The sequence below is a fragment of the Onychostoma macrolepis genome, chromosome 21 (genome assembly GCF_012432095.1).
Source record: "Onychostoma macrolepis isolate SWU-2019 chromosome 21, ASM1243209v1, whole genome shotgun sequence".
Classification (NCBI taxonomy): Eukaryota; Metazoa; Chordata; class Actinopteri; order Cypriniformes; family Cyprinidae; genus Onychostoma; species Onychostoma macrolepis.
Window position 1 is genome coordinate 26,962,797 of NC_081175.1, and position 121,210 is coordinate 27,084,006.

At 35.6% G+C, this 121,210-nt stretch overlaps 9 protein-coding genes and 1 long non-coding RNA gene across 16 annotated transcripts in view; 3 read left to right on the plus strand and 7 right to left on the minus strand.

Annotated features, from left to right (window-relative positions):
- Nucleotides 1-13,691: 13,691 nt before the first annotated feature.
- Nucleotides 13,692-35,768, minus strand: setx (senataxin). Of its 4 annotated transcripts, XM_058758178.1 has the most exons (27): nt 35,561-35,751; nt 31,592-31,628; nt 31,161-31,364; nt 28,538-28,745; nt 27,723-27,832; nt 27,419-27,638; nt 26,695-26,805; nt 26,414-26,588; nt 25,068-25,161; nt 21,622-24,963; nt 20,634-20,730; nt 20,309-20,482; nt 20,010-20,233; nt 19,659-19,811; nt 19,371-19,527; nt 19,176-19,277; nt 18,981-19,093; nt 18,802-18,873; nt 18,567-18,716; nt 18,231-18,338; nt 17,621-17,787; nt 17,415-17,507; nt 16,380-16,472; nt 16,127-16,288; nt 15,382-15,477; nt 15,210-15,297; nt 13,692-15,105 (listed from the first exon to the last, which is right to left on the minus strand). In XM_058758178.1, the coding sequence occupies exons 3-27, from the start codon at nt 31,353-31,355 to the stop codon at nt 14,605-14,607; spliced, it is 7,005 nt and encodes a 2,334-aa protein (XP_058614161.1). In that variant the 5' UTR covers nt 31,356-31,364; nt 31,592-31,628; nt 35,561-35,751; the 3' UTR covers nt 13,692-14,604. The 4 variants fall into 4 exon arrangements, with proteins under 4 accessions (XP_058614161.1, XP_058614162.1, XP_058614160.1 ...); XM_058758179.1 differs by lacking the exon at nt 31,592-31,628 and having other exon boundaries at nt 35,641-35,768; XM_058758177.1 differs by lacking the exon at nt 31,592-31,628 and having other exon boundaries at nt 35,561-35,750.
- Nucleotides 35,769-36,330: 562 nt separating this feature from the next.
- On the minus strand, nt 36,331-49,684 carry dolpp1 (dolichyldiphosphatase 1). The gene is made up of 8 exons (XM_058759067.1): nt 49,506-49,684; nt 47,207-47,307; nt 47,010-47,094; nt 45,276-45,375; nt 39,796-39,894; nt 39,577-39,705; nt 39,388-39,477; nt 36,331-38,562 (listed from the first exon to the last, which is right to left on the minus strand). Exons 1-8 carry the CDS (start codon nt 49,579-49,581, stop codon nt 38,526-38,528), a joined length of 717 nt encoding a protein of 238 aa, XP_058615050.1. The 5' UTR covers nt 49,582-49,684; the 3' UTR covers nt 36,331-38,525.
- A 2,856-nt stretch (nt 49,685-52,540) lies between these two features.
- On the minus strand, nt 52,541-65,381 carry miga2 (mitoguardin 2). 2 transcript variants are annotated; one of them, XM_058759023.1, is made up of 16 exons: nt 65,250-65,381; nt 63,520-63,776; nt 62,003-62,210; nt 60,404-60,519; nt 60,173-60,293; nt 59,263-59,393; nt 58,654-58,771; nt 58,473-58,546; nt 58,263-58,375; nt 57,099-57,171; nt 56,923-57,009; nt 56,172-56,270; nt 55,725-55,859; nt 55,276-55,329; nt 55,076-55,192; nt 52,541-53,659 (listed from the first exon to the last, which is right to left on the minus strand). In XM_058759023.1, exons 2-16 carry the CDS (start codon nt 63,613-63,615, stop codon nt 53,435-53,437), a joined length of 1,767 nt encoding a protein of 588 aa, XP_058615006.1. In that variant the 5' UTR covers nt 63,616-63,776; nt 65,250-65,381; the 3' UTR covers nt 52,541-53,434. The 2 variants fall into 2 exon arrangements, with proteins under 2 accessions (XP_058615006.1, XP_058615005.1); XM_058759022.1 differs by having other exon boundaries at nt 58,473-58,579.
- Nucleotides 65,382-65,993: 612 nt separating this feature from the next.
- On the plus strand, nt 65,994-70,954 carry st6galnac4 (ST6 (alpha-N-acetyl-neuraminyl-2,3-beta-galactosyl-1,3)-N-acetylgalactosaminide alpha-2,6-sialyltransferase 4). Of its 2 annotated transcripts, none has more exons than XM_058758349.1 (6): nt 65,994-66,058; nt 66,527-66,598; nt 66,688-66,828; nt 67,915-68,324; nt 68,409-68,516; nt 70,423-70,954. In XM_058758349.1, the coding sequence occupies exons 2-6, from the start codon at nt 66,587-66,589 to the stop codon at nt 70,625-70,627; spliced, it is 876 nt and encodes a 291-aa protein (XP_058614332.1). In that variant the 5' UTR covers nt 65,994-66,058; nt 66,527-66,586; the 3' UTR covers nt 70,628-70,954. The 2 variants fall into 2 exon arrangements, with proteins under 2 accessions (XP_058614332.1, XP_058614333.1); XM_058758350.1 differs by lacking the exon at nt 65,994-66,058 and adding an exon at nt 66,084-66,136.
- A 2,089-nt stretch (nt 70,955-73,043) lies between these two features.
- st6galnac6 (ST6 (alpha-N-acetyl-neuraminyl-2,3-beta-galactosyl-1,3)-N-acetylgalactosaminide alpha-2,6-sialyltransferase 6) lies at nt 73,044-81,227 on the plus strand. Its single transcript, XM_058758043.1, has 6 exons — nt 73,044-73,183; nt 73,923-73,984; nt 74,722-74,919; nt 75,997-76,406; nt 77,449-77,556; nt 77,730-81,227. The coding sequence occupies exons 2-6, from the start codon at nt 73,961-73,963 to the stop codon at nt 77,914-77,916; spliced, it is 927 nt and encodes a 308-aa protein (XP_058614026.1). The 5' UTR covers nt 73,044-73,183; nt 73,923-73,960; the 3' UTR covers nt 77,917-81,227.
- A 1-nt stretch (nt 81,228) lies between these two features.
- On the minus strand, nt 81,229-87,253 carry spout1 (SPOUT domain containing methyltransferase 1). The gene is given in 12 exon segments (XM_058758045.1): nt 81,229-81,454; nt 82,360-82,507; nt 83,428-83,530; nt 83,632-83,730; nt 83,909-83,981; nt 84,061-84,191; nt 85,081-85,129; nt 85,211-85,304; nt 85,401-85,560; nt 86,283-86,402; nt 86,942-86,981; nt 87,150-87,253. Coding segments are annotated over 12 exon segments (1,149 nt in total). The 5' UTR covers nt 87,207-87,253; the 3' UTR covers nt 81,229-81,379.
- Nucleotides 87,254-87,442: 189 nt separating this feature from the next.
- On the plus strand, nt 87,443-91,032 carry nsa2 (NSA2 ribosome biogenesis homolog (S. cerevisiae)). Its single transcript, XM_058758044.1, has 6 exons — nt 87,443-87,602; nt 88,928-89,115; nt 89,213-89,363; nt 89,891-90,070; nt 90,461-90,653; nt 90,740-91,032. Exons 1-6 carry the CDS (start codon nt 87,600-87,602, stop codon nt 90,805-90,807), a joined length of 783 nt encoding a protein of 260 aa, XP_058614027.1. The 5' UTR covers nt 87,443-87,599; the 3' UTR covers nt 90,808-91,032.
- A 583-nt stretch (nt 91,033-91,615) lies between these two features.
- LOC131528719 (torsin-1A-like) lies at nt 91,616-97,196 on the minus strand. Of its 2 annotated transcripts, none has more exons than XM_058758040.1 (5): nt 96,682-97,196; nt 94,524-94,789; nt 94,224-94,399; nt 92,764-92,891; nt 91,616-92,576 (listed from the first exon to the last, which is right to left on the minus strand). In XM_058758040.1, the coding sequence occupies exons 1-5, from the start codon at nt 96,878-96,880 to the stop codon at nt 92,332-92,334; spliced, it is 1,014 nt and encodes a 337-aa protein (XP_058614023.1). In that variant the 5' UTR covers nt 96,881-97,196; the 3' UTR covers nt 91,616-92,331. The 2 variants fall into 2 exon arrangements, with proteins under 2 accessions (XP_058614023.1, XP_058614024.1); XM_058758041.1 differs by lacking the exon at nt 96,682-97,196 and adding an exon at nt 95,759-96,076.
- Nucleotides 97,197-104,586: 7,390 nt separating this feature from the next.
- Nucleotides 104,587-117,076, minus strand: LOC131528245 (torsin-1A-like). The gene is made up of 5 exons (XM_058757272.1): nt 116,656-117,076; nt 106,738-107,003; nt 106,417-106,592; nt 106,205-106,332; nt 104,587-105,669 (listed from the first exon to the last, which is right to left on the minus strand). The coding sequence occupies exons 1-5, from the start codon at nt 116,762-116,764 to the stop codon at nt 105,422-105,424; spliced, it is 927 nt and encodes a 308-aa protein (XP_058613255.1). The 5' UTR covers nt 116,765-117,076; the 3' UTR covers nt 104,587-105,421.
- A 3,907-nt stretch (nt 117,077-120,983) lies between these two features.
- LOC131528226 (uncharacterized) overlaps nt 120,984-121,210 on the minus strand; it is a 3,854-nt gene continuing 3,627 nt past the window's right edge. Inside the window, exon 3 of the long non-coding RNA XR_009267821.1 lies at nt 120,984-121,210. This exon is cut by the window's right edge and continues 2,358 nt beyond it. This is a non-coding gene — a long non-coding RNA (uncharacterized LOC131528226).

A 121,210-nucleotide genomic window follows, 5' to 3' on the forward strand; every position in this document is an offset into this window, starting at 1 on the left:
GGTTTGGTGAACACAGGGATAAAAAGTACCCCATGTGTACAATGAAATATACTGCTGTATTTTTGATGTTGTGGGCCTATATTTCTGCTGGAGGTCCTGGACATCTTGTTTAGACACATGGCATCATGGATTCTATCAAATACCAACAGATAAAAAATCAATAAGTGACTGACTCTGTTAGAAATCTTATAATGGGCCATGTTTGGATCTTCCAACCGTACAATAATCCAAACACAAACCTCAAAAACAACACAAAAATGGGTCACTGAGCACAAAACCAAGCTTCTGCTGGCCATTCCAGTCCTCTGACCTGAACCCTATAGAAAATGAGTGGTGAACTGAAGAGAAGAAGCAGCAACATGGAGCTGGGAATCTAAAGGGTCTGGAGTGATTCTGGATGAAGGAATGGTCTCTGATCTCTTGTCAGGTGTTCTCTAACCTCATCAGGCATTATAGGAGAACATTTAGAGCCGTTAAACTGGCAAATGGAGGTTTTAGTATTGAATAAAAGGGTGCCGTTAATTGTGGCCAATGTGTATTAGAGAAAAACATTTATTTCATAATGATATTTCCCCCCCATTTTAAATTTTTATTATCCAATAAAAGGTTAGATTTTTGTGAATTTTTTTAATAAAAGATCAAAAGGATTAACAATGCAGATTAATTTTCACAGCCTTCTTTGATCATCTTTACCAAGGGTGCCGATATTTTTGGCCATGACTGTATGGGATGGGGTTTATTACACTTTATGGAGAACATATTTACAAAACTAAAAGAACTGAATGAAATTTTATGACACTGTAAACATTACAGTAAATGTGACTGTTACTTGGCCATGTTTGAGTTGTTTCTGTGTGGATCATTTCTTCAGCACCACATAAAATCACATATCATAACAACTTTAAAAACACATAATTTAAGCATAATTCCAATTCATTCCAATTTTAAAGCTCACTCTTTATGAACTGTAACTTTTAAGAAATAAATATGCTTGTGTTGTAATTTAAAAAATATTACTGTAAATGGGAATAAAAGGGTTTTCTTCACAATAAAAGGGAAGTAAAAACCTAAAATTATTAACAGTAATGGCACAAAAGAGAAGAGGGTGGAAATAAAGAGTGTTAATGTATATGAGGGTGTAACAGTTCTTTTTTAATATTAGTATGTTTTGATATTGTCCTACAGATTAGAGTAATTTCATCAAACAATATGTAATATTGTTCATGAAATATTGTTCAAACATTTTACAAAAGATTAAGAGTATAGAAAGTGATATTGGAGAAAAAGTAAAAACCTATAATTTATTACAAATTAAACGAATATAATTTTATTTGAAAAAAGGGGGAAAAAATAATCGATAGTTTAGCACTTTACAAACTAGTGCAGCACCAAAGACATTAAGAAAAATTGCAACATGCACTTAAACCAACACGTAAAATGATTTCAAATTCACTTAATTTATTATTGCAACTACAAAAGCTAGTATGTTAACTAATATGATTTCCATCATTCAAAAATTGTGAGTTTATTATTTTATCCAGTATATTAAGGGGTCTTATATACTGTACAAGTGATAACTGTATTGATAATTGTCCTCATTTGTAAGTCGCTTTGGATAAAAGCGTCTGCTAAATGACTAAATGTAAATAACGAACGAAACCAATATTTCCAAGAAAACGCATTTTGTTTGTAATAATTTGATTTAAAAAGGAGAAAAAAATAGAAAGACCTGGAATATTTCTTAATAATTGTCAGTTTATCATTTTACAAATTAGTAAAGATTGCAGCATGCACTTAAACCAGCAAACAAAATGATTTAAAATTCATTTCATTATCATATTGTGACTACAGAAGCTACCTAATATGATTTCTATCTGTAAAAAGTTATTTCATGCACTATATTAAGACAGCATGTTACGAGTGACCCAATCAAATCTTCTACTGGCTCTTATATAACAGTCGTAGAGGAACCCAGAGAGAGTTTTGTATTTACTTTGGTCTATGCGGTCACCGGCTTTATGAAATATCTGAAAATGACAGCTGAGCCAGTGAGACAACAAACAGGATGCCGCTCCAATAATGTAAAATTACAACAAAAACAAGATTCCAGGCCTTGCTGACCCGGCATCTTACTGACGAGAGAAAAATGCTGCGTCACGTCACAGCAGCAGAGTGCCCTGCACCTGAGAGGATCAAGCTTTTACCTTAGTCAGCGGACATTGATTACCTTCCTCAGAATATCAATAATGCACACAGGGAGGATACGTCAAGATGGGTCTTTATGAGTCCAAAGCTTCATTCTCACCACCTTTCGATAGAAACATGATTTGAACCATACAAACAGGTCATAATAGGTGACCTCATTACCTTATTTAACACATAATGATTTGAAACAATAGCAAATAAATAATAGCATACGCCATTTAAAGTAAACTTATTGCAAATGTAGTTAAATGTAAAAATACCATCTCTCTATCATGGTTCCACCACAAAACCTCCTAACAACACAAATAAAAACTGCATGTCACAGGTCAATACGATTGAACCAAACTGAACTGCTGAAATTTTGTCGTAAATGTTTTTCTGTGTAAATCTCAAAAAGGTTTCTACTGAGGTTTTTGGCCACACATTGTGTGGACCTGCACAGTGCTGTTTTAGGAAGTATAATATACAGTTGCTTGGCCCTAAAACTGGGGCAAGTCAAACTGGTGTAAACCTAGAAACATTGCGCCCCCTAGTGGTGAAACAGACACTGCACATTTTACTTCTCCTACCCTCAATTTAAAAATGGGGTTCTTCCCTCTCCTCAAGTTGTCTTTATTGTTACACACATGGTTCAAATCTGTGCAGGTGAGAAACACTGGTTATGAAAATGTAAAACATAAACTGTCTACAAACATTAAAAGGAGAAAAATACCCAAATCTGGGGTCCTTTTCTGTAAATGCATACACCTATGCAACAAAATCTGTGGTGCAGTTTTTGACTCTGGGCTTAACTCAGGGCCGTCGCCAGAAAATCTTCAGTGGGGGGGCATTTCGTTTTCATAGGGGGGCACACTTTTTATGATCTCAGAAACAGACATTCACCAAAATATTAACAACCTGTATTATTACTTAAATTGATCAAGTTCTACATTAAAACATATTTAAAAAGGTAGTCTGTCCATAATCTGTAGACTTTTGTGTTATTATGTTATATTATGGCTTTTATGTATGTTAGAATCACCGCTCAAATCGCCAGAGTTTTGTTCTGCACGCTCGCGAATCTTCTCTTTATAACACTATGTATAGGCTAAATAGAGATTCACTGTGCAGTGTTGAGAGAGATTCGTTGATTATAACTTAACTTTGTGAGATCGTGATGAACTATGGGTAACAGTTTTTTAATTGCTATAAAGGGAGCTTTCTATGTCATATATTATCCATTCAGAATTTGAATATAAGTTTTGTTTATCATGCTGCTAAGAGAACCAAATGCCACGTACACTCTACAAAGTAGCCTATTCGGAGTGACATCCACAAATGAAAGATTTAGCCTACTCTCGAAATTGCAGTAGCCTATGTAATAACCATATCAATGGATCGGACAAAACGTGTCTATGCATTAAGGACATGACTCGCAATTAAAGCTTTTTAATTTCCAACAACACAATAATAATAAAACAATAGCAATATAAAATTGGTAATAGCCTATAAAGCATATTAGCGCACTAGCCTCGCCATTAAAATAGTTGAAGGCTGAGGGTCTTTGAGTGAAATCTCCTGAGAGCTTTATTAAAACACTTATCCTACATGATAAACTTGTTGCATGTCACCGCCAAAATTTGATTCAAGATCGCATGCGCAGCTGAGGAGCAAAGGGAGATTTTTTTTTAAGGAATTTAAGAGTTTTAGGCTATGTTTTAAAGTTAAGACACTATCTTATATGATTTATCTATACATCATGCTACACTTTTTTTTTTTCTTTTTTTTTTTGCTATCTGTAGGCTTATAACAGTGAATTTGTATTTTAAAAAGGGAATACAACGAATTTACGACAATGTTTTATAAAAAATTTTATACAAGTTAATCGTGAAAAGTTCTTTAAAAGCACCTGTAATGCAATCAAGTAGGCCTAATTTGCTAATTTTTTTAGAGCTATTTTTAAAACATTTGCTGCATGGATTATATATTTTTTTTAAATAAATAAAATAATCTGCTATAGCCTAGATACATATCAGACAAAATTACATCGAGAGAAAAAACTAGTTGTCAACAAATCATTTAAATTTTACGGTATTCAGAACAAAGGAACATAAAAATCAGAAAATGGAGTCTAAGCAGCTATACAATTATAGTATAAATTTATATATACAAATCATAAACTAAAACACACATTATAGCCTAATGGCATTCATTATAAGGAACATATAAAAATCTTGCCAAAACGAATGTATTTAAAGAGAAACTGAATTCGGCACGAATACAAATGACAAATCCCACGAGAGGCTCCGGCAGGATTGCTTGGATTCACTTTTATTTGTGTAGGCCTCACAATAAAAACAAAACATTGTGCTTTTGTAAAATAAATAATACAAATAAGGTGAGCTTTCAGTCCTCTCGGTTTCCTTGAACTTGCGGTCCAAAAATAAAACGATACTCAGTGTAGACATGTCCGCAGTTTTTTTTTTTTTTTTTTTTAAGAAATATGTTAATTATTTAAGTGAAATACATTTCGTTCATGACTATTTATTTTATTCCTTTTATATAGGCCTATGTTGTTTTATTATGTTTTTCTCCCTACACAGAAGAGCTGCAGGTGCGTGAGGTGACGGTTTGAATCCTTATGTGCTGTTATTTGCGCGCCCGCACTGCGTGCCTGTCCACTATGCCACTGTGTTATTAGCTTCCTAATAAGTTATCTAAATGTTGCTGAATACATGATTTTTTCCCCACAATATTCATAGAATAGATCAGTAAAATAAACGTTTTTCGTTCTCAATATTAAGTTCACTCGTGATTTTGTAAGCAGGGGGGCACGTCGAGTCATTTGGGGGGGCCTGGCTTAACTGTATGAGTAGTTATATGGTATGACTGCCAAAGTCACGTGGTCCAATTATGAAGAAAATAGAGTAAAATATGAAGATAAGCATGAGGTACTTACCATAAAGGAGATGGTGCTATAGTTCCCTATGCTGACTCTTAAATATTACTGACCATTCATACATTTTTATTCATGTTTCTCCTTGGAGAGTGTGCATTTAAAGTGCCAGCAAAAAGCTTTTATAAAGCAATGTATAAATCATACTGTTGTTATAGAAAATATAATTTCAAATGATGCAATTTAATTGGGAAAGAGAAAAGTCAGTCCAAAAGTCTGAGAAGTTAAATGTTTCTGGTTTGTGTTTTTCTATTTAAAACTTTTTTTAATTATACAATTTTATTTACAAAATCAGTATAAGTTAAACTGAAAAAATTAACACAAATTCCAAGATTTGTTTGTATATTCTACTAATATTTATTTTAATTTTAAATCTTTAATCAATCAGTCTAACCTTATCTCATCTGTCTTATGTCTATCCTATATTATCTTATATGTCTATCATATCATATCCTATCCTATCTATCTACCTTATGTCTATCTTATCTTATCTTGTATGTCTATCCTATCTAATCTTATCTTATGTCTATCTTATGTCTATCCTATCTTATCTTATGTCTATTTTATCTTACCTCTATCTATCTTATATATCTATCTTAACTTATCTTACTTTATCTTATCATCTATTATATCTATTAAACAGCTGTGGGTTGAGGACTGGAACATCCATGCATATTTCCATCAGGGTACATTTCTACACTTCTGTGAATTTCTGGGGGCTTGCCTTGAAGCAGCATTGGCTTCCTGTCATACTGTAAACCAGTCGTGGAGACTGAGATTCTCCAGTTCAATCCGCTGCTTTGGGTCGAGCTGCAGGCAGCGACAAATAATATTGCAGCATTCTATGCAGAAAGAGGAGAGAGATGTCTGATTATTACCTCAAATTAACTCAACTCATCACCAGAGTCTGAGACCCACTTCACAGCTTTGAGGGGTCATACATACCAGCAAGGGACATGTAAGCAGCATCACTGAGGAAATCACCACACCCAAAGTCAATTAATTTCACTTCGAGTGTGTCCGAGTTAATGAGAATGTTTTCCATCTTAATATCCACTCCACGTCTCCACACTCCACGTCTGCAGCATGTTTGAGCATGTGTCACGTCTTCTTCAATGGTCACTATTTGCCGCAGGAGAAACCAGTTCAGTTCCTCACAGAGCATGGGTCGCTCTACGACCAGAATGTAGTGGTCAGACTCTAGCCACCAGTCCAGAAGCTGGATGATTTCCTCAACACCTGGGGCCTTTGTTTGCCAGAATTAACAGAGCGACCTCAAATGGAAGGGGCATGGAACAACCGTCCTAGAAGAAAGACAGTTATTATGATGGTCAGACAGATATAGGAACAAGTCCTGGACAAACTGTTGACGTGGGGGACGTCATCACTACAGGTAGATGTGGCACAGACTGTAGTTTGGGGGGACGTCATCAGTACAGACGTACACGGCACAGACTGTAGTTTGGGGGACGTCATCAGTACAGACGGACGCGTCACAGACTGTAGTTTGGGGGATGTCAGCAGTACAGACGGACACGTCACAGACTGTAGTTTGGGGGAAGTCATCAGTACAGCTGGACACGTCACAGACTGTAGTTTGGGGGATGTCTTCAGTACAGCTGGACTCGTCACAGACTGTAGTTTGGAGGACGTCTTCAGTACAGACAGACACGGCACAGACTGTAGTTTGGGGGGACGTCTTCAGTACAGACAGACACGGCACAGACTGTAGTTTGGGGGGACGTCATCACTACAGACAGACACGGCACAGACTGTAGTTTGGGGGGACGTCATCAGTACAGACAGACACGGCACAGACTGTAGTTTGGGGGACGTCATCAGTACAGCTGGACTCGTCACAGACTGTAGTTTGGGGGGACGTCTTCAGTACAGACAGACACGGCACAGACTGTAGTTTGGGGGGACATCATCAGTACAGCCGGACACGGCACAGACTGTAGTTTGGGGGGAAGTCATCAGTACAGCCGGACACGTCGCAGACTGTAGTTTGGGGGAAGTCACCAGTACAGACAGACACGGCACAGACTGTAGTTTGGGGGGACATCATCAGTACAGCCGGACACGGCACAGACTGTAGTTTGGGGGGACGTCATCAGTACAGCCGGACACGGCACAGACTGTAGTTTGGGGGACGTCATCAGTACAGCCGGACACGGCACAGACTGTAGTTTGGGGGACGTCATCAGTACAGCCGGACACGGCACAGACTGTAGTTTGGGGGACGTCATCAGTACAGCCGGACACGTCGCAGACTGTAGTTTGGGGGGATGTCACCAGTACAGACAGACACGGCACAGACTGTAGTTTGGGGGACGTCATCAGTACAGACAGACACGGCACAGACTGTAGTTTGGGGGGACATCTTCAGTACAGACAGACACGGCACAGACTGTAGTTTGGGGGGACGTCATCAGTACAGACAGACACGGCACAGACTGTAGTTTGGGGGACGTCATCAGTACAGACAGACACGGCACAGACTGTAGTTTGGGGGGACGTCATCAGTACAGACAGACACGGCACAGACTGTAGTTTGGGGGGACGTCATCAGTACAGACAGACACGGCACAGACTGTAGTTTGGGGGGACGTCATCAGTACAGACAGACACGGCACAGACTGTAGTTTGGGGGGACGTCTTCAGTACAGACAGACACGGCACAGACTGTAGTTTGGGGGGACGTCTTCAGTACAGACAGACACGGCACAGACTGTAGTTTGGGGGGACGCCATCAGTACAGACAGACACGGCACAGACTGTAGTTTGGGGACGCCATCAGTACAGACAGACACGGCACAGACTGTAGTTTGGGGGGACGTCATCAGTACAGACAGACACGGCACAGACTGTAGTTTGGGGAGACGTCATCATCATCTCTACAGTCAGGTGCAACTGGAGTTTGGATGGAGTCAAAATTAACACTGTTGAGAGCATGGAGGACATCGGCACTCCATTCAGACAAACCACCAAGTTAATCTTGAAAGTCATCACTCCAGTCATCATCATCGACTTGAGAGCGACTGGTGATTGGTTCCTCCGGTGTTATGTCTTCACTCTGGTCATTATCGACTTCGATTAGACCACTGATAGGTTCCTCTCGCGATAGATCTTCACTCCAGTCATCATCGACTTCTCGATCTAAAGGGAGGAATAATATGAACCAAATGATTATTTCATTCAAATAGTATTGATTAAATATTTAATAACCATATTAATGGATACTCATTAATGCAACTAAGCTTGCTGTAAACTATAAATTTAGTTTTTGGAATCTTGGAATGCTTTCTATTTTTTACAGTGTATGGATAGATGTACTTTTTTGCTTGCACCACGAGCATATTATTTTTAAACAGGGAAAATGTTTTTAAAAAGTTAAACTTTTAAAAATGTGCCTTGACAGCTACTACATTAGATTCCATTGAGTTGCGTGTGTGAATATTAATTAGAACATCCAAAGGTTCCTTGGTAATTTCCAGATTACTACGTAATTTTGTGACTAGATCTTTTCAGCCATTAAAATAGGTAATTACATTGATTTAAAGTTTAAACCTTTACATAACATAATTAATATTCATGTGTGAATTCACCTCATGAGGTAATGAATTTCTTTTTTGTGTAGATGCATGAAAACATGAACTTGTGACAACTGTTTAATTTCCATGTACTTTTCTGTTGATTGTATTTCAATCTAGATGACAAGTGGCTGAATATGTAATAAAGTTGCATATTCTCATTACATGGACATATCATTTACCATCACAACTCCTCAGAGGTGGTACATTAATCTGGTCTGCATTTTCTTCTTGACCTGAGTGGGTGTTGTTGACTTTTTTCCGCTCTCTCTAGAGTAAAGCAATTATTCTGAGTAAAGAAAAAAGTACCATTTTGAAATAGTAAGGAGCGTTGGTTGCAAGAAATGCAAAGTGATAAACACTAGAATGCAACGAGCAATAAAACAATTAGTGTTGGCTGGAAGATGTGCAAAGTGAAAACAATGCAACTAGCAACGAACCACAAGTGATTTTTCTGTAGTTATCAAAGCAAGCCTTTTTAAACCTGCACTGTGATGTCACAAATCAACTAACGTTCCAAAGCTGCTCGCAGATGGTGGTTGCTGATTGGTCCATTTTGAGTTGTGGGCAGGGCTTCTGCCACGTAATAACTAGCATGTCTTTTAATGTACTTTTTGAAAGCGAAAAATAAAATAGATTTATTTAGGAAATCATTATATCAGCTGTCTGTTTTGGTGAATCAATCCTTTTAATCGGTGCTGATTTAAGTCATTTACAGGTAATTAAGAATGGTCTAATACTGCCTTGGCATGTTGTAATGAATGCGGTGTAAATGTAAGTTACTGAAGCATGAATTTGGGTAAAAACTAAATTATTCTATATAAAAATAAAACCTCCAGTAGGCGTCGATTGTCTTACAAGTGACATTTAAACCGATTAGTTCAAACCGTTTGATTCACTCATAAATGAAGCAAGTAACTTAAACATGAATGCGTTATTGAATCATTGAAAAACGTCTTGTTGAAAATTTTCGTTGGTGAAACAGCAAAACGTCAAAATGTAGTATGTTGTATCTATGGACAGTTAGTATAATGAACTTACCGTTTTTTGTGTAAAATTAATCACACTTGTAATTATACTGATATTAGTTAAAATAGCACCCACAATAACACAAAAAAAGAACTCCTCCTCCAGGGACAATTAATTTTGGAGGCCTTTTAGACAAGTTTTGCCAACGCGAAACTAGCCTGCTTGTTTTATAATAGCCGTTGGTCATTCTACAGAAACATCCACTTTTCTGTCCCTAGACTTTACAGAAATATTACAATTGAAATACACATTTAGGGTCACCATTTTTTTTATATTTTAAAATGAAACAATACGTTATTTGAACAATTACACCTTCCTGAACCATCAATGTGGCATTATTTTTTAAATTAATTATACAGAATTCCAAGTACCACAAAACTGCTCGTCCCCACAGCCATGTACAGAGGGAAAATGCTTTATTTTGAGGTCAAAAACAGGATTTTCTACCATTTAAAATACAAAAGTCTATTCATAACTATCAAATATATGATATAAATGGCATACTAAAACAAAATGCCCAAAAAATATTATAAAATATATAATGAAAACAGTGGTCCCCTGGAGTTGTGTCACTGGTGTTACCGCTTAACAAAAGTCTTTTATTTTGGAATAAAAAAATCACACTGATAACATCACTCGACTTCCTCCTTCCTATTTTCTAAAGATCTATAAAAAAAAGGCCCATGTTTAGTCCACTGTTTCTTTTGTTATGAGAAATTTTCTCATTTATCTCATATGAAGCTTTTAGTTGATGTCACTGGTATGACCTATTTATTGTTAGGGAATTGTAAAAAAAACTATAATACAAATGGATTAAACTACTTAATTTAGTGAGTATACCATGATTGACAGCATGTGGTTTGATACCTTGCAGCAGACATTTTGTAAAATGCATTTTTCATGAAAATTGTCACTGGTGTTACTGTCACTGGTGTTACCTTCCTTATGGATAACACCAGTGACGATCAGTATATCAGGTCTAATGTCACTGGTGTTACTGTGCTGTGTTACTGTACTGTTTTTGTCTGTCACATTAAATAAATAAAACATAATCTCCTTATTTCTTGCATTTTCATTATTTTTCTGTAACTCTGACTACATGTGCTGAAATGTTTTTTTTTTTTTTAGAAGTAATATTTCATAAAAACTTTTAATATTGCTAAAGAAGGTAACACCAGTGACAAAAAAATGATACATGAAATAATTGCACAAAAAAAGCTAAAAAAATAAATACAATTAAGCTGTCATTTATACGTATTCATAAAGTCAAAAGGTAATCTAATAATGTGGTCTAAATTTAAATTAAAAAAAATTTAAGACATCTTGCCATACCAAAAGTGGACGTTTCTGTAGAATGAGCAGACTTGATCCTTACCTGGCTCCACAGGGCGCGAGATTTGCGCGGGTGGCCTGAGAAAGAGCGGGAGGGCGCTGGCGCGGGCCTTAATCAGGACGCCATATTGAATTGTACGTGGACGAAAACGAGGCTTTGAGGGATGCGCTTAACATTTTTTTTTCCAATGTGGCACGCACAGTATAAAGGTACTAAATCATGTAATGTTTGCCAAAATACAGCTTTTACAACTGTTTCATGGCGTTTTTGTCCACTGAACGTTTTTTCAGCAAACGGTGGTGTGTTGTTAAACAGCACAATCCATTGAACGCTCAATATTTTAGATAAGGTTATTAAGTTCACTATTTACTCAATACCAAGACATGTACTCTCTATTGAGAATCTATAAAAGCACATTCTATTAAAAGCATGATTTAAAAAAATAATAATAATAATGATTGGAAGCATGCCACCAATAAAAACAAGGCCAAAAAAATAAATAAAAATAATAATAATGAAATTGAGACATGAATATTGGCAAGAAGGGAGGAATCCTCCTGCAATGAGATCATTGGTTAAGAACTGTATGAAAATGAGAGTTGGCAGTGTGTGATGTTCTGCATGCATCTTGGCAAAAAGTCTAATATTTGGCACCTGAAACTTCAGATTTTAAACAATAACCACTCCATGTCTATATTACATGGCCAAACAACTGTTCCTTGAACTTCCTTCAGATTAGTAATACTAATAATGCATTTAGCATTTGTCTTTCAATCACATTATTGTTGTTGTCATTTTACAAAAGTAATAAGCCACTTGAGACCATGATAGATTTGAGAAGTCATTTTACCGCAGTAAAATAAAACCATAGCCTTGAGTGGCTTATTGCACTATTAGGATTCTGACTAGAACCAGAAAATCTGAGCCTATCACACCAGTCCTCGGGTCCTTACACTGGCTTCCAGTTACATTTAGGATTGATTTTAAAGTACTTTTACTCATTTACAAATCACTCAATGGCATAGGACCTAAATACATTGCAGATATGCTCACTGAATATAAACCTAACAGACCACTCAGATCATTAGGATCGAGTCAGTTAGAAATACCAAGGGTTCACACAAAACAAGGGGAGTCTGCTTTTAGCTATTATGACGCCCACAGTTGGAACCAGCTTCCAGAAGAGATCAGATGTGCTAAAACATTAGCCACATTTAAATCCAGGCTCAAAACTCATCTGTTTAGCTGTGCATTTGTCAAATGAGCACTGTGCTACGTCCAAACTGATTGCAATATGTATAATCATTTTCTATTCTTAACCGTTTTAAATTATTTTTAAAACAATTTTTATATCTTGTTTTTATTATTATTTTTTAATTCCTTGTTTTTATTGTTGTGACTTTTTTTTTTTAATGACTTTTTCACTTCCTTTTATGTAAAGGAAATTCTAATAAATAAGTTCTTGTTAAAAAGATGGATTTTTATGCAAAGTTAATATTACACTATTAGGCTACTTTGCCTATCGCCCATTATAGATCAACTAACATAATCTATAAAGGTACAAAATGCATTTACTTACACATATTTGAGAATCGAGATATTTCATGATATATTTTGGGAATATTTTGAATAATAATAAAAAAAAAAAATACATAAGCCTATATCAGTTATACAGTGGTATTGTGGCTGCTGTGTGTCATATGACAAGCATGAGCACCCCCTTCAAAAATGATGCCCCTGACATACAAAATTATTTGTCAAATAAATGAAACATGATGAAATATTCATTTTAGCTGAAATTGTTATAGATTACTTCTAGAGATTGCAATGATACAGCACATGGTGAAAAATGACTGAATGAATAATACTTAACGTAGGTTAGGATGGATTTTTAAATTGTGCCCCCTAAAAGCACAAGTGGCCCCTGTCTGGCACCCCCAGTTATTGTGGTCTAGAACCGCCCGTGCTTTATTTAATCAGAAACACAGCCTAAATGTTATTTGTGTCAGCCATTTTACTTTTAATTTAATTAGAAGTAGGTCAACAGCGCCCCCTACAGATTAAAAATCCTTAACGAATGGGCGTTAGGACCCGGAGGAGGCTGCCGCTGCACGGGCTGTTACGGTTTACTCTACTCTGTAGGTGCTTTCACAGATGAAATGCAGCGATCCAAAACAGTCAGTCTAATCATCATTCAGACAAACCTTTGCTTCAAGAATGAGCCACACTGCTGCCATGATCTAATCACGAGCACATGTGAGTTAAGTTAACCCATTCCTCTTATTGACAAGACATATCGGCATAGTTTTTCATATCAGCCCGATGCCGATATTTACATTTAAAGCCATTATCGGCCGATTCCGACATCAGTCCCATAATATCCTGCATCCCTACAAGATATGCAATGGTATTGATTAACATCCATGTTCCATAGTATTCACCCATTTCAAGGTACTTGTATAAATTCCAGAGGGGAAAAATAGACTACCATGATTTAGTGGATCACTCACATCACTAACATATGCGGTGTATCAAGAATAATAGCGGCACAGCTGCAAAATCAATTTGTGCAGTGATTCTAATAGAAACCAAAAAAAAAAAAAAAGGAACTTTTTAATTTCCTGTCTACAAAAAGTGCATCTGTACAAAACAAAGTCCTCTTCGTACACTTTTGTAAAACTGGTCACACAAAAGATAAAACTCAGGGGAAAAAAGCCACAGCAGTGGGTCGATCTCTCAGTCTCCAGGTCTCTGGCTTGTGTACTTCAACTGTACAATTTCAAACTGAACTCTCATTCACAACTCAAACACATGACATTTTATATTTGAAATTAAAATGTTAAGCAATACTTCTGGTTCTGTTCTTGGCTTTCTTTAACTCTTCCTCCAGAATAATAGTGACTATAATCAAAGTTACCTGATAAAACTATTCTAACAGTCGGCTTAATCAAAAATAATCCAGTATGTTATCCAGAATGTTAAAAGTCAGTATAAAACAACCAGTGAAACACAAACAGCCCTGCATTCACGCACAACACATTTACACACCGAATCCATCCCTGCAAAAACCTTTAAATCAATGTTACATTCAAATAAGTGACAAACTATACAGACTCAAACACCAAAAAAAAAAGTAAAAAATAAAAAGTGTTATTTTTGAGCAAGTCCGACTGCTTCAGAAAGTGCAGTTATTGCATCAATATACATTTTTTGGAGACTAGCACAAAGTCCAAAAACCAGAAACCTGTTGTATGGAACAAAACATTCCTCTTCATGCATAAAATAGTTCTTTAAATGTTCATTCAGCAGCAAAATATGCTTCGAAAGAGATTAGGTGCCATCAAACTAATTTGTCAAGCTAATTGTTAAGCCAATGCCTGAGAAAGAAACATTTAACGACGACCCTTGTACATGTCAAAACATGGAGAAGAGGACATGAGGAAGAAAAACCTCTCCTTTAATGCATTGCTGTGAAGCTTTAATGACAAATAAAAACAGGGATAATTCATTTATCTCCTGTGTCGTCTTGATGGTGAAGAACCACGGTGTTTTGAAGAGTATCTGGAAGAATGGCCAGTACTTCTAGAGTCAGCTTCATACGAATTAGCTCTGTTAGTGGGGTGGCGGGACTCCGGTAAGCCCCGCCCATCTCCTTCTGGTCTCTGTTCTCTGATTGGCCGGCGCTCTGCAAAACGTGGGTCTGTGGGCCTGTCGCTCATCCGTGGGTTATTAGGGCATTCCAAAGGTATTAGCCGTGGCATAGGCAGATTGCTCGTGTCACGTTGAGGGCGGGGTGTAGGGGCAGGGTCTGTTTCCACAGATGCATGCGTAAGCGGTGAGGTCACAGTGCTTGGATTCCTGATTGGGGGATAGGAGAGACTGCGGGTTGGTGGCTCTCGTTCTTGTTTAAGAATCTGCCTGGCGTCCCTTTCAAAATCTTTTTGCATTGTTTTGATGATAGTTTTACGCATCTTAGCGTCCTCAATCAGTGCTCCCCAATCACTTTGTTCCTGCAGAAATGCATCATTAAAACATCATTAAAAGCGCTTAGAAATACACAACAGCACCTCTTATGGTGGGTTGAAACAAACAAATGTTTAAATGTGTACGTTACCCTGAGTGTGCGTATATGTCCCAGTATGAAGAGACTAAATCTGGCTCTGGTGATGGTTACATTCATTCTCTGCCGATTTCCAACAAACCTTAAAAAAGTAAGAAGCAATGCAATATTACAAGCAGAGACTTGAACATTTTAGTTGATTTATATATAGGCTATGTACACTTACCCAATGGAGCCCATTTCACTGCTGGCTCTCACACAAGACACAATGATGCAGTCCATTTCTCTGCCCTGAAAGCCATCGACTGTATCGACGTCAACCCTAAAACACAATTACAGGTTATTCAACTGTACATACACCATATACACGCACTACTGGTCAAAAAGGTTTGGAATGTTATGTTTTTTCTTTTTTCTAAAGAGGTCTATTATGTTCACCAAGTTGAAAAAAAAAAAAAAACACAGTAAAACAATAATATTGTGAAATATTACTACAATTTAAGAGAACTGTTTTCTGTGAGAATAAGTTGTAAAATGCAATTTATTCCTGTAATGCAAAGCTGCATTTCCAGCATCACATCATCCTTCAAAATCATTCTAATATCAAATCAATCTTTACTTTATTTGTCCCTCATGAGGGAAATTTGTTTTGAGCAATACAGGTAATACAGAGTTGTAATAATATTTGAAAATATTATTTTATTTTTTAATCAAATAAATGCAGGCTTGGTGAGGTCTTAAGGGCTCCATAAGGACTTAAAAAAAAAAAAATTAATTAATTTTACTCGAAATTGTTTGACTGGTAGTTATCAGATCATTTTAAGAATTCATAGTTATACTTTTGTATCTATGGTTCAAAAATAGACTGCTAATTATTATTTCTTGTGGCAATCTGCAAAAAAAAGTTGTTTTTATAAGTTTCATTTTGATGAAAGATAATGAAAAACTTAAGTTGCACACTGAACACTCACTGAAGTTGCTTGTTGTCGATGCCTGAACCCCTGACGGCTTCCAGTATGCGTTGTTTCTGGGCGTTGTAGGGCGTGATGACACCCACTCGCACGGACTGCTTCTCACCCAGCAGCTTCAACAGCAGCAAGACCAGCTTGACTTCTTTGTGATTGGAAAATGAACTGACCAATGGGGAAAACACAATAAATGAACGGTTCAGACACAAGCAGTAAAGTAAAGTCCACCATCCCACCCACATTCCTCCTTTCTTACTCTCTCTCCTTTTTCTCTATCCCATCAGTCACGTCGAACACTTTGTAGGGCTTGAAGGGCCAGCTGTGTGAACAGCGTTTCTGAGCGGTCTCACTGAGGGACAAAAGGACACAAATCAAAAGTCCATATTTATAATTGATGACCTTGGGTGCAAATGAAAAAAAATTTTTTTTTGCACAACTAAATTGTGATTGTGTGACTGTTATAACAAGACTGTATTAACACTGAAGTCACAGACAAAACATGGGGAGAAGTCATTTCACAGAATGCAGTTAAAATTCAAGGCCTAGTCACACCAAGAGAGAATATTTGCGCCATCTTTTCAATTAACCAGTGTTTGTTTAGTATCATTTATATGCCATTTTAGTTTTTGTTCGATAAGATGTTTATAATTTCAATTTTCATTTGTTATTTTTTAATTAAGATTTAAAATTTATATACATTATTCCCCCCCATTTCAGTTTTAATTTAAATTTTAGTACTTCAACTAAATTAAAACAAGAAAAGTTCCCTTGGAAACTAGCCATTTATTTTATTTCAAGAAGTTTTTAAATAGTTTACGATAATTCTGCTGCAAGACAAGATAAAATACCAGAAAAGTACACCTATTGCCATATATACCATCAACTGAATATTCGTATAAATCTCACCATCACTGAATAATAGAGCTGGGTTCTGCCAACTACTTTACAGGTTGCATAACAATATCACAGTTGGATTGTGACTGAAACTGCATTAAAAGTACCAGAGATGCCCAGCATGTCCGCAAAAGAGCGAGTCTGCAGGATTTGTTTTAATCTTTCCTGTAGCACACTTCACCTTTCCTAAAGCACATGAATAACTGAAGCGCTTTTTCGCATGGCTCGTTGAATACACCTTTCATCTGCGATTTGTGTTGCATTTTCGTTTTATTCTCGGTATGAATAGACCTTCACAGCAAAGTGGGAGTCAATCAGTGTCAGTGGAACATGTTTCTTGAGATCTGCAGACCATGGTTTAGTTTGCAGTTAGCAGCTCACTATGTTGAACACTCACCACACGCACTGTCCTCTCAGTGACCTGAGGAGTCTTAATTCAGACTCGGTCATAGTCGTCTGCTCCCGATCATACTGCCTGCACTGCCCCTGCCTACACATCATACACAGGAATCGTCTGATTGCAGAACACGGTCTTCTCTCTCTCCCTCTCTACTCATACCACAAGTGTAAACATTCCAAACAAACAAGGATCTGGGTGCGTACCAGTCATCCTTAAGAGCGCTGTTGTAGATGTACTTGGAGGGGAATTCACAGATGTCCGGGTGCATGCGGTACTGCACGCTGAGAAGGAGGATGGTAGATAAAGACTGATAAAGACTTTTGCATAACCTTGCCATAAGAGACTGATCGTAGCCAAACTCCTTTGCTTTCTGTTATAACACAAAAAAAATAAAATAAATTATCAAATCATACACAAAATGCAAAGACAATATATTTTTTTCTGCAGCTTTAATTTATGGTTATTTAACCCTTATGCTGTTCTGAAAATCCGTATTTGAGCAGCCTACAAAAAACAAATGGCTTATAAATCTCATTACAGAAATAAACAGATTAAATTCATTATTTGACAAAATGGCATTACAAAAAAACATTAATAATAATAATAATAGCAGCAGGCTGGTTTAAAACAACAACAAAAAACACTTTTTTTTTGGAAAGTTGTTATACTATGTGGGAAAAAATAAAAACAAATATTAAATGACAAGGAGTCAGGGCACATGAGGGTTAATGCCATAATTTACAACACAAATCTAAAAAGACACAGGAAATCCTAACCATGTGTGTGTTTAAATTTGCATGCATGCTTGGTTACCTGAGAGACAACTGTTGGTGGAAGCTGGTTGGGATCACCGACAAGGATTACAGCAGGACTTCGGTACAGCATGGGAATCAGAGTCTCAGTTTCTTTAGCCTGACTAGCCTACAAAAGTGCAACGACAAAAAGCAACTTTGAAATATAGTTGTTAGGAGTATTAGCGCATTTATAATATAGACATTATGTAGTTTTCTTTCATCGTGTTGTCTTTTGCACTAGCAGTAATAAGAGATTCAGTTCATCGAAAAATGACAAGTGCAATTGTAGTTGTACTACTTTTGTATTCAACCAAATGAAAACACATTTCATGAAAACGATAAGAGATTTTGGTACCTCATCGATGATGACGCAGCTAAATGGTTCATGTCCCAGACGACGGAAGGCATTCTCGAGGACAATACTTCCACTGGTGCTGAGCGTGCAGCAGATCACATGAGCGTTTTGCAGCACAAGAGCTTGACTCTCCTGCCGCCTGCTGCGACACTAAGAAAGAGACAAGAGGTATGTTTGTTTGTGGGAGTATTAGAAGTATTGTGAAACACTAATGTGAACAAATGTGACTGTTTACCTCTTTAATCTGCCGACTCAGTCCTTCCCTCTCTTTCAGAAGCTGTATCTTCTGCTCCATCAACTTCTTGAACTGTCAACCAACCCATGAAGTTAAAGAAATTCAACACCACATTTAGTTTTGTTTTAATGCTATCTCTATATTCTCTCTTTTAGAAACTTGTGTGGAAGATGCATTACCTCAAAAGAATCCTTCTTGGTTTTAGCACATCGCTGGGAGAGATTTTCAATACTTTGGTCCAGTTGCTCCTTCCGCCGGTGTATGTCAGAGTCTACAGTTTGCTGGGCTCGCTCTACACACAAACACCTTATACATGAACACCACATGCACATGCATTAACTCTTGAATTGTAAGTGCATGAATTTCTCTCTCACGTGCTCTAGCTTTAGTCTGGTGGTCGAGGCTGAAAGGTTTTAGGGACTTCGAGATGGTCCTTTCACTTCCCAATCGTACCAGGTTTATATCACCGCAGTTACCTATACACAAAAGTGTTGTGAGACATGCTTTAATGTGACAGTATATGACATGCATGCTTTTTTTAGGTGTCAATGTGTGCGCAAGCTCGCAACCTTGAGGTGCGTTGATGTTTCGGCATTTCTCTTTAAAGATCAAAATGACTTTCTTCATCAGACTGTCGATGGCAGCGTTAGAGGGAGCACAGAGAAGAACTCGTGTCCGTCGAGACTTGGATTGAAGGTTCCCAGAAGGAGCAGCACTGTTAGTGCCCTGACCAGATAAACACACACAAAAAAAACAAACACACTCAGGTGCAGTTGCAGATTAAGGAGTCCTTGACAGCATGCACAGCGGGCAGAAATAAAAAGATACATTCAGACTAAAAATAAAAAAACAAATACCGAAGATAGTAGTTTGTACAACAGGCCACCAATTGTTTTACTCTTCCCGGTTCCTGGAGGACCATGAATAAGGAGAAATTTTGGGGTCTTCTGTGTTCTCTTGATCATGGCAAGACCGCAAGCTATTGCTCTTGCTTGGTCCCTGTTGAACTCCTGGAATGCAAAGAAAGAAAGAACGAAAGAAAGAAAGAGCAAGAGAAAGAACGAGCAAAAGAGTGAAGGAAAAAAGGGAAATAGAGTAAAGGAAAGAGTAATATTTGATTCAGGTGTATAAAAAATACATAATGTGCAAAGCTGTAAGTCCCTAGGACCAGGATTAGAAACCACTGCCTCAGATAAACCCAAACTCACTGGTGAATCCAGGTCCGGTGGGCTATCCAGAGTGTGCGTGAAATAAGACGCGTGTGGCGCAAGAAGAGGACGCAACATTGGTCTATTTCGCAGCAAACACAGTGCACGAAATTCCCGGAATATGCTGATCAATGATCCAATGACTTCACAGAGCACAGGTTGGGAATTCACCGAAGATACATTACCACGTGTCTGAATCGTCAAGTTTAGAATTGGCCTGGAACCTGAGGAGGGACAGAGTAATGAGACTGTGGACATAAATTTACACAATCCTTTTAATGACAGCACAAGTCACACACCTGGACCTCTGTTGGACACACTGGACCGAGACACATAACCAAAATAAGGATGTGGTTCATGTAAATTAGGTTCGTCATGGGCATATGACCCAGTGTTGTCAGGCAACCAAAGTAGCACAAGGTCATCTTCTTTTGGGTACAGTTGTTTTGTATTAGTTTCCGGAGAAATGTTTGCTACAAAAAAATAAATAAAAATGTAAACCTTTATGAAATGGTTGATGTTTGAAAGGATACTCCCCAACTGTAACAATTAAAGACTGTAACTGTATCAGAACACAGTTTACTGAACATCAGACTGTAAACTGCCCAACATGGCTGAACTTACCTGTGAAGCTGGCACTAGCTGTGCGATTGCTGTATTCTATACCCTGGACTGTTAGGTTAAGCTTGACTCTGCCCTCTTTGAGCCATTCACTCGCCATCTGTATAAATTGTAATTGGTTAACATTAACACTGGTACTAAAATGTACAATTATTATCCTTGTAATAGAAGCAGGACAAAAACAAATTAAAAGGGATAGTTCACCCAAAAATGGAAATTCCATCATTAATTACTCACCCTCATTTTGTTCCAAACCTGTAATACATTTGTTTATCTTCAGAACACAAATTAAGATATTTTTGATGAAATTCGAGAGCTTTCTGACCCTGCGTAGACGGCAACAAAACGGACATGTTCAAGGCCCAGAAAGGTCGTAAGAACAGCTTTAAAATAGTCCATATGACATCAGTGGTTCAACATTAAATTTACGAAGGTACGAGAATATTTTGTTGAATGAAGTTATTTTTTTCCTTGCGCACAATTTCTTCTCTTCCGTGTCAGTCTTCAATGTGCATTCACGAGAGTATCACGACGCATGCGTGTGGTGCTGCTGACGCAGGAGCCAGCATTCTGATGTAGAACACGGATGCTTGGGTCGTGGTACTCTCGTGAACACGAAGACCGACACAGACGAGAAGAAAATGTTGAATAAAGTCATTGTTTTCTTTATGCACAAAAGTGTTCTCATATTCTTTATAAAATTTAGGTTGAACCACCGATGCCACATGTCCTTACTACCTTTCTGGGCCTTGAACATGTCAGTTGCGTTGCTGTCTATGCAGGGTCAGAAAGCTCTTGAATTTCATCAAAAATATCTTAATTTGTGTTCTGAAAATGAACGAATGACTTGCTAGTTTGGAACAACATGAGGGTGAGTAATTAATGACAGATTTTCATTTTTGGGTGAGAAATTAACCCTTTAAATTGTATAAGAGTCAGTCCTAATTACATCCAAGTATTTAGACATTGCAGATATAAGATGTAGTCCCACCTCTTCAAATGCATTAACTAGCAGCAGGGGGTACAAGGTGTTGAAGTACTCCAGATAGCTAGGAAACTGAACTGGCACTTTCTTCAGCGGCAGTTGGCACAGATCATGTGGACTCCCAAATGCTTTGTAGTTGTCAAGCATCCTATATTCCCATTTAAGGATTGCTTGGGTCAAGATTGAAAGGTCAAACGTCTGGCTTTGATCCACCGTGGGTACTGGTTTGTTAACTGGAGCCTCAGGTCTTTGGTATACCTTGTAAGATGGTGGCTCCGAGGTGGAGCTTATTTTAGAACTGGTGACCAACTTGGGAACATGTGGAGCATGTTGTGAAGGAAGTGGCTTTGGGAGTTGTGGAGGACGAAGAGGTTGAAATGTTTTTGGAGGTGGCATTGCTGGGGGCAGTCGGGGAATCTTCGCTTTCACAACAGGAGGAGGCTTAGCTCCTTTTTCCATTTCAAGGACAAGCGAGGCACTGCGGGAGCTGGGGGTGTATATTTTTGTGGTAGAAGGTTTGGCCTTTTTCTGAGACATAGGTGACATTCCAGGCTTCACGAACAAATGATCGTCACTTCCAACAATAGGAGTCGGAATAGGTTCAGGTGTCAAGGTTGGCCCTGGGGTATCTGGCTCACTATCTGTATCAATGTCCATGTCAATAGGATCTCTCTGAGTAAGAAAGAGTTCTTCACCATTTTCTTCCTCAAACTGCTCCGTTTGAGAGCACAGTTCCATGTCGGTGGGTTCCATCTGAGTGAGGAACATCCATTCGTCATCATCCTCCAGAGTAGGTTTTCCTTTTTCCATGTTGACTTCAGCGGTCTCACTGGCTTGGAAGTACTTTGATTCTATTCTCTTATTATTTCCAGCCCCATCACCTTTATAATTGGTTCCTGATGCAGCCTTTTCATTATCCTGCTGATGGTCAGGATCTGGCTGAGGACAGGGAACGATATCGCCAGCCTCGCTGCTTGCAACTGTAGGTTTCGGTAAGTGCACTTCAACCGGCTGATTGATCTTTGCTGGTTTGGGAGCTAATGTCGTGATGGCTCCTGTTGCTGGCCTCTGATGCTTCTCACGACTTTGCCTGAAAAACTGAATATCTTGTGATCCCAGAAGTTTCTTGTTGCCTTTTACAATAGATTTCTGTGGAGAAGTTTTAGTGGCTCGACGCACTCGCTTTGTCTTCTGTTGTGGTTCCACCTGCACTTTCTGGCCATGGCACCTCAGTTTAGCAACACAATCCAGGGAGCGCTGAGAAAGTTCAAATGCTTTCCTTTCCTTCTTTTTTAATCCCAAACGCTCTGCTGTTGATTCTGGCTCAGCAACCTTACGCACCTTCTTTGGGGGAACAATCGCAGGGGTATTACGTGAACCAGGGGCAGAAAAATAAGGAGAGGAAGATGATATACCACATGAGGATGGAGAAGTTGAAGAGGAAGGTTCCTCTGCGTCCTGAGATGTGGAGCTGCGTTTCCAGGGGTGGTGCCTGATTTTTTGAGCAAGGGCATCAATTATCAGTGGCTTTTTCGGCTTTTTCTTATCAGATGGAGTTGTGTTTGTGCTTTTAACTGGTTTTGGTTTGGCAAATTTATCCCAGCTTTCTGCAGTACTGGATGCTTTGGACAGTGACGATGCACATGAATCCACTGGCTGTTGTGGCTGCTGCTGTTCTCTGATCTTATCTTCTGCTTGCTGACAAGCCCTCTCAATGTCTTCATCTGGAATTAGTTCAGTTTCTGAACTTGATGGAGATGCTTCATGAGGAGCTTCATCCACCTGTGGTTTGAGTAGTTGGTCTGCTTTGGGCTTCTTCGCCATGTCTGACGCATTAAAATCTGAATCATCCCAGGCAGATGCCACATATTGCTGGGTCTCAAACTCAAAGACCTGTGATTCACTGAGATCATCATAATCACGACCAGGGCTCTCAGACAAGACACGATCTTTTGGAGACCTCAGGATGTCATTTGGCCTTTCATCATTATCAGAATCATCAGAGATAACAATGGTACTGGACTCCACATTTTCCTTTGAGGTGCCCATGGACCTGTTACGAGTTTTTCCAACAGCACTGTCAACTTCGGAGTCACTAGATTCAACTTTGTGGATAGATTTTGTCAGACGAACCCGTTTGATATTAAGGGGTTCATCGTCATCCTCCTCCTCCTCCTCCTCCTCCTCCTCAGCTCTAAAACCACATTCCTCTTTAGCTGATTTTAAGGACTGACTAGGCTTTTGTTTGGCAATGGCTTTGATCTTTGACAAATTCTGGTTATTTAATCTGGATCGAATTTCCTGCACTTTTCCCAGATCTGGTTTAATGCATTCCAACTGAACAACTGGTCTCAACTGTGAAACTGACACTGGGTCAAGGGGTTCCTTCTTAGCCTTTATGATAACCTCAAGACCGCTGCAGACTTCCTCATCCAAGTTCCAATTTCTATAATTCCAAATTGGCTCCTCTTTGATAATAACAGATTCATCTCCTGCTCTGCTCGGACCTGCCTCCTGGTCCTCGTGTTGTTGTTGATTTAGGGTTGGCACTGAATTTCTGGAAATAACAGTGTTTGTAGCTGCCTCCACTGATGGTGCACATGGGGGTGGAACAACAGAGTGTGGAGAAGCAGGTCTTTCTGGCATCGACCGGACAATTTTTAACAAACACTTCTGAAGCTCATCAGATTCAGAACGTGTCAGATTCCATCGTTTATTTGTAACTCCACGCAACTGCTTGTTAAGCAAATTAAAAAATTGGGTCGCGCTTGGGACAGATCTCTTTATCCCTTCTTTCAGCAACAGTCGAATCAGTTTCATGCAGCCAGCAATTATGGCACTAAAGCCTCCTCCAGATGCAGGCAGTCTTCCAACTATCCCATGGTTGTATGAGGTTGAACTGACTCCGTGAAGCCCACCCATCCTGTCTGGTGGTCCATGCATTTCATTTGATTGGATGATGCACAAGACAATCTCTCCCACCCACTTGAGGGCACAGCGAGAAAGTATTCCCATTCGTCCTTCAGTAGAGTGTAGCTCAACAATTTGAATAAGGATACGAGTGAAGAACTCCGTCACTTTATCGCACGCACTTGTCTGTCCGGTTAGCATGTGCCGATTTTCTCGTATCTTGTCACAAAGATAGTGGATGACTTCACTAATATAGGAAGCGTTGAGCTCTGGAAGTTCCATTATGGAACAGACAAATGGAATGAACCACAGAAAAGTGCTTCCGTATACACGCATGCTCTGGCCCATTTCAGAATCAAGCACGGTGACCAGGGACTGCATATCCTCATAGATCACATAGTTGCTGGAAACGCCACTGTTGGACGACGAACCAGATGCCTACACGATGAACAGAAGGAAAAACAGTATTCAGCCTTTTCCTAACAAAGTGCAGGAAATGTTTGTTGCATAAAGAGAGTGCCGTGTCAAAACGGAAATCTTACTTGGTTTGGCTTTTCTGAGGCATAACAGTCATACACCATCTGACTGCAGGTCACCATATTGTCATCATATTCAGGTTCCACTTTAACCATCCCGCTGTGCATTTAAAAAAATAAATAAATAAAAAAAATAAAAAATAGGTTTAAATAACTTCTCACAAAACCCTACATTACTAAGCACTTTGTCAACAAAAGTTCCAAACATGACATTTCAAAGCAGCCATTTACGGTCCAAATGGCACTACTTGAACCATTTGCCTTGTCAAATAATGGGCAGGTTCGCTGAATCAGAAGTTAAAAAAAACGTTTTTAAATGGCATGTGGAGATCTTCACTAGGCGTGTTTCCATTACAGATTTGCGCAAAACTTTGGCAATATTTTATAATGTTGATAAAAAAAAAAATAATAATTTAAAAGTATTGCGAAATGACAGCGTTTCCATTAACCAATGTTATGAGACTAAAACGTAACTTTCCTCTCGCGATAAGTCATGGCAACGGATTTTGGTGTGATTTTGGCTATATTTATTCGGAGGCGGTGTATGCGTGTATCTTTACAGAAGCTGCCCGGAGAGCCGCTTCAGAAACATGCGTGGCTGGAATAAACAAGCTTTGACTAGAGTGGCCGCAATGTTCGTCAGTGGCCATGTCAGAGCCACACTGCACTGCAGACGTGTGCAGTGTAAATTGTCTAAGCATTAATGGCAGGGAAAGCCCCTTATACTTTAGAGCGGCCACATATATGAAGTGTTTCTTGGAGGTTATAGTAAATTGAAGAATGATCATATGACTTTACACATGCCATGTGACCTGTAAATACGAAAAAAACATTTCCATCACAGTTTTGTGAAATACTCCATTTTCGAATTGCCTGAAAAAACCTCACGCGAGCGTAAAAACTTTTGCGATATATGGGAGTTTTTGCGAAATTGATGCGTTTCCATTAGGCGTATTTTCAATTTGCAATTCAATTTCAAGAGTAATGGAAACGCAGCTACTTTTAAGGTGTTGCATTTTGCAGCTATTATAGACGTCATTTTTAATATCCAGGAGCAATGCATATGGAATGGAATCATTACACAAAGTCTTTTTTTTGTTTTTAAATTAAGGATATGTGGGAATAGTGCTAAATTTTAATTATGCGTTTTCAAATGCTGCAGCTGTTGTGGCTTCTGCAGTACCTGTAAAAAATCCCTCCCAATTTCTTGGAGTTTTAATGCCAGAAGATGGATTGAGTATCAGAAAGATAATACTTCACATGGCCTTTTATACAGGTTTACAAGGCAAAGTAAAATTGGCTGCAATTCAGCATGGCATCAATTCCTTTCAATAAATTCAAGATTTTCATACCCCATGGTTTTTTGCCGGATGTTCCTAATTTCCGCAACATAGCTGGCTGCTCCGGTGATTGTCTGGAATGCTGTATTAGGGTCAACCTGACCCCAGATTTTAGAACCAAGTCGGTCCAAAATTACCATAAAACAGTGGAGGGCTGGCCAGAATGGGTCAGAAGCTGGGTTATCCTCTAAAAAAAATAAAATTAAAAAATTAAATAAAATGCAATGAAACTTTTTAAGTGGACCACTTTTAATCTATTGTATCTCATCACATCACATCACATCATGACATACCATTTTTCAACCCATCCATTGTGTTGAGTATGCAAAGTGGGATGTTAAACTGTCCCATGAACAGAGAGTCCATTGCCTCCGCACTGAGCTGCGTTAGTAACATACAGATACCTGTAGGGCACAAAAGAGCATAACTTCAAAAGGTGACGTCACACTCACCAAGAGATGAACAATGAGAACCATTTGCCAATTCCAGGTCAACCTGACACCACACCCTATTCAAGTGCTATAGAGCTCTTGAAGTTTCCAGATTAACATGCACCTGAATAGGGCACTGTGCAACACTTATTTTACAGTAGGAAGACACTAGAGCAATCCATCAAGCATCCTGAATTTCTGATCTTATTCCTTTCTTTCAAAGATCCAATTTCTATATTAACTCTTTCCCTGCCATTGACAATTTTATGGCAATCCATGTTTTCACTGGTAGGGGTGCTATTAAGCATCAAAATAAAAATGCCAAATAAAATGTCAAACCCATTAAGAGGTACAGGAATGTGCAAACTTCGGGGTGTCAAAAAAAAAAAAAAGCAGGCAGGAAAAGAGTTAACTGCAGGATGGTGAAATCTTTGTCATGAGTGGAGGAACAGAAACTTAATAGCAGGAATGACTGCTGTCTAGCTGGAGCGTGACTAACCAAAATCTCTCAAATTGTACAAGTTTAGTAACAAAAATGAAGGAGCATCATAAAAACAGAATTTGGAGAAAACTCTAATAAACAGACCTAGCCAGTAGTTCTTCTTGTTTTGCGAATCATAGAGGTGAGAGGGAAGCATTTGTATGACGCCCCCTGCATAAGACTCTTGCGTCAAATCTGGAAAGTCCAAAGATATTCCAAGCTCAATGACATAAAACATGCAGAAGAAAATCTCTTGAAGGTCATAGTAGGCGTCCCGGTCCACACTCTTCATGGTCTTTGCTGTATCGATTGCCCAGCGGCGCACCTTGAGAGGAAAGGTGGAGTAAGAGCAAGATTACCTATCAAAAGAGGACCAGCCTAATACAATATGGCTTTTTGACTGAATTACCTGTTCGTTGGGATGAACGAGAAGCAGATATATTCCTTGATACTTTTCGAACACAGTCAAAGACTGCTTCATATCCTGCAACTTACACAAGGCCTTTACCACCAAATCACCTGTAGAGAAAGAAAAGAATGTAGAAAAGCACTAAAAATCACATTTACGTTATTATAAACTCTGGTTGGGATTAGTAAATTGTGGCATTCTGCCAAATATTTTATGACAGCCAAAAATAAAAATAAAAATAATATTATATTATTATTAATAATATATATATATATAAAATTAAGTACCATCTGCATTGGATGCTTGTATCACCCTGTCAGTGTTTATTTTTAAAGTAACGACTAGCTGACTCTACATTATTTTCAACATTGTGTCATTTGACTTTCTGATTGCTGCGCATTTCTACTGTTGACTACTTATACCACGTTGATTATGGAGTAAATTATCACTCAGGGGAAAATGTAATTTAATAATGTGGAACCACATGGCTAGCTTTTTAATCAAGCTCTTTGCCACCTTTATTACCAGAGGATTAGGAATACAACAGAAAGATATGAATGGACCAGACAACAAAGCCGAGATGCCAGCTGACCATCTGAATTGGCCTCTTTCCAAGCTTCCATTCTCATACGTTATCAGACACTGTCCAATAAGCATATAGCTCAGGCTTTTATACAGGTTACTCCACTTGCTTTCCACAATTATGTATTCATATACATAATATTTAATCAAATCAATAACCTTCCAGTTTTCAGATTTTTTTAACCACCCACTACACCACATGGAATGATGTTGGATATGAGAGTGTGACTTACACAGATCACGGTAGCAAAGCAAGTACGGATACTTCAGAACTTCAAACAGTGGGAAACGGAGACGGTCGTGGAATTCTGCAGGCGAGATCTTCGACACCGGCTCCTCGTGATCATCTTCAATAATAAAGATATCGTCCTCCTCCAGCTCCTTATCCAGAGCAGTTCCCAACAAACGCACAAGTCGAGCCTTCTCCATTTCCCACAAATGCTGCAAGAAAGCAAGAATTAATGTCTGGACACATGCAAGCTCAAAGAACACAACATTTAGCAGATGCTTTTATCCAACATGAATTACAAGAACAAAAGCAATTAGTCAAAGAGCCAACAATTTTCATAATAAACAATGCCAGTTTAATTAGACAACTAGATTAGGAAGTAAGCTAGAGAAGAGATGTGCAGAGAAGAAACATGGTGAAAACACCAAGGTCTTCTGTTCTTCAGAAAATAGAAATGAATCAAACTTATTCCACAGCTATTGTTAAATGCACTTTTGACGTTCCAGCAGCATACACTTAAGCATTTCAGATTAAGCACATATGGACCCATTTCTGTGCAAGTTTGTTGTGATCGGAACAACTTGGAAGTCTGGAAGTGTGTGATCCACAGCCATTTAGTGTAGGAGGCCCAGGTTTTTCTCTTTAACCATGTACAAACTCAGCAAATGTATGATGCCTAGTGTTTTAAAATCTGTTTGCAGTCATTGCCCCAGTTCTCTTTTGGTTCACATGGCCTTCAACATTCTTTTGATAAAAATAGAGGCAAATGCACTGAATAATCACTTTGTGATGCAATTTAAATGTTTTGACAGACTAGATGGCAGACTGCCACCCTTACAAAGAGAACAAGATCAACAAGCCAATAAGTGAGGTGACTGTGACAAAAGAATAAGTATTGGTGAGATAAAGGAGGAGAACAACTGGAAAGAAATCGTCGCTTAAAAATGTAAGTGTAAATTGCAAGCAAGTTGGTCAAATGTTCTGCGGCTGCAAGCATTTCAAGTTTGTTGTCTCCAACAATAAAGTCCGATTTTGGCATCTGAACTGTGACTTGAGTGTTACTTGCAGAGAAGAGAAGGCAGTTTCTACAAGAATTCACAATGTTAATAACAGTGAAAACATGTTCCATACAACAACATTCTGAGAGCAACAGTAATTTGTATCATTACATATGGTGGCTTCTGTGAGAAATCACTCTTGAGGTCTTGGATGCACCACATGCTGCATCCAATGTAGTCTGCCGAAGCCTTCCTCCACTGTTTGTTTGGGTGGGTGATTTGCTGGCATCAACGGTGTGCATTGCATTTAAGTGATACTTCAGACTCGAAGTACTCCGATGATAAGACAATTCAGCTTTGCAGTGGCTACAAATAGCTTTAGTTCTATCAACTCCACCGTGTGGAAGAGGTTTAAAATAAAAATGTCCATTTAAGATTTCGGTACCTTTTTCCATTTTTCTGTCCGCACCAGATATTTTCTGTTTCGCGCTGTAGCTCTCTTAGGCACACAACAAATGCTTTCATTGGTTGAGACGCGTGATGACGCTCATCCCAAGCAGCCAGTAGCCTACTGATAAACATCCCACCCCTCCTGTGACCCATGGTTTGTGTTGTATTATTAGAGTCTATCTATGTGTATTCAAACGCAGTGAGCAACGGACTTTCAAAATAAAAAGTACGTTAACGCGCGATAAACCAATTGTCGGCGTTAATTAATGCGTTAACGCGATAAAAACACGTTAACTTGCCCAGCCCTAATATATATATATATTTTTTTTTAAAGAATAGTATGCGTGACCCTGGACCACAAAACCTGTCTTAAGTAGCACAAGTATATTTGTAGCAATAGCCAAAAATGCATTGTATGGGTAAAAATGATCGATTTTTCTTTTATGCCAAAAATCATTAAGATAAAGTAAAGATCATGTTCCATTAAGATATTTATACATTTTTTACAGTAAATATGTTAAAACTTATTTTTTGATTAGTAATATGCGTCGCTAAGGACTTCATTTGGACAAATTTAAAGGTAATTTCTCAATATTTAGATTTTTTTTTTGCACCCTCAGATTCCAGATATTCAAATAGTTGCATCTCAGCCAAATATTGTCCTATCCTAACAAACCATACATCAATGGAAAGCTTATTTATTCAGCTTTGGTCCAGGAAAATTGGTCCAGGGTCACATATAGAATAGAAAACACTAGTGTTAGTCTTTTTTTAATTTTAACATTTTAAAGAAAACATGCAGTTAGAAAACGAATAGAGAGTGCAAGTGTTAGAGGGCTTTTTAAAATAATAGTATAACAACTTGTACACAAATGGCTATATTCACAGTGATTATACGATATTCATATTTTGATTAATATATGTTCTACATGCAGTATGTACTGCAGTATGAGTTAAGGCTGCTCGGTGCCTGCTCAAAATTCTGTGTAAGAACAGACAAAAATATGCCTGCTGTCACACCTCAGTATGAAAGAATCCAGTTGTAATTGCTGTGCAAGTGCATTTATACCACCTCTGAGCCATATTAAACCGTTTGTGTACAGACAGCTAAATGAAAGCACTTCGGTTACACCTTTACAGTGCGACTTTGGAAGACTTTTGCTCAGAGTGTTTGTGTACCTTGTGCAGCTCAGGGACCTGGTCTCTGGCTCGATGGTACTCCACCACACACTCCAGACAGCAGCCTAGGTCTTCATTCAGGGAGTCCATCTCGCTCTCAGACAACCGTCCTGAACTGTAGCGATGCAGCATGGCGACTATCGCTGCGTCACCCTCCGCCTCCAGTGAGGTGGTGCACCACAGACACTTCTCCATCACGATCACCTGTGCACACACAGATACGGACAGCTTAATAAAACACATTCTTAAAGCCTCCATTTGTTTCTACAGCACTTCTCTCCTCATTCTCCAAAATGCTTTCAAGCATCTTTTCAGCAGCTTAACACTCATGTTGATTACACAAATACAATATTCTTGATCATGGATTTAAAAAAGAATAAGTGGATTAAAGGGACGCTTCACCCAAAAAATGAAAATCATAATTTACTCACTATCAAGTTGTTCCAAACTTGTATGAGTTTCTTTCTTCTAGTGAACACAAAAGATGATATCGTTAAGCAAACAGTAGCTGGTAGCCATTGACTTCCATTGTCGCTAGAGACTGAGGATGAGCCAGAAGATAAATAAGGAGAGGAACACCTGTGAGTGAAAGTCAATGGCTTTGAACTGTATAAAATAGAGCTGCAGCTTGTTTGATGTTCGTCAGGAATCTCAGCTTTGTCTTGACCAATAAAGTCTGATTTCTACAACATTTCCACAAAATCTAACCATGGAGAACTGCACAAAGCCAACATCTATGAAAGAGCTGCAAACGTTAAAACGTTAATCAGGTACACAAGTGCTAAAATGCCTAAAAGATAATATCATTATCATAAAACATGGACAGTTGGAGCACAAAGATGAACTTTAACATCCTGGCCAAACAAATCACCCAACTTGATTATAATAAAACCACTGTGGACAGTTTTGGGGAGTGAGAGGAAGACTCCTCCAGCACTTCGGAAGCAACTGGCACATATTTTGATAGATAACATTCAGCTGGAGAAATCCAGAAGTTGCATAAATCTATTCTAAGGTGTTTGGAAGCTGTATTAAAAGGCAAATATTGCCCATTTCCCAGGTGCTGACATTTTTTGTCTTTGCCCAACCCTTGTAGATACCTCCTTATTGAGTATTTGTGATTAGTTTATGTTCGGATTAATTAACATACTCCATTTTTGCAAGTGGATTTTAGCGTTTGCAATTACTAAAACGTCAATGAAATGATTACTCAAAACATGCAACTAGTGGAAAAAGAAAGGTGTGTGATTGCAATGACAAATTTTCTTAATTTATTATTTAATTTTTTAATTCTTAATTTTCATTTTCACTGTCCCACAAGATAATTTATATAATTAATGTTTTCGTTATTTAAAATGCAATAAATTGTTAAACACCTTTTGTTATAAAAGCTGCAGTGTTGTTCGATTTTTTTTTAAATTTTTGAGCCAAATCTCAAAATTGTCCTATGGTGTGACTGTCTCAAGCATGGTTTAATTTAATTACAACTTTTATAAATTAAAATGAAAAGCATAGAAATGTTAATAAATACACCTGGCGTAATTGTACAAGTGTCCATTTTAGTAAGAGGCAATCATTTTTTTTCCATCCAACATTTCTGAAAGCGTAGGAACTTGACACATTTTGTCTCTGAAAACCATGTCCTCTGGTGTGACACCATATCCTGATTTTAAATCAGCAATTCCAGAGAAGACTTTAATTAGTTGAAGGACCCCATTCATGGTTGTGTTACTGAAGCCCCCTGTGAAGCCCATGACATGTGTACATGGTAACCGTCTCTCAGAATTGCTCAAATATTTAACTGTTTTGGAACTACTACAAAAGTGTTACGTTTTGTTGTCCTTTGGTGTGACACCCCTAAATTATATATATATATTTTTTTTAAATCAAAAACTGCATTTTAAACTACATCAACATGGAAAATTATGCAAATGCATCTTGCTAACCGCTAATGACTGGTTAGCTTGGTATAGCAAGGTCACTAATTGACAGAAAAAGGCTGAAATGTCCTACAGTGTGACAGAAAATGCCCTCCGGTGTGAAGCCTGTACTGTCACACCACAGGACAAAGATGTCACACCAGAGGACAAGGTCTCTTTAAAAAGCATTTTAAATAATTAAATAAGATTTGTGTAACTCCTTTTTTGATAATTTTCTGTGTTCTTAAATGTGTCAGCCACACCACACGGATACGTTTTCTATGCTTTGATTTGAACGAAAACAGCGTACCCTTGTGGTGCGGCTGACACAGAACAGCGTATGTTATTTGCGTCTAGTGAATATTCTCAAAAATGGCACTAGACGAATTGTTGAATAAAGTTATTTTTATTTTCTTTGCGTCCAAAAAGTATTCTCGGCGCTTCATAACAGTCAGATTGAACCACTGATAAAAGATGGACTATTCTGACGATGCTTTTCATACTTTTCTGGGCCTTGACGGTGTTATTTACTTGGCAATCAATGGGACAGTCAAAAGCCTCCCTGTTTTCATCCAAAATATTCACATGCAGATTGACACGTGAATTAACACACTGATTGACTACGAGACTGAATTTTGTTGATAAATTATTTTTTGTTTTGTTTAAAATACATGTTGATATTGTTTGTATCAAAATTAAACTTTTTCTCCTTTGACATTTAGAAAATTTAACAACTACCATTGCTGTCCTATGGTGTGACGCACATAAGAGAACCACAGATTTGATTTTTCTCTCAATTGTTTTTTTTTTTTGGAGTATTGCAATAGGGGAGATAAAATATCACAACTTAAAATGGTATAATTTTCAGCAGTTTTGAACGAATGACAGTAAAGTTTGTCTTGTCAAAGTTCGTCTTGAAATTGTCCAACAAGTCATGGGGGGAAAAAAAATGATGTTTTTTCTTGATTCTGGTCACACCATAGGAAAAAATGATGGTACAGTTCAGTAAAAATGTTAAAAAAATAAAAATAAAATAAAAAAAGCAGTGAAAGAATTGACGAAGTTAGTGACCCTTTATATTTTGAAAGTGACGTGAGGCCAAGTATGCTGACCCATACTCAGAATTTGTGCTCTTTGTGCACACACAGCGCCCAGGGGAGCAGTTGGGGGTTCAGTGCCTTGCTCAAGGGTCTCACCCCCCACAGACAATCCCTGCCGGACCGGAGACTCAAACCCATGACCTTTGGGTTACAAGTCCGACTCTCCATCCATTAGGCCACAAATGCCCCAAAGATCAGACGTCATATACGTAAATATATGCATTTCTTTTTTGAAAAAGGTTTTTTTTTTTTACAGAGAAAAACTACCAGAGAAAAAAAGAGAGAGAAAGGAGTGCATGTATTAATCCAACAGACACCCTCAAAATCAAGAGCATAGCTTGGAGAAAAAAAAGAAAAAAAAACTACTAATAAATCAGAGCATTAAAATATTTTAAACGGATCAAAGTTAACATGGTTCTACGCTCTAACCATGAGGGCAGTTGTGGCCCAATGATTAGATTTGGTCTTGTAATCCAAAGGTTGCAGGCTGGCGGGGTCTTGTAACCCAAAGGTCACGGGTTCAAGTCTCAGTACCGGAAGTTAACGTATGTGGGGGAAGTGAATGAACACTGCTCTCTTCCACACTCAATACCACGACTGAGGCGTCCTGGAGCACACGAGCAAGGCACCAAACGCCTAATTGCTCCTCAGGGGCCACAGCAAATGGCTCCTCCAGGTGTGAGTTCACAGTGCGTGTCTGTGAAGCCAGAAGATAAGACAAAAGTGTTCCCACACAGTGGAAATCTGTGTCTAAAAAGTATACAAACCAAGGTCAAGAATATGCCTTTTCTACAGCCTCCATTGTATGTTTGTGCAAAGATTATATTATGCATACAACATAACAAGGGTGTATAAATGATCAGTGTTCAGCTATAAGTACATATTGTTATCTACATGAACATACAGAACCTCTTATTTTTTTAAATGATGAGAAACTATGAAAATCCTTTGGTTGCTTTATTTGAATTACATGAACAGAAGAAACGAAACCAATGGAAACGAAACTTATTAGATTGCACCGTGGGTGACTCCTGCTCCGATTTACACAAACTAAAGCCATCCCAGAGTCAAGAGCTGAGAGCCAACAAGCACTCACTGACCAAACATAATAATATCATCATTTAATTTTCACAAATGCTTCTATTGTCCACACTAGCAAGAAAGTATAAGCTGAACTACATCAGAGAGCTGCCAAATGTCTACCAAAAACAAAAGACGTCACATTAACACAGGCAAAACAGAGCATTTACTTTTTAACTCCAGGCCTCACAACGCCATAAACATGAGGTCCCTGCAGGAGGAAGAGTGAACTTCGTTTGCACGCTACAAAAAGTCAAATGTAAACATGAGAAATGCAACCAGAAAACAACAAACGAGTTACCCGCAAAGCTCCAACGGAGGAAACTCTGAGTCTTTCAGCGATGTTTCATCTCATTTCCACACTGACACGGTTGTAAATACCTTAAGTCCACTCAACAGTGAGTTTTACATGGTCTCTTTCTTGCACTCGAGTCTGCTCTCCACTGGAAAAAACGCCTACAGCCGCGTCGCGCTGCGGTGACGTAATGCTGGGGGCGGGTCTGTCCATTGCGCCTGCGCAGCACCACAGCGCGGGCTCCGCGAAATATAAAGGCTCGACGAAGACACGTGACTAAAGCTACGAAATAACGCACAGGAGGAAAATAATTATACAGTAATTGTTCAAGGAGTAGCTTATGGAGCTTATAATATGACTTATATTACTTAGATATTACTTATTGACTTATATTACTTATTGACAAGTGTCATTTAACAAAACTGAGTATTATGTGGCATTTAACATAGTTCTGAATTTGATTAGATTTTAGCTTAGGTTGAAATTTAATAGTTTTGAATTATATTAAGTTGATTTAAGATTTTCTCTAAAAAGCACTATTAAAATGAATATAATTGTGTAGTTTAAAATAATATTAAAGCATTCATTTTAGTGTATATCAACACTATAGTGGTGTAGTTAATACAGAACAGATTTAAATAAAATAATTCAAACTGAAGAGCAATAATAACTTTAGGAATTGCTAATACACGTTAATAAATCAATCCATTTTGCTACAAAACACAAAATCAACATCCACATTTGCTCAGACGGACACAAATGAGTGCAACAGTTCATACATAAACATGTTTTGTTTTTTATTCAGCCTGATATGAATTACACATGATAAAAGAGAGGATCATCTTCGAGTTATGTAATAACCTCCCTTCCCTTTATATAAACACCCGTCACAGACAGTTTCTACATCATCCTAAAAGAACGCCTCGGTACATGCTAGAGTTCACCTGAGGTTTGGGTTCTGATTATTTTTTTTGTCCTTTTCGTATTACCATTTGTCATGTAATCATGTTGCAGCAGTAGCAAAGGCGTCCTTAAATACTCAAAAGTGGTATTATGGGGAAAACCAGAGCAGTGAGGTCAGGTGTGAAAACCGACATCCTGCACACATCAAACGGGTCAGAAATAGAAAAAAAAAAAAAAAAGAGAAATACAATAAATGTTAATATAAAAAGCTGAGCATTATTTTTCCTGTCAGAACGGCATCTTTTGAGATGTTGATTAGTATTAATAAAAAAAAAAAGGAATGATGTTTTAATTATTTCTGCATGTCATGTGCACATGGAAACAAACATTGTGCAGTGGAGCCATCAGCTGACTTAAAGCCCAATAAATCTGAAAAATGTGTTATCAGATCACAAGTCTAACATAACAATGCAAATGGGGTTGAAACAAAAGTGCAACATCATTTTGACTAATAACAGGCACTAAATTTGTTCCCATGACCTAATTTTGTTCCCAGCACCACTTCAGACAAACAAATCTGGAACTAGTTGTAACAACACCATGTTCTGCAATGCCTTCATGCTCGAGACATTCAAATGCAAAAATTAACCTGGGGGGGGGGGGGGGGGGCGGACAGACTGACAGTGGACAAACTTTAAAACAAAAAGGGCCAGCAAAGACAAAAACTATTTAAAAAAAAAAAAAAAAAAATAGTGTTAATGAGATTTGTTTAAAAGTCAAATTCACAAAGTGCAAATTATTTTAGTTTACATTACATGTTTTAACAGGAATCTAAGGTGAATAACCTGTCAAGAACATGCCAGGGTCACGTTTCTACAGAAGCCCGTTTCCGCCACAGAACAAAACAAATAAAATGGTATTTCCAACTTTTTCCTTGCAATTCCTTTTTCAGTTTCCTTGCAAAACGAAAAAGTCAGAGATGCAAGAAAAGAGGGAGAACTGTCTGATGTAAACTTGAGTTGTCAGATATAAACTTGCAATTCTTAGAAAAAAAGTCAGGGCTCTAAGATTTCAAGTAACAAAAAAAAAAAAAAAAAAAGGCAAAATTGCGAGGTATAAACTCAATTTAATCATTTGTACAAAAAAGTCTGAACTGTGAGATGTAAACATGCAATTCTTAGAAAAAAAAAAGTCAGAATGATAAAAATTTGCATTTTTTTTTCCTCCCAATTCCGTCGCAGAATCACCTCGTGTTTCACCTCAAAATTGAAAAATAAATATTTTGCCAAAAGAAAGTGAAACCATTAAGAGTTTTTACATGGTAACAATTTTCATGACAAAAAAAAACAATGTCTGGACACATGACGTTAATGAGAAATTGAAAATAACATTCTTACCCCTCATGAAAATGTCACAAATGCAAACAAAAATGCCCTAAAAATAGGCTTACATTTCATTTTCATTATTTTGGGGTGAAATGTGACCTGGACATATTTTGCGATGAGTATGTGTGTCTTTTAAGATATACAAACGAGCAAAAGCAATTTTCATCCCCCCACCCTCATCCGTGTTGCATTTGTGTCTGCATTCCTCCCCTCCTCCTCCTCTCCTGTGTTTATTACCCAGCATTCCTGTCCCTGGTCCTTTAACGCGTCGTTTAAATAAAAGTAATGCCATGCTGATAAGTTTGTCGCGTCGTAAAACTTTCTTTCATTCACTTCCACCACTTCACGCCGATCTTCCCTGTGAATGGTAATGAATAAAATATATATTACATTTGTCATTAAATAGGTTTTTTCTCTTGCACGGTCCGCATGCATTAGGAGCGCAGGGGCAGCCTAAGGACGGGGGGAGGAGAAGGCCATGTTGTCGTGCGAACGGTTGGGTCATGTGATAACGGTCTGCGATACAAACTCGCTCCTTTGGTCCACAAGTACACTGTTCAGCGCGTTCACATCAACCAGAACAGTCCAGACTATGAAACTCCAGTGTGTGTGTGTGTGTGTGTGTGTGTGTGTGTGTGTGTGTGTGTGTGTGTGTGTGTGTGTGTGGTCCTTTCTGTCAGTTTTCACTGAAGCTTCGTTCCCAGCTTTCGTTGTCTGTTTCTGTATGAGAAGATGACAAAAGAAAAGTGTAAGTCAAAAGTTTAGAAGGCACTTTTCACGAGGATAAGGTAATAAGTTAAACTATAATCTATTTTTTTAAATACCAAAATTTAATTTCATGCAAACCTGTCACTGCAAGATTTTCCCACAAAAAATATGGAGCAAATTGTAACACACAGGAAGTGACATCATTATGGAATGACTCATCTTCCCGTCATAGACGAGTATCTCAAAATAAATGAAAATCAAAACAAGCTCATATAATATTTAGTTTCATCTTTCGCATGAACAAGGCTTTCAAATCTTATTTTGTAGCCTTCTCATTGAGGAAAAACCCCTCAGATATTTAGGCTAAATAAGGCAGGTTTTATTTTGTTCTTGTTTAGAACTTTTAGGTTTATTTTAGGTTTTAGGCTAGAAAGCAATGAAATAACCATTTTTAGACATACCCCATATTAGTTCCAAGAATTGCAAGTTATACTTACTTTGTTAACAGCTTTTATTTTTAAGTCTTTCAGGTCTTATTTTGTACCCTTTTTGGAAAGTGCCAGAAATATCTGCTTTCCTGTAGCTCAAACAGTACAGCAATGCTAAGGTCATGGGTTCACTTGCCAGAGAAAGCAACTGATAAAGTATGTGCCTTGAATGCAATGAACAAGGCTTTGGATAAAAGAGTCTGGCAAATGCGTAAAATGTAAATATAAATGAAAATGAATGTGTACTAGGGCTGTTGAGTGACAAAAAGGACATAAAAGTAACATAAAATGACTCGTGTGAAACACCCTCGGCCTGATATTTAGCAATAGATGCTGTAGGTGAGTTTACCTGGCTTCTGATCTGGTTACGGTGTATTCAAACCACAGGATGTTGGGAATGAGACTTGTATCTCTCACCAGAAAAAACTCTGAGATTGGCCTGAGACGAGACAGAGAAACACAGATAATTAAAATAGAGCTCTGTGCGCGTGTAATTGACTTTGTAAATGAACATCTGTGCGTGTGCTTGCATTATTACCAGGCTGCTATCTTGGGAAAGAGTGGCGTTAGCACCTCTTGGGTGATAAAAAACCAAACCACTCCCATCACCATCCCAGCCACACCCCCATAAATCACCTGACTCCAGGTGTGGTACAGGAGGTAGACTCTATGAGGACAAACATGAGCAATGCATCAGAAATACAGTAAGACTCAACTACTGCACTTAAAGAAAAAAAAAAAAAAAAACACTCGTTACCTGCTGTATGAAATGGACAGAGCCACGGCCAGTAGAATGACGGACAGTATATGCCGCCATAACAGTTCAACACACCTGGCATTGTTCGTCTGATGCATTCTGGAGAAAGAGACAAAAGTCAATCATTTTAATTCAAATGTATACAGTATATATATAAAAAAAATTATATATTCTACTTAAAGAATCCTGATCAGTTTCCATAAAAATATGAAGCCGCACAACTGTTTTCAACACTGATACTAATCAGAAATATTTCGAGCAGCAAATCAGCATATTAGACTGATTTCTGAAGGATCGTGTGACACTGAAAACTGGAGTAATGATGCTGAAAATTCAGCCTTTGATCAAAACAATAAATTAAATTTTACAATATATTCACATAGAAAATTTTTTTAATATAATTTTGCTGTTTTTACTTTATTTTTGATCAAATAAATGCAGCCTTGGGGAGCAGAAGAGACTTCTCTCTGATCCCAAACTTTTGAATGGGAGCATTTGTGCCAGTGCATGGTCTGCGCTGCTCCAAAACATCTGCTCTGCCCATTTTTGCCCATTTTCTATTATCCAGGAGTGACGTGCAGTCAAGATGGCGACGGCCGTCTCCGCGCACTTTGAGCTTCAAAAATGTTCTTCAGAAACCTACGGGTGATGTCCCGGACAGTACATCATTTTTTTTTTTTTTTACAGTCTATGGTTATGACAGGTGTTATGACAGGTGTTATGACATCTGTTTGTAATATATCATCGTTATATGTCATCAGCCACGAAATAAGAGAGTGGTTACATTGTCCGTTAATGTACAGCAGATGTGATATGACAGCTGTTTGTAGTCATTAGGGATTAACCTCAAACCTTTTTAATGTTCACAGCTGTGTTATGACAACTGTTATGACATGTGTTTGTATTATATCATGATTATATGTCCTCAAATAAGAGAGTGGTTACATTGTCTGTTAATGCACAGCAGATGCTATAAGACATCTGTTTTGTGATATAGCTGCCGGACCTCCGGTTTGTAACGCAACATCTGTTTAAATTGGACTGCTGGGTCAGCATGTGTTCTTATCTGGTGTCACACCATGGCATAGGTTTTGGTCTGCCTGCATGGATATGAGAAAGATATTGATTTAAGGATAATTCAAAAAAATATATAAGTAAAAGAAAAACAATTTTAAGAGATAGTTCTTTAAAATTCAAGTTGATTTATTGTTATGGACAGTGCTGCCAATGCATTTAGATGTCTTAAATAAAGTTACATCACTAAAGGAGTCAATAAATGAGTAATAATGAGAGGAAAACAAACAAACAAATAACTTACACACATACATTCCATTGGTTGTATTCTCAGCATTAATAAAAATAAAGAATTAAAAACTTTGAGCTTAACGAATAAATAGTTCAATAAAAAACTATGAGCTTAATGAAAATTGTCTAACATTTTCAGGTTGGCTGGGCTATTACATCTTTACAGATTAGCCACAGACCCTCTAATAGCTGAAGCTGTATTCGGAGTGTAGAGCGCTTCTCACAGGAGTAAAACGAGAGGGGGAACACACGTACACACTTACACACTTGTTTCACTATCCTTGTGGGGACAGTCATAGGCGTAATTGTTTTTATACTGTACAAACTGTATGTGCTATTGCCCTACACCAACCCTACACCTAAACCTACCCCTTACAGGAGACTTTCTGCATTTTTAGATTTTCAAAAAAAACTTAATTGTGTGTGATTTATTAGCTTGTTTGCACATGGGGACCTCAATTTAGGTCCCCACCGTGACACTAGTCCCCATGAGTCTGTGTGTATTCAGGTTTAAGTCCCCACCTGAATAGAAAAACAAGTACACACACAGCTGGCTTGAGCGGGAACCCCTGTTTAAAATGCAGACAAAGGAAGCCAATATTCCAGTGAAAAACAGCGCCACAGCTGCAGCTGCTTGGCTTACTCCTTGATTAATTATAGAGGTTTAAACACTTAACAGTAGTTTTAGGCGTCGCTAAAAATATAAAAATGTACATTTTCCAGAAGCGGGAAAAGAGATTGTCGGGTTAGGCGTAGTGATTTTAATACTTTTAATTTTGACACAATGTCATTATCCAATTGTCTTTAATTTATAAGATTTGCTTTTATTATTTCTACTAATAAATTATTCTAATAAATATGCGGTCAATACATGATGTAACCATAAAATACAACTAAACCAGAAGACAGATTATTTTTTCTTTTTGACAAACCTACGTTTCAAGTAATTTGCCCCTGAGGCGTTTCACATCCAAGTGGAATAGCTCTTATTTTCTAAGTTCCAATACAGAGCTCCAGATGCAGCTTCTTAACCGAACAAAGAAAACATTTTCACATTCATTCAACATATTTCTTAATATTTTACACGAGTACCATGGGTTTATGCCTTTTTTAAAGGCTTGCCTAATGCTTTAGATGCATCAGAATGTGGATTTTTTTTTCAGTATCCAACGTGAAAAAGAGTTGTATCAGTTGTTTCAGCTGTTTATTACCATTTTCTTAGGTTATTATTATTATTATTATTTTACTTATTTTAAATTCAAGAGGCCTAGTTACGCACCATTTAAGAAAAGTGCCATAATATCATGATACTGTTCACAATCTGTTTTATTGGCATCTTTCCGCGGTTGAAACACTGATTGAGTGATTACATTAGACAGACATGATACATTTTGGTAAGCCATACTGCATCTTTCAACATCTTATGATTCATTCATGTGTATTTTGCGCTATAACTTATTGAACTGGAAGAGACTTGAACTGAGGTGCAATAGCGATCCGTCACGTCAGAATAGAGAAAAACCCCCTCTTGATCTATTACGACTGGCGTTTTACTTAGTCAGATGATCAGGATTACGGCACTGTACACATTTCGTTTGTTGGATCGTATATGTCATTACTATGACTGCAGGCGAGGCATTCTCTCTGAGAGCCATCAGCATTCACCGTTTATAGAAATAAATGAACATTTCTACTTGAGTGTTTGACTAAATTGGCATTTCTTTTAGGACAATTATCCATCTCTACAATGAACCGTCAACACATAAAAGGCAGGCTTGCAGTTTTACACTTACAACTGAAACACATCTCACCATTGCACTCAAAGCTAGAAATTCAGTAAAGTTTGAGTTCCATGCTCTTGAAAAGGATACAGACACAAAAAATAAAGGAGAATTCCTTGCAAGCCTTACTTTGTGGTTTATGATGAAATTTCTTGAGTCCTCAATTAAGATCGCTTGCAAACAAAATTTAATAAATGGAATCATATGCAGAAATGTGTGTGATGGGTGGGTCTAGAGTTTGTAAAGTAAAAAAAAAAATTACGTCTATATGGAGTGTCCCACAAACCATATGTGTAGTAATAGTCCAAATTATTGACCTGTGCAAAATGTGTCTCCATGAGCATAACTTCTAAATTATAAATTATCTTAAATGATGTTTTTGAAAATTTTAATGAAAAATAAATGAATGTTTACTGTGACGTGTAGGGTTAGGTGTTGATGGGAGTATTAAAATCACTAAACTAGTGTTAAGTGTTTGAACCTCTATAATTAATCAAAGAGTAAGCCAAGCAGCTGCGGCACTGTTTTTCACTGGAATATTGGCTTCCTTTGTCTGCATTTTAAACAGGGGTTCCCGCTCAAGCCAGCTGTGTGTGTGTGTGTGTTCCCCCTCTCGTTTTACTCCTGTGAGAAGCGCTCTACACTCTGAATACAGCTTCAGCTATTAGAGGGTCTGTGGCTAATCTGTAAAGATGTAATAGCCCAGCCAACCTGAAAATGTTAGACAATTTTCATTAAGCTCATAGTTTTTTATTGAACTATTTATTCGTTAAGCTCAAAGTTTTTAATTCTTTATTTCATTATAATGCTGAGAATACAACCAATGGAATGTATGTTTATGTGTGCGGAAGTTATTTTATTGCTATATTTTATTCTCATTATTATTCATTTATTGACTCCTTTAGTGATGTAATTTTATTTTAGACATCTAAATGCATTTGCAGCACTGTCCATAATAAATCAACTTGAATTTAAAGAACTCTCTCGTTCTTTTACTTATTTTTTGAATTATCCTTAAATCAATATCTTTCTCATATCCATGCAGGCAGACCAAAACCTATGCGATGGTGTGACACCAGATAAGAACACATGCTGACCCAGCAGTCCAATTTAAACAGATGTCGCGTTACAAATCGGAGGTCCGGCAGCTATATCACAAACAGCTGTCATATCACATCTGCTGTACATTAACGGACAATGAAACCACTCTCTTATTTCGTGGCTGATGACATATAACGATGATATATTACAAACAGATGTCATAACACAGCTGCAATCATTAAAAGGTCAAAGATTAATCGCTAAGGTCAACAGCTGAGGGCCATCAATCAAAAATGCTGACATAAGTTACTGAATTAATACTACTCGTCTTATTTGTTTATGTTAATTACATTATATAAGATAGTTTGTAGCCTACTGTTTTATTGTTGTGCTTTTCAATTAAGAATAACAATGAATCCATCTTTAAATCATTTGTTTTAGTTTTAAACAGTAAATGGATGCAAGCAAAACAGACAATTATCTTTTCTTGTAAAAAGTGACAAGGTTGTGAAAGTGAAAAAGAACAGGTTGAATGTTAACCATTTTTGTTACCATAAACTTTCATTTTTTTCTTCATAAATACCTTAATGCCAGATTTATTCAAACATACATATATAATTATAAGTAAAAAAGCTCCTCTTCAGTGTTGTTTTATAGCTAACTAATGAACTGTGAACAGCGGAATAACTTTGCTGAGGTAAATGTCACGTTAAGTGACATACTGTTCACAATCTGTTTTATTGGCATCTTTCCGCGGTTGAAAAACTGATTGAGTGATTACATTAGACAGACATGAAACATTTTGGTAAGCCATACTGCATCTTTCAACATCTTATGATTCATTCATGTGTATTTTGCACTATAACTTATTGAACTGGAAGAGACTTGAACCGAGGTGCAATAGCGATCCGTCACGTCACATTTAAAAGCGTCAAAACGGCATCTCATTGTTTGTATTTCATGATAGAATGCACAGGATTTGAAAGCTGAGAGTTTGTTTCTTATCAGAAGTAAGAAAGCACAGAGCTCTTTGTGATTATTGGATGCGAGGCGTGCTACAAATGTTTGGTGTAGAGAAAAACTGCGGATCTGGCAATGCTGGCTTGAACTACGGGCCGATGGCCGATAGTGAAATAAATTGCTTTTAATTGGCCGATACCGATTGTTGGCCGATACATCGGTGCATCTCTAATAAATGTATTAATGTAAATAACGTTATGTTTTTCTAGTAGTTTTTCCAAGTAAATAGTATTAAAACACAACTAAGAGCAGCGAGAAGTTTTCTTTTTTTGTCACTTCTGTTCTTTTTAACTTTAGTACAATGTTATCAATAAAAAAAATAGAAAGTCTTACCTTAAATAAAGAAAAAGAAAAAAGTATACAACAAAAAACCAGATGAACTGAGAGTGACTGGAAGGCATCCCGTACTCTGTGGTGACTGAGGTGTGACCTCCTGTTAATGAGACGAGACACACAATTCAGTAAATTCAAAAAATATCAGAGATGTGCACAACGTTGTCAACTAGTCAGGTACTAGTTATGAACCAACTTGTGAAGTAATAAAGAGTTAGACTCGGCCATCCCACCAAAATAAGATCTGCTTTTTTAGGGATAAAAAAATCAGAATAGCTACAAAAAAAACTCAGTCACGGTCCAGCATTATCATTATTAAGTAAAAGTAAACCCATTAAATGATAATTCCAAAGACTATAGAATACCCAAGACATGTCACTCGCATAGTTTTGAATGGGAAAAATGCAACGCTCAATATGGCCGCTCAATCGCAGGACACCCCGCCTTCTGAATGAAAGAGCCAATCACTTATCGGTAAAGTCAGCGCGTCACTGCAGCTGCCGTTAGAAGTCCCGGTTGCTATAGAAACAGTCAGCGCTCTGAGACGTGCGCATGCGCACTGGCTGATCTAGCCTGAAAAATAAGCTTTTTATAACGCTATGAGCAAAAGAAACAACATTTATGATACAGTTGTCGTCAGATTTCTTTGGTGTTTTCAAATATGAAATTTAATTGTAAGCTTAGTGAACAGTTTGAGAATTTGATGTTTCCCCATTCAAAGAGATAGGAGCTGCACTTGGATGCCCGAGAGGCGTTTCAAAGATGGCCGCCGAGTGACATGACTTGTCTTAAAGAGACTTTGATAATTCTCACTATGTTGTAAAAAAAAAAAAAAAAATTCAACTGTTGTATAAAATTATTTTTCAAAGTTGTAAATGATTATTCAAGTGAAATTTAAAAATATATAACACTTCAGTTTTTCTACTTTAAAATTACACATTTAAATCAAAGTAGTTATTTCTTGCTTGTGAAATTTACTTGCAATTGTTTTCACACCATATGTAGTTGCCAAGGCAGCATTTTTAATTTACATTTATTTCAACTTGAAGTACTAAAACATCTAAAACTAAATAAACAAAAACTAAGTAAAATTGAATAAAAACTTTAAAACTAACTAAAATTCAAGTAAAAACAGAAATATTTAATTCAAAATATTAGCAAGAAATATAATCCTGTTATCCTGTTGCAGTCACAACTGTAACCTAGATCATAACCTAGATTGTATTAATATCGCTGAGCTAAATTAACAATGTGTTTGAATGTGTCCTTTGAATTGAACCAAGCATGTTATTTTCGTGCATCTTCCGTTTTTAACACAATGCAGGTGCTTTTTGTTATCAGACTGCCAAGATATGAACTAGGTAAACTGGATGCGGCTGATCTCACTAAACCTCACTGAATGGCGCTGCAGCATAAAGGTTGACAATCTGGGCTGTTAACTTGACAGGTTGCAAGTCAAGTCCCAGGGTTAGCTCATGAACTACCCATTGTGTCTTGTATTGCCAGTATTGTGTCTATTGGCATAAAGTCTGGTCCAGTTTTGCAGACTATTCTGGCCAAGAACCGCCTACTCAGACCGTCTGGCCGACATGTAAATCAATAAAGCAGTTTGTTTTGTTTGTACATGCGTTTTGTGGCGGAAAAACTCACACGGTGGTCTACATAAACTCCGATTCTCCTATAATGATCTGTATGAGCATTTGTTTAAACAAACACGCCGATGACATTACTTACCTCCACGTGGCCGAGGCTCCTGTAGAATGTGTTTGAGCAGCCAGTTTAACCCCTCATTCATGATCAAACCCCCAAAAAAAGAGATCTGAGAGAGAGAGAGAGAACGCACACAAGGGATGAAAAGCGTAATGAGAACATAGTATGCAGTTTGGGATTTGATCCTATACCCTGCTGGGTTGTGACGTCATGTGACTGACCGTATGTAGCTCTCGCTTAAAGACGATCAGAGTGACGAATCCGACGAGGATCGCGATGGGCAACAGGCTCATGCAGGCCAATACCTGCCCCGTCAGATCACCTGGACAAACAAACAGCGTAAGATTTACCAATTTAGAGTCCTTCTTCGCACATAGAGCCTGTCAAAACAAACTAGGGCTCTGTTCAGAACAGCTACTCTGTGGTATGCAACTGACTCAAACCAAACTGCCAAAAGTCAGGCATATTTACACAAACATGGATTAAAATATTTCTGAGATAGCATGATAAATGGATACTACTCAATTGAATTAAATAGTGCATTCATGCCATGTCACAATTACTTTAATTACTAACAACCTGGAACATTCGACTCAGAGCCGTTCACTTCCTTAAACTCTGAATTACGCATTAAAATAGTGGGAGCAAAATTCACCCCATCTATTTTCTATTATAGATTATGTTGTGAACAATTCATCCATGCATATGTATCTTTTTTTTTTTTTTTACATCATAATGTTTAATTAAAATTTGGCAACTTGAACTTCTGGTGAAAACGATGCAAGCAGGACTCATCCAATCACGCCCACATCTCAACATCCAATCAACAACCGTAGCATAGAAATAAATGCCGCCCTACATTTTTTCTATTTTGATAATCCATTACACTCGGATGTTAGTCACAATACAGAACAAAATATCTGTCGCTACTTCTGTTTTTATCACAACTTAAGTCAAAATGTGTCATTCGAGTAATCAGTTAAAAACAACAAAAATACAAAAAACAACAGTCATTACGCAAATGTCTTAAACATAGTTTATGTAGAAGGACATTAGATGGTTATTTCTGTGCTCTGTATGGCATTATTTTAAATATTACAAAATAACCGTTTAATTCTATTTTAAAGCGGTCACATGGTACAAATCGGAAAATTGCTTGTAAAAGTTGTGATTACAAGTTCTACGAGAACATGAACGCTTTTTACAAATATCATAATTGCGATATTTTGTGTTATGAAATATATTAAAATAGTATTATATATACACACACACATAAAATAAAATGTTCACTGCATTTCTGATCAAATAAATTCAGATAAATAAATACAAAAATTGGATTTCTTTCAAAAAATAAAAAAATCTTGCTGATCCAAAATTGTTAAAAGGCACTTTAAAAATATATATATTTATATAAATAAATTGTAGTAATGTTTTACATAACTAGTAAAAACACACTTAAGAGCAGTGAGCAGTTCTCTTTTTCTTGTCAATACTGTGATTTTAAAGCGGTATAAATAAAATGAGAAAAACCTTTCCTTAAATAGCGGAAAAAGCACAACTAAACATACAAAAAAATTAGGTCCTGCAAATTTCAAAACGGCTTCAATTCAAATCATGAGTAAATGGACAATGATAAAAAAAAAAAATTTATATGATCAGAGAAAGTGCAGGAATTAGTAATGAACTACACTAAAGATTAGTACATGCATGGCAGAGAATTCCAGAGGAACTGTCTCGGATTGTATTTAAAACCTTCCTTCCCCTGAGTATAAAGCACTAAAAGTGGGCCATTTCACAACCAACAGAGAACCATTTCTTACATGTGCAATCAACCTTTATATATGCATGTCAAACCAACATTGCATTAGCCAAACTGCACATACAGGCATGTTTTACCATCTTATGCGCGACAATTTAATATGCAAACACAACCAACTATGTGACAGTAGTTTAAACACGGAAGATGTTCTCGGTTTTCTTCATATCCCGCGAGCGGCTCTGTGTTTGCCATTAGCGCAGTATATTTTAGACTTGCTTTGACGTGTTCCAGGGTTTTGGGGTCAGTTTATATACTTCCAAATCCAGGGAGACCCTCGCGAACGACAGGACCCAGAAAGGGTGTGATGCAACCGGGATTGAACTGGATTAACCCACCAGAGCCACGAGTCTTGCATGAAACTTGCAGGAGCAGTTGGGTCTCATGTGCTAGTATTGCTCATGAGATTATCGATTCAACCTTCAATTAGATTAATGTTTTAACAATAAACCGTGAATATTCTGAGAAACTGAGTGAGGGTACTAGGGAGCGTACAGGACCATCGCGCATGCGCACTACATAAGCGCACTATTTGGCAGCAAGCGTTCCGTTCCCTCAGGAGCGAAGCGCACTATTTGGCAACCCAGCCCTGGCCGTGTCCATTCAGCTGCGCGACGTGCCACAGACGCCGCGGCGCGAATAAAGTGTCGTATGATGATATGAACGGATGTGAGGGGAAAACAACGATTTAAAAATGCTCTTACCAGCCGGATACTCTACGTGGGTTAAGGATATCGACCGCCATCGAGGTGGTGCCGAGCACTGCTCTTCCGACGCCATCTTACCCGGACACCGGGCATCGGTCGTCGACCAATTAAAATGAAACGCCCTGACGCGTTCGACCAATCAGCTTCGCCGGACGCTGCTACGACGCGGCGGCCATTCACCAAGCGCATTCTCAAAGGAAAAAAATCTGCACGGGAACAGTCGGCCAATCAGAGGCGTGTGGCTTAGGGGATGGACCAATCAGAGAACGTTTGGCTGGACATATGAAAATTGGATTTATTCAAATAAAAGAAGAAAAATTAAGTGAATGGGGAGATACTCTTCAATTGATATCAACTAAGTGAAGGCAACCAGCGCCACACACTCACTCTGGTCCATTACATACTTTTTGTAAAACTATTAAAAAATATAATTCAGTAAAAAAAAAAAAAAATATGTGACCCTGGAGGACAAAACCAGTCATAAGTTAAAAATATTGACCCTTTGGCCTATGACCTGTTTTGTGGTCCAGAGTCACATATATGTAAAGCCTGAGTCAATTTCACTTTTCATTTTATTTTTTTAAAACCTGGAAATAAATCATATTTGTTCATGCCATTGTGTTCCCTCAGGATTTTTAAAATAAAGGTTTTGAATTTAAATAAAATAAGGTCTGTGGTTCATTACTTGAGGACAATTTTATTTTATGTCATGATGTACACTTAAACAAGAATTTGAATTTGCTAATTAAGCTGCTAAATAAGGAATACAACTACCTATTTTCAAATTGGACAAAAGTTGTAGTCCATGTATTGCAAAAAGCATCCTATTATGGTTAATTAAAATGTTAAGATTGTAAAATGTAAAGTTTGCTTTTAAATCCATTTAGCTTCAAAGAAACTGCAGAAGTGTTAGGGTCCTTTAACTGTTTCAGCCATAGAGACTGAGTTAAATGCACCTAGGTTTAAAATGCTTTGGGTCTAAGGTCATAGTCACATGTTTTTGCCTAGTGGCCATTGTTCCTGAGACTTTTGATATGCATATTATAATAATGACACGTTTTAAAGACATATAGAAAAAAAAGAAAGACTTTATGTTGGCTAGGGAGGCAAAATGACAATACAGTTTTCAATAATAAACTAATAAAATGATTGAAACGACATTAATTTGTAAGAACATTTAAGAAAAGAAAAAAACCACAAAGGCAAGTGAAGAGCACAAATACACACAAACAAGTAAATATTCCAAAGAAATAAAGACTTGATTTGCTTTCCACCACACGATTCATCCTCTTTGGCCATCGTTAGACACCCAATTCTAGCTAAGACATTTAAGACATAAACCATTGTTATTTTTTTGTGAATTATCTGGGTGCAAAATACAACAGCTGTGGTGTAAAATAACCTCCATTGTTTTGAATCAGTTATTACATGAGAAATGGCACATCTATCAGGAACTGTACCATAACTTAATATTAAAATCAGAGCATCTGTTACTGTCAGTCAGTAACTCTTTTAGCACACTGGTGAATCTTTAATAATCACATCAAATATCAATAATCTTCAGACGGACCAATGTGATTCAAAAATGGGACACGGACACAATGAGTGATTGCTTCAGAGCTTTAACAGCTAAAAAGTGTAGGGATAGCAGCACATGTCAAAACATTATTTCATGACGTCTTCACCCAAACTCATGCAGAATAAACAGCGTGTTGGGAAATTTAATAATTGGAATGATGTGAAATTAATCAAATATTTACCTTCTCCACTTATAACTTCAGTCTGGTCTTGTTGCACTAATGCAAGCATGCATATCTACATCAGACATTTCTACAAGTTCACATTTGAACTCTGAAAATAAAATTAAATTGGGAAGAAAAACAAATTTGAGGTGCACAATCTTGGTTATCCAATTAACAATAATAAACAGGCTAATGAATACATGTTTGGCAAGTTACCACTATAAGAATTATATCTTTGCATCCAAGTCGGTGCATATGGTTTTTGAGTTATGATTTTAATTTAAGCAGGGCAGAGATCTAATAGTGTGTGTGCACTTGTGTATTCGAAGCACATTTAATAAAGGCAAAAAGAATATATTGATAATAACAGAGGCACAAACAATCACTTATAACCCCTCAAGTATATCATCCTTATACTTCAACTGTCAGTTATAACCAAGGTCTTTTCCACCTTTTTAAATGAGAAAAAAACCTCAACCATTCACATTTGCAGCTTGATATTTTAAATACATTTACATTTCAGTTTTCATATAAATTACACATCTGTCCAAAAAAAAAAAAAAAAATTACATTTAATGAAACTAAAATTTCAAATGCACTACATATAAGCTAATTAATAACTCTATTATTTTGATAAAAATAGAGAAAATTAACATCTGTATATATTTTTTTTTAACAAATAAAGTGCATGACACCCAACACTGGCGGAACCAGTTTTCAATAGTCAATATGAGGAGGAAAGAAACACTATAATAATCCCAATACCTAAATGCCTCCTGTGCACAATTAAGGGACACGGTCAAGTTTCGTAAAGGCTCAGTAATTTTGAGGATTGTTTTAGGCATTTCATGCATATTCATAAAATTCATGACTACATATTTGACCAATCAAAAGACCTGCAAGATGCTGTTTAATTGCTTGTGTGGAATTTTTCCTCATGGGATGAATACAATTTAAACACCATCAACAGCATCTGTGCCATTGTCATAGAAAAAATGTATACTATATTAATTATAATATTTTATAGAACAAAAAAATCCACTTTAATTGAATCCGAGGTAATTTAAAGTGTAAAGGAATAATGCATCTTTTTGTTTATTTTCAAAAATCACATTGGCATCGAAATGATCACAATGGCACAGATGTTGTTGATAGAGTTTAACAACCAGAGTGCATATATGCTCTACAATTACAATTGCTCTACAACTGTGACCTATTTGACTCAATACCACTGCTGTATTGAATTTATAATACATAAATGTATATGTATATATATATATATATATATATATATATATATATATATATATATATATATATATATATTAATATTATAGAATAGTAGATAATCAGCAATTTTAGTCCTGAATATTGAAGGAGGATTGAAAAACAAGGTGTATACATCATGAACAAAGTATGATGACAGAAAATAAAACACACCAACAGACTATTAAACATCGCTCTGATGAACACGGTGACTGATACATTGTGAGGGTGGGAACAAATGCAACTAACAAAGCAAACCACAAGGGCTGCAGCAGCTCTCGAAGGACACAAGTGAGCTCAGCTAATGTGATCCGGACCACTACATCCTGTTTCACTCTTGAATGACGCACTTCCTGTGTGAGTCTCTCATCGAAGTGCTCTCAAACTGCCAAAATGTGCTGAGAGACTTACACTAAAGCTCACAAATCCATCTTGCTTTTTCTCTTCATTGTGTTTAGCGCTACCCAAGAGTCAGTGCAAGACTTTACTTGGCCATTGGCACATACATAAATGCTCAACAACACACATTCACACACAAAAATCTGCAGCCGACCCATAAAACAAACAAAACCTAGCATTTCAGCTGCAACTCAAAACCAGGCTGTACGTTTGGCTAAAAGACGCTTTTATTCAGTTCCTCTAGGTCATGATGGGTTCTTCAGAAAGAAAGCGTTTCCAAAGCATCGGGGTTTTTAAAATGAAGGTGTCTTAAATTTGCAGAAGCAGATCAAGAAAAGGCCTCGGTTGACCTCAGATGAGTCAGTAGTGGTTTATCTGTCTAAATAATCAATCTTTTCAATGTCTTTTAAACGAATGCTCTTTATAGTCACGTTGATTGGTCGACGATGACGAATAGCTAATGAGAGCATGTATCTGGTGTCTTTCAAAACGAACAGGTCTAGATTAGTATCGAGCACCTCAGTCCTGCTGTCCGCTGGCGTCCGGATGCCCGCTGTTGGCTTGGCAGGAGCTCTTGGGTAAAGCTCCATTGGTCTCAGGTAGACTGTCAATGCCCAGGTAGCCCACCAGGATTTCCGCCCGTCTGTGGGACAGACTGAGGATGTCTTCAGCCAGAGACGGGACGGACGTGAAACGCACCTTATCGTGATCAAACATGTCCTTCAGATACTGAACAATCTGTTGCTGTGGAGATCAAAGGAGAGTGTGACATTAATTCCGGGTTGTTTTGATTATGGTAATGAAAGATTAACCTTTATTTAGATATCGCTTGATTTGGCATCTTGTGAGTCTTGATGTGTTTTGGTGTTTTTTAGTCAGGCAAGGATGCATTGAATTGCTCAAAAGTGACAGTAAAGACCTTTATAACGTTACAAAAGATTTCTATTTTGAATAAATGCTGCTCTTTTGAACTTTCAAATCCTGAAAAATAAAATGCATCACAGTTTTCACAAAAATATGAAGCAGCACAACTGTTTTCAACATTGATAATCATGAATGTTTCTTAAGCAGCAAATCGGCATATTAGAATGATTTCTGAAGGATCATGTGACACTGAAGACTGGAGTAATGATGCTGAAAATTCAGATTTGATCACAGAAATAAATTACATTTTACTATATATTCACATAGAAAACACTTATTTCCTAATATTAAAGTTTTTATTGTATTTCTGACTAAATAAATGCAGTCTTGGTGAGCAGAAGAGACTTCTTGATTGTTTTAGCATTTCAAACCAAACAAGCCAATATATGATACTTGCATTTTTTTTGTTGTTGTTGACTTTTTACAGTATCTCAAAGACTTTTTAAGACCAAGTAAAGCAAATTTAAGGAATAAATTTAATGGAACAAAATATGCCAGGATGGTTTCTAAATGTACAACGTATCTCCATTAAATTTTGAATTCATTTTACTAAAAAGTTAAATCTGTATTTTTGTCTTGTTTTCCAGTGCAAATGTCTAAACTAAAGATTGATAGAGAAGCAAAATGACTTAATAAATTTATGAGAAATTCATCAAAATGAATTGAGTTTATGATTAAAACTAGAACAAAGATATATCTTCATTTTGCGTCTCAAATCAATGCATCTTGAATTAAAGATGTCTAAATATTTGTATTGGAATACAAAACAAAAATACTGAGGAAAACATTGTTTTTCTGCAGTGAATTCAACATTTAATTTACATTTACATTTATTAATTTAGCAGGTGCTTTTATCCAAAGCGACTTACATCTGAGGAATACAACAAGTGATTAATCATTAAGAATCGATCAACGAATAAACACAGGAAGTGCTCGTAATGCAAAGTTATTTTATTTATTTATTTATTTTTTTTTTTTTCTGATTCCATGACTTCATAAATTTAAGATTTTCTGCTCCAATTGAACACCGTTTTAGACCTTAATTTACGGTTGTGTGAATTTTAAGACCTTTTTAGTTTCTGCAGAAACCTTGTATCTATTCTCCAACAGGGTTCGTGTTCTGATCGCAGGATCAGATTAGCATCAGATTATGTGTTGATCTGGATTACAGGTGTTTCTGGATTACCGGGAGGGTTAGCTCAGGTATGACGGAGGAGTGTGGAGAACACGTCTTACCTTGAATACGGTGCACACCTCACTGAGGTGCTGTCGGGGGCCCAGAAACCCGAAAGCCAAAATTGGACTCACGTGTTCAGAGATGGCATAGAAATGTGCAATAAAACCGTCGGGAACCTGAGCAACAAACACAAAACAAGATGTGTGATCTGATTCTAGTAGACATGGTTTGAGAGATAGGTTTTGTTTTTCACACTCACCATTAACAATCTCCTTTTGGCTTTTAGCACAGACCAACAGGCTGTAGCCAATGCCTAATACAAATAAAGAGAGACACAGAAACAGAATATAAGAAATACAGAGACAGATCAAGACAGACATCAAACACTAAGAAAAATGTAATTTTAAATTCTTTTTTTTAAATAATCTTTAAAATAAAGGTTCCTCATTGCTTTTTAGTTTGATCAAATAACCCCTTCTTATAAAGAAGCAGTGTTGACTTTTTAGGGTTCTTCAGATCAGTTTTTTTTGGGGGGGCTTCTTTAAAAGCACCCTTTCCTAAAGAAATTGAGAATTAAATTATTGTAGTGCTTAAGAAATTTTTTTCTTCTCCTTTTTGGTTCTAAATGGAATGTGTTTTTTTTTTCTTCTTCAAATGTGCAGATCCAATATGTTTGGATTCGAGTCTGAGCGTTAACATTTTGCGTACCGTCTCTTTGAAACTGTCCGAGAGCCATCGGTTCCTCAGAACCGCGACCACTGAAGTCGGAGGACTTTCCAGATCTTCAAACGCATCCATGAGGATAAAGTCCAGCACAATGTCAAAGAAGTTCATACAGACCACCTAGAGCAAAGTCAAAGGTCAGACTCTAGAAGGCCAAATAGAGAGCCATGAAGTCAAGAACAATCAGTATTATTTATGCTTTATTAAAATTTTAAATGAGCAGAATTGTAGAAATTTTTGTACTTCAACTTATTTTATTTTGAAGTTTACATTTTTTCATTTAAATTAATATTTTAATTTATTTAAACCAAGTAAGTTTTAGTTAACAATAACAACAGGGGAAGAGTCAAGAATGCCAGCTTGCGATCAGACTTTAACACACACAATATGATTCAGCCAATGGAAATGGATGGAATGATAAACAGGACAAACCCCTCGGCCTTCCAGCTCCATCTTGGTGACGGGCCACGTCTCTTCTCTCTTTGTGTACTGCAGCATGTCTTCATAACTCTCCAGAAACGCCTTCGGACTCTAAACATTCACACACACATGCGAAAGTAGATAATAAATCCAAATAAAACGACTGTTTTTACTTTATAAATTACCGTTTATAGTCATATTGTGCACAATTTGTCAATGCATGTTGTATTATGAAAAAATGTTACAGAAATTACAGTCAAAATTTGAAATAATTACGATTTTTAATACTTAATAGTTTCTTCTGCTCACCAAGGCTGCATTTATTTGATGGAGAAAGAAAAAAAAAAAAACAGTAAAAACATTAATATTGTGAAAGATTGTTACAATTAAAATGAAGTTTTCTTTTTGAATATATTTGAAAATTTTATTTATTCCTTTGATGGCAAAGCAGAATTTCAACAAAATATTTAGCAGCACAATTGTTTTCAACATGTTTGTTGAGCAGCAAATCAGAATGATTTCTGAAGGATCACGTGACACTGAAGACTGGAGTAATGATGCTGAAAAATCAGCTTTGATCACAGGAATAAATTATATTTTACAAAATATTCACATAGAAGACAGGTATATTACATTGTAATAATATTTCCCAATATTACTGTTTGTACTGTATTTTGTGATCAGTAAATGTTGCCTTCGTGAGCAGAAGAGACTTCTTGCAAGAACAAACACATTTGAATTATTCCATTCATTTTTGAAGCACCTTGTTGGCTTTGGCCAGGAGTCCCAATATCATCTGCTTCCCTGTATCCATGAAGAACATCCTGTGTGTTTCATCCAGCAGCAGCACCTACAAATACAACAAATACACACAGATCTCACCAACAGCCCCGTTCCATGTGTGTGTGTGTGTGTGTGTGTGTGTAAGAGTGTGCTGACCTGGAAGGCCTGGCGAACGCAATGCAGTTTGGCGAGGAAGTCCTGATCGCTGTAGCACTCCAGAAGTTCGGTTCTGTAACAGAGGCACAAAAAGACACAGAGTGTGTTTTCCCATCAGTCCTTGCTTCCTGAGCTACAACGGAAACCCTCCAGTCCCAGAGGAGAACGTGTGAGGAGAACATCTGCACTGTATGTGCAGTAGTCTCATTTTAGAATCAGTGCTAATGGAGTGGAGTATAAGCTTTAGGATATTAGTTTGTAATGTATACGGTTTAGGATATTTAGGGTCCTATAAAAACTTTACCAATTTAATACTTTATTAACATTTTAATAATATGGCCCCATTAAATCTGTTTTATTTTTCTGTCTTAATTTTCCTGATGCCATTTTTTATATTTTAATTACATTTTAACAATTAAAAAGTATATGAAATCAATTTAATTAATAAACCTTTAACATTTTTTCTTTAATTTATTGACACAATAATAGGGCCCTATCAAATGTGTTTGTTTTTCAGAAATTCTGTGATCAATTTTTCTGGATTATGTTTTATTATTAATGGTGTCAATCAACTGACATTTTTACAATTTTTTGGCAAACAAAGTGATGGACAACAGAGGTTTAAATTAAAACTTGGATAATAATTGTGTGGTATTGTGTGATATTCCTTCAAAAATAATAAATAATATATATTTTATTCTACTAAATAATAACGAATAAATTGAATGTTTCTTATTATTTCAATTTAAAATATAGTAAAACAAATAGTTTAATAAACAATAATAATAAACTATAAATAAACTATAATAATAATCTAAAATAAAATTATTACTGCTACTACTGCTAAATTAAAACAAACAAAATCTGAAAAACTGCTATAGTAATATTTCACTGTACAATAAAAAAACAAGCATTTAAGAAAAATAATATACTAATAATAGTACATTTTACAGTGCAACTGTAACTATATACTATTTGTATCAATATATACTAATATTCATAGCTGTCTTAATTTCCAAATGTTAAACTATCAAGTTTTTATTATGTATGTAAAAAAAAAATTAAATGCTACAAAAGTGGTATTGGCAGCAATATATAACGTGCAGCATTTATTTAGAGAGTCAGTATGCAGTGTTTAGGGTGTAAGCTGTGAGTACGCAGTACCTCAGTGATCTGCAGGCCACGCTTCCATCCTTCACCAAACTCAGGGCTTCTTCATACAGAGCTGCCGGCTTCAGCGGATGATACGTGTCCTCTAGAGAGAACGTCTCAAACAGCTACAGAGACATAGAGGGAAGTGACATCATACACATGCACGAGAAAACACACAACACCCTTAAGTGTGTGTGTGTGTGTGTGTGTGTGTGTCCTGACCTCAGCAGCAGAGAAAAACGAGTCGTCTGAAGTGACTGTCATGGCATCATCGTCTTGGATGGGATGGGAACTCCCTAGTGTGGGCAGAATCAGGGTTGCTTCACTCTCTGCACACAAACAGCTTGGTTTAGGAAGCTAAAAACACACAGGTGACGTCAGCATGTGTTTGTGTGTGTCTAACCCAGGTCAGCGAGGAGGCTGTCAGGCGGTATGGTGCTGCCGAAGTCTTCCTGCAGGTGATAGGCTCGGTGCAGCAGAGACTCAAGCTTCTCCGCAAACTTATGATTGTGAAGCTCAGGCTGAAAAATCAAATGATGTGTTTTTATTTGTGACCCTGGACCACAAAACCAGTCATAAAGGTCAATGTTTTTAAATTGAGATTTATACATCATCTGAAAGCTGAATAAATAAGCTTTCCGTTGATGTATGGTTTGTTAGGATCAGACAATATTTGGTACAACTATTTGAAAATCTGGAATCTGAGGGTGCACAAAAATCGCCTTTAAAGTTGTCCAAATGAAGTTCTTAGCAATGCATATTACTTATCAAGAATTAAGTTTTGATATATTTACAGTAGGAAATTAACAAAATATCTTCATGGAACATGATCTTTACTTAATATCCTAATGATTTTTGGCATAAAAGAAAAATCAATCATTTTGACCCATACAATGTATTGTTGGCTATTGCTACAAATATACCTGTGCTACTTATGACTGCTTTTGTGCTCCAGGGTCACATATAGCAGCTCCTGCCATTCTTCTGATGCTTATGAATGAGAGATATTTACCGAATGGTGCTCCACGAGTTCTGATCCTTGCGGGGCGGGACTGTCTGACCCAGATGCACAGGAATGAGCTCTGTGTCTGATGTTTAAAGCCAGTTCCCACTTGCGCAGGGCTTCCTCAAACAGCTCCATCCCTGCAGGAGGAAGAGACGAAAGACGACCAACATCAGCTGCACACATTTCTGCACTTATGGAGGCTATATTCGGAAAAGACTACTTTTTGCATTCTGTGCTGTTTATGGTAATTTTTTGAAATTGTAAATTTAATTTGACATTTTTACATTTAAATTGAATTTTTAAATGTAATATTTTAAAATGTATTTTAATATATCATTGTTTATATATTATTCTTTTAATATTTAAAAATTACAATTAAATTTTAAAATACACTACTGTTCAAAGGTTCAGGGTCAGTAAGATTTTTTTTTTAATGTTTAATAAGTCTCTTATGCTCACCAAGGCTTCATTTATTTAATCAAAAATACAATATATTGCTAAAAATATTAAATATTATTACAATTTAAGAAAAAAACGTTTTCTCTTTGAATATATTGTAAATGTAATTTATTGCTGTGATCAAAGCTGAATTTTCAACATGTTTAATCCAGTCTTCAGTGTCACATGATCCTTCAGAAATCATTCTGCTCAAGAAACATGTCCGATTATTAGCAATGTTGAAAACAGTTGTGCTTCCAAAAGAGCAGCATTTATGTGAGATAAAAATCTTTTAAATGGTTATAATTGTCTTTAATGTAACTTTTGATCAATTTAATGCATCTTTGCTGAATAAAAGTATTAACTTCTTTCAAAAAAGTACAATTTTAACAACCCCAAACATTTGAATGGTAGTGTAGCATGTGAAAAAGAATGCAGTATGGATGATACAATAGATGGCAATAGTAAACTACATTACCCATGAGATAGAGGTTCTCAGCATTGGCATCCTCTCCGACTCCCAGCTCCTCTGCCACTGGCTCCGCCTCCCACGGCATCCCAGTGTTCACTGATTGGTTGGGAGAGGAGGGAACTCGCATCTGAGGCAGATCCAAACAAAATGGTTAAAAACGTATGGTTAGGCCTTTTGATAGGTGTTTGTTGATAAATAAACAGGCAGACAGTGTGTGTATCTGTGAGATTCACGCACAGAGGCGATGCTGTGTGAAGAGCTCGAGTGTTTGCTCTGTGCGAGAGACGAGACGCCGCTGAGAGTGTCATTACTGCGGGTGCTGGGACTCATCATCTGACGCCCTGGAACCGGACCTGGAAACACACAAATTTAATTAATTTAATTAACGTTAAATTAACATTGGACATTAAATGTAGACATTTATTTAATATTCATAACATATTAATTCAATATTTTAATATTTTATATTGTAATATAACATTATGGGCATTAAATAATTACAAAACTCTCACATTTGCTCAAAGTAAACTGATTCATTTCATGAAAATGACTGGTTATGACTGGTTTGGTGCAATAAACCTTCACTAAAATTATAATTATATATTATATTTAGAAAATTACAATTTTATAACATTTTATAATATGTGACCCTGGACCACAAAACCAGTCTTAAGTCGCTGGGGTATATTTGTAGCAACAGCCAAAAATACATTGTATGGGTCAAAATTATACATTTTTCTTTTATGCCAAAAATCATTAGGATATTAAGTAAAGATCATGTTCCATGAAGATATTTTGTAAATTTCTTACCGTAAATATATCAAAACTTCATTTTTGATTAGTAATATGCATTGCTAAGAACTTCTTTTGAACAACTTTAAAGGTGATTTTCTCATTACTTTGATTTTTTTTCACCCTCAGATTCCAGATTTTCAAATAGTTGTATCTCAGCCAAATATTGTCCGATCCTAACAAACCATACATCAATGGAAAGCTTATTTATCAGCTTTCAGATGATGTATACATCTCAATTTCGGAAAATTGATACGTAAGACTGGTTTTGTGGTCCAGGGTCACATATAATACTAAATTATGGACAATAAAATTCTCCTATTAACTCAAAGTAGCCTGACTAATTTTGTGAAAATGATCATAAAAACTAATTTAAGCCTAAAATGATAATTGTATCTTATTTCGTATCTATAAAATTATAATTCCATATTATAAAATTATTGGCATTAAAAAAATTAAATACTCATGCATTCACTTAAAGTAGCCTGAATAATTTCATGAAAATTGTCACAAAAACTAATGTAGGGCCTGATTAATTTTTTTTTAAAAAGGCCACAAAATCTAATTTACAATGATTTTTGATGCAAGAAACCTTGACTAAAATTCTATTTTTATATGATTTAAAAAATACACACACACACACATATATGGTAACACTTTACAATAAGGTGTCATTTGTTAACATTAGTTAATGTATTAACTAACATGAACGAACAATGATCAACATATTTATTACAGTATTTATTAATCTTTGTTAATGTTAGTTAATAAAAATACAGTTGTTCATTGTTAGTTCATGTTAATTCACAGTGCATTAACTAATGTTAACAAGCACAACTTGTGATTTTAATAATGCATTAGTAAATGCTGAAAATAACATTAATTAAGATTAATAAATGCTGTAGAAGTTTTGTTCAATCTTAGTTCATGTTAACATAGATTATATATATTAATATATATTATTTACAATTAAATAAAAAATTTAAATACTACAAAATTGTATAACACAGCATCTTTAAAAGCAAAACACGTGAATCCGCTCACCTCTCTTGAGCGAGGCTGGCCGGCTGGTTCGGAGCAGCTGTTCTGGGATGCCCACGGGTTTCTGTGCTTCTTTATTGACTGTCTGCTTCCTCTTCCTGCCCCGTCTCTTTAACTGATGCGCGGTCAGTGCCAGAGCAACGCTGCCCAGAGCCGTGGCGAACAGCACCTTCTTCAGACTAGGGCTCAACTTCAGCTGAGAGAATATAGACTGAGAGAAAGACAGACGTGACAGAGAATTGAGGGATGTCAGAACGGGAAAAAAGAAAAGGAGAGAAGAAAACAGGAATTATTTATTAGACTTTTTCACTTTGCGTTTATTATTTAAAAAACACTTTATAGGTGAAAGGGAATGAAATAAGAATAACTGCATAGAATAGCTGCAAGAATAATTGTAAAAATAAATATTTATTATAAAAACATGTTAAACTAAAACCACACACAAAAAAATTTGTTTTAGAAATAAAACCAATTGAAATAAAGCAAAAATAAAAACGTTTAAGTTGCAGGACTAAAATGACTAAAATGAACACTGAAATAAAAATAATTGAAAATCTAAATAAAAATATAAATAATAAATATTTCAAATATTATTAAAAATATTACCTTTTTAATTAAAATGAAAAGATTATGTTAAAAGCTTATTTAAAATAATAACATTAAAAACTTAAAATACTGGCACATTCATCAACGTAACGATTAATTCCATGAAAATGGTCACGAAATTAATTAATTAATTTAAGACTGAAATTATAATTTTATGTTATTTGTTGTATGTTTTTATTATAATACTTTATATTACAAATATAAAATTGTGGACATTGAAAGAATTTAAATACTTGCACATTCACTCAAAGTATTATATTTTACTTTATATATTTCTACAATTATAATTTAAAATGATAATATTTTAATATTACAATATAACATTATGGACATACTCACACATGAACTCAAAGTAGCCTGATTAATTTAATCAAAATGATGACAGAATTGTAAAAACATGTTAACACTTGTTATTATTGTAAACTAAAACTAGTAAAAGGAAATTAAAATAAAGCATAGGAAACATAAATATCAATAAATATTAAATGAAGACTCTCAATTTACTGAAATAGGTAAGTTTAAGTTGAAGTAGTAAAATTACTAAAACTAAAACTGAAATAAAAATCAATTAAAGCTAAAATAAAAATATAAAATAGTATAACTATTCATAGAGTAGTGTAATTGCTACAAATAAAAATGATATATAGACATTTATTCTTTTCCTTTTTTTTTGTTGAGGAAAGCATTGTTGATGCTAAGGTGTTATGAGAGGTTTTAATAGTGTTAAATAGGCCCTTAAAAGAGAAACTTTAGCTTTTTTGACAGCTAACACACAATATAAAGTTGAAGACCTGTGAGGTATCAGCGTTTTTCTACATGTGTATAGTTGCAGAGTAAGAAGAGAGCTTGTTCGTGTGTAAGGAGCAGCTGTGAGGCGTGTGATTAGATATAAAGAGGTGTGTTGTGCTGTGTACCTGTCCAAAGGTGGAATACAGGAACACAGGTATCTCAGCCACGGTCATGGCTAAGGCCTGCATGATAGACACGCCCTCAGCGCTTCTGATTGACATCTCAGCTCCGCCCCTTCCTCCTGCAGATGCTTTCACATCCGAGTGGCTCCAGACAGATCCTGGAACAGCTGGAGCAGGAGTTCAGTTCTGTCCTCCGGTCTGCAGATCAGCAGGACTCATCCACAAAGCCACAGCGTTGCCGAGCTCTTCATTATTGTTGCCTTGGAGATGATGTAAACACGGTTCATATTGTTCTAGTGCTTTAGATTAGAAGCTTTGCTTATATAAACACCATATGCAAAACACGAGTCAATATTGGCAATTTAGAGAAGACATTTAGTTAGACACCTCATATTCTGCCATTTACATACAACAATAAATACTTAATTTGACCTATAAATAGCTGAATTTTTATTTTATATTAAAATTTGATAGATAGATAGATAGATAGATAGATAGATAGATAGACAGATAGACAGACATATATACACATATTCACACACAGACAAACATAAAAGGAAGACAAAAAATTATATTTTGGATGATGAAATGTCTATTTCAGTATTAAGTGTTTTTGAATTATATATATATATATATATTTAAAATAATAATAATATTAAGATAATTTCCTCAAAATTCTCAATATTGTAAATGTAAAATCATTCCCATTACTATAAAATGAAAACATAATTATTAATAATTATATATTCTACAAATATCTACACAAATATTTTTGTATTAAAGTATTATATTTAATTTGTATTACAAGGAAAAATTAAACAATATATACACACATATACATATATATATATATATATATATATATATAAGAATATACAACTTATTTACACACACATTATTTTTAAGATATTTAACATCTGAGGTTTGTGCTATAAAAGTGATTATCAAATGTAATCAGATCTCAGGTAATCAACCTTCAAAATAAAGGAAAAACAAATTACAGAAATATCTGTATATATATACACATACACAAATATTTTCGTATTAACTATTTTAAAAATTACATTTACTTTTAAATGCATTTATTACAACAAGAATGTATTTATTACAACAAAAAGATCTATTTTTAAGGTATTGGACATCTGAGGTCTGTACTATAAAAGTGTCAATTGTAATCAGATCTCAGGTAATCAGACTTCAAAATAGAGGAAAACAAACAAACATCTGCAGAAATATCTGTACAGCTAGTCACACACCCCTTCATCTGTCATGTTACAATCTGACAGCCAGTTCAAGACATAATTACATGAATTATAACCATCAGCTGCTACAGAGGAAAGTGTTTCTTGAGGAATCAGTTTATTGATTCCTGCACCTAACTAACATTATATATGAATATTAGAAGTCACTGGTAGCTACGAAATCACATAGATTGTGAATGAGCAGAAATCTGTTTATTTATAAAGTAATTCATATCATTATTATTTATTGATTTTATTCTTACTGAATTTTATACTCATTGATCAATAAACTGCCCCTTTATGTGGTCATGTCCTTAGACACCAGCAGCATATTAGCTTAGCTCAACACACACAAACACCAGGCTCTTTTAAGACCATATCCAGTCATATATACATTTATATATGCATAAAGCCGAAGCTAAATTCAGGCACATCATAGCAACTTTAAACGCAACATTAAAAGTGAAAGAGTGAAAAGCAGCTCACACTCACTTTCTCCTGGTTTGGAAGGACATTTTCAATCCGCATTGCACACACTAACTTATGATTTCCTGGTGGGCGGGGCAGAATTTTGAGCTACAGCGGGAAAAGCCTATAGCAGCTTTAGATTGTTCAGCGGGAACCAATCGGGGAAGAGGAGAGAAGGACGCAACGCGTTGGCTATCCAATAACATCAACAGTCGCGACGCGACTCTTGCGCCTCATAAACTGATATCTGATTGCACCGAGTGCATTTTAATAATAATAATAATAAATAATAATAAAAAATAAACAATATTATGATGATAATAATAATAATAATACATTTTTGAAAATATAAATAATATAACGATTACGTGCAATATACATTGACAAAGTGATCCACAGTCATCACAATTGGAAATTATACAAATGAAAGTAAATTTTCCAGTAGTAACTATACTTTTAGTAATATAGTATTTTAACAGTTATCATGATAAAATATAAATACGACGACGGTAAAGTATGATAATGATTTATTTTGTTTTGTTTTATTATTCTAAAATCTGTGATATTTTAGTTAGGCCCTGAGTCATATCCATTGGTTAATATCTCGTTTAAACAATTAAATACTTGTTTTCCTTACTTTTTTCTACGTAGTACAAATTTTATTCTCATACTTTCCAAGTGATATACAATTTAAGTAATTAGTATTATTATTATTATTATCATCATCATTATTATTATTATTATTCCTCCTCCAGCATCACACTGAGAGGCGGAACTAAAGTCACAGCAGGGTTTTCCTGTCGGAACGTAAATATCAGCGTGTCAAGGAAAATGTAAGAAGGCTAATCTTACAGCTAATTATGTTGTTATCTATTGTTTTCGTGCTCTCCATATACTAACATGCGATTACAGTTAAGGCACATAAATTCATTATGTAATGGGTTGTATATTGATTTCATTATGTGTTTATTGTCGTTCCGCTGCGATAAAAGTTTGTCAATATGTCAGCAGATTTTTTTAACTGTTGTCAAAAGTCACAGTAGTGTGTGTATATACACACAGCACTCACTGAACACACATTGTATATATGTATATATATATATATATATATATATACACACACACAGCACTCACTGAACACACATTGTATATGTGTGTGTGTGTGTATAAATATATATATATATATATATATATATATATATATATATATACACACACACACACACACTGTATATATTCACATATGTGTGTTCATTGAGTGCTTGTTGGAGGAAGTAATTTGAGTTTTCATATTTTCTCAGGAAAATGAGGCTTTCCTCCCCAGTTGAGCGCCTGGGTTGGAGCTTCAGCCTCAATAGGACATGAAATCCCTGGTATTGTTTTCATATTTTATAAAATGACTGGAAATGTGTCAAAAACTGTTGACTCTGAATGAACCTCTCTGACGTTCTTCATCCCTCAGAGGTTTCACTGGATCTGCCTCCTCCTCCTCTCTGTTTGTCTGTTGCTATGGTACAATCATGTGATAAGGTCTGGACTTACCATGAAAACAGGCCTGCGTGGTTATGTGAGGGTTCATCCCAAGACTCGCTCGGCTTCATATGTAAGTTGCACACTTGACCCTTTGTAAAAGTTTTAAAGGAACAGTTCACCCAGAAATGAAAGATGAAAGTTTGTTTCTTCATCAGATTTGGAGAAATGTAGCATTGCATCACTTGCTCAGCAATGGATGCTCTGCAGTGAATGGGTGCCGTCAGAATGAGAGTCCAAACAGCTGATAAAAACATCACAATAATCCACAAGTAATCCACACCACTCCAGTCCATCAGTTAATGTCTTGTGAAGCCAAAAGCTGTGTGTTTGCTTGTTCTGTGCAGATTTCTCACCTAATTCAGACAAGATGACTTTTTCAATGGAGAAAGCAATATTATTGATAGAGGACTCATATTTTAGGTGGAAGCAATGGTTTGAAGTTACAACATCTTAATGATGGATTAGTTTCTTACAAACATGCAACTTTTTGCTTTTGTTTGGACTCTCATTCTGACGGCACCCATTCACTGCAGAGGATCCATTGGTGAGTAGGTGATGCAATGCTACATTTCTCCAAATCTTATCTACTTATCTACATCTTGGATAGCCTGAAGGAGAGTAAATCTTCAGCAGATTTTAAGTTTTGGGTGAACTATTCCTTTAAAATGTATGCATACATCATAGATGCAAACTCACCTTTCAGTGACAACTCGCTTTTTTGAGATCAAAATCGGTCACCTATGAGATTTGATTAGATCCAATGAGAAAGTGTTGTTTCAATAAGTTTAACATAGTATTTTCTTTACTCTTTACTTCAAAAAGGGTAATATTTTATGTATTTGAGGTCTGAGATGTGGGAACGTTGAAGAGAGAGGGCAAACGTTTAGCATTTTAGGTCAGAATTGCCATCTAATCAGCCAATATTGTCTTAAATAGCCTGCATAGCACTTCATCTTTTGACCAAATATATTCAATCTTGATTTTTGTAAAATGTTCCAACAAAATGTTTTTGTTTTTTTGGTGAAAAATTACAGTTTTGGACATATAAGGTAATAAAAAATAGTTTAAAAATACCTTAAATGCCTCCGATCCGCGCAGTGTTCTCACCTTTTTTCCTCCTTCCTGTTTGCATCTCTGATATATAATGTGTTTTCAGTTCCTGGACTTCCGCTGTGGCCGCTGTGCCGTGGTGTCCAGTTCCGGGCAGATGCTGGGTGGTGCACGGGGTCAGGAGATCGACGGACAGGACTGTGTGATCCGGATGAACGCGGCACCCACCGTCGGGTACGAGGATGATGTGGGGAACAGGACCAGTCTGCGTGTGGTCTCTCACACCAGCGTGCCACACTTAGTACGGCAGCAGGGCTATTTCTTCGGGCGAGAAGCGGAAACTAAATACGTCATTTGGGGCCCTGAGAAAAACATGAGGGAGGATGGAAAGGGGAAAATCTTCAATGCACTAGTGATGCTGGCCAAGAAGTATCCACAATCACATATCTACACCGTCACCAGAGAAAAGGTCCAGTACTGCGACGGCGTCTTTCAAAACGAGACGGGCAAAAACAGGTTAGTCTTCCTCTATTCTGTCATCTTTATTATGTAAAAAAAGTCATTGTAAATGTAGTAAATTTATCGCTTTATTTCTGGCAGGATGAAATCAGGAGCGTTTCTCAGTACAGGGTTTTTTACGATGATTTTGGCTCTGGAGTTGTGTGACAGTATTCTGGTTTATGGAATGATTGACGGCTCTTACTGCAGGTGAGTTCAGTTGTTTGAGTTTAGTTTGTTAAGAAAAAACTGAATAAAATTCAGTCACTTTTGCTTAGCCACTAATTATGGATCTGACATTATATATATATATATATATATATATATATATATATATATATATAGAATTGCATCTCATTTGTACAGAAAACAATTTACAGAATTAATGGTCTGTATAATTTTACACTTGTATTTATAGCTCGGTATATTATATAATCAATAGATTCACATTTTGAAGTGAATATTAATTTTATTTTGCTATATATATATATATATATATATATATATATATATATATTATTTTATTTTTTATAATTAATTGTGTATGTTTTGACACAATCTTCCTCACATGTACAAAAAACTATTTACAGAACATTTATGAAGTTTTGTTTATCTGTGTGTATAAGTTGACACTATTATTTGAAATTCAAATAATTAATAATTAAATTAATATAATTAATTATGTGTTTTTTGTCACAAACCTTCTCACCTTTATAGGAAAGCATTTACAGAATTAGACTGTAGAGTGTATGTATAGGCATATTTATGTTTATAATTAATATAATTGATAACGTATGTTCTGTCACAAATGTCCTCGTGTGTAAGAATTACAGAACCTCAGACACTTTGATCTTCTGAGACGGACAACACACACAGTGCATTAACATACAGACATCTGTCTCCACATCCCACTGAGAGAAAATGCAGGAAAACATCTCACACATATGCATCGGTTCCTCCTCATCCCCTTCCTTCCCTTCACCCATCCTACCCTTCACTCAACTCACACAGAATGGTCAATAGTAGAATATAATGTTCTACATGAATGCAGGTGATGTTTGGTATCATTTGAATAGTCTCAGGGCGTCTGGTACAAAGGTCTCATTCTTACAAGTAAACTAAAAGGTGATACAGAGTTTAGAGATATTTGGCTCACTATAGAGGGTGTGCCGTTTCCCAGTGTCTTTCGTGCAAATTACTTTCTGTCTCAAAAGGTGTTAACTCTACTTGATCAATGCAAATTTCAATTGTTAGTTTCTGTCTCCATTTCGGGGGATGATTGTCTTGGTCTTAAGGTATTTAAGTGAAAACTGCAAGAAGATCAGGGCGACTCTGTAGCTGAAAGCCCGTAGTGTGGTGTGTCTCTATACTTCACACTATGTATCTCTATAAAGTCAGGTATGCATCTTTTATCGAGAATTCGATGTTTTGTATTGATATGATTTGATATCTCTGAATTGGCATAATACATATTTACCTGACTGATAATAAATTGATCTTATTCTGTTTTACTCTGTAATTATTGACTCTAGTAGATTACGTTGTATCCTTGCTAGCAACATGAGCACCTGAATGAATGAGGAAATATAAAGTAAAGAGTTAACTAGAATAATCAGAAGAATATTTATTACACACCAATTTACATTTCAACCTAAATTCGAGGTCATAATAAAATGGAGTCAGATTAGAATTTAACCTAAATTTAATACGTTTGTGCGCTGAAAAGACCGAACACGCAAAAAACCGTGATCCGTTGGACCAATTCGTGGAGCTTGCACGTGTACAGAAGATAATTTACAGAATTTGTGATTACACCTATTTATACCTCAAGATATCATATAATCGACAGATTCATATTTTGAAACAAATATTTATTTATTAATATAAAACTATTAATATAATATTTATATATAGAGAGAGACTGAGTGCATAAATAAGGCACAATTCTTTAGAAATAATACATTAATATAATTTTAATTAAATAAATTGTGTATAGTATGTGATGAGTTTTACATCCTGTGAGCTTGATTTGGACTATGTATACACAGAATATCTAAGCATATATTCATTTTTTACATATTTCTTCACTAACTTCTGTGTTTTGTCTTGGTTGTAGTAAGGCCAACCACTCGTTTGTGCCGTACCACTACTACGAGCCGTCGCGTCTGGATGAGTGCCGCATGTACCACGCTCACGAACACGCCAAGAGAGGCGGCCACCGCTTCATCACAGAGAAGCTCATTTACAGCCGCTGGGCGTCTCAGGGGAAACTACGCTTTATTTACCCATCCTGGTCACACCAGGAACATCAGCATGACTAGTTTCAACCAGGTTTGACTCTGTGTGAAGTTGTAGGTTGTTTGTCAGTTTATGAAAAACCACTGCGGTGCTTTTACTGTGTACATTCAGCTGTCAGTTTGGCGTTTGAATCATGCTGCTTTGCTTTTGTTTGTTCGGTACGGTTTTATTCCTTCAGTTTTAAACAGAATTTTGCATTATTGTATTACTGACAAAAATTGTCTTTGTCTTTCGTATGTTAATCTGATCTCTGGTTTACTAGCACTTTCCATGGTCAACCACTGAAATACTAAACTCGTCTGAATTCAGAGCTCAAATGACATTACACACTGTAAAAAAAAAAAAGTTGAGCCAACTTAAAATTTTAAGGCAACCAGCTTCAGCAGATTTTTGAGTTTGCTCAACTTATTTTTATGGGAGATTCTCACATTTTTGTTGTGTAACCTTAAAACGACAAGTTGAGAAAACTCAAAAATCTGCTGAAGCTGGTTGCCTTAAAATTTTAAGTTGGTTCAACTTTTTTTTTTAACAGTGCAGTATATTTACGTCACATAATATCTCTTGTATATCAGACATAAATAGTCTTTGGAGTGAAACGAGAGTGTTTCACTGTGTATTCATAGCGATGATCATGTCCCTGCATTTACTGCACACTGCTGGTCTGCCGTAAACTCAAGCGTAGTTAACAGTAATCAGAAATAACTAACTAACACTTCTTGTCACACATTGAACTTGCGCAGATGTTGCAGGTACTTAGCAGATGTTACATTAATCTCTCAAATGATTCATTCTGAAAAATTAGAAATCATACAAAACCACTTTATGTCATCTAAACTGTGTAAATATGACAATATCATATTATATAATCTATGACATAAATGCTCAAAACTTTATGCAGAGTTAGATGTGGTAATATTTTATTTTCATTATACGCAACACCATTTTTGGCACTGATGTTTTTATTATTAACACTGTGATTTTCTAATACTTCTGAGCAAAATGTTTTTTAAGCATTTAATATTCTCATCTCATCGACAAAATTATGTCCATTTCTTCCCAGAAAACTCTGCTTTCTTTTTACATTTTGCTTTGGTTGCACTTTTTATTTTATTATTTTATGTGTGTGTTTATAGAGAATTTTATCATTCGCCACCTAACCCAAGATTTTTACTTAAAGGTTTTCTGTAAGGGTGACAGAAAAGGTACTGTGCTTTTATGATTATATACATTTATTTTTGTATTTATTCCAAGGTAGAAAATGTTACTGCAGACAGAGCCAAACTTTATTATTTTCAATATTGCATGCATGTGTTGGCTTAAAATGTTTTTTGGTGCTAGTCTTAGCAGTGTTTATCTTTTTCATATATTAACCCGAGAAAATCGAACTGCATTTGTAAATTAATATATAATGAGGTCACATTATGGATTAATATCATACGATGATATTCAGTATAATGTGTGTTTTTTTTTTTACATTTCATTGGCCCGGTTTCACAGACAGGGCTAAGACTAAGCCAGGATTAGGCCATAGTTCAATTAGGACATTTAAGTAACTTTTATAAACGTACTTAGAAAAAAAACATTGCTGGTGTGCATCTTGAGACAAAACAAAGGCACTGATATATTTTAAGATCAGTCAGTGCAAGTTTCTTTCAGTTGAAACAGCTCAGACTTACATTTTAGCTTAAGCCTTGTCTGTGAAACCGGGAGATTGTGTCTTATTTTCAGCTATGTGTTTTTGTTTTATTTAAGATATTCTCACACACATAATTTGGTAGATTACGGTGTAATTCTGTGGTGATGGTTTGACCTGTGATGACTCAGGCTGAAGTTTAGGCCTGTCTTGCTGTGTATCTGAAATTTAAATTGGCAGATAATAAACTAAGCAGTATTGTAATTTAATGTGTATGTGGTTTGTATTGCCTTATATTATACATACATACATGCATTTTATATACACACACACACACACATATATATATATATATATATATATATATATATATATATATATATATTATTATTATTATTAATAGTAATATATTGTTAATATAAAAATAACATGTTTTAGATAAAAATGTTTAGTGTTATTAAAAGAAGTGTCTTCTGCTCATCAAGGCTGCATTTATTTGATCCAAAATGCAGAAAAGCAAGTTCAGTATTGTGAAATATTTTTTACAATTTAAAATAACTGTTTTCTATTTTAATATAGTGTAAAATGTAATTTATTCCTGTGATCAAAGCTGAATTTTCAGCAACATTACTTCAGTCTTTAGTGTCACGTGATCCTTCAGAAATCATTCTGATTAAAAAATAAAATGTTGATTTCGTTCCCATCCCGTCCCCAGCGTGTGGGAGCGTTTTGATTGGTCGATTCGGTACTGGCGTCATGAACGTTCTGGCGTGGGCGCGTCGCGTCTTCACTAATGTAAACGCCGTGTGCGGCGCATGCGCAGTCGCTCCTCCGGCGGAGATTATTATGAGGCAGCGGAGGGATTGATGATGGGGATGATGATGATGATGATGATAATAATGCTGCGCGGATTCAACAGCATCCAGAATAAAGCCCTGACGCATCGGTAAGAATCGTCTGCTTGTTTATAAGCGCGCGGGTGTCACGCGCCGACAATCGGTTTATTCTGCAGATCAGTCGCTGCTTTATCCTGATGATCGCAGCAGCTTACACGAGCCGCACACACAGATGCTTTATGATGTGTTTTCATCCACACAGGGCCATAATGTGTGTGTTAAAAATGCATTTCGATTGACAAGACTGTAATTCTGTACATATATTTGTTTATTTCGAATAAATGGCCTTTGTAGTTTTAAAGAGGCCCTGGAGGTATGACTTCTTGTATCAGATTTTAATATAACGTTATATTTGTTGCAGTACACTGTTCAGAACAAAATATTGGATTTTTTTTTTTTTTTAAATATTAAGGCTCTGCTTATATCTTAGCATTATAACCTTATTTATATTTAAAGGAAGTGGTGTTAGGTTTTAAAGGTGTCTGGTTAAAGGATAATCTAATGTCCTGGATGTTTGTCTCCTGCCAGATTAAATATTAAATTGATATTTTCCGTTTGCATGGACAAGCTGTTGTTTTTTAAATTTGCATTTGATTCATATTTTTATAAAGCATGGCTTGTGTAAATCTTACACATGGGATATGGGTTATTAAAATACCTCTGCATGTTATTTCTGAATATAAGTTTGAACAGAATTGGTATATAATTAATTTACACACAGGCTCAGTCTTACAGGTGTCAGTGTTTTTTGGCACTGAAAACTGATCCAGTTTCTCTGTCTCTTTCTAGGCATGAGCATTGAACCCTGATAGAAGAGTAGCAGGAGAATGAGACTGCGGTTTGTAGATAAAGTGAGTAGAAAAACCCTTAAAAATATATTTTAATATTATTTACACTACTGGTCCAAAGTTTGGATTAATTAGAATTTTTAAATGCTTTTTTAAAAAGTCTTACAAATGTCATCACAGGAATACATTCATTTCGAAATATATTCAAATAGAAAACAGTTGTTTGAAATTGTAATATTTCACAGTATTACTGTTTTTACTGTATTTTTGATCAAATAAATGCGGCCTTGGTGAGCAAAAAAGACTTCTTTCAGAAACATTAAAAATCTATTTTTAAAATGATAATATATACACACACACACATATATATAATATGTATATTAGACTGATTTTCCACTTTTTTGTATGTGTATTGTTTGTTCACGCTTTACAGATTTAAAACAAATAAACAATTTGCATTATGTAACTTTCTATAAACACTGTTAGATGCATTTATTATGCCATAAATATTTGGGGAAACAAAGTATTCAGCATTCAGTAATAAATATAAAATACCTGCTGCATTTTTGCAGTTCAAGGAACATTGAATTAGTATAATATTTAAATATTATTTATATACACTCTATTAAAACATATAGCAAAACATACAGATAATGCTCATATATAAAGCTTAAAAGTGTCTTTTGTATGTGAAATGATCGATGCTAATCTGATTCCCAGTGATTTCCTCCAGTGTTTATGTATGAAGTGAGTCTCAGTCATCGGTCGGTAATATGATGAGCTCATCTGTGTTTCCTCAGCAATGGCAGCAGGGGCAGCGGATGGTGATTTATGGGGCGGTCTTCCTCATCATGACCCTCCTCATCCTCTACAGCTCCAACAGCTCAGCTGATCTTAACAGCCCCTTTAAAGTCACAGAGTTTCGCCATGCCGTCAAACACACCAACCTCAAGAAATGGGCCGGAAAGGAGGGATACGTTCCTGTTTATGGCAACAAGGTGCTCCCAAAACTTTTACAAATAATATTTATAACCCATCCAGTAAAAAAAAAAAAAAAATATATATATATATATATATATATATATATATATATATATATATATATATATTAGTGCTGTCAAATGAATTAAAATAAATTAATTAAAATAAATAAATAAGTTTTGTTTACATAATATATGTGTGTACTGTGTATATTTATTATGTATATATAAATACACATGCATGTACATATTTAAGAAAAATATGTTATGTTTTTATATTAAATATATTTATATTCATATAATTTAAATTATATGAATATAAATACATGTAAATATTTTCTAAATATATAATGTATATATGTGTGTATTTATGTATACATAATAAATATACACAGTACACACACTTATATTATGTAAACAAAAACTTTTATTTTGGATGCAATTAATCCCGATTAATCATTTGACAGCACTATTATATATATATATAGAGCGAGAGAGAGAGAAATACTGTAAACATCACAGCTAATGTGAATACCAGTTTAAATAGTTTTACGTATAAACATTCTTCTTGAAAACCTCTAAAATACTCATATCTTAAAATACATCTTGGGTGAATGCAAAATATATTAAAAAATAACATTTGTATTAATAATATACATATGTTTACTTTGAAAATTAATGAAAAATTGATATAAAAAGTAAAATAAATAAATAAAAACAAAACAAAATAAAAACATTTGTCCAAAAAATGTATGAAGAAATTAAGTAAATTAAATATATAATTAATTAAAACATTAAACAAAATTTTTTAATAATTATATTAATTAAATATGTAAATATATTTTAACATCTATATAAGCATTATAATTTTTGACCATTTTTAAAATATATTTAAAAATACATCTGATATATTATTTGCTGAAACACTTGAAGTCTTCATTAAATTATGGATTAATAGCTAATTAATCTAATAATAAAAATAACTTAATTAAATTAGAAAATAAAATAATATTTAATAAATATATATACATTTGCTATATGAAAAAAAGTACTAGAATCTTTAATCAAATAAATGACGGCTCATTGTTGTTTCAGAGCATGAACCTGCGCTGCCATCAGTGTGCGTTAGTGACCAGCTCTAGTCACGTGTTGGGGACTCACGCCGGAGACGAGATCGACCGTACGGAGTGCGTCATCCGCATGAACGATGCTCCAACCTCCAGCTACGAATCAGACGTGGGGAACCGGACCAGCGTGCGCGTCGTGGCTCATTCCAGCGTATTCCGTGTGGTTCGCAAACCCGCCGAGTTCCTCAATCGCTCAGAGAGCCCTGCCATCATATTCTGGGGCCCTTCGACGAAGATCGGCCGCGACGCGAAGGGAACGCTGTACCGGCTGATCCAGAGAGTCAGTATGACCTACAGTAACCTGTCCTTCTTCTTCATCTCACCCAGCAAAATGCAGAGGTTCGACACGCTCTTTCAGAAAGAGACCGGCCGAGACAGGTAAGCACCGTCACTTCCTTTTGGCTACTTTCGTTTTACATGTTTATGTATGTATTTAAAAAAAAAAATCAATGTTATTTTGTTGTTTTGATTGTTAATAATAATATTCATTTCAATATTCAAATGCATCCCACATATTTGTTATACTTCAAAGATGAATGTGTACACAACTTGTTTGTTTACAGGTAAAGCTACCTTTTAATTTAGGGCACCATGAAATCGCTTTTATTTTTCCCAAATTCTTTGTTTTCCTTTTTATTTTTTTCTGGATTCTGTGTTTTACGATTTAAGTTATCTTCAAAAATTGTGTCTAATGAAATAAATTTATAAAACAATGGAATAATTTATAAACGATTGAATCGATCTTTTAAAATTTAAAACAAATAATATAACAATTAGTTTGCAACAAAACGGCATATTTTTATTTTTATTGTATTCGTCAAAAACAGAACTTGTAATGTATACAAGTATACTATTATAGTTTTTGTTAATATTTAAATTAGATTTTATTTTAAATTCTCTGTTAAATTTTTGGAATTAAAAAAAAATTATTAATTTGAAATAAAATGTTAAATAAAAATATATATATATTTGTTAATGTATTTTATTTATTTATATTTGTTTTGTTTTTATTGTATTTTATTTAATTTTATTTAATAACAAAACCTACTACTGCATGGTTAAATATTTATTGGTTGTATAATATGTATTAAAATAATAATAATAATAATAATATTGTGGATTTATTTTTCTATAAATATCAATATTGATTTATCGCCCAGTTCTAATACAATAAAATACAACTTTGTTGTATTTTATATATACAATAGAAATTTAAAAATATTTATGGAGAAATTACGTAGGCTTAAATATAGAATTAATAACAACAATTAATAAAATAATTACAATTTAAAAGTAATTATAATAATTAAATATGTGATTATATTTTAACATTTACAAACATCCCTAAATGGTTCTTTATTGTATTGTTTATACATTGTTGAAATTGCTATATTTTTCAGTGTTTGTTATCGTTTCACAGAAAAAAGTCTCAGTCCTGGTTAAGCACGGGCTGGTTTACTATGGTCATTGCCATAGAGATGTGTGACAACATAAAGGTTTATGGGATGGTGCCGCCAAACCATTGTGGGTAAGATGAAATAATTAGACCTTCAAAAGTTGTAGTTTCACTCTAATGCTGATTGGGCAACAGAAAATTTCATCACACCATTATAAATAACTATTTTTCATTATTTTAGTCTAAGAATGTATCAATAGAATATAGTCTCTGAAATATAGTTTCCTGAATTGTGTTTCCTGTAGGAAGCGTCCTCTGCCCAAACGGATGCCCTATCACTATTACAAACCCAGAGGTCCAGACGAGTGTGTGACGTACCTCCAGAACGAGAGGGGGCGCCGCGGATCACACCACCGCTTCATCACTGAGAAACAGGTGTTTGCACGCTGGGCCAAGCAGTACAACATCAGCTACAGCTACCCGACGTGGTGAGAAACATATCCAACACCAGAGAAAACACTCCCATCTGCCTTGTGAGTTGGAGCCAACATGGCGGCTTTCTGTGACCTTCTGATCCAAAATGGCTACCATTTCAAATGCATTGCCCGCTCAGAAACGTATCCAGAACAGCTGCTGGGTTCTCTCTGATCTGGATTAGTGACTGAGCCAAAATGGAGTCCATGCAGGGATCCAGGAACAAGCCAAGGGTGGACAATCTTAGTTTTCCTTAGGAACGTGAACAGATGATGGAACGTTTATTGTCTTAAGCATGACAGTTTCAAAAACATCTACATACTACTGCCGTGAAGTTTTCCTAAGCCTTCTCTTACAGTTTTTCACCCATAATCAGTCATTTCTCAGAGAACGAAGGCCTTTTGGATGGAGAATGAAAGAGAAAAATCCTTATGTCAGTTGCCAAATGGAAGATTCATTTGCATCTCATGGTACAATCTGAATGTTAGTCATGTGAAACTACCAGAGAATAGGAATGAGAATTTAACAACTTTACAAGATTAAGAGTATGTTTTATTGTGTAAATAAGAACTATGTAAATTGTTATTCCAAAAAAAAAAAATATTTTTACAAGTTTATATGGTTTTAAAATGCCCTAAACAAGACAATATTACAAGAAAATACTAAAAAACACATTTTTAAATGACCAGGTAAATGGTCATTTTAAATCACATCATTTTCAGATAAATAACACATTTTCTGTACTTTTTGGGAAGGTGTTGAAATGGAGAGCTATTTATGCCTTTATACCTTTATGAATGAAGTTATATGAAACCTGACCAAATGTTAAAGTTCTAGAACATTCTATAATTCCATTTAATAGGCTTCTAGAGCTTCACTGAATCATCCACTACAAGAACATGTCCGGGTCATTTTTCGCCACAAAATTAGAAGAAAAATAAAGAAAATCAGGTATATATAGGACCATTAATGTGTTTTAAAGTATTTAAACACATTTCACAGCCAATTTTCATTACTGAAATGAAAATGAATTTAAATTGTACGGTACATGTACATTATGTAAAGTATACATCATAGTAATATTTGATGCACTAAATGCAATATATGCAGTATATTGTGATTATTACTGTATTATCTAATTATACAGGAGTGTTGTTATTGTTAACTGTTACAAATAGTTTTCGTACAATAAGCTGAAATAAAATAAAATATAAATATCAGATCAACAAAATTTTGAAATGTTGCTTTGGCAAATAACTGAAATAAGTTTAAGTTGAATTTAAAAAATGTATGCTACATTTTTTTAATGAAATTAAAATAAATTAAATAGAAATATTAAAAATGGTAATAAAATACACAACAAAGTTAATAAAACGTAAACTAAAATTAAAACGAAAACTGAAAATATAAAAATAAAAGCCAATTAAAATAATAACTAATAAAATGTTAGAAGAAAAGAAAAATGAAAATGATAAATGTTGCCATAATTAAATAAAATGAGGTTAAGTACTAAAATGACTAAAACTGAAATACAAATAAAGCCAAACAGAAATAATTACTAGAAAATACTTAAACATATAATAATTAAGGACATTTGCAAAACATATTACTGGACCTAAAATAGGCATCATGTAAAAAATAATTTCTTCCTTTTCTTTTGATTATGGGGTGAAATATGACCCGGATATATCATATAACACAAGAAGTAAACAAAATGTACTATTATTCATAATCAACACCAAAAATCACTAACATACTGTGTCGCCGTTTAAAATGTGTTGAGGCCTTTCAATTTATTATGACCTTCTTACCAAGTAGTTGTAATGTTATTGATCAGTTGTACAACTTGAATTTCTCTGGCTACGGCTGTTAGTTTAAAACACACATTTATATATCACGCTATGACTAGCTTCTGTTTCCAAATGAGTATTTCACATGACTGTGTTAAATGCTCTGCTCTCATTGGACGATACTGTTTCTGGCACTGTGCTTTTATTGGAGAACTCAAGCTGTCATTGGTAATGGGTAGTGGTAGTCTGGTTAACTGTGCTGCTTTGAATGTCTTGCCTTTGATTTGTACAAAACCCATAAATAACGGCTGATAAATAACACAACTGCTCGGATTCATTTGCAATAAAGAAATAGTTCACCCAAAAATGAAAATCTTCTGAACATTTGCTCCCTCTCAGCAATGGATGCTCTGCAGTGAATGGGTGCCGTCAGAATGAGAGTCCAAACAGCTGATAAAAACATCACAATAATCCACACCACTCCAGTCCATCAGTTAACATCTTGAGACGCCAAAAGCTGTGTGTTTGTAAGAAACAAATCCATCATTAAGATGTTTTTTTTTAAACTGAAACCATTGCTTCTAGCTAAAGCATGAGTCCATAATCCATTATTACGCTTCCTCCAGTGAAAAAGTCCATCCTCTGTTGTCCTCCCACATCAAAATCCACCAGCATAATTGTTTAGAAGTGTTTTGGCTTGTAAACGGTGCTTGATCTGTGCAGATTTCTCTCCTGATTCAGACAAGATGACGTTTCACTGAAAAAAGCAATATTATGCATAGAGGACTCATATTTTAGCCAGTAGCAAAGGTTTGAAGTTAAAACGTCTTAATGATAAATGTTTCTTGCTTTTGGCTTCACAAGACATTAACTGATGGACTGGAGTAGTGTGGATTATTGTGGTGTTTCTATCAGCTGTTTGGACTCTCATTCTGACGGCACCCATTCACTGCAGAGCATCCATTGATGAGTAAGTGATGCAATGCTACATTTCTACAAATCTGATGAAGAAACAAACTCATCTACATCTTGTGTGACCTGAGGGTGAAGACATTTTCAGCATATTTTCATTTTTGGGTCAACTGTCCCTTTAAGTTGAACGTGCATCGCCAAATGATAATCATCAAGTGTCAAAAATCAACAAGCATGAGAAGAACTCATAGTTTTGAATTACATATTTCCCAACTATTACATTTCTAATTTTCATGTCCTGCTCGAAAATAATCTCCGTTATCACCCATTATGTCAAAACCTTCAGAGAATGTGTTTTTTCTTCATTTATTTCGTTATTTAAAATCGACCATCTGCCTGAGCACAAGAACAGAGGGATTGTGGGTAATAACCATCTGGGGCATTTGTATGAAGATGCTTTCATTCTGGAGGGGTTGCAGACTGAAATCAGTATTATTATTATGATAATTATTACTCATGACTGCAGTGATTTGACAGTATGAGCTGACTGTTTTGCTCGTTTCTCATTATGAATGTTGTTTACATGCCTGTCTAAAAAAGAAATAAATGTATACATTTGAAAACAGACTTGAGTTTCATGATTTGTTTGTTTACAGTTATAAACACAATACGCATGACAGTTCAGTGATACATAGTAATATTTCAATACAAAATGATTCACAATAATGTACATTGATAAGGTCTTGACAGCTGTGGTTCTTCAAATGTACTTCCTGTGGTCATCCTTTGGATTGGTCGGGAAATACAGCTGCGATTTTCTGCCTGAGTCCTGATAAACTGATTAATATGGCCTCCTGTATGAAAGAGAAAAACATTTACTTAATTTCAACTGAACAGAACGATAGCTATAGTGATTACTATCCACATCAACACATGATAACGTCTCGTTTATTACAAGCATATGCTGCAGTTTTTGTCATTCAAACGTGACATGAATGAAAGTGACATTTTTCCTCTGTGTTGTTATAGTAAAATGCACAATATATGTACACAAGTAAAGTATACATCATATTAGTATTTGTTGCAGCGACTGTTAGTGCGGACTATATTATGATTTTAATAACTGTATCATGCTGGAGTGTTGTTACGGTTAACTAAAAGTATAAAAAAAATCATTAATTGAAATGAAGCTGAACTAAAAATATTAGGGGGAAAAAAACAAATGAAAATTAGAAATGTTGCCTTAAAAAACTAAGTGAAATAAAAACAGTTCAAATTGAAGTAATGAAATGATGTAAAAAGCTCAAATAAGAAGCCCAATAGAATTTTTTTTAAATTACAAAATTGACAAGAGCACATTACTAAAATTAATACAACTTAAATTAACAAAATATAAAAGCTAATTCAAATTTTTTATAAATAGTACAATAGTATATAAATAATACTAAAATAACACTTATGCAAAAGGAATGTAATAGGATTTATTGATAGAATAAGAATGAAAAACATCTTTCTGGACATAAAATTGTAGTGTGGACTTTCTTTATTCTCATACAATTAGAGTCATTTTTTTTACATTTTATAGTTATAATTATTTCTTTGGTGTGAACAGGCCTTTAATAAAGAAAGAAAATATGAACTTTGCTCAAAAAGGATTCTAGGGTAAAAATATTTGTCATTTTCACTATAACAAGGTTTTGTTAAAAAGAAAACATTTTTCCCTATGGACCCCTTTATATAAATGCATTTTCTGTCTCACCTCGGTGCGGATGGTGCGACTGCCCTGCCCAGGACAGGTGTTGAGGTAAAGGTCAAAGAGCACGCTGGGATCAGTGACGTTCAGGTTCTCATCAGCATCAACACTCGCTTCTATACCCTGAAGACCTCCAAACACCACCAGCATGTGCCTGACAGAGAACAACACTGAGCTTTACTTCTCACAGCATATTTAAAGGAATAGTTCACCCAAAAATTAAAACATACTCATCCTCTGGCGATCCAAGATGTAGATGAGTTTGTTTCTTCATCAGATTTGAAGAAATGTAGCATTGCATCACTTGCTCAGCAATGGATCACCTGCAGTGAATGGGTGCCGTCAGAATGAGAGTCCAAACAGCTGATAGAAACATCACAATAATCCACACCACTCCAGTCCATCAGTTAACGTCTTGTGAAGCCAAAAGCTGCATGCTTGTAAGAAACAAATCCATCAGGACATTTTTAACTTTAAACACAAGTCTATAATCCATAATACTGCTTCCTCCATTGAAAAGGTAATCTGGTCTGAATCAGGAAAGAAATCTGCAGATTAAGCACCGTTTACAAGCCAAAACAGTGCAAAACAGCTCTAAAGAAATATGTGGGTGGATTTCGATGTGAGAGACAACAGGAGATGGACATTTTCACAGTTAAGATTTATGGACTTATATTTTGTCCAGAAGTGACGACTTGAAGTGAAAAACCTCTTAATGATGGATTTTTTTTTTTTTTTTACAAACACACAGCTTTTGAAGTTGAAGTTTTGATGTTAATTGCTGGACTGGAGTGGTGTGGATTATTGTGATGTTTTTATCAGCTGTTTGGACTCTCATTCTGACGGCACCCATTCACTGCAGAGCATCCATTGCTGAGCAAGTGATGCAATGCTACATTTCTTCAAATCTGATGACGAAACAAACTCATCTACATCTTGAATGGATCTTGGATGGCCTGAAGGTGAGCACATTTTCAGCAAGTTTTTTTTTATTTTTGGGTGATCTGTTGCTTTAAGTAAATACATCCATCAGCACTAAAATAAGACATGGACAAAAACTTGTGCAAAACTCACTTGAATGGAGGAAGTGTGATGTGATCTACGTTTTTCCCCCTCTCTGATGTACCAACGGTCAGATCATATCCATCTTTATACGGACACTCTGTGAACACAGCACCTGCACACACACATACAGAGAGACCATTTTTAGCTGAACTAGTTGATGGAAAGTAATGGATGAAACGAGGGGAAATAGATGAATAAATGGGCAGAACTCACTGAGACAGGAAGCCAGACGGACGCTGTAGCCCCAGTACAGCCCACCCTCTGTTCTCGGGACGTGAGGAGCTACAACAACACCTTTACACACCTTACTCTCTGAAACACACACAGGGTTCAGATAAATGTCACGGAAATGTCTGGACAACAGGTCTGAAAACGGTTTTAGCTTTATCGTGTAATACATCTCTGAAAACCTGTGTTGTTACTGTTAACTAAAGCAAAAACAATTTTAAATAATAATAATACTGTATGCAGTGTGTGTGTGTGTCTGTACCTTTGTTTTGGCTGTTGTTGAGCTGTACAGTCACTCTCAGTCCAGGTTTTAGCTTTTTATCAATCTGAACTTCCTGTCAACAGAATAGACAGACTAAAGTCATGTCCTGTTCAATGAAAGATCATTTAGTTTGTGCATCTTCAAACACACACCTTCCTCATCCCGCAGTTGACGAAGGACCCTTTCCCCAGTTTGCACAGCCGATTGAGCACCACCCCCTCTCGAAACTCCACCTCCTCATCGATGCGCATGTGATGTGGGCTGTCCAGAGGATTCAACAGACCTTAAAGGCATAGTTCACACAGAAATAAAAATTTGCTGAAAATGTCTTCACCCTCAGGTCACACAAGATGTAGATGAGTTTGTTTCTTCATCAGATTTGGAGAAATGTAGCATTGCATCACTTGCTCAGCAATGGATGCTCTGCAGTGAATGGGTGCCGTCAGAATGAGTCTAAACAGCTGATAAAAACATCACAATAATCCACACCACTCCAGTCCATCAGTTAATGTCTTGTGAAGTGAAAAGCTGCATGTTTGTAAGAAACAAATCCATCAAGAATTTTTTTAATTTAAACTGTTGCTTCTGGCCAAAATATGAATCCATAATCCATAATATTGCTTCCCTCAGTACAAGTCATCTCGTCTGAATCAGGAGGGAAATATCAAGCACCTTTTACAAGCAAAAAAACAGTCCAAAACAGCTCTAAACAAATATGTGTGGATTTTGATGCGAGAGACAACAGAAGATGGACATTTTCACGGGAGGAAACGTTATTATGGATTATGGACTCGTATTTTGGCCAGAAGCAACAGTTTAAATTAAAAAAATTCTTGATGGATTTGTTTCTTACAAACATGCAGCTTTTCACTTCACAAGACATTAACTGATGGACTGGAGTGGTGTGGAGTATTGTGGTGTTTTTATCAGCTGTTTGGACTCTCATTCTGACGGCACCCATTCACTGCAGAGCATCCATTGCTGAGACAGTGATGCCATGCTACATTTCTCCAAATCTGATGAAGAAACAAACTCATCTACATCTTGGATCGCCAGAGGGTGAGGATATTTTCCAGAAATGTTCCTTTTTGTGTGAACTATTCCTTTAAACACACATTTAAACTGATTATGCAAACTCTAAAACAAAATCAATATTAGATTCTCATACTCACCAGCAAACTGCAGGTCCTGATGCTTCGGGAAGAACGATTTCGCAGATACCTGCACACATCACAGATACAATGCTAAATCTGTTGTCTCTAGATGCACACTGATATGACTGAAATGTGATTGCGACAGCACTCACTGTGGACATTCGAGGTATTGCAAGATGCGTGCGAGCTGGACGCAGCCCTGGCCTTTCCTACCAATGCCTCTAAACTCTCCCTCAACGCTCCTGACATATAAAGATAATGTTTTGAAGTGAGTTCCTGACAGTTTCAATATCCAGCAGATGATAATCAGTGACAAAAACTATAAAGTATCGACTTACTTGACGTCCTCCCTCAGCTCATCGAATATGACCACCTCATCCACACAGAACACACCGCATGCCCGGGCGATCTGACCCGCCAGGTACGTACGCAGCTCTGGTGACTGAGCGTTATCCATCACTGAACCGGGCAGAGCCACGCTCAATGTATACGAACGACCTGACAAGACAAATAAAGAAGGTATAGTTCTGTACATAGTACCAGTGTTATTTTAGTATCTTTGATATATTATTATAGATGTGTTATAGTATAACGTGCATGTTATATATATATATATATATATATATATATATTTCTTTCATCTTTTAAAAGTGTTGTTATATTATGTAAAATATTAATAAAAAGACTTTGAACAAAAAAATAATAAAATGCATATTATATTTGTATTAATCTTTATTTAAGTTTTAGTTGTTTTAGTCTATCAATATTATTTAATACTACATTTGGTATATTTTCATCTAACTTTTTTCTTTTTTAAGTTTTGGTTAACTAATGTATATCATGTACAGTATAGTATGTAGTACAGCACAGAGTTTTCAAACTGGGTCTGTGGAAAAACAATATAAAAATTGAAAATATGTTTTAAAAGCATTACAATGATTAAATCATTTTGAAAATGCAATACTATAGTGAGTAGAAAAACCTAAGAATGTAACATTCATATACTATTATTTTTTTATTTATTTATACATGAAACTATAGTTGCCTTTTAACTTTAGGATGGGGGTACCTCGCACAAGGACGATCATATTTGGGAGTTTATGGTTTCTAAAAGATTGAAAGCTCCTAGTATAGTATAGCAGGATGTACACAATCTAGTACACTTACTGCATGGAAGTGTGTGAATACACCAAAGCTCTGATCTCTGCCGTGCTGCTCACCTTTACTTTCCTTCTGTTCCTGCTGAACCTGCTGCTCATTTCTCTCCTCTTTCTTCTGCTTCTGTTTCTTCAGCTGTTGGATGAGTTTGCTCTCTTCGCGTTGTCTCTTCTCTTCTTTCTCTGGGGATGAAAATGCAGACAGCAGCAATGAATTCAACATTACAATATCACATTGATATATGAATTTCTGAGGCCCCTAAATGATCAATATGATCAAAACTTTGCTGAAAAACCTGTCGTACACCTTCAGCTCATGGTTCATGTGTTTCTGCTGTGAAATCTTTACTTATTTTTATGAAGTAAACATAAGAATAACTTTGATATTGTTAGTAGTATTTCAAGATGAACACTTACTTGACTGAGGTTGATAATCCATCTTTTTTTTTTTTTTTTAGAAAACTTATGTTGAAAGGTGAGTATCAAATATGACAATCAGGCTTTTGAGGAACGTTTATTTGTTCATCTCTCAGTCATCACTGTATTGCATCGCATTATTTGTTTTGATCATAAAATAAGCGTTTAAATAACATAAGACATAATAGTAAGACATATTATTGGGAAATAAAGAGTGACAGCTGATATTTATATGCGTTTTATGATTTACATCACATGCGATCAGAATTTAATCTTAAATGTAGAACATTTTAACTTTCACTTACTTTGTTCTTTCCATTTCCTCCAGTTTGTTCTCTCTTCGCCCTGCAAATAGAATTATTATAAACACGTGATATTAAACTGGCATAAACAGAGCTTTTAACAGATTTAGACCATGAATGTGACACAAAACCGCCTCATAATGTAGATAATTTTATCATTTCAAATGTATAACGAATACAGTAATATGAAAACCACAAAATAAGTTAAAACCTTTTTATTTGAGAGATCATTTGTTTTATGTTTCTTCACAGGAGGTTCATCAGCCATGCTGTTCTATGTGTGTTACACCTACAGTGATCCTCCAGAGAACAAACACTCGAAATATTTGGTTCCTAACGTTTTTCACAAACACTGAATTAATTGTTATTTAGCACAACATGCAATAATTACTACATTAACAAGCATATACTCCATATATATTGATTTTCAGAATATATATCAATAGTTAATACTCAAAACAGGCGAGGTTTTGCGGCGGATGAGAGTGTTATGACGGACGGATTTCACAGACGCGCTTCCTCTATAAAACAGGCTCTGAGCAGAGAACATCGCGAGCTCGAGCCTCAAATAAAAGCATCAAAATATCAGAGTTAAACACCCAACAGCGGATTAAACAACACTTAGCAGCTCTTTAAACAGCTCGACACCACACATCACATCATGGTAAGAAGAAAAGACTGCCAGTGTCGTGTCTAAGCCTTTGTTTAGCTCGAGTCTGCCTGACATGTGGCCGTGTCTGTTTATGTTTCGCCTCAGTAATATTTGCGTAATTTTTTTAACATATATTATATGCGTAACTATACTGTGCACACTACAGAACAATCTGTGGTGTTTCTCATGAAAAAACTATAAATATTTCACATTCCCTCTTTATATAAATAAATAAATATAATAATAACTTTTTAGTATTATATATTTATTTATATTGTATCTATAATATTTCATATTAAATTTAATATTTCATATACATGTAAATGTAACTATAGTATATATATATATATATATATATATATATATATATATATATTTGTAATGTACATAATAATAAATACACATGCATATAATATGTATACATGTTTATAAATATTTTTATTTTCCGGTTTAATTTTAGTTAAAGTTGTACATTTGAAAATAAAATAATATAATATAATATTTTAATAAAATAAGTTTCCTTCCAGTTAACAGTCATTTTATTTCAAGTAACAAAAGTGTTTTATTTTTAATGATTTTAGTTTTAGTTAACTATAATAAAACTGTTTTTATTATACTATATTCAATTCAATTCAAGTTTATTTGTATAGCGCTTTTTACGATACAATCGTTGCAAAGCAGCTTTACAGGAAATTAAGTTTCTACTATATATATGCATACACATACGCACACATGCACATATATATACATACATATACACATACACACAGAAGAAACCCAATATATTTAAGTTATGACAGACTTAACTTGGTAATTATGTGTTGTCTGAGGGTTGGCATCCTCCGTGGTCCTCTGAGGTGTTACCATCATCTCTTCTCAGGTGTTTGGTCATCTTGGATCTTTTTAATATATATATATATTTTTAATCTATATAATACCTTAGTTAAATTATGCAAGAACTATGACTCATTACTGTGAATGTGCTGCTTATAATATTTTTTTTTTCATCCAATGTTATTATTACAAACCTCAGTGAGTCACATTCGCATGTTATCTTTATGTGTTCATATATGGCTATTTGTCTGCACTTTGGTTTGTGATGCCTAGCACTTGTTGCATACAGTCATATTTCCCATGACTACCTCTGTATTCAGTATAGCTGAAGGAAAGTGAACTCCGTCAGTTCAGTTATGAGCATACTGGTGTAGTTTTATATTTGGGTAAACAATGATTTATCAATGTATTCCAACTGACAGAAATTTGAGAATATGTTACAAAATATTGAGTTTCCAGTTGTGGTTGAACTAGTTTTAAAATGATCCTGTGTCTGTGTACAGCCTCAGAACGAGCACATCGAGTTACACCGCAAGCGTCATGGCTACCGTCTGGACCACCACGAGAGGAAGAGGAAGAAGGAGAGCCGTGAGGTGCACGAGCGGTCGCACAAAGCCAGAAAGATGATTGGCCTCAAAGCCAAACTCTACCACAAACAGAGACACGCCGAGAAGATCCAGATGAAGAAGACGTGAGCGTTACTTACAGTCAGCTTCAGTCTGGTGACCATATAGGCAAAAATGATGAAGGAGGTTTTGCTGAACTATTGTGTGTTTATTTGTGTTCAGCATTAAGATGCACGAGCAGAGGAAGAGCAAACAGAAGGATGATGACAAGACACCAGAAGGAGCGGTGCCAGCTTACCTGCTGGACAGAGAGGGCCAATCACGTGCCAAAGTCCTGTCCAACATGATCAAACAGAAGAGGAAAGAGAAAGCTGTAAGTATCCAATCAGACCACAGATTTATGATATTACACTAAACATTTCAAATCTTGCTTACCTCAGACTTTTGAATGGTATTAGAATGATTTCTGAAGGATCACGTGACACTGAAGACTGGCGTAATGATGCTGAAAATTCAGCTTTGATCACAGCAATAAATTACAGATTAAAATATATTCACATAGAAACAGTTCTTTTAAATTATAATAATATTTCACAATGATAGTTTTTACTGTATCTTTGATCAAATAAATGCAGTCTTGGTGAGCAGAAGAGACTTCACATTTGGAGCGAATATATGAAACTTAAGTAAAAGCTAGAAGGTTTTATTTATATTTTGATGTTTAAACACAAAATTTGACCAATCCAGTCAGTTATCAATGGATTAAATCAAGTCACAGTCTTCCTTTTCGTCTCGTTTGGTAGGGACACATTACAGAAGTCAAACTGTTGCAAATACAATGTAATGTTGCCTTTTTTTGTCCATGTTAAGTATGAGGTTTGTTTAATGTGTTTTTTTTAGGGAAAGTGGGAGGTTCCTCTACCGAAGGTCCGAGCGCAGGGTGAAACCGAGGTTCTGAAGGTCATCCGCACAGGAAAGAGACAGAAAAAGGCCTGGAAGAGGATGGTGACCAAAGTCTGCTTCGTAGGAGACGGATTCACACGCAAACCGCCCAAATATGAGCGCTTCATCAGACCTATGGTAAAACATCACACATGTACTCTCAGGCTGGTCAAAATAGATCAAAATAATACATTGAGCAAGCTGTGACAATAGAAAGCCCAAAAAGTGCTTTTAATATTATTGTACAATAATTTTTTATTTATTATTTAAAAAACGATTACTAATTATTTTAAGAAAGATCTACATTTTTATTTGCATTTTTAATTTAATGTTAATTATTTTTATGATTATATCATTTTCTTTCTATTAATTTTTGTCTTTGTTTTCATTTTTTTCCCCATTATGTTCTATGTGGTTTATATGTGTGTGTATGTGTGTGTATATATATATATTTATTTATTTATTTAATTAAAAAATTATTTTTATTAATGTAAATATTAATGGAGTTGTGATTTTTCATGTCTACAGGGTCTGAGGTTTAAGAAGGCACACGTCACTCATCCTGAATTGAAGGCCACGTTCTGTTTGCCCATCCTGGGCGTGAAGAAGAACCCCTCCTCTTCCCTCTACACCACTCTAGGCGTCATCACCAAGGGAACGGTCATCGAGGTCAACGTCAGTGAGCTCGGATTGGTCACGCAGGGCGGGAAGGTCATCTGGGGTGAGTGTCTGATTGCCTCTTCACTTTCTGTCAATGCAGTCCTTGTGTTTCGCAGGATGAAAAACAGATATGATCTTGTGTTTCAGGTAAATACGCCCAAGTGACTAATAACCCAGAAAACGATGGTTGCATCAATGCTGTGTTGCTTGTATAATGGAAACCTGAAACATCTGATATGGAACTGTGCCTCCGAGTGCAGCCGGGAACGGCGCTTATGTGGAATACTGTTGTCACGGGCATCATTTTGGAAATCATAAAACAAGCTGATTTGAAGACAGTTGATGGAGTTTTGTCTTCACATCTGGACCCAAAGCTCACAAGAACATGTGGATCAGAAATCAGAAGTGCTGTTTATTTTAAAATAAAATGTTCAACTGTTTCTCTTGGGTTTATTATTTTTCATGAATGGTTCTGTGTTAGGAGAGCAGCTGAAATACTGCTGTACTGTGATAGTGTCCCAGCAGTATCACTGTATGTACACAGTGTCCTGGGACACTTCACATCTATCATTCAGATGCCATAAAAAAGTAATCAATTTACAGAGTCATTATTTTAAGTGAGATTTAAAATAGGCATCAAATATCTGTTACATTGTTTACTAAATGGAAAGTCTACAAATCTAGAAAATTATGATTTTTGTAATTACACATTGTGAAAATTATAAAATTGGGCATGTTCAATTAATTAGGCACATTCATGTGCGCTTTTTTTTTTTTTTTTGGTAAATTTGCAAATATCAGGGAATTTTAAAATTGTGATTTCTAGACATTTGAGGTTGTAAAGACATTTTTATATTCTGTTAATTTCTAGGATTAGTTTCTGATGGACATCTGTCTCAGCAATAAGTCTAATAATTTTAAAACTCCTTATCCAGTTAATCATGGACCACTGGGAAATTCGATGAAAAAGGTATAGAAATTAACTTGTCAATGTGTACATTAATAAAATGCTCAAGATTTGAGTCTGTTTACATCATACAGCTTTATAAAAATCAATACGCAGATTGAATCAAGTATTTTGCCTTTTTATCTTTGTGCACCTCAAAAATAAAAAAGTTTCATGAATATGAAATTATGTTCAAATCAAGTTCTTCTGTTAAGATAAACAGGCACTTTGATTTACTAAACAAAACCTTCAATCAGAATCTGTGGCACATATCGACGACAAAAAATGTGAATCCTGACAGTGACGCAAATGATCTTTAGGTTTCATTGGTCAAAATGAGATTCAAGTTGTCTTCTGGATCTTCATCCTCAACTTTTAAAAAGGCAGACATGAATGCATGAGTGATATTTCAAGATAAAGGCAAATGAGATTTGTTCCATCATAATTAATACAGATCATTATAAAATCGCTGACAGCCAGTGTTTTTACGAGCTCCACAATGTGCAAAGTCATTTAATTAAAAAGCTTCCTCTGCAACTTCATCTTGAACAGAAAAGCCCTTGAGAACAAGGACTTCAGCAGCTGAGCCGACATTAATAAAACAGTCTCCATTAGTGTATAAAACACCTGTGATTGAGTAAAAACATCCCCTGCTTTAGAGTCTTTAGAGAGCCTTACATCATAAAATTCAGCAAATCTGCAATCACTTCTATTGCAGAAAAAGTTCTGTGAAAAAAAAACACAGAAGATAACCAGTTTGCTGTCTCTGAGTCTTTGTTTTTTCCCCTCTCGATCAAATATAGAAGTCCAGTCTGGCGGGAATGATCTTGCAGCCCTGCATGGAGAAGACACGCTCCTCTTTAGGGAAGTAGTTCAGGTCGTGGGCCATTATTTCAACCACTTCTTTATCTGGGGCGTGACCCTTTGAGACCATCTCAGCCAAACCGCACTGAATGACGTGCTTGTACTCCAGAGGAAGGAACGGCACGAAGAAATCCACCAGGTTCTTATCGATTAAACTAGTGTGCCAGAAACCACCTGCGGAAAGAGAGAAGAATGGTAATGCAAATGTTCTGAGATCTTCATTCCACTTGAAAGTGTAAATAAACTACAGTGAAACTAATGAACAAAATAGCTTAATGCATATAATAATGTGTTACGATCCACTGCTGTGAAGATTTTCTGCTCTATATATTAGCAAGTGTGAAAGAGAAATGAGACGTACTGTTTTTGTTGTTAAAGACGGACAGTGACAGTGCCGTCTCTAGATCCTTTAGGTGGATCTCCTCTCGCTCTCTACCATCCCTCCAGAAATTCAGAGCCACTTCAACGATCTTCTCACCTCCGGCGTTGCTATAAGAACAAAAATAAGTAGGTTATATAGAGGCTGTTCGATATATATGCCACCTTTGCCTTTGGTTTTCAACTACTGAACATGGAGCCGCATTGATATCCCTATCATTCAGGGCCTTAAAAACAAAGATTCAAGAAGAAAAGTTTCTTATGAACCAGAACCTAAAAGGACATTGAGATATCTTTAATATTTCTTGAGTTGCAGCCAAGCAAACATGAGGAAAATAATATTTGAGGACCTCAGACATGTCCGTTCTATGCAACTGTTTTACAAGATACTTTCAATGTTTTAACAATGTTTGTTCTTCAAGTATTCCTCTTCAAACACAATAACTATCAACTGAATGCATAGTGACCTACATTTAGTTTTTAACCACTCAGAATGGCTAAAATTCAACATTTCAGACATGGAGCTGTTTTGGGATCCCCATTTCTCTGATATTGAACCATTTAGAGACTTAAATACAATGATTCCAAACAGAATCTAAAAGAATATTGAAATATCTTTAATACTTCTTCCTTTACAGGTGTGCAAACTTCAGAAAAACAACATTTTTGGCTCTCAGACAGGTGTGTCCTATGCTACTGTTTTGATAGAAGTAAACAAGATATGTTTATAGTTTCAACTTTATTTGTTCTTCACAAATTCCTCTTTAAAATCAAGTATCAAAGCAAAGTGACCCACATTTGGTTTTTGGTCACTGAAATGGATACAATTTAACACTTTCCTCCTGGAGCCACACTGAAATCCCAATATCTCTGGAAATGAACAACAGGGCCTTAAAAATGGACATACTAAAAGAAACGTTTATTGAGAATCCAAATCTAAAAGGATATTAAGAGATCTTTAATACTTCTTGAGTTACAGGCACACAAACTTTAGAAAAAAAAAGGTGCTATTTTTCTATTTTTGAACTGCCACCACTGGCATACAATGCAACAAAAACTACTAAAGGCAACATATTTTACTAAAAGACATACCAATCTCTGGGTAAAAATAACAATAATACTGCCATCTTTCTAAAGTCATTTTTACCCCCTGTGAATCTCAGGTGAAAATTGTCAATTTGATCCTCCTCTACAAAATAGTGGTTTACTCAGTGAATGACATTTAATATTTTGGCTTTCATCACTATTCATGTTCGTCTTTCTTCAGGAACGATAGAAACAAAATCAAACATTTTAACTGGAGAAGTTTCAGAAATTTGGTTGATTTGAGATTTTATTTGTCTGTGCCACCCAGCCTGACAGCAGCTGTCAAGCACACTAAACAATGATGACTAGTGACCAACTGCATTAATTGCAGATTAACAGAATTATGACGACACTGACCTGAGGAAGATGAAGATGGCCTTTCTGTACGACACTCCGTTCAGGTTGTCATAGAAGTCTAGGTAAGGTTTTATACTGTCGATCAGCCCCGGATGCATTTTATCCATTTCATCAAAGATGAACATTGAACGCGGGCAGATGGACACATTCCCTCGTATCCACTCCTGTAACTGAGTCTAAACACACGCAAACATACATTTGATATAGATATGATATAAAATATTCAATTTAATCACCATACTAGATGCTTTGTATTGGTGCAGTGTAATAAATCATGTAATTTCCATGTATTTGCATTACCTTGTAGTTGTCAATGTGAGCCTCGTGAGGAAAGTGTGCTGTCGCTGTAAACAGATGAACGAAGTTGCTCGTCATCCCTTTCTGGTAAATATTTTCTGCTATAAGCTGGCTCACGAAGTTCTTCCCGGTCCCAGTCCAGCCGTGGAGGGACAGAACCAGCGGTTTCTTTGGGTTTTCGTTGTTCATGAAGCCTGTGACGGCTTTCAGGATGACCTCAGAAGCGACGTGCTGCCCGTACAGCTTTGTGTTGAGGTCATTCTTCAGCCCTGTGGATGAGAAGAGAGATTTACAACAACCATATGATTTATACACAACATCTGCACTTAATTAATAAATTATGCATTGGACAACAAAAAAAAGTGTTTAATTGTTTAAAATGTGGTTATTATAGTTAACTGAAAGTAAAACGAAAAGCATTAAAAACATTTTTTTCATTGCTTGAAATATTAGGTAGTCCAGCCTAAAGTCAAACACTTTTAATACAATACACTAAACATTCTGAAAAAGAAAGAAACAATTATCAGTTTAATAATTTAAAAATAAAAATGTTTAAACAATTAAAGATAAAATTAGAATTAATAAACAAAATAATAAATGAAATAAATGATTTTATAAAAATAAAACTTTAAATGAAATACAATAAAATACACAAACTTAATCTTACTTCGGCCAAGGCAAGATTGTTCATTTTCATTTAGTTTAACCTTTCATTTAGTTTAAAATAAAATGAATAATAAAACTATACAGGCATATTTAAAAGAAAAACAAACTATAAAAATGACAAACGCACAACAAAATTATTAAAATGTTAACTAAAATGAAAATTTAAAAATTAAAACTAATTCAAAATATCAATAAGACCTCAATCATGCAAAAATAACACTGATTTACAAAGAACAAATAAACATCACACATATAGCTGTTTGTTTGATACGTTCACAATCTGATCAAATCGAATTGATTCTGAATGAACAAACCATTGAGATACTGACAGATGTTTCTTTGTTTACTATGATCATTTGAAAATAAACAATTCGACTACAATATTTTTAAATCACTAAAAATAAATACATAATTGTTTTTTTTTAAATCAACAGAATAATAAAGAACGAAAAAAAGAAACAAATGTGCTCAAGAAGTGGGTTTTAGGTGCTTTTGGTGGATATTAATTCACAAAAGCATCATCCATATCATCACAGGATGAGCTGTAAGACACATACTGATCAAATGTTCACCTGTTGCATTAAAGTTGAGCCAGTTTTCATCGCATGTTTCATATAAATAGCGATAGAGTTTCCTGCCCAGCACAGCTCCTGTCCCCAGCAGCAGGGAGGTGGACACGGGCTCTATGGCCTCCACGACCAGCCTTGAGATCAGGATTAAGTGCAGTACGGTTGTCCATGTGCGAGGCGGCCGAGCTTTCATTTTACTAAATAAATCATCGATATTTATAATTGGAAACTGAAAAAAAAAAACAACACCGCAGGATCCAACTCACAGCCCCGCCACTTCCTACTTGGGAAGACTGACGTCGATTGCGTGCGACGCACGACGCATGCGCACAGCGTTCGGTAGAATAGTGCATGTTGATACATTTGGTCAGTCTATATTGCATATATAAACATTTTAAAATGATATATTTGCAGACGATGACTGGCGGAATTGTATTTAAAAATGTCACGTTAAATAAAACTACTTGCAGCTTTAAAACTTTTTTTTTTTTAAATTTTTATGCGCTTTATTGATTCAATGCCACAAGAACAAGAGGTATTACATATCCACATAATCAAATTAACATTAGCTGCCAGAGGAAAAAAAAGGAAAAATAAAAAAAGAGAAAAAAAATAAAGGAAGTAGTATTTTGTAAGACACTTCCTTAATTTTGTTATTGATACAAAACTTATTTGGCAGTTTCCATGCTTTAACCCAAGAGATATTACAGAATAAAGACGACCAAAAAATGCAGCTTTAAAACTGAAAATTAGTGCTTGCGTTATAAATCATGTTGAAATATTATTAGATGACGTATGATTTTTATCTGACTCATATATTACCATATAGCGTTATCAATTAACATTAATTACATTAACTGCGACCATAAACAGATCCATACTTGCGTTCTATCACAACAAATAAAGACAAAGCAGCTCTTGCAAACCTGTTTTGTTGTATGAGATCCACTCCGGTCTGCAGCACTCCTGGAAGTAGTAGAACACGTTCTGATAACGGGCCAGGAATCCGGTGAGAGCCGCTGCCATCCCGACCGCGATGCTGGTGCTGATCGGCTCTATCGCCGCCGTGATCGACACACTCCACCAAACACAGCCGGCGAACAGCAGCCGACATCTCAACCGCATTCTGCAGCCCGACGCCGAGGAGCGAGACTGATAATCCGGTTTAGTAAATAACGATGAGGAACTTACTTCCGTAAACCGAATCAAAAGCGTTCCGTTCAGAATCCCACACTAGCTGCGAGAAGTTCCACGCTAGTGACGTCACGCGGATCGGTACAGTTTAAATGCTGTTGTGATTTCACGGTATTATTAACGATGTTTTAAAAACAAAAAATAACCTGATAGATCTCCTCCTAAAGTGGGCAGCAGCCACAACAGCACTTCTGTTTTCTTTTCTTTTTTCTTTTTATTCGAAACATTCCCAAACGCATTAACTATATAATGAGATTCTCACCTTTATAGATTATGTTGATCTATGGTGGGCGATGGTCAAAGTAACCTAATAATGTAATAATTAGTGCTGGGCAACGATAAATTGCAATTAATCGCATTCAAAATAAAAGTTTTTGTTTATATAATAAATGTGTGTGTACTGTGTATATTTATTATGTATATATTAAGACACATACAGTATATATTTAGTATATTTTGTATTTGCATGCATATATTTATATTCATATAATTTATATTATATATAAATATATTTAATATATAAACATAACATATTTTTCTTAAATATATGCATGCATGTATGTGTATATATACATAATAAATATACACAATACACACACATATATTATGTACACAAAAACTTTTATTTTGGATGCGACTGATCGCGATTAATCATTGCCCGGCACTAGATAATGTTTATGGGTGTCATGACATAACATATTTTTAATACGGCTGACTTTATATTTTATGTGAATTTAACATCGAAAGTTAATGTGAATAAAAACATTGCAAGGCTACTAATCATAACACTTTCATTGTACAGAAAGAGAGCAAAGAACATTTACATTATCAAGGAACATTTTCACTGACAGTCTAGAGTTCAATCACTCTCAAAAACTACCATTAAAATCACTGAAGCTGTTTACACTATGAAATTAATATCTTACAGATTCGCACACACTTTTGCACTTTGTTGTTTCTGAAGAGAGAATTCGCCAGAAAGAGGTATTCCGTCAGCAAGGGAGTGAAGAAAACACCGGCATTTTAGCAATGACTCATCTGAACGCCTCTGATTGGTCATTGCATTCATAAGATCAACAGCATCGTGTGTGATTGGTTCTAATGCGCAGTGCTGGTAAAAACACTGAGGTCAAGCCAGCAGCACTTTTTTTTTTTTTGGTTTGCGCATCTAATTGCTGGGAGCGGTCAAAATGGGTGTAAAGAAGCTGTCATAATGGCGTTTCCTTTGTACTTTTGCTAATATTTTCAATAGATTGCTGTTCACGGTGACCCAAAATATGTCTACATTAAAGGTAATTTAACCCTAAAAAGACCATAAAGCGACATCAGAATATGTAGGCTATTTATTGCTATTTTATATCATATAAATAATACAATTTCAGGATTTTTTTTAATGACTTGAACATTGAATTAATGTTTGTGAATACATTTTTTTTTGTATATTAACATTTGTATTGTACATTTATTAATATACATCATTTATCAATGTTACTATATATATGTGTGTGTGTGTGTGTGTGTACCATTCAACTGATACTTGTTTAGAGTGACTATTACTGTATTAATTTTCAAGTTAAATCTACTGTACAATTTCTGTACAAATTAATGGCAAATCACTCCAAATCTCAATGTGCATTCTCACATTTTCTCATAAGCACTTACTCGTAAAAAGCTTTCCTTAATAGGTTTGCTCATTCTTCCAATTGATTCCTGTTAACAGTGACCCTGAATATTACTGTAATAATTTTCAAATATTTTTACTGTATAGTTTTGGAGAAAATGAAAGGCAAATTCACCCCAAGCATCTGAGTGCATCTTTGCAGTGTTACATCACAACTCATTTTCAAACACTTATAAAAATCATTGTTTTATAGGTTTGCCCATTCTTTCAATTGATTCCTGTTCACAGTGACCCTGACTATTACTGTATTAAGTTTCAAATAATTTACTCTATAGTTTTGGAGAAAATTAATGGCAAAGTCACCCCAAGCATCCTTGCAATTTTAAATGACGTTCCATTTTCAAACACTCATAAAAATATTTCCTTTATAGGTTTGCTCTTGCTTTCAATTGATTCCTGTTCACAGTCACCCTGGCTATTACTGTATGACTTTTCAAGTCCTTTTACTGTATGGTTTTGGAGACAATTAATGGCAAAATCACTTCAAAAAAGAAAGTGCATTCTAGCAGTTGCACCATTACCCATTTTCAAACACTCATAAAAATATTTCCTTTATAGGTTTGCTTGTTTTATGAACTGATTCCTGTTCACAGTGACCCTGACTATTACTGTAATAATTAAAAAATTTTTACTGTATAGTTTTGGAGGAAATGAAAGGCAAATTCACCCCAAGCATCCAAGTGTATCCTTGCACGTTTACATCAAGTCCCATTTTCAAACACTCATAAAAGTGTTTCCTTTATAGGTTTGCGCATGCTTCCAGTTGATTCCTGTTCACAGTGATCATGACTATTACTCTACTGATTTTCAAATATTTTTACTGTATAGATTTGGAGAAAATTAATAGCAAATTCACTCCAAAATTAAAGTGCATTTTAGCAGTTGCATCATTACTCATTTTCAAACACTCATAAAAATGTTTCCTTTATAGGTTTGCTCATTCTTCCAATTGATTCCTATTCAGAGTGAACCAAACTATTACTGTATCAATTTTCAACTGATGTTAATCTACATTTTTGAAGAAAAGTAAAGAAAATCACTCTAAAAATCAGTGCATTCTAATAATTTCCCATTTCAAATACTCATAAAAATCTTTCCTTTATAGGTCTGCTCGTTCTTTCAGTTGATTCCGGTTTACAGTCACCCTAACTATTATTTTATGAATTTTCTAATATTTTTACTGTATGGTTTTAGAGAAAATTAATAGCAAATTCACTGCAAGCATAAGAACTTCTTAAGAACATAAGAACTTTTACATCATGTCCCATTTTCAAACCCTCATTTCATTTATAGGTTTGTTCGTTCTTTTAATTGATTCCTGTTCACAGTGATCATGACAATTTTTTTAAGTCTTTTTTCTGTATGATTTTGGAGAAAATGAATGGTAAACACCCCAAGCGTAAAAGTGCATTCTTGCACTTGCACTATTACCACACACATTACCACACTCCTTTATAGGTTTGCTCATTCTTTCAGTTGATTCCGGTTCACAGTCATCCTTGCCATTACTTTATTAATTTTCAAATCATTGTACTCTACAGTTTTGGCAAAAATTAAATGCAAATTCACTCCAGAAATCAGAGTGCATTCTAGCGTTTGGACCATTTCCCATTTTCAAACACTCATAAAAATATTTTCAGGGAAGCTCTGGTAGACCTGTTTGCCTCCCACGAGTCCTCTAACTGGCAGTTGCCTGGCATACCTGCGTCCAGATCTTTGGAACCTACATGTGTGGTTTCTGGATGGGATGCAACAGACCTACGTGATCTGCCACCGGCGGTGGTAGACACTACCACTTCCAGGTGAGCTTATGCCTTTAAGCGGAGTCTGGTCACGTACTGGTGTTCCTCTCCCCGAGAAGACACCCAAAGATGCCTGAGTAGAGTCGTACTTTCTTTTCTGCAGGAAAGGTGGGGGCGTAGGCTGTCACCCTCCACCTTGAAAGTGATGCATGATGCAGTGGCAAATTCCTGGGGAAGCATGACCTGATTGTTAGGTTCCTGCGGGGGGCCAGAAGATAAAATCCTCCTAGGTCACCCATTGTGCCCTCCTGGGATCTCTGTGTCGTCCTGGCTTGACTTCAGAGGGATCCCTTTGAGCTGCTGGAATCGGTTGAGCTTAAATATTTGTCCATTAAGACAGTGCTCCTGATTGCTCTGACCTCCATCAAGAGGGTCGGGACCTCCAAGCATTTTCAGTGAGCAAAGAGTGTCTTGTGTTCGGGCCGGCCTACTCTCAAGTTGTCCTGAGACCCCTGCCTAGATACATGCCCAAGGTTCTCACCACTCCCTTCCGAGACCAGGTGGTGAACCTGCAAGCGCTGCCCCCTGAGGAGGCAGATCCAGCCTTGGCATTGCTGGGTCCTGTAAGAGCATATACGTGGACCGCACTCATAGCTTCAGAAGTTCTGAGCAGCTCCTTGTGTGCTATGTAGGTCAGCAGAAAAGGAAGGCTGTCTCCAAGATGAGGTTGGCCCAGTGGATACTGGATGCCTTTCTTCTGCCTTTCTTCTCTCAGAGATGATTGGGGCTCCCAAGTAAACCCCTAAAAATGCCAATGAAATTTGGCTAGTGGATTTTGGTGACAGCTTGCATCCACTCATTCAGGTTTTACGCTGAGGAGCTGAGAACATGTCCCGGCATCAGCGATTGGTTCAAGGTTGTGACATGGGGACTTAACACCCTCGTTCCCTCCACAGAGACTTTTCAGTTTCATATGGTAATAAGCATGGTACGTTTGCACAATACCTTCAAAAAATGAAAACTTTGTGTTTGAAAATGCAAGAACGCACTCCAAAAACATTTTTGGAGTGAGTTTGCCTTTAATTTTATGAGAAACTATACAGTAAAATAACATGAAAATGAATACAGTAATAGTCTGGGTCACTGTGAACAGGAATACATTCAAAGAACAAGCAAACCTACAAAGGAAAGATTTTTATGAGTGTTAGAAAATGGGACATGATGTAAAACTGTTAGAATTCACTTACACCCTTGGGGTGAATTTGCCATTATTTTTTTTTCCCAAAACTGTACAGTAAAAATATTTGAAAATGAGTACAGTAATAGTCAGGGTGACTGTGAACGGGAATCAATTGAAAGAACGAGCAAACCTATAAAGGAAAGATTTTTATGAGTGTTTGAAAATGGGACATGGTGTAAAAGTGCTTATGCAATACTTGGGGTGAATTTGCCTTTCATTTTCTCCAAAACTATACAGTAAAAATATTTGAAAATCAGTACAGTAATAGTCAGGATCACTGAACAGGAATCAATTGGAAGAATGAGCAAACCTATAAAACAAAGATTTTTATGAGTGTTTGAAAATGGGACGTCATTTAAAAGTGCAAGGATACACTTTGATGCTTGGGGTGACTTTTCCATTAATTTTCTCCAAAACTATACAGTAAAAATATTTGAAAACTATTTCAGTAACAGTCAGGGTCACTGTGAACAGGAATCACTTGAAAGAAAGAGCAAACCTATAAAGGAAATATTTTTATGAGTGTTTGAAAATGGGACATGGTGTAAAAGTGCTTATGCAATACTTGGGGTGAATTTGCCTTTCATTTTCTCCAAAACTATACAGTAAAAATATTTGAAAATTATTACAGTAATAGTCAGGGTCACTGTGAACAGGAATCAGTTAAAACAAAGCAAATCTATAAAGGAAAGAGTTTTATGAGTGTTTGAAAATGGGTAACGGTGCAACTGCTAGAATGCACTTTGTTTTTTGGAGTGATTTTTCCATTAATTTTCTCCAAAACTATACAGTAAAAAGACTTGAAAAGTCATACAGTAATAGTCAGGGTGACTGTGAACAGGAATCAACTGGAAGAATGAGCAAACCTATAAAGCAAAGTAAAATGATGTAAAAGTGCAAGGATTCACTCAGATGCTTGTGGTGAATTTGCCTTTAATTTTCTCAAAAACTATACAGTATAAATATTTGAAAATTATTACAGTAATATTCAGGGTCACTGTTAACAGGAATCAATTGGAAGAATGAGCAAACCTATTAAGGAAAGCTTTTTGTGAGTAAGTGCTTATGAGAAAATGTGTGAATGCACATTGAGATTTGGAGTGATTTGCCATTAATTTGTACAAAAATTGTACAGTAGATTTAACTTGAAAATGAATACAGTAATGGTCACTCTAAACAAGTATCAGTTGAAAGGTACACACACACACACACACATATATATATAGTAACATTGATAAATGATGTATATTAATAAATGTACAATACAAATGTTAATGTACAAAAAATAAAAATATTCACAAACATTAATTCAATGTTCAAGTCATTAAAAAAATTCCTGAAATTGTATTATTTATGTAATGATATAAAATAGCAATAAATACATATTCTGATGGCATCAAAGATGCGCAAACCAAAAAAAAAAAAGTGCGGCTGGCTTGACCGCAGTAGGTCTTTTCATAATCTAGAGAAACATGTGAGCATGTCAGTGGGGTACGGTTGAGACACAGTGTATCAACTGCACCCGGATTGGTGTCCTATTGCTTCACAAGCTGCTTAGTTGTACAGTGTTATGATAATAGGATAAAATTCACATTTACACATATGCTATGCAAATTCTGTTTTAAAAAAAATGATATTTGTGATATTTCAACTGTCTATTATTAATGGACAAATTTTCTTTGTGAATGAATGTTAAAAGGATTACATAGCATTTTAAGAAATACACAAAGTGGGTACAGTTGAGACACCCTTTATAAGTTGCTATGTACTGTATACAGTAACAGTCCAATCTTAGAAAATAAAATGCATACAGAGGCTGTGTGTTTGTGTACTGGTATTATGTCAAATGTCCCCACAAGTATAGTAATACCAGTAAATTCTAACCTCTAATCATACAGAATGATTGAAAATGTAAAAATGCAGAAAGTTTCGAGTGATGCATAGGTTTAGGGGTAGGGTTATAGAATATACAGGTATTGTACAGATATAGATATTGTTATTTTTACTGTTATGTTTACATTTGTACTGTTTTCCATATATTTTGTAGTGTTAAATATTTGTTCCTATATTTTGTTTAACTGAATCTGAATTAAATAAAGCAAATAAATAAATTTATTTTTAAACTGTAATTATTTAAAACTGTAATTTTGTAATTTATTACATATTCAATAAATGGATAGCCATCTTCAGAGCATTTAGAATGGGTGTCTCAACTGTACCATGCTACTGTTTCAACTGTACACCATATGGGTACAGTTGAGACAAAAATGCACCTCATGTTTATGAGCTAATTGTGGAAAATATAAACTACTTATGGCTATTATCAATTTATGATATTTTAGTACACAAGCAAAAGAAACATCATGTGAAAAATCACTTCATTTCAGCGTCTAGTTTTTGTGTAGTGATGTAAAAAGCATAAAGTGTCTCTACTGTACTCAGTCTGTACCCCTACGAACCCAGAGCCTCCGTATCAGAAAGCGATACAACAATCATCTTCCATCCGAAGACTCGTGTTGCATTTCGGGGCAAAGCAAAAAACATTGTCGAACAACATTATAAAATGCGGGAAACTATTACAGTTTTTCTCAATCGATTTGACACTTTTCTCCAGTGCAATGTACTTGTTCTCAAAACAATTAGCACAGCCACCCAAACACAAAATTATCTTAACCAAACAGTTCAACTTTACTGCAAAATGAAGCACTGCAATTTTTTCTAGTAATGCGTTTATTAAAAGTAAATATTAACATCAAATCTATAGGTTTGTTCTCTAATGATTATAAAACATAGTCAGCTGTAGATGCACAAATACACTAATGAGATTATTAGTTTATTGCAATTCTTCAACAGGAGTTTTGTTATATATATATATATAACAAAACTCCTGTTATATATATATATATATATATATATATATATATATATATATATATACATATATATATATATATTGTGTATATCTAAACAAACAACAAAAATTTTAAAATGTAAAAAATTTAAAAAAAAGTTCTCCAACTCCTATCACCCATCTGAAACTAATTGCCCCTTTAAACTTAAAATCTGTTTGTGCCACCTTTAGCAGCATGAACTGCAAACAAACTTTTCTGATAACTACAGATATGTATATATACACATATCTGTCGGTCTATCTATCTATCTATCTATCTATCTATCTATCTATCTATCTATCTATATATATATATCTATAGTTGTCCTAAGACAAGAATGGGTATTGTTTTGGTTTTAGGACAACTTTGATGAAAGGTTTTGATCCACTACATACATATATACAGTATATATATATATATATATATCCACTATATATATAGATAAACACACACGTGTGTGTGTGTTTGCTGTATACATGAATTATTGATCTTGCCTTTCATTTATATCTGGAAGAGAATTTCATTGCATTTTATCTACACTACATATTTGCTGCGCTTGCATCATAGGAGAAAAAATGTAAGAAGGTTGAATCCATGCTTGACAAGCTCCTGTCTCAACATCTCCACAGGCCTCTTTCTTTGTGTCTAGTGATGTTGTTCTGGACCACCATGTCAACAATGCTCCTGTTTCATTCAAAATAATCTTGATTGTCCACCTGAATGATCTCAAACTTAAATTCTGAAAAATGTTTGGACATTTACTGTAAATACAGTAACTGAAGTTGTCCTATAGGACTAAAAATGTGTACCATCAACAATCATAGCACAACACTTGCTGTAAAGTCTACTGTGTGTTTTGTGTTACATTTTTAATTTAAATGATGAAGAGTGACAGATTGGAGATGCTTTTTCTGTGTGTTATGGTATATAGAAGTGCAATTTGTTAGCAATGAGCTTACAGCCCTGGTCCGAGAAGACGCGCTCCTCTTTAGGGAAGAAGATTAGGTCATCAGCCATTCTTTTAATCACATTGTTATCTGGAGTAAGACCCTGTCTGGCCATTTCACCCAAACCACACTGAATGACGTGCTTGTACTCCAGAGGAAGAAACGGCACGAAGAAATCCACCAGTTTCTTATCAATTAAACTAGTGTGCCAGAAACCACCTGCGGAAAGAGAGAAGAATGTGCAATTATAAAAGCAATAATAATATAAAGGTAATAAAAGGTAATGTGGGATCAACTCACTGCTATACTTCAGAAAACAGATATGGCTGTAAAATCTGATTGAATGAGCCGCGCATAAAACTACAGTCATCTGACCAATGCGCTAATAATTTATACAAATAATGACTTCTGTTATGCTGCCGGTTTAATGAATATCATTACTTAAAGAAAAAATGTTTAATGTGATTATTATTAATATATACGGTAATAACCATTTGTGTTTTATCATATCGCTACTGTTGGCATTTAATTAGACTACTAATTTTACATTTCACTTATTTAATAATTACTCATTTTACAACACTTTTAAATGTTTAGTGATTTTATAACATGTTTAAGGTGCCAATTGTACCCAACGACTGCTTTTAACTGTAAAATCACTACAACTGACAGTGTTGTATGGCTTATTGCTCTATTAATTAACAATCCGACTGCTGTGATGATTCTCTGAGAGCAAGAGAGACACTTGACTTACTGTCTTCGTTGTTGAAGACAGACTGTGAGAGTACCGTCTCTAGATCCTTCAGCTGGATCTCCTCTCGTTCTTTACCATCCCTCCAGAATTTCATAGTCACGTCATTGATCATCTTACCCCCAGCATTGCTACAAAAACAAAAACATCTGGCTTACAGAGGCTGTTTGATTGAAATGAATGGGTCAAAAGTTTTCTGGGCTGATGACACTGACCTGAGGAAGATGAAGATGGCCTGTCTGTATGACACTCCGTCCAGGTTGTCTGAGAAATCCAGGTAAGGTTTTATACTGTCGATCAGCTCCAAGGGCATTTTATCCATTTCATCAAAGATGAACATTGAACGTGGGCAGATAGAGACATTCCCTCGTATCCACTCCTGTAACTGCGTCTAAACACACGCAATCATACATTTTGTACAGATATGAGAGTTAAGGGACACAAAAGATTAATATATTAAAACAAGTTGGTGCAACAAAATACAGGTCTTTTCTATGTATTTGCATATTGTGCATATATATATATCAACTCATTACCTTGTACTCGTCAATGTGAGCCTTGAGAGGAAAATGTGTTGTCACTGAAAACAGATGAACAAAGCTGCACTTCATCTTTTTTTTGTAAATATTTTCCGCTATAAGCTGGCTAACAAAGGTCTTCCCGGTCCCGGTCCAGCCGTGGAGGGACAGAACCAGCGGTTTCTTTGGGTTTTTATTCTCCATGAAGCCTGTGACGGTTTTCAGGATGACCTCAGCAGCGATATGCTGCCCGTACAGCTTTGTTTCGAGGTCATTCTTCAGCCCTGTGGATGAGAGGACAGATTCACAGCATGTTGGCATGCTCTACTGCAAAACATGCAACATTCCAGCAACATCCAGAGCAGAGTCTGAGCCTATAATCGTTTAGTTAACAGCCTTTTTGGTCTTTTAATATTATTATTATTATTATAACCTTTATTTTACCAGGAAAAAAAACACTGCAATTAAAAATCTCTTTTACAAGAGCATCCTGGTCAAGACTGACAGTAACACAGCTCACGTGGGTTTAACAGATAACATACATACACTACCGGTCAAAAGTTTTAGAACAGTAAGATTTTTAATGTTTTTTAAAGAAGTCTCTTCTGCTCACCAAGCCTGCATTTATTTGATCCGAAGTACAGAAGAAAAAAAAACAGTACAATTTTGAAATATTTTTACTATTTAAAATAACTATTTTCTATTTGAATATATTTTAAAATGTAATTTATTCCTGTGATTTTCAAAGCTGAATATTTAGCATCATTACTCCAGTCACATGATCCTTCGGAAATCGTTCTAATATTCTGATTTGCTGCTCAAGAAACGAGCCGTTCGTTGTAGTTCTTGAAAAGGGAAATATCTCCCTTTGGAGTTGACTTTGAGATTTGTAACTTTGTAGATCTTTTTATGCCCAAACACACACACATACACACTGACTAAGTGAAAAAGCATAATAGGACCCCTTTAAAATATCATCTTGTGATGTTGGGTGCCAGAATCGACGTAATACAGCCTCAAATTAGAAATTTGATCACATACCTGCTGCCACTGCCAGACAAAAAAAACGATGACAGCTGTGGTTAAATGCGATAAAACGAGCGGATTGGACAGAAAAGATAGTCAAAAATGCTTGCGTTTGCAGCGCACACTTCTTATCAGAATGGGTTCAATAAAGTGTGGTCTTTTGTTGTTATGGGCGTGTCTAAAGATTTCTTGCATCTCACGACTATGTCGTGTATGAAATAATGTCTGTGTGCATGTGTGTAAAACAACAAACTGACGATTTATATATAGCCTAATATAATAATGTAGCTTTAAAAATAGTTGCCAACTGAAATTGAAATTATAGGCTATAGCCTACATCTTCATCATGACTAGATAGACACTGTGAGTTTGTCTTTACTATACAGGTTAGATGTGATCCACCTCATAGTAACAGTCCTGCCAGACCGTCCATCCTTTGAGTGAGCGTGTAACGTTACAGGTCGGCCGATCTGGTTTCGTCTGTTAAACTCTAAGTTAAAGTTAACCTTTTTGACATGTTTCCGTGTTGTTGTTGCTCACCAATGGCATGGATGCGATGTTGTCTGGGGGTTTGGCAAAAGGAGGTTGGGACGGTGGGCGGTGCTCAGGATGGTGACTGAGTAGTTCGGACGTCGCATTTTTATGGAAGTCACAACGGTTCGTGAAACATCACAGCTACTTAATGCAGGCTGTGTGCATTTTACTGTGGATTGACTGTTTTAAAACTTATATGGTAGTTACATAGCCCTAGACCTCAGTTATCATGAAAAAAGCCAGGAAATTTCAGTTTTGACAATATGGGATCTTTAATACACATAATCTAGTGGGGAAATAGCCTACATTTATTTACTATTACATTTAATTCAGTATTTAGTTATTTATTAACATTTATTTTTGATCATTTATTTTTTTATTTGTGATAATGAGGTATAATTTTGAACTTGAGAATGAGTAAATGACAGAATTATATTTTTTGGATGAACTATCCCTTTAATATGCTAATAGTGATGGGAAGTCCACGATCTGGTTCTTTCAAACAGTTCGTTTAACCCTCTAGTTGTGTTCGGGTCCCAAAGAAGATTTTCTTTTTCCTGAAAATACTAGTTAACGTTATCGCATTGGACTCGAACTGACTTTGTTCACACAGGGTATAAGTAGGCTACCTCTCAGAAATTCTTTTTTTTAGAATTTTCGTTTTTATTTCACCTCACACTTGTGGTGTTCCCGGTCAAAAATGACCGTACTCCAAACAATTGCTTATAAATCTCTCATTATGCTATATTATCACAAAATATTGGATTCATTCTTTTAGTCAACTTGTTTTCTTTCATTTAGGACTGGTTTTGTGTTTCTATTTGCATCTGATTAATCGTACACTGTAAAAAATGACTGTGACTAAAACGGTAAAAAACTGTGAAAATGCTACAGTAAAAACCAGTTAAATGGTTAACAGTAAGTTCCCCTAATATATACGGTGAAAAACTGTAATAGACATTTCAGACAATTTTACGGTGAAATACCGTTTTTTGGAAGTGAAAAAGAATGTAAAATTTACAGGGAAAAAACGTAAATTGACGTTCCCAGAATTCCCTGTGTTGCGTTTCAAATTGGATGTTTTTTCTTTGAAATAACTATGTTTCTTCTTAGTTTTTTCTTATCAATTATGTTTATTAAGGTTGTATGTTACATCTAATGTTGTTAAATTAATGTTTATTGCATATTTCAGTTTAATGAGTCCACCATGATGGTGTTTAGTGTTTGTGTGAATGAAACTGTGCACCTTCTATATATGTTATTATTTAAAAGCTGCTTGTGATGGGCTTTGGTTCATCATGTGACTTTCTCATCACCACCTGCATTTGGTGGTTATCAGTGTATTACAAAGGTACAAAACAGATTTCAGTCCTTCAATAGGTTGGTATATTAACATTATATCAGTTAATGAAATTACAGTATTTAACTGTAAATTTAAGTTAAAACCGTAAAATCTAAAATGTTGCTACTGTATTTTTTACAGTAGAATTCCGGCAACCACAGCTGCTGGTTTTTTACCATAAGTTTTACAGAATTTTTTTAGTGTTGGCCTCATTTATCTGAGAGTAGGTACCTCGTTTTTTGAGTGAAAAAAAAACTGTTTATCACACTAGTGTGCTTTAATGTTTAATTGGGAAGTTTGCTTTTAAATGCTTTTATTTTGTACAAAATTGCAAAAAGTCACATTTGTGGTGTTCCCGGTAAAAAATGACCGGACTCCAAACAATTGCCTATAAATCTGTCATTATGCTATATTATCACCAAATATTGTATACAATCTTTTTGTCAACTTCTTTTCTTTCATTTAGGACTGGTTTTGTGTTTCTATTTGCATCTGATTAATCGTAGGCCTCATTTATCTGAGTAGGCACCTAATTTTTTGAGTGAAAAAAGCATTTTTTATGAATAATTTTCACAATATGAGATTAAAAATATTATGAAAATTTGCACTGTTTATCACACTAGTGTGCTTTAATGTTTAATCAGGAAGTTTGCTTTTAAATGATTTTATTTTGTACAAAATTGCAAAAAGTCACACTTGTCAAAAATGGCCAGCCATTGAAAGTGAATGGGGAAGATCACAAAAAACAGCACCAGTACACTGTGAGACCATGAAAGCCTCAAACCCTATTTTCTTAATGTTTTGTCTAGAATATGTGATAAAAGAAAATATTATTTCGAAGTCAATGCAGGCTGAAGTTTGAGCGTGTGTGTGTGTGTGTGTGTGTGAGAGAGAGAGAGAGAGAGAGATAGAGACAGAGAGTCATCATAAAAGCATACTGCATGCAGTTCAGGGTAGGATGAAATAGGTGTAATACTCACAATAGTTTGTATGCATGGATGTGTGTGTGTGTGTGTGTGTGATAGTGTGAGTATACATGCATCCACTATTGTGTAATTTTACTATATATCATGTTATTTACTCAATATAGTATTATCTTACTTAAAATATTATGTATGGTTATAAAAGTAATCAATAGACTGATCAATATGCTGATTATTACAATACTGGATGTCTTAATACAGATTGTGAGTCTTAAAGGTCCCATGACATGCTGCTTTTTGGATGCTTTTATATAGGCCTAAGTGGTCCCTAGTACTGTATCTGAAGTCTGTTTCCCTGAAATTCAGCCTTGGTGCAGAATTTCCGCCACTACAAGCCAGTCCCACAATGAGCTTTCCTTAGGACGTGCCATTTCTGTGTCTGTAGCTTTAAATGCTAATGAGGAGGAGAGAGGCGGGGCAAGGTGGAGGGTGGGGGTGTGGCCTTAACCAGCTTGCGCTACCATGCGCTAATGTTGACAGTGGATATATCGCAATGGCTCGTAGACACACAGCCTGCATCCCAATGTGCACACTATCCATCCTAAAGTCTATGTGATATTAGTAATTTTCAATACTATTTAGGGCAGATAGGGTGGATAGTATGCACATTGGGATGCAGCACGCAGGGATAGTCCTTCAAGCTTTTCAGTTTGACCCAGAATCTGATCCGGATGGAGAAGAACCGGATGAAGAAGTTGATACTCAGCGGCTACAGCAGGACGTCTCCGAATGGTTAGTTTAAAATATTGTGTCTGGATATGGTACTTTAGTTGGTTTGTTTATGTATGCTGTTACAGTTATTATCATGTAGTTAATGCTAGCCATAGAGTCGGATGAAGGAACTAAAAAAATACTTCGGTGTTCATTTGTTCATCCAAATACTGAGCAACTGCCATGCTTCGCTCGTTTGCAAGCCATGATGTCTCTCGAGGAAAAAAATATTGCGCTCACCTCGCACGGTAGTAGCTAATTTTCTCATGGGTGGGCAAAGCAGAGAAAGGGAGGAACCTTTCCCGTATGACGACATAAAGGGAAGATTCCAGATTGGGCATCTGAGCTTTCATTTTCTCAAAGGCGAAGCAGGATACCCAGGGCTCGGTTTACACCTATCGCCATTTCTAGCCACTGGGGGACCATAGGCAGTCTAGGGGAACTCATATTAATGTTAAAAAACCTCATAAAGTGAAATTTTCATGCCATGGGACCTTTAAGGGGCCATCCAGTGGACAGTACTGGTGTCTTCTATTAGATTGTACTAGTGAACCTAAATAACCCAATAAACTTTGGGTGATTTCCAGGATATGACAGGTACAAGTAAACAACTTTGATATATGTCTCATGTGACCACCTCCAACCAAAAAACCGGAACTACCAAATATGGTTCGCTTAAACAGATATAAAGTCTTATTTTGACATCTGGAACTCTGCTTCTTGAGCTTTATTGACAAATTTCAGAAGCCCATCGTTTGTTTCCACAACACCACACACGCACAGGTCCAAGACCTTTATGTTTGCAACCACAGCATGCTCCTGAACACTAGTTGTTTCTCTTACTTTCATTCTTCCCCATTCACTTTCAATGCCGGACATTTTTGACAAGTGTGACTTTGTGCAATTTTGTTAAAGAATTTAAAAGAAAACCTCCTAATTAAACATTAAAGCACACTAGTGTGAGAAACAGTGCAAATTTTCATAATTCTTTATCTCATATTGTGAAAATTATTCATTAAAAAAAATGCTTTTTTCACTCAAAAAATTAGGTGCCTATACTTTCGGATAAATGAGGCCTATGATTAATCAGATATAAATAGGAACACAAAACCAGTTCCAAATGAAAGAAAACAAGTTGATAAAAAGATTGAATCCAATATTTGGTGAAAATATTGCATAATAAGATATTTATAAGCAATTGCTTGGAGTCTGGTCATTTTTGACCGGGAACACCACAAGTGTGACTATTTGCAATTTTGTACAAAATAAAAGCATTTAAAAGCAAACTTCCTGATTAAACATTAAAGCACACTAGTGTGAGAAACAGTGCAAATTTTATAATTTTGTTTACTCAATATAGTATTATCTTACTTAAAATATTATGTATGGTTATAAAAGTAATCAATAGACTGATCAATATGCTGATTATTACAATACTGGATGTCTTAATACAGATTGTGAGTCTTAAAGGTCCCATGACATGCTGCTTTTGGATGCTTTTATATAGGCCTAAGTGGTCCCTAGTACTGTATCTGAAGTCTGTTTCCCTGAAATTCAGCCTTGGTGCAGAATTTCCGCCACTACAAGCCAGTCCCACAATGAGCTTTCCTTAGGACGTGCCATTTCTGTGTCTGTAGCTTTAAATGCTAATGAGGAGGAGAGAGGCGGGGCAAGGTGGAGGGTGGGGGTGTGGCCTTAACCAGCTTGCGCTACCATGCGCTAATGTTGACAGTGGATATATCGCAATGGCTCGTAGACACACAGCCTGCATCCCAATGTGCACACTATCCATCCTAAAGTCTATGTGATATTAGTAATTTTCAATACTATTTAGGGCAGATAGGGTGGATAGTATGCACATTGGGATGCAGCACGCAGGGATAGTCCTTCAAGCTTTTCAGTTTGACCCAGAATCTGATCCGGATGGAGAAGAACCGGATGAAGAAGTTGATACTCAGCGGCTACAGCAGGACGTCTCCGAATGGTTAGTTTAAAATATTGTGTCTGGATATGGTACTTTAGTTGGTTTGTTTATGTATGCTGTTACAGTTATTATCATGTAGTTAATGCTAGCCATAGAGTCGGATGAAGGAACTAAAAAAATACTTCGGTGTTCATTTGTCCATCCAAATACTGAGCAACTGCCATGCTTCGCTCGTTTGCAAGCCATGATGTCTCTCGAGGAAAAAAAAAATATTGCGCTCACCTCGCACGGTAGTAGCTAATTTTCTCATGGGTGGGCAAAGCAGAGAAAGGGGAGGGAACCTTTCCCCGTATGACGACATAAAGGGAAGATTCCAGATTGGGCATCTGAGCTTTCATTTTCTCAAAGGCGAAGCAGGATACCCAGGGCTCGGTTTACACCTATCGCCATTTCTAGCCACTGGGGGACCATAGGCAGTCTAGGGGAACTCATATTAATGTTAAAAAACCTCATAAAGTGAAATTTTCATGCCATGGGACCTTTAAGGGGCCATCCAGTGGACAGTACTGGTGTCTTCTATTAGATTGTACTAGTGAACCTAAATAACCAAATAAACTTTGGGTGATTTCCAGGATATGACAGGTACAAGTAAACAACTTTGATATATGTCTCATGTGACCACCTCCAACCAAAAAACCGGAACTACCAAATATGGTTCGCTTAAACAGATATAAAGTCTTATTTTGACATCTGGAACTCTGCTTCTTGAGCTTTATTGACAAATTTCAGAAGCCCATCGTTTGTTTCCACAACACCACACACGCACAGGTCCAAGACCTTTATGTTTGCAACCACAGCATGCTCCTGAACACTAGTTGTTTCTCTTACTTTCATTCTTCCCCATTCACTTTCAATGCCGGACATTTTTGACAAGTGTGACTTTGTGCAATTTTGTACAAAATTAAAGAATTTAAAAGAAAACCTCCTAATTAAACATTAAAGCACACTAGTGTGAGAAACAGTGCAAATTTTCATAATTTTTTATCTCATATTGTGAAAATTATTCATTAAAAAAAATGCTTTTTTCACTCAAAAAATTAGGTGCCTATACTTTCGGATAAATGAGGCCTATGATTAATCAGATATAAATAGGAACACAAAACCAGTTCCAAATGAAAGAAAACAAGTTGATAAAAAGATTGAATCCAATATTTGGTGAAAATATTGCATAATAAGATATTTATAAGCAATTGCTTGGAGTCTGGTCATTTTTGACCGGGAACACCACAAGTGTGACTATTTGCAATTTTGTACAAAATAAAAGCATTTAAAAGCAAACTTCCTGATTAAACATTAAAGCACACTAGTGTGATAGACAGTGCAAATTTTTATAATTTTGTTTATCTCATATTGTGAAAATTATTCATAAAATGCTTTTTTCACTCAAAAAATGAGGTACCTATACTTTCGGATAAATAAGGCCTACGATTAATCAGATGCAAATAGAAACACAAAACCAGTCCTAAATGAAAGAAAACAAGTTGATAAAAAGATTGAATCTAATATTTGGTGATATTACAGCATAATGAGAGATTTATAAGCAATTGTTTGGAGTCCGGTCAGGGAACACCACAAGTCTGACAGGAATCCGAACACAACCAGAGGGTTAAATGAACTGGTAAAAAAAACAAACAAAAAAAAAACACGTTTTACATAATCACGCAATGATGTGAAACGCGGATGATTTGCTGTCTTAAACATATAAAGTGAATAATCTTAATATTTTTACATGACGCATGAGAAAACATTTTTTTTTAAAAACGTTAATGAAGCCTCATGAACTCTTAAATTATTAAATGATTCCCTTAATATTTCTCTTGTGGCTCGTATAGTGAAAATCATGAGAAGAAACGTAGGCTATATTTCGCGTTAAACAGGTTGTTTTTGAAAATCGGTGCATGAAATAAAGCTGCTCTGAATTTTCATTGATGACTGCAGTGTTAATAATAATAATTATAGGCCAATAATTCATTATATAAATTAATAGACCTGTTTTTTTTTTTTTTTGTTTTTTAAATATTTTTTAAAACATTTTCAATGAGGAGTAAGCTAGCCTATTTTATTATCCTCACAGCCACAGCGCATCATTTTGTGTGTGCAAAATTCAAAATTACATGAATGTGCAGCGATATTACAGCTACACAACCCAGCCTAAGATAGGTTTGATGTTGTGAAATAATGTATGTAGCCTAATTTACGCGCATCAGGGAGCCACTCTCAAAATGCGGGGTATTGAAATCGTTTTTGAATGCGCGCCACTGATCTATAATAGAGAACATTATATATCAAGATCAGTGATGCGCGCTCGTGCTTTACTTTCGCTTTCAAGATCATTCTACAGGAAGGACATTATGGTCAGATTAAGGTTAAGGTCAGATGCTCTGTTGCGTCACGAACATGCAATTTAAACGTGTTAAGTGTACGTGTCAATGCATTTAAGAAAGAAAAAAAAGACATTTACATTACAATTTTCCTACCTTTTTGCTTTATTTAGCTCAGAATGCATTTTGAAATTCACACTGCATTTTGCCACAATTATCACGCGGTATTATGATGAAAATGCACTCCTACCATGTCCTACCCCATTCATGCATTTAGGAAAAATAACATTTAAATGATAGTTTTGCTACAGTTTTTGCTTGGACATGTTAAACATATCAATTTTGCAACTTATAAAGCTTTAAAATGTTTAATTTACACAGGCTATTAAAACTAGTGTAGCAAATGGCAAATGTAAAATATATAATTGAATTTTCTTTTTCATTTTGCACCAAAGGTTGCACACATGTATGGGAAAATGTATATTTAAATACAGAAATGCATTGCCATTTTGGATATTACATTTCAGACTGAATATTGCTACCCATGTGCTTCTGAATGGGGGCTGTGCACGACAGACTTCTGTATTCTGTAAAATTGTTTTCACAGTCGGATATTAAAATTTTATGAAACATCAACAATACAAACAACTAGGCAGGTTAGCTGATTATTTTAAAAGTCCATAGATATGGACATCAATTCATACTGCTGTAAACACTTTCTCCGACAAGCGGATGCCACGAGACCTGTTTTCCGGGTTTGGCGCTAGATAACCCATTAAATAAGTGATAAACAAATGACTGCAGACCTAAATAATTACCTATTCAAAGAATACATGTAATGAATTTTTATATAGTATATGTATACAGCCTATCCTTTATTTATTTTGTGCAGTATAAACTTTATAATCCTTTTCTCGTTTACATTTCCTCATTTGTATTTACTTTATTTATTAATATCGCAGGTTTCATTCTGCATATCACAAAACTATCTAATCAAATTGTATTATGATCAAATCCACATTAACTCTCTTTTACCGTATTTATTGAAGTTGATCCACTTCTCATTACAGACTTCCTTTTCCCCACTGAATGTCCAGAATGCTCCCAGAGCAACAACTAGTGCAACGCCGGCCTCAATGATCATCCTGTCTGTCGTTTTACTAAATAAATCATCGATACAAAAAGCGGGCTCAAACTCAGTCTGCACTTCCTGGTCACATAAAGTTTGAACATCTTTAAATTCGAAGGCCCGTTTAAGCAAAATCTGCGCAGAACCAATCACCGGTGATCACTGCGAGATGAGATGCATGCTGGTTAGAAATGTGTGCAGTCGAGCACACTTGCTCTGCTTCCCAATGTTCATACTATCCATCCTAAATAGTTTGTGAGATTAGAATAAGCGCGTCCCAAAGCATAGTATGTTGAAAAGAGTATCCAGTCATTATATATTGATCAGTGATGCGCGCTCGTGTTTTACTTTCGTTTTCAAGGTCGCGAAAATGTTTTTGCTTTTTCAGACACACTTACTATATTTGAATTACACTATACTAAGTGCATATTAAATGTATTATTTTGAAACAACTTTAAGTATATTTAGTGTATGGAATCAGATTTGTGCTAATTAAAATGAATGTAATTTTTCAAGAAACTTGTGAAAATATAAATTGAAACTGAATAAAATGTCTTTGAAACTAAAAAAAAAAAAAATTAATTGCAGGGAAAATCTTTGACTTCGTTTTTTATATACTGCAGGTTTTGCAACTGTTTTCTCCTCTTTCATTCACTGATCTGTACTTACAAATGCACTTCCAGAGTTTTCACTTCTTGACCTGGAAGTGAAGGCGTCAGTGTGGATGTGAGGGTCTGTTAGCGGCTTCATATTTCATTTTAATGATATAAAGTTAGGAGTCTTGTTTTTGAATTCAATCTGTATTTATCTGTTGCTACTACTCTGTCAACATAAGCTTTTAGGAGCACGAGAAATCAAACGCGAGAGAAAAAGAAGGTCATATTTAGGTTTAATTATTAAAGTACAGTATATAATACTGGAAATATTGTATAATGTCCAATGGTCTCTTATGATATTTGTTTATTGCTCTTGATTCTTTTGCATTGTAGGGTCTAATTAGGTTGAGTTGTTACATTTGAAATATAATACTATCCTGTGATATATTCAGACGTCAAGAAAGTCTCACTCCAACCAGGCAATCAAGCTTATTTTATTACATATTCCACACAAACAATGTTCTTGCTGCCAGTTGTTTTTATCATGCTGATATTTTTTAGTTATTTTTATTTAGTTAACATCATCATCTAACATTTAAAATTGGAAATACATTTTTAACAATCAACTCTTTCAAGTGTGACTTTTATAAACCAGTTGAATTAATGTAAATGAAAATATGAATGAATTCAAATAAATGTGCATTCTTTATTATCACTATAGCATACAAGTATCAAAGTGAAAGTCTTTGATGCAATTATGTTGTGACAGGAAAGACCAGAATCCACAAAACACTAACTGCATAGTATACATAATGCACAGTATTATTATAATTTACATTACTACACAAAATGCACAAGAACATAACATACAGAATGTTTAAAATTCATATGTTTTAAACACTGCAATGATCCTTTCAACAGTTCCTGTTACAGTATAAGTTACAAAACAGTGAATGAGTATGGTATGTAATGGAGTGCAATATCAGTCTTTACAGGCATAGTCCATCCAAAAAATGAAGATTCTCTCATTTACTCACCTTCATGCTTTTCCAGATGTATATGGCTTTCTTTCTCGACACAAAAATTTTTAAGAAAATAATCCATCTCTGAGAATCCACATGTAACCCGTGCACATATGACAGTTGATTGGAAGCGATTGTTAATAGTCAAAAGTTTATATTATTAGTGTTTTTCTTATCTGTTGTTACTGAAGATACTGATTTAATGTCAGATGGATTACTGTCACGGTCGCTGTGTGTGGTTTTAAAAGCATCTTTAGGACTCACAGAGATGAATTATTTGCCTAAAAATCTTAATTTGTGTTTACCAGTCCAGTAGAAAGAAAGTACAGTAATATGCATTTGGGACAGCATGAGGGTGAGTAAAATATGAGAGAATTTTTATTTTTGGGTGAACTATCCCCTTAACAATCATATGCCGTTGGTAAGACTAATAAGAACAAAGTGCAACCTCTTGTGTACTTGTAAACTGTGTTTGTTTTATCTAGAGCTCTAAGGAAATAAAACATTTTGCATAATATCAGGTGTCTGAAGATCAAGATCCAGTCATTCAAAGGTGATGTGTCTGAACAAAATAAGATTCTTGTCTGATGAGGGATCTCTGGTACTACACTACATCCTCTGGGTCAGCATCAGAAGTTTATGGAAAAGTTGCTCCGCTCTCTGGAAATTGAGAAAGGACATATACAACAATACAAACTGCTTTGAACTCCCATGACACATTTCAAACTTAAAATATTTCAAACAAATAAATACACAATATAATTATTTAATTAGTATTAATTTAGTACAAAATTACATAACATTAATCATCTGTAATACCACTGTGTAACCAATTAGATGGCTGTATAGGCCTATATAATCATGACTGTGTAGGCCTATAGTTGCTGGAAACTATTTGAATGTATTAGGTTTTGCATTTGGATATATATTTAGGCATTATTAAAGACTACTTTTTGTCGAAGTTTGTTGGTTTTTCCATAATCATTTAAATACTTGTTTTTAAGAGCCACAGAAATGTTTTTGCTCTGCCGTTTATGTTTTACTGACACATGATGCATCTTTATTGCAGGTGCCTGGATATCAGCTGATGAAAGCAATCATACAGGCTGGCTGCAAAGCTGCGATCTATGTCTCAGAACGTCTCTAAATATCTTCAGAGTATTTAAAAGAGTTACCCTAATATCTTGTAAATATGGATGCTACTTTTTCTATCTTTGAAGTGTTATAAATATTTTCTACTGCACCAGCTTAATTTGCAGAACAGTAAACTGTAAGCAAGCCATTTTGGGTTTGTTTCTCCGAAATGTGTAAACTCTGTGGTTCTATCAAAACATTGCTCTGTTTGTTTGAGCATCCCATCCTGCCCAACACAGTAATATAGACTCAGCCGATGTTTAGGCTGGGACTATTTCTTTATGTGACCAGTAGGAGGAATATTTAGAAAGCCTGTTTTAAAAAATATAATTTTTGCAGTTTCAATGTAGTGGCATTAGAGTGTTGTAGAAATTACATACTTCATCTATAATGACGTGTTTCTCACAGAAGTATAAATTTATTTAAAATCTATTTATTGCGATTTTATACATGGCCAAAGTTTTTATCTCATTCTGTTGGGTATATACTGTTCAAGAATAATATACTGTAACTTTCTATCAATCACAGTTGTGTTGCTATTAAAGTCATGTGTCTTTACAGGATGTGTGTTTGCTAAGACAACTTTGAACACAAGAGGGCAGTCTTTGCCTGATAGTTAGGTAAAAGCTCATGTGCAGCCACCAACACAACAGGGTGATCTGGACTCAACTGTTGAAATTATTTTTGATCACAAAGAAGAGAACACACATATATTATATAATATGCTATAAACATGCCCATTTGTTATCTTAGTATACGCATATACTGTCAGACATGTTTGCATTGAGTATTAGGGGAAGTTAGGGGAATGATCTGAAGTGACTATTTTTGCATTATTATTACAGTCAAATCTGAACACAGAAAAAGCATGGTAAAACGGCTTACATTGCTAAAGTTGACAGCGCAGTAATTGACAGCGCTTGTAAAATAGCATTGGCCATTGTCAGATACAGTCAATTTAGTACTGTACATTACTCTATGTGCTGGGGGGAAATATGAACTAATCGAAGCAAATATGATATAATTGAAGACTGTAACTGTGTGCTGATAACCAGGTCCTGTAATGATTGGATTAAATCAAGACAATTTGCTGCGAGTATAACGACAATGATTGATGATAATGATGATGATATCATTCGTCTGTGCTATTCCAAAGAAATCATATCAACAATGTAGTGTAGCAGCAGAACAATACTGATAAAATAATAATAAAAAATATATCATCTTTATATATCATTAAAATTAAATAGGAAGCCGCTAACAGACCCTCACATCCACACTGGTGCAACAACACGCCTTCACTTCCAGGTCAAGAAGCTGTCAATCAAAAACTCAGTAGCCAATGAGAACACGCCGCTGCTAGCCCCGCCCCCACGAGAGCTTTGTGCCAGAATGGGGAACGAAAACTTCAGAAACTTAAGTGAAAACTCTGGAAGTGCATTTGTAAGTACAGATCAGCGAATGAAAGAGGAGAAAACATTTGCAAAACCTGCAGTATATCAAAAACGAAGTCAAAGATTTTCCTTGTAATTTCAATTGCCTAAAACTGAATAATATTCAGTTTCAATTTATATTTTCATACGTTTCTTGAAAAAATACATTCATTTTAATTGGCACAAATCTGATTCCATATTAGTGCATTTCAAGATATGTTTAAGTTCGATTTTAATCTATTTACAATATATTTAATATATTAAAATTGTGTTAAA

Coding starts and splice junctions, on each gene's coding strand:
- setx (XM_058758179.1), bottom strand. CDS start 31,355: ATGGAGAAGTGTCTGTGGTGCACCACCTCACTGGAGGCGGAGGGTGAC. Junction 20,483..20,633: donor AGCTAGTGCCAGCTTCACAG/GTAAGTTCAGCC, acceptor ATTTTTTTGTAG/CAAACATTTCTCCGGAAACT. Junction 19,278..19,370: donor AAACATCAACGCACCTCAAG/GTTGCGAGCTTG, acceptor TTTTGTGTATAG/GTAACTGCGGTGATATAAAC.
- dolpp1 (XM_058759067.1), bottom strand. CDS start 49,581: ATGGCGTCGGAAGAGCAGTGCTCGGCACCACCTCGATGGCGGTCGATA. Junction 45,376..47,009: donor GGAGCCTCGGCCACGTGGAG/GTAAGTAATGTC, acceptor TCTCATTAACAG/GAGGTCACACCTCAGTCACC. Junction 38,563..39,387: donor GTAACCAGATCAGAAGCCAG/GTAAACTCACCT, acceptor CTTCTCATACAG/AAACAGACAACGAAAGCTGG.
- miga2 (XM_058759022.1), bottom strand. CDS start 63,615: ATGTCAATCAGAAGCGCTGAGGGCGTGTCTATCATGCAGGCCTTAGCC. Junction 60,294..60,403: donor CTTCACACAGCATCGCCTCT/GTGCGTGAATCT, acceptor GATCTGCCTCAG/ATGCGAGTTCCCTCCTCTCC. Junction 56,271..56,922: donor TCCTGGCCAAAGCCAACAAG/GTGCTTCAAAAA, acceptor GTGAATGTTTAG/AGTCCGAAGGCGTTTCTGGA.
- st6galnac4 (XM_058758349.1), top strand. Junction 66,829..67,914: donor AGACTCGCTCGGCTTCATAT/GTAAGTTGCACA, acceptor ATGTGTTTTCAG/TTCCTGGACTTCCGCTGTGG. Junction 68,517..70,422: donor ATTGACGGCTCTTACTGCAG/GTGAGTTCAGTT, acceptor TCTTGGTTGTAG/TAAGGCCAACCACTCGTTTG.
- st6galnac6 (XM_058758043.1), top strand. CDS start 73,961: ATGAGACTGCGGTTTGTAGATAAA. Junction 73,985..74,721: donor GACTGCGGTTTGTAGATAAA/GTGAGTAGAAAA, acceptor GTGTTTCCTCAG/CAATGGCAGCAGGGGCAGCG. Junction 76,407..77,448: donor AAAGAGACCGGCCGAGACAG/GTAAGCACCGTC, acceptor ATCGTTTCACAG/AAAAAAGTCTCAGTCCTGGT.
- nsa2 (XM_058758044.1), top strand. Junction 89,116..89,212: donor AAGATCCAGATGAAGAAGAC/GTGAGCGTTACT, acceptor ATTTGTGTTCAG/CATTAAGATGCACGAGCAGA. Junction 89,364..89,890: donor AGAAGAGGAAAGAGAAAGCT/GTAAGTATCCAA, acceptor TGTTTTTTTTAG/GGAAAGTGGGAGGTTCCTCT.
- LOC131528719 (XM_058758040.1), bottom strand. CDS start 96,880: ATGCGGTTGAGATGTCGGCTGCTGTTCGCCGGCTGTGTTTGGTGGAGT. Junction 92,892..94,223: donor GCCATCTTCATCTTCCTCAG/GTCAGTGTCGTC, acceptor TTGTTCTTATAG/CAACGCCGGAGGTGAGAAGA. Junction 92,577..92,763: donor CGTCTTTAACAACAAAAACA/GTACGTCTCATT, acceptor CTCTTTCCGCAG/GTGGTTTCTGGCACACTAGT.
- LOC131528245 (XM_058757272.1), bottom strand. CDS start 116,764: ATGATCATTGAGGCCGGCGTTGCACTAGTTGTTGCTCTGGGAGCATTC. Junction 107,004..116,655: donor GATCAACTTCAATAAATACG/GTAAAAGAGAGT, acceptor TCTCATCCACAG/GGCTGAAGAATGACCTCGAA. Junction 105,670..106,204: donor TGTCTTCAACAACGAAGACA/GTAAGTCAAGTG, acceptor CTCTTTCCGCAG/GTGGTTTCTGGCACACTAGT.